Source organism: Euphorbia lathyris, chromosome 7 (genome assembly GCF_963576675.1).
Source record: "Euphorbia lathyris chromosome 7, ddEupLath1.1, whole genome shotgun sequence".
Classification (NCBI taxonomy): Eukaryota; Viridiplantae; Streptophyta; class Magnoliopsida; order Malpighiales; family Euphorbiaceae; genus Euphorbia; species Euphorbia lathyris.
In genome coordinates, this window is record NC_088916.1 from 50,176,484 (window position 1) to 50,320,662 (window position 144,179).

Sequence of the window (144,179 nt, forward strand, 5' to 3'; positions counted from 1 at the left end):
ATACAAAAAATTGTTCTTTTATAACACCTTGTTTTTTTTTCTTGATGTTGATACCCTACTATTAAATCCAGCAGCACATGCATATGATTTGTAGAATTCTTGAGCTTTATTATAATTCTCAAATATCATTCCAAGAGCATGTTTTAACTCATTTGAACAATTAGGCACCCATAATTTTGTTCTGTTAGGACTGAGTCTTGTAGTTACTTCTGGTGTGTAAGGTACAATTGCAGTAGAAGAGTAACTAGGCGAAAGCAAATCTACAAAATAGGTAAGAGAATCGAGATTAGGACAAAGATGTACTTGAAACAAATGGTACATTATTTCGGAACAAACCATACATTTATTTGGAACAATTGGGTCATTCATTTGGAACAAATGATATAGTTACATGTAAACTCCGAAATCAGCTATTATTCAATAAACTTGCATTGTGTCACATTTTTATATGTTTAACCAAATATCCTAAAACTAATCATAGCTATTATTCAATGATATAGTTACATGTAACAAGTGGTACAATTTGTTAGAATTTAGACTACAGTTTTTGTGAATAATTAGTGTAAGAAATCTATTATCAAGACAGTGAATAAATTGTTAATGTAAACAGATGTCAATATTTTGAATATATAGCAGATATAATTCATTCGGAACAAACCATACATATATTTGGAACAAATGGTACATTCATTTGGAACAAATGGTATATTCAGTTTGAAGAAATGATATAGTTACATTGAACAACTGGTACATTCAGTCTACAGTCTTTGTGAATAATTAGTGTAAGAAATCTATTACTAATGTGAACAGGTCTCAATATTTTCAATATATATCAGATAAATTTCGAGTTGCAGATATAAGTAAAATACCAGAAGATGATGTTGTTATGTGTGTCATTTTGGACTGATTATGGTCTTCATATTCCATATTTTGGTGTTCGGATTCCATATTTCAGAGTGAATTATATGAATACAGATGAGAAATCGATCGATAATGTTGAGGATAAGAGAATCGATCAGTAATGTTGAGAGAAGAAAATCGATCGATCGATAACTCAGAGGAGAAGAAAATCGATCAATAATGGTGAGGAGAAGAAAATCAGAGATTAATCTGAATACAGATTACAAATCGATCGACAATGGTGAGTAGAAGAAAATCGATCAAGCATGGTGAAGAATGAACTTTGATTCGCGCATTTTTTGTGTGATGAAGGCAAGAGAACGAAGTTGACGCGTGTTTTTTGAATTGAATTTTGTTGCCAAAACTACGTAGTTTTGTTATGTCACACAATAAGCTTCTTGTCGCACCGTAAGCCCTTGTCACACTGGATCTCACCCCTATATATATATATATATATATATATATAATAAAACAGTAACGATATCCTTCTCTTGATGAGGTTAACTCGGACCTTATTTTCGCTAATATCACCCAAAGATATAAGAAAAGTTATGTTTCATATGGCTCCAAACAAGGCTCTCAGGGTAAATGGATATCCGACGATTTTCTACCAAAAGCATTGATACAAGGTTGGAAACGGGGTGATTAAATTTGTGCTAGAAATATTCTCATGATCTCGGTCTATAACAGAAGTTAATAAAACTCTGGTAGTTCTGATCCCTAAAGTTGCTAACCCGACCTCGTTCTTACACTACAGACCATCAGTTTGTGTACTGTCTTATTCAAAGTGGTAACTAAGATTATTGCAAATAGACTCTGGTTTCTACGTCCAAAAATTATTGCAACTACTCAGTGCAGTTTCATTCGAGGTCGTCAGATCTTTGACAACGTAATCATTGTAGAAGAGGTTATTCACTCGATGCACATTAAAAAGGGTAAAAAGGATCCTAGCCCTCAAAATGGACATGGAAATAGTGTATGACTGTATTGACTGGGACTTCCTTTCCGTTACTCACCTAGAGGCATGTATCTCATCGAATTGGAGCCAGATTATTGATGAGTGTGTCAGACCTACTCGATGCAAGTGATGGTAAATGGGGAAATGTCTGATTCTTTTCTTCTAGCAAGGGGACCTTATATCCCCCTACTTATTTGTCTTATGCATGGCTCAGCTTGATCATATGATTAAAAAGGGTCTAGCAAGTAAGTTGTTTAATCCAATCAAGTTATCTTAGTCAAGCCAAGGTGTCAGTCACCTTTTCTTCGCATATGACATCCTCGTTTTCTTGGAGGCTGACATGTCGCAGTTAGAGAGTTTACGACAGTATTGAATGATGTCTACAAAATTTCAGGGCAAAAGGTAAACCTCAGTCTAGATTGGAGGTCTTGAAAAATGTTTGACATTCGTTAGCCCATAGTCTGACCAGTTACTGTAAGATCCCTCTCACAGACTGCTTGGGGAAATACCTAGGTGTTCCACTTCTGCATAGCAAGGTGTCAAAATCTACATTCGTGGAGGTGATTGACAAAGTTAATTCGAAATTGGTAGTCTAGAATGTGAATTCATTATCTCTTGCAAGGCGAATCACAAATGATGGATTGCAAGTTCACACTTTAATAAATTACCTTTATTTCCAAACTTCCTTTTTTTTTTGCTCCAAAATACCAATTTCACTTCAATGAACCACAATTGATCTACCACATCCTATTTCTCCGATCTGTATAAAAATAAATCAAAATTTCCATTAATATCTATAAGCAGGTCCGTTCCTGAGCATGGGCAGGAGGGGCGCTTACCCAGGGCCCATGGATGAAAGGGGCCTAGTTATAGTAATGTGTGGTACTATTATAGGCTTTAAAACTATACTTGATTAAATACAAAAGGAAAATATAGTTCGATTAAAAACGTTGTTATAAGATTCTTTCCAAATTAAAAATCTTGGCATTAAATTAAATTCAAAAAGAAATTATACTTGATTAAAAACATGAGCGTCAGTTACTAAGTAGTGTTTCCGAATTCTCTAATTTATCTCAAATTCTTTCCAAATTTCTTAATAAAAATGTTGGATATCAATTCCCTAATTTATCTCAGAGTCTTTCCATAATTATCTCGTCCACCCATTATTCCTAACAAAATTTTTAATTTATCTCTCCCGTCTTTGCAAAACTCTGCCAGAATCTGATTTACTTGGTCTTCAGAGACAATTTGGGAGAAACACATCAAAATCTTCCAATTTCAAGAACTTAGCCGCTAAAGCCCGTCAAGTGAGATGATTTTCAGATTTTCAGATTTGATTTTTCATTTTTCTGTTATCATACTTTGTGTCCTGAAGAGCATAAAATCTATTAGAACTATTTCATAATCTATTAAATTTGAAAATTTTGCATTTAGAAATGCTCATAGACATCATTTTGTATAAGAAATTAGGTACTTAAAGGAATATAAAATGTTTTTATTAAGTTGTTTGTTAAATGTAACAAAAAAAATGTCATTTTTAAGTAATATTTTTTTATACAATTGACTTTTCTATTTTATTTCTTACTTTTACTTATTTATTAGAGCCCCAGTTAGTAACTCGCCCATGGGCCTTTAAAACCTCAGGATCGGCCCTGTCTATAAGTGTCCAAACAATTCATGAGAATAAAGGGGTAAAAATAGGTAAAATATGCACATACCAATCCTACCTAAAGTTCTAACTAATAGACTAAAGCTCATCCTTTGCATTCGCTCTTTTTGTAGATGATATTTTTTCTTTTTTTAAAGCTATTGTAGCAACAAGCTTATTCATTAAGTCTATCTTTGGTCATATTAGGAGTTACTTTCTAGATAGTCCGCGAATCTTCATAAATTGGGGATCTCTTTTAACATTAATGTTGTTGTAAATGTGTAGGTGGATATTAAAATGATTCTTGATGTTCATGCTCCTATAAATATTGGTCGATATCTCAGGCTTCCTTCTCTTATTGGAAGACGAAAACACATTATTTTTTATTATCTAAGAGAGAGGCTTTTGAAGTGGCTCTTTAATTACAGTGATAAGTTTTCTTTCTTAGGTTAAAAAGGAAGTTCTCCTTAAATAGTGCCCCAATTGTTTTGTTTTTCTTATCAGCATTTTCGTGCTTTTGACTTCATTTATGATGAGTTTCGGTAGATGATGAACCCTTCCTTCTGAGATTCGAATAAGGATAACAAAGAGGATTCACTAAGCTCGTGATTTGGTTGGGGAGTGGACAACGACGTGGATGTTGAATGTTCCTCCAAAAGTAAAGAATATTATGTGGATATTTTGTTGAAATCTTCTTCCAAACCATGATTTTTTCCTAGAGGGGATAAATGTTTAGAATATGTGTGTTTCTTGTGAGGAGCTTGTCGAACATAATTTTACTTAGTGTTCGTTTGTTTCCATTTTTCAGAACTAATTTTTATCTTTTAATTCTAAATAGGAGATAGAAACTGAAACAACAAACATGAACAAATAAAACAAACAGGCCTTATTTGTTAATTGCAGCGCGTGACAAATGATCGTCATTCACGTGGAGGAGTTTCCTCAATGGGTTTCTAGTGTGTTTCAAGTTACTTGTTCCTTGCATGAAAATGAAGGTGTTTGTATGGTCCTTTGAGGCAGGGTAGGGGAACAATTATTTTGGAATAGGAAGATAATTTGAGTGTCCCGATGTGTTCATCTAGCCTTGGAGTTTCTAAAAGAGTACATCTTTAAGCGGTGTCGTGTCCGGGTCGATTTGGATGTTAAACTTTGTTGTCAGTGTGGACCTTTCCGGCTAATAATTTTTTTTTATGGACCAGATTATTATTATTATTATTATATTGAAAAAAACGTGTAGCATTTATATGCTCCCAGAAAGGGGTATTAATGTAAAAAAGGAACATAAATTGTTGATGGTTGGTTGTGCTTGGGTCATGCATCCGTGATAGAGGTGGCAATTTCTAACACGAAAACACGAAAACAGAGCCAACCCGACTGACACGACACGATTGACACGAAAGTCATTTTTCTAACATTTATAACATATAAAACCATATGAAACATAAATATGAGATAACACGATTTTGATACGAAACACGACAATTACCAGGTTTAATCCGTGATATGGAAAAGAAAGTTGTAACAGCCTTCTACATTTATTTAAAGTTTTTATTAATCCCGTACTATATAGGTAGCTGAGCCAAACTAAATTTTGGTATCTTTTAAATCAATTTAAGAAATCTATATATCAATTTCAACAAACTCATAGTCATAGTAATAACGTTATTAGAAGATTTTAAACAAATTTATCGTGTTTGAACTAATGTTTTTAAAGTATAAAAGATCTCGACTTTTTTAGATACATATGAAAAGTAGCGATGTATTAAATAAATAAATAAAGGTTAAATATATCATTTGATTTCTGAACTTATTTAAAAGATTTGATTGATTCTCTAAATTTTCAAAATATGCTATAACCTTCTCAATTTATATAAAGTATTCATTTAATGTTTTAAATTTATGTAAAATATAATTAATTAATCATTTAGTTACGAAAAAGTAACACGCATTTGGAAAATGTATAGCAAATATCTTAAAATGTTATTATATAATTCTTAGAATATATTAAAAATGAAGTTCTTGCTTGTTCAACTGTAAAATTCGTCTTCTCTAATATTAGAATCGCATATCCTAACCTTACTCGTTTTATTCTTTTTAAAGCGTATACAAGTCATTTTCCACATTTAATTTACTTTTTTTACAACTGACTGATTAAATGATTATATTTTAGGTGTCTTCTATGCTTACTTTATTTTTGACAAATTAAGCTTTACTTTGTTTTTTTTCACCATTCGATAAACTTACTTTGTCAAAGTCCATCACCATCTAATGATGGAAAAAACAAAGTAATGCTTACTTTGTCAAAAACAAAGTAAGAATAATCTAACCCTTTTATTTTATACAAATTTAGATGATTAACTAAATATTTTATATAAATTAAAAGGATTATTGACTAATTAAACTTTTTTTGTACAAGTTTAAGTTTAGACGACAAATACATTATTTGGCCATAAATAAAAAAAAATAAAAGGACTGTACCCACATCGCCATACCTCACCCATCATGAAGGCGGTTCCAATTTTAGAAGTCAATGATGGATGCAAGCAACTGCCATGCAGGTTAATTACATTTATAGCATTTATTATAGTCCTCATAATTTACACTGCTATATTCTATCAAACTTCACTCCAATTCATAATAAAATAAAATAAAATATTTAAACTTCTTAATGAAAAACAATTACAATTTGAACAAAAGAAAAATAACTGATATCACCTAAATATAAGAGTAAATTGTACCATCTGGACTTTATACTAGATTTTATTTTATTCTAAAAATATATCTTAAGTAAAAATGATGAGACAATTTAGTATATTTGACTAGATAATTATCAGTGAATGCAAGTTTAACCATTTTGACTGTGAGACCTGTTTTTAGACACAACTAACATAAAACATATTAATACCCTTTAAATTTTTTTCCTTTTACATATGATTCTAAAAATTTACAATTTACGTTCCTATCTTTCTCTCATTCTCTCTCTCAAACTCCATTATAGATGGTGAATAGACCGGACAATTTCGTGTTCGAGTCATATTTGTATCGTGTCATTTTCGTGTTTGTATTGAAAAAAATAAATCCAAACCCAATATAAAAACTTTCGTGTTATAATCGTATTAACCTGTTCGGATTAATGTCGATTTTGTGTCGTGTTTTCGGGTTACGTACCTATAATTTTGTTATGCATATATATATTAATGATAATTTTTAAGAATATAAGAAGATATAATTTTTTTTTAAATGCTCTATTTCCTTTTTTTATTAGTATATTAACACTAACCATCGAAAAGTGTGCTAATATCATATAAAGGGGTTATGTAATGTGTTTATAATAATTTAGGAGTTTCGAATCATAGTGTAAGTAATACTTATAATTTTATTATCTTTATTAATAAAATGACATATAAAAATACGAGAGAATATAATAATAATTTTAAATATTCGTATCATTTCGTGTCATGACTTGTGGAGAAATTCTGATCAGCTTCCGTCCCTGTGGGGGCGTCGTTGGGTTCGACGGGGGGAAGCTCCGATGCCAAAGTCAGTAAGGAAGAACAAGAGAACGGACTGAATTGACAGAGGGTAAGTGAATGTGTACCTTGATAGCCTGAGACATAGGCTATATATAGTCATGAAGTTGTAACTTCTAGCAACTAGAAAGTCTCCATTAATGTCCCATTAATGGCGGTTACAGGTTACCCTTAAGTTGGCGGTTAGCTAATTGATAGCTCATTAATGGTCTTTATTGCCGGATCGGCCCAGCCGTTCTAATAGCGGATTGAGCGTTTATAGAGATTCGCCTCATAGGTTCGCCCGCGAGTCTCTCGTGGTGAGTCCTTGGAGATCCGCCTGCCGGATCTCTTTATTTCAATACGCCGTGGTATTCCCGTATTAGGTGACCAACACGTGGCGTCCTTTAGGCGAATATCCTTTTTGATCCTTGGGATAATATCACAATGTTATCAGAAGCCCCCCCAAAGTTCCCTTAAAGTCCTTCAGGGCTTTTGAGCTTCTTTGCGCGCCGTCATGATTACATGCATTAATGAGCACTCTGTTCGATGCCAATCGTGGAGTGACACGTGTAGCAGGCGCACCACCCGAGGAGAGAGAAGACGCCTTCTTCATTTTTCCTTTTCTCTTTCTTCCTCATTCGTTCTTCCTCTCCATTTTCCTTTGCGATTTCTTTGCAGAGCTTCTTCGGAGTTTCAGAATCCTTTAAGCTTTAATTTTTCATGTAAGTTCACCTTTTTATTCTATATATTGTGTTTTTTGAATGTTTAGAAGCTCTTCTTCATCCTCCGGGTCAACCTCTGAACTTTTTAATTTGACCTCTCCCTCTGAAATTGTAATTAGTTGGACCTCTTCTTCGTCGGAAAATTCTCTTTCCTCCGAGGGTACGGTTAACTCCGATTTAGCTGAGTTGCTAGGCTCGGCGTGTAATCGCGGTCGAACTCGTTTAGGTAGTTGTAGTCAAAACCTTTCTGATCCTATCACCGGTATTGCTCCGGCCATAGATTCTAGGGGATTTTCCGGGATGGTGGCCTCTTCTTCCGCTCCGCCCAGGAAAAAGGCACCTCGTGCGGAGTCTACCTCCTCTCGCATGAGTGCCACGGATCTAGCAGACCTGGCGAGTAGATTTCTATGGATAAATAACTATGAGACCCAACTGGCGGAGGCTCATCAACGACCCGCCTGTCCGCCAAGCGGATTCTTGTCTGTGTACAGTAGTCACGTTGAAAGAGGATTCCGACTGCCTCTTCCCAAGATGATGGCGGACATCCTTGCTTACTTTTACATTACCGTTAGCCAATTACATCCAAATGGCTGGTTAGATATTGCTTTAGATTGTTACCTTGCCTCGAACTTAGGGGTAATCTACACTCCTCGCATCTTTCGAGCTTTTCATAAACCGTCGAAGCGAAAGTCTGAGTCTTTCCTCACCTTTGCAAAGTTTGGAGTGTATTCGCCATTTAGTGGAAAAATGTCCAACGTCCATTGTTGGGACGAAAAATTCTTCTACGTAAAGATAAACGAGGGCGAATCTCTAGGCTTCCCTACATACTGGAATCCCAAACCTTTGGATGTGGCGGGAGATATGCGTATACTGACGAATAGTGATGAGGTAGTGGCAGAGCTCATGAAGAGTGTCAAGGTGGTGACCTGGACATACGCTGACGCTTTAGACTTTATGATGAATGATATTCCTCTGATTTTCCGAGAAGGGGACAAGTTTATTTACTCGAAGATTGCCCAATTTGATCAAGGTAACTTTGTGTTTTCTTTCTTTGAACCTTGATCGCTTTATTGTTCTCTTTGGCAGGGGTTTATCTAAGGCCAATCATGCTCTTGCAGAGAAGCGTAGGAAGTTGCAGGAAGATGAGGCTCGCAAGAAAGATCAGGCGGCGGATCCCCAAAAGGGTGCAGGGAAACGTCTGGCTGATACAGCGGCCGATCCGCCTCTGAAAAGAAGGAAGCCTGCAGCTTCTGGCGGTCAAAAGTTTATGGCGGATGCCATGAAATCCGCCGCGTCTTCGGTGGAAGGAGAACAGGCAAGTTGTTTTTACCTTAATCTTTTTGCCATACCTTGGATCTAAGTTTTGATCCTCTCATTTTCATGCAGACGGCGAAGCCTGACCTAGGCAGTTATTGGTCCGCCAAGTATAGTACCAGGGGATCTTTGAGAAATGGATCTATTATCAATGACCTGGACGAGGCCCTAGGTCAGTTGGGCGAGGTACAGAAGAACCAAAATCAGATCCCTGGATCAGCCCATGTTCAAATGGGAAAGATTGAGCTTCTAACGGTTAGTTCTTTCTATCCTTTGGCTACAAGTGATCCTTTTTTATAGCTATTGAATGAACCGTTTCGTCTTTAACATATGTATACTCGCTTACACGCCATGGAAGCGGAGCTCCTTCAAGGTGTAGCGGACAAGGCTACTATAGAAAAGTTGGAGAAAGAAGTCGTTGATGCCAACGCGAAAGCTGCGTCCGCTATTGCCCTCAAGGATGCCGAGATCCAAAAGCTAAAGGAGAAGATTGAAGCAGATGCTAAGGAGCATGAGGATGCGTTGGGAGATGCGGAGTACATGGATGGGGAGCAAGCTTTCTATTACGGTGAACTGATCATGGCGTATTTCCAGTTGGCGTATCCCGAAATCGATTTTACCGATCCGCAGTTCGCCATTCCGGAACCAGATGATGTTTTCAAATACAACAAAATCCCGGAGATCAAGGACTACCTTCATGATTATGTTCGAAAATGGATGAAGGGACCTGTCGAAGAAAGCAAGCCTTCCGCCAATGTCAAACTAGTGGATCTCGAGGAAGTATCTCCAAAGGTGGGTGAGGAGCTGATAACCGATGGCACCCTTCTTTCTGCAGAAAAGGAAGTCTCCTTGGTGTGCGTATCTGGAGCTGTTGAGAAGGAAGCTTCTCAAGCAGGTGCCTCAAGCGAGGAGAATGTTAAGGAGAATGCTCCTGTTAATGTTTAGTTTTGTTGTTTGTAAAACTTAAGTACAATTGTTTAATCCTTACGGTTGCTTTTTACCTTTACGTTTGCGTAAGTAAATATATATAAGCTTTTAGGATTTATTTTGGAGTAGGTGGCCAGCCATACTCCATTGTGCGAACCTTTGTGAAGGTTTGAAGCTGTTTTATTCCTTTAGAGGAAGTAAAGCTGCCTTTAGGGATCAACTTGCTACCTATCTTTGAGGTGAAGCGATCCGCCTTTAGGACTTGTGAACCCGTCTTTGGGAAGGGTGCAAGAGAGTGTAAAGATCTTACATCCAAGGAATGTTTTAACTCTATCTCGAATGGTGATCATCTACAGATGGATCCACCCATGAGATTGTTCTCCTATCTTTCAGGAGAAAAAGTAGCTACGAGATAGCAGTACTTTTTAATGTGGGAAGCGTTGATGCCCCCCTTCTTTTTGAGACTGGAATATTTATATTGCTACAAGAAAATACTTAAAAAGAATATGTACAACAGAACAATTGCTTTTTATTGATAGAAGATACGTTTTATTACAGCAAGCGGGTCTCATATGTGAGCCTCATTAAAACCTTTAATAAGAAAAACCTCATGGGAAAAAAGCTTATTAGGAAAAAGAGTACTCAAGACCTTGTTTACATTCTATTTTCTGGCGAAGTATTTGCGGAGATTTTGGAGATTCCAAGTGCGCGGCAATGTATTTCCTTCCATGTCTTGAATCTTAAATGTGGCGAACCCAATCTTGTCCACTATTCGATATGGACCTATCCAGGTGAGCCCTAGCTTGCCCTTCCCTTCTCTAGATTGGATTTTGTCGGCCTTACGGAGCACGAGATCTCCTACATTCAGGTCTACAAGTTTGGCGTTCTTGTCATGATAAGCCGCGATCCGCTGCTTGTATGCCGCCATACGTACATATGCCTTGTCTCTCCTATCCTCCACTTGATCAAGACTTTCTTTCAATCTCTGACTGTTTTCATCCTCGCAATAGAATGCAATTCTGTCACTTGGAATCAATATCTCGACTGGGATTATAGCTTCCACACCATGAGAGAGGGCGAATGGGGTTTCGCCCGTGGCCGTTCGAGGAGTAGTACGATACGCCCATAAGACGCTTGTTAACTGATCCGCCCATTTCTTATCATGCTCACCCAGTCTTTTCTTTATTCCTTTTACGATTGTCCGATTCGTGACTTCGGTCATACCGTTGGATTGTGGGTAATATACGGAGGCGAACCTGTTTAGAATGCCCAATTTTTCACAGAAAGCTTTGAACTCACCACAGTTGAATTGCGTTCCATTGTCAGTGATGATCGTGTGTGGAACTCCGTATCTTCCCACAATATTATCTCTGACGAACTCAACCATTCGTTCAGCATTGATGGAGGAGACAGCTTCAGCCTCTACCCATTTAGTGAAATGATCTACTACCACTACCACGTACTTCTTCTGTCTGCGAGTTGGGGGAAATGGTCCAACAATGTCAATTCCCCAGACAGCAAAGGGTCTACCTTCGATGATGGGCCTCTGGAGATGTTTGACAGTATGAGAGTCATTCGCATGAATCTGACAACTATGGCAAGATTCCACCAGTTTCTGTGCATCAAGTTCAGCTGTGGGCCAATAAAATCCTACTAGCCTAGACTTCTTCAAGATGGAAGCGGATGTCTCATGGGCTCCACATGTTCCCTCGTGCAGCTCTTTGAGAACCTGTTGTCCCTCTTCTGGCAAAATGCATTTTAACCAAGGGTGGCTAAAAGATTTTATGTAGAGGCAATCATTTATCATGGAGAAATAGGCCGCTTTCCTGACTATCCGCCGAGCTTCCTCCTTGTCCATAGGTAGTGCTCCGTCTAACAGATACTGGCGGATGACCGACCTCCAATCACCTTCTACCATCGTGAGTAGGGATACTTCCTTTGAGGCGAAGGCTAGAGTTGCTTTAACTTCGAAGGGACATTGTGGATCCGCCCAGTTCTCTTTGCTGGAAGCCATTTTAGCTAGATGATCCGCTTCAGTGTTTGATCCGCGAGGTACATAGATCAACTCCCATTTAGTTTCTTTGGCTTCAAAGTGATCCAACAATTTTTTAACTTTGGCAACGTATTTGGCCAAAACGTCATCCTTTACCTCGTAATTTTTGATCACTTGGTTGACCATCAACTTGTAGTCACTATAGATCACGATCCGCTCGGGAGTGATTTCTTTCAGCAGACGCAGTCCCAATATTAAGGCCTCGTACTCCCCTGCATTGTTGGTTGCAATAAAATCCAATTTTGCTGCGTATCATAGTTTTATATATTGGGGACCTGTGATTACGATGCCTATACCAGCTCCATCTGCCGAGGAGGCTCCATCTGTATACATCGTCCATTCTTCGACTAGAGATTTAGGGAGATTCATCCCTTCTTCAGTGAATTCATTCACAAAGTCTGCCAAGACTTGACTCTTTAAGGCTGACCTACTCTCATATCGTACATCAAATTCTCCAAGGCGGATTGCCCACTCCATCAATCTCCCTGAAGTTTCTGACTTTTGCAATACCTTCCTCATTGGTATATTCGTTCAAACTATAACAGTATGAGCCTGGAAGTAAGGCCTAAGGCGGATTGCTGTGGTGACAACAGCCAACGCCATTTTATCAAGCTTGGAATATCTGGTTTCAGCATCCTTTAATACTTTGCTCACGTAATAGATTGGATACTGCTGGCCATCCTCTTCCTTTATCATGACCGTGCAAACAGCTTTATCTGTAACCGAGACATACATGTAAAGATTCTCACCTTTCAGGGGTCGGCTCATCAAGGGCGATTTTGTGAGAAACTGTTTGATTCCCTCGAAAGCTTTTTCACAATCCTCAGTCCATTCGAACGCCTTTTGCTTCTTGATCACCTCATAAAAGGGCTGACATCTACGGGTTGAACATGAGATAAACCTGCCTAAGGCTACGATCCGCCCGTTAAGGCATTGCACTTCCCTGATATTCCGCGGCGCTTGCATCTCCAGAACGGCCTTAACCTTGTCGGGATTTGGGCTCACTCCTTTCTAGCTAATCATGAATCCCAAGAACTTTCCATACGTTGCACCAAAGGTACATTTTTCTGGATTCAGTTTAATATTGTGACGTCGGAGTACGCCCAGTACCTCCCTTACATCATCTGCATGTTTTTCTACAGTGGTACTCTTGATGATCATGTCATCTACATAGACGGAGTAATTATCACCTTTGCTTTCCGCGAATATTTTGTTCATCATCCGTTGATAGGTTGCACCTGCGTTCTTAAGCCCAAAGGGCATGACTTTGAAGCAATAAGTGGCCTGGTGAGTCACGAACGAGGTCTTGATTCTATCTGAAGGATCCATTGGGATTTGGTGATAACTCGACTTTACGTCTGTGAAGGAGTACATAGTGTGTCCTGCGGTTCCATCTACGAGGATATCAATACACGGCAAAGGGTAGTTGTCTTTGGGACAAGCTTTGTTGAGATCTATAAAATCAATACATATGTGGTATGACCCGCCCGCTTTCTTGACTAGAACTACATTCGCCAGCCATTGTGTATAAAGTACCTCTTCAATGGCATCCGCCCGCTGGAGCTTGGTGATTTCTTCCTCTATCACCTTCTGCCTTTCAAGGCCATGGTTTCTCCGTTTTTGGGCAACCGGTACCGCATCTTTATCGATGTTGAGTTTGTGAGTGATCACATCTGGACTAATCCCGGGAAGGATCTCATCTTTCCATGCAAAGACGTCTTCTGCCTCATGGAGAACCTTGGTGATTGCTTCTTTAATTTCTCCCTTGAGCCCTTTAGCCATTCGTACCTGTTTTTCATCCGCCATGAGGTACATCTCCGTTTCGCCCAAAGCCATTGTGACCAGTTCTTCCCCGTCCTCTTCCTTAGACTGTGGGCGAATCATTAGTGATGCTGAATACGTCTCCTGAGCCACTTTTTGACTTCCTCTGATCATTACACCTCCCTTGGCCGTGGGGATGTAAAGAGTTAGGTGGCGTATAGAGATAAGAGATGCCGCCTCAGAAATAAAGGGCCGCCCAAGGATGATATTGTAGGCTAACTGGCCATCCAGGATGGAGAATTTCAGATCGCCCTTCCAAACTTGATCTTCGTCAGCTAATTCACAGTCTAATGTTACCTGGCCCTTTGTTTGAATGGTGTGTCCTGTGACTCCTGGGATATCCACTATGGTGGTTTCCACTTGGATTGGGTCGACCATAATCTTAGCAAATGCTCCTCTTGTGATGACATTGCACGAACTCCCGGTATCGATCATCACTCTTTTCATCTCCCAGCCTTCCACCATCATAGTAATGACCAAGGCATCTGCATGAGGAGAGATCTCTGGGCCAACATCTGCAAAAGGGCGATTAAGTGATGCCCTATCAAGAGCAGTGGTCTTTGCCTTTTTCAGTATAGGTTGGTACCCAGGTCCGCCTGCTATGACATTGATGGTCCCTTTTCCTTTCTTCTTCGGATCATCCCTGGATCTATCACCATCTCCCTTCTTAGCATCATTTTGGACGAACCGATCCAATTTGCCTCTCTCAATGAGACGTTCTATTTCTCTGGCCAACTCCCAACATGCGTCTGTGTCATGGCCATTTTTCCTGTGGTATTTGCAATAATTTTTGGGATTTTTACCAGTGTTGGTGTACTCCCCCCCTTTTGGTTCGGGGTATGAAATGCTCCGTTTATGCTGACTGTTCTCGATCCACATGAGCACTTCACTTTTAGAGGCATTGAGTGGCGTAAATGATGAAACAAATGTCGATTTGTTCTTAAAGCCTCTTCGCCGACCCCTAGAGGATGAATCTTGGTACTTATCTTTCTCCTTTTCCTGACGGCGAGATTCGCCTTTATCCTTTTTCAGCGGAGAAACTGATTCTCGGCGGATATCATCCACCTCCATGAAGTCTTTGCAGCGTTCCATCAATTCTGCCATGCTGCTGGGCTTCTTTCGAATTAGATCCTCCTGCAAACTCTTACATGTTGTGTTCTTTACCAGAGATTCCACTGCCATGGAGATATCCACATCAACAATTTGTATACACAATTTGTTAAAAAAATTTACATACTCTCGAAGGGATTCGTTCACCTTCTGCTTTAATTCAAAAAGCTTCCGTGACTTGACCACTGGAGGGATACATCCGGCGAATTTAGCACAAAACTCTCTGCTTAGTTGATCCCAACTGTCTATCGAGCCAGGAGGTAAAGATTGGAACCAGTCATAAGCGGGACCTCCTAACGTGGTGATAAACATCTTGCATAGCACCGGTTTCGTTGCACGGTTAAGGCGAAGCAGTATTCGATATTTTCTGGCATGGGCCTCTGGGTTGTCAGCACCCGTGTATATTGGGAGATTAGGTATTTTAAAATGCCTATCTGTTTCCTCCGCTTCGATCCAAGCCGTAAAGGGCGAATCACGATTGGTGAATGGATTATGTTGAGCATCCTCCTCATTCATGCGGAGCACCACAGCTCGAACTCTATCATCAAAATTCTCCGGACCCGCCCTTGGACGTCCTCTCCATGGAGATCTACTTGGAGAAGATGAAGAGCTGGATCCAGAAGACGGATCCGATGGTGAACGTCCGCCTCCGCTTCCACGTCTGCCCCCACCTCCACCTCCACCTCCTCCTCCCTGTCCGCCCGGAGGAGCTTGACCGTTACCCCCTCAATGGCCTCCTGAAGGAAGGTGCCGATCATCCCCTTGGTGTGGCGGTGGTGGTGGGCTATCTGAACGTGGTATCTCTACTGGCCTTTTGCTCTGTCTACGTCCAGTAGATGGGGGTGATCTACCCTTGCGGGAGGATCTCGGTCTCGGAGACGAAGGTGATTCGGACCGCCTACTTTTCTCTTTTCTACGCTTTTTGTGCCTTCGCCCTTCTGATCCACCCAAGGAGAGATTCGACCGTGGTCGCCTTGGGACACTTGATCCGCCTAGGTTTATCCCCTGGCTTACAGACCCGCCAGGAAGAGTTTGATCGTTCCTTTGACTTCCTCCTGCGCCAGTAGGGAATAATTCCCGATTGAGCGGTCGATCCCCAAGCGCTGCCGTGGAAGTTACCATGGATTCTGTATTATGAGCTTGGAGAAATGAAGAATTGAGGGCGTTTGATCCTATAGTCGCCTAGGGCCATGAAGATACCGTAGACGTGGGCGTCATGCTCTAAAACGGAGGAATGATCATGAATGACCGTAGGCGATTATGTTGATCCCTTATAACGTTACAAGTATAGTTCCAAGGGGGGGGTTAGGAACTATTTAAACTTTTTGAAACTTAGGGCAGACTTCTTTTCTTAAGAGAAAAGGTTTTAACAGCGGCGCTGAGTAAACAGCAAGATACTGGCTTAGTCAACTGGTGACTATGTCAGTTTCTTGACTTGAGTCAGGAGATAGCACTTAGAGTCTATTCTTGAGCTCAGATGTTTGATGCGCACAACTCAGCTTGACCTCTTTACTTGGTCAGTTTTTGGTTATTTAAGCAAGCAATATATATAAGGAGTTTAAGGTAAGAAATACGTTACTCAGCAGATTTATCCAGGTTCGGCTTCTTAGCCTACGTCCTGTCCCCGGAACACGTTCCGAGTTTTCGAATCCTCTACTGAGCTCTTTAAAGGTAGAGCCTCAAACCTTTTACAATCTTAGCAACTGAGTATAACAAGAGTACCTTCCTCTATACCTCTACTCAATCCTAATCTCTCGCTGAGTACTATAACCGAGTACTCAGCCTCTCCTTTCTAATCTCTAGAAATGATAAGTGTTTATCCTAAACAATGATTGCTAAGACACCTTAGATGATTGAATAATCACTCTAGACTTTTACACAAAAGATATGAAATATAGTGTAAGATTGCTTTGCTTTTTGCTTGCAGAACTTGCGTAGAAATTTGGTCAGCGTAATGGCTTGATCAAGTTCTGTTTTGAATGAAGCTTCTGATGGCACTATTTATAGAGACGTCTTGAGGCATCGGTCATTTCGAATTTCGAAATAACCGTTGGAGGGAAACGACTTCCTGTCGTTGTCATCCTGACTTGCTCAGAGCTCTCGGCCAATCAGATTTGAGTATCTTCTGTCCTCGGTCAGCTTTTGGTCAGCTCGGCAGAGTGTCTCTCCATTTATGGTAATGTCAACTAGACAGCATACTGTGTCGTCTGAACTTTACCCAAAGTGGAAACACTTTGTCTGGAAGTTTTCCTTAGCCAGCTGATGTCTTGTACGCTTTGTCGAACCAACTCAGCAGCTTCGTTCCGAAGTTGTTCCCTGAAGGTCTTCTAGATCCTTCTTCCGCTGAGTTGCGTTTTGTCCACAACGACAACGTTTTGACATTCACGGGCCGAGTTGCCTTGAACAGTTTGACTTGGGCTTTGACTCTTGTATTGAGCTTGGGCCTTTTAATCCTTATATCTTATAAGCAATTTTTAACTCAACATTTGGACAAACACATTAGTAGAATTAAATCAAAGCATTTAAACTTAGTGTGTTTAGAATATGTTTTTAATTATAGTTAAACAATTTTGTCAAATCAAAATTATGTGGAAAGGTGTTTCAACAAACTCCCCCATTTTGATGTTGGCAAAACTATTCAGCGAAGAAATCAGTATTGAGCTCCCCCATGATAGTTGACCTAATATAACTTAGCAAACTCCCCCGTAAGGGTTGAGCTACTGACTTAGTTTTACTCTAAACAATTGAAGGTTTAATTGAGTAAGTCTAAGGTCAGTTTTCAGATAAAGGTCAGCCCATGGAACATATTCTATTTTACTCAGTGTTAAGCGGAAGGTTTTAACATTCAGAGAGCGCTGAGTAATTTGTTGTTCAATGAGTTTTATAAGACAATGTTTTATAATCATATAGGTCAATGTCAAACATGTTATCAGCATTTGGTTCAATCAATAAATTTTATAAGCATTAAACATAGCTGATTTCAATTGAAGATACATAATGACATAATACACAGCATCTCATAAAGAGCAATTCATAACTCAGAATTTGAACAGAAGATGCAAGTATTGATATTTCATATAGGTAGTCAGCGTTTACAAACAAAAGTTCAAGACAGGCATAGAGACTACATACTTAGCCTATACTGAGCTAGCCTATATCTATTTCTTTCTCTTCTGTTTGGACTGACTAGACTACATACTTAGCCTATACTGAGCTAGCCTATATCTATTTCTTTCTCTTCTGTTTGGACTGACTAGACTACATACTTAGCCTATACTGAGCTAGCCTATATCTATTTCTTTCTCTTCTGTTTGGACTGACTAGACTCATGCTGTGTTCTCGCTTATTCTTTCTCCCCCGTTTTGGCAGCATCGGGAGGAAGAATCCTAAAGGCGTCGGTTAAGACGGCTCTGGTCAGTTCTGTGGACAGCGCTTTAAGTCTATCGGCGCTTTCATTGACACCATCAAAAATAGCCACTCCATTATCTGAGACCTCGGTAGGTATTTTAAGCTCAGCAGCGCTGATCATGCTGACTGTGAAGGCTGAAGATTTGCCTATCCATGTAAGTGCATCGGTCAGACCAACAATGACTTGATGGAATGTTTTGAGTAAGTAGGTGTCATAGTATTGACGCTGAACATTGCTGTGACGTATGTGGTTGAAGGTTTGTCTGGTGATAGACAGTATTTCATTTTGCTTCATAGCGTCAGTATCCATCTCTTGCTTATTCAGATTCAGTAGTCGAACGGCCTCACCAATTTGCTCCACTGAGCACTGAGAATAGGAGACCATTTGCTCGTTGGTTTTGATTTGCTCGATGTGAAGCTGAGCAAAGAGCATTTTAACTTCATCAGAAGTAGCATAGTGTGTGTTCGCAGCTGACAAAGTCTGAACTTGTTCGTGAAGAGCATTGAGATGTTGAACTGTTGTCAGCTGGATCTCAGCCAGCTTTGCAATGGAATCCTGCTTAGCTTGCTGTGCTTGAAAGGTAATGATGACATTCAGCAAATCCTTGAATCCCTTAACTTCGTTGAGAAGCTGAGTGACTTGGGAAAGCTGAGTTGTCTCAATAGTGGAAGACCCAGCAGCAGGAGGAGTAGTTTGTTGAAGGTCGTTGATCAATGCTTGCACTGAGTCGATTATTCTTTTGCCAGACTCAGTGACATTTAAGTAGGTTCGAGAGCCTTCATTAAGTTGTCCAGTGATATCAGTATGACCTGTTGGAAGAGGAGTCAAGGGAATGACGTGGTCAGTGACTGGAAGTGTGGTTTCAATCTGCACTTGAGGTTCTGGTAGAACTGATTGATCGGCAGATATGTTGAGTGGAGAAGAGGTAATTCTTATGCTGTCAGTGCTGACTTGAGCAGGAATGTCCTGGGTCAGTGGAATGCTTGTGGTAACAGCATTGACAGGAATCGGCTCAACTTGACTTGTTGAGTTTGCGGAAGCATTCAATTCGACGTGTTCCTTTGGTGAAAAAACAGAGGCTTGCTTTTCAATGGAAGCCGATGTAGTAGAAGTTGGTTGTCTTTTGAAAAATTTCAGCTTGAGTTTAGAAGGGTCTTGGGTTGGCTTCTGAATAACAAAGTCAGGAAGGGTTGGTGGTTGAACAGGAATGTCACTGACTGTCTTCTGACTTGCCTTAACCAATCTTCTTCTGTGAGGAGGAGGAGGGTCAGCTTGAATAGACTCTCCTGAGTGAGATGGAGAAGTTTCTTCTTGATCAGCTTCTTGATCAGCATTAAGCTGGTCAGCTTGTTCTTGTACCTGATCAACATTGTGTTGGTCATGTTCTTGTTCTTCTCCAGCAGCCAACTCAGTATTGGCTTGTTCAGCTTCAACCTCACTGGTTGTTTCCTCATTGTCCTCAGCGTCATCTTGACCGCTGGCCTCTTCTTCTTCTTCGTCATCTTCTGAACTGTCACCATCTAGCTCTTCCTTAACTTGTGCAATGAACTGATCATCCAGATGCACCTCATCTTCTTGATGCTCAGCTACAGTTCCTAGACACTGTGTGTAGTGAGAGTCACCAGGACCAATGACGTCAGTAGGGATAGCATCAATTGGAGTCAGTGAAGAAGACTTCTGCTTCTTTTGAGGCTGCACATCAGCATCTTGTCTTTCCTCGATTTCAGGCTCATCTTGCCTTCTCCTTTTCTCAGCTGACTTAGGTCTCTCCTGACCTGATTCAGCAACTGACTTAGGCTTCTTTGCCTTAGGCTCTGCTTTCTTTGAAGTGGTCTCAACAGCTTTCCTCTTGCGGGCAGCTGGAGCCTTAGTTTTTCTCCCTTTCTTCGGGACAGCTGTTTCCTCAGCTTGTTGTTCACCAGCAGCAGCAGTTTTTCCTTTCTTCAGAGGCTGATTGAACTTCAAAGCCCTCAGCGAAGCTGCTGTGATTTCAGATCCTCTAGCTTTAACTTCATCAGTTAGGTCTATTTGATGATCAATGAGGATCCTGGTGATGAGCGAGCCCAGCCTTAGAGTTCCAGTGCTTCGTAGGAACCCAGCAATCAGGAATACTGGCATGTTGATCGGTTTGTATGTCAGCATATGCCATATGAAGCATTGCTCAAAGTTCGTTGCTGAGGTGGTGCAGTTGATCTTAGGATAAATGAAGTAGGAAAGCAAATAGTGAGCCATCTTTTGATGATGACCCATAGAGGAACTGGAGACTTCTCCTGAGTGACCTTCAGGTTTACAGAAGGTGACTTCGTACCCATTACCTTCATGATCTCCAGATCTTCTCAGCTTTGCTCCTTCATTTTTCAACTTCAGCAAATTCGCCAAATAGGCGGGATTGATGAAAATCGTTTTGCCCCTTACTATTTTTGCCAGACAGTCCTGGTTATCATCAGCGACTTGGAGGTTCTTGTAGAATTCCCTTACTAGGTCAGGATAGGTGTGATCCCTAATAGAGAACAGCTCGGTCCATCCATTTTGCGATATCCATTCGCAGAAGGGTTGCTCGGAAGTTACGAAGGACTCAGAGACCCATCGAGAGAAGTCCACTTTCCATTCACTAATATTACCGAAAACCTTGGTATAGGTTCTGGTTTTGGTCGGTTTTCCTTTGGAGGAGGTAGCTTGCCCAGTTTTTCCTTTACTCGGCGTAGTGACCTTGGCAGTTTCAGGCACAGAAGTTTGCCTGGAGGGTTCATCGGAGATGGTCTTAGGGTGACCGGCACCGGAGATGTTGATGGAAACTTTAGTCATAGTTTCAGAACAAGTTTGGGAAGCTTTGAGAGTTTTTAGAGAGAAAGCTTTGCTTTAGAATTCGATAGGTGTAAAGAAAATAAAGAATGGGGATTTACCCATTATTTATAGCGGTGAAGAGTGGATCTTATCGAATCCATATGTCAGTTTTGCCTTGGGATTGTCAATCGACAAAGATCCTGGCTTTTATGACACATTCGGCGCATACGTCATCCTAGGTGGCTATACGCGTGCTTTTGCATTTAATGCAACGGATCTAACACTCAGCGTTTAGAATACTAAGCGTTTTGGATTCTGAGTGGTCAGTAGTATATGAAAGGATGATTTCTCAGTTTAAGATTATTACTCGGTGTGCATATAGACTCAGTATTGATGTGTATTTTGTGTTAAGTACTCAGCATAACAATCACTCAGCATGCATTTGCGTAAATCATTCAGCATAATAATTCACTCAGCATAAATTTACATTTTAGAACAGGAATTTACTGAAGAGGATTAAACATACCAATGGCTTCTCTCAGTATACTGAACTGTTCACGAGCCAGTGGCTTTGTGAAGATATCCGCAAGCTGCTCATCCGTTGGGACGTAGGTCAGCTTTATCTCACCCTTGAGTACATGGTCTCTAATGAAGTGATGCCTTATGTTGACATGCTTCATTCTGCTGTGTTGGATTGGGTTCTTTGATAGATCGATTGCACTTTTGTTGTCGCATTTGACCTCAATTGTCTTTGTTTGAACACCATAGTCTTCAAGTTGTTGCTTAATCCATAGGACTTGAGCAACACAGTGACCAACAGCAATGTACTCAGCTTCAATGGTAGACAAGGCTACTGACGCCTGCTTCTTGCTGAACAAAGATACAAGACAGCTTCCTAAGAAATGACATCCTCCAGAGGTGCTTTTTCGTTCTAGCTTGTCTCGACCATAGTCAGCGTCAGTGTATCCAACGAGTGTAAAGCCATGTGTGTTGGGATACCATAAACATGCGTTCACTGAGCTTTGCAAGTATCTAAGGATTCTTTTTACAGCTATGTAATGAGATTCCTTAGGGTTAGATTGATATCTAGCACAGTAGCATACTGAGAACTGAATGTCCGGTCTACTGACTGTTAAGTAAAGTAGAGAGCCTATCATACCTCGATACAATTTGCTGTCTACTGACTTACCATTTTCGTCAGCGCAGAGGACAGTGTCAGTGCCCATAGGAGTGGATATTGGCTTGCAATTTTCCAAGTCATATTTCTTTAATATCTCCTTGGCATATTTAGCTTGACTGATGAAGATGCCATTCTTTTCTTGTTTTATTTGAAGTCCGAGGAAGAAGTTGAGTTCTCCCATCATCGACATTTCAAACTCAGTCTGCATTTGTTTGCTAAATTCCTTGCACATTGATTCGTTAGTTGCACCAAATATTATATCATCAACATAAATTTGAGCCAGCAGGGTATCTTTACCCTTTCTCTTAATGAATAAGGTTGTATCAGCTTTGCCCCTGACATAATTTCTAGTCAGCAGGAAACTGGTCAGCCTCTCATACCAAGCACGTGGTGCTTGCTTGAAGTCGTACAGAGCCTTTTTGAGCTTATAAACGTGGTTTGGGAATTTAGGATCCTCAAACCCTGGAGGTTGATTAACATAAACTTCCTCATTTATAACTCCATTAAGAAATGCACTCTTAACATCCATTTGGAATAATTTAAAGTTCATGTAAGATGCATATGCACATAAGATCCTAATAGCTTCTAGCCTTGCCACTAGGGCAAAGATCTCACTGTAGTCAATACCTTCTTGCTGACTGTAGCCCTGAGCTACAAGTCTTGCTTTGTTCCTGACTACATTTCCTTGCTCATCTAGTTTGTTGCGGAGGACCCATCTTGTTCCAATGGTCTTCTGACTCCTTGGATGTGGCACTAGCTCCCATACATCGTTTCTTCTGAATTGGTCAAGTTCCTCTTGCATTGCGCTCATCCAGAATTCATCTTCTTCATCATCAGCGAAGTTCTTAGGTTCCTAAACTGAGACGAAGGCTATATTGCTGAGGTACCTCCTGAGTTGATTCCTCGTCATCAGGGTATTCCCAGCAGAATCAAGGATTGCACTTTCTGAGTGCCCTCTTGGAATCCTTATCTCTTTAGGTAGATTGATGTCTTGTGCTATCTGTGTTTCAACAATCTCTGCAAAAGTAGACTAGTCAGTGAAAGTAATCTTAGGTTCACTCTTACTCTTGGTCAGCCTTTTAGTGAATGACTCAGCAGCTGGTTCTTGGTCAGCAGTTACTGGATCATCCTCGGTCAGTGGCTGGTATCTACCTGCAGGGTTAGTCTCGTCGAACTCAACATGTACTGACTCTTCTAAAACTTGAGTTCGTTTATTGAAAACTCTGTATGCTTTGCTGTTTGTTGAGTAGCCTAAAAAGATAGCCTCATCAGCTTTTGAGTCAAACTTTGCTAAGCTATCTTTGGTATTCAAAATAAAACATTTACAGCCAAAGGCACGAAAGTATCCAATGTTGGGCTTTCGTCCTTTCCAAAGTTCATAGGGGGTTTTCTTTAATATAGGTCTAACTAGAGCCCTATTAAGAATATAGCACGCTGTGTTAACAGCCTCTCCCCAAAAATACTTTGGAAGCCTATGCTCATCCAACATTGTCCTGGCTATTTCAACCAGAGTTCTGTTCTTCCTTTCAACAACCCCATTTTGTTGAGGTGTTCTAGGAGCAGAAAAATTGTGGTCAATGTCGCTGGCTTCACAGAATTCAACAAACTTTTGGTTTTTTAATTCTCCACCATTATCACTTCGGATGTGAGCCAATTTTAGGTCTTTATCATTTTCAATTTTTCTAACCAAATTTGAAAATGTCTCAAAGGTCTCATCCTTGCTACTCAGCAAGATGACCCAAGTGTACCGAGAGAAGTCATCTACAATGACTAAGGAAAATCTTCTTCCACCCAGACTCAGCGGCTGGACTGGACCGAAGAGATCCAAGTGTAGTAATTCTAACGGACGCTTAGTTGAGACAATATTTTTGCTATGAAAAGATTGTTTGGTTTGTTTTCCAGCTTGGCAAGCGTGGCATAATTGATCTTTTTCAAATTTAAGTTCAGGCAGTCCCTCAACCAATTGCTTTCTTGCTAATTTGGCCAGGAGGTCCATGCTTACATGACCAAGTCTCTTGTGCCATAGCCAGGAATTTTCTTCCTTTGATACTAAGCATACAGTTTTTGAAAACTTTTTCTCTAAGTCTAGCATAAAGACATTATCTATGCGAGGGGCAGTTAAAATTAACTCATTTGATTTACCCTCATATATTTTACATCCAGTAGCATCAAATATAACTTTTCTCCCATTGTCACATAGCTGAGCTACGCTGAGTAAGTTATATTTGAGTCCGCTGACTAGGGAGACGGACTTAATAGTAGGATTACCTCCGATGGTTCCTGACCCTACTATCTTACCCTTTTTGTTGTCTCCAAAACTTACACTTCCTCCTCGTTTACGCTCAAACGTGATGAACTGAGTTTCATCACCAGTCATATGCCTCGAGCATGCGCTGTCAATATACCACATCTTTGACTTCTCAGCACATCTCAGGCTTACCTGCATTGTAACTAGTTACTTTTAGGTACCCAATTCTTTTTGGGTCCTTGCTTGTTAGGTGCGACAGGTAAAGCATCATATTTTATTTTATGGCGACATACATGGACAGTATGACCATTCTTTCCACAGAAGTCACAGCTGACCTTCTGTTTAGGTTGTCTCACTGACTGGTCAGCACCCCATTGCTGAGCATGCCAGCACACCTTTGTGGTGTGACCTCTTTTCCCACAGAAGTCACACTGGACATTCCGCGGGGGATTCCATCTCTGCTGAGTACCTTGGTACTGAGTTCTCAGAGGAATGTTTCTTTTATTTGGAACCTTTAATTGGTTCTGGATAGTTATGACGTCCTTTCTCAGTTTCTTCGAAACTGATTGGACTTCAGAGACAGACTCATGCATGATCTTCATGTTATCATGCAAAGTTGAGTTGTCCTGAAGAAGGTATCTGAGGTCACTCAGCTTGACCTCTTCAACCTCATCACAGCGCCTCATGAGTGCTCTAATTTTCTTATTACACTTTTTGACAAGTGTATAGAGATCACTCAGGGCATTACCCATTTCGTTTCTGAGCTGGGAAAGTGGTATTACCTCATTTGATTGCTCCTCATCGTCAGATGCAACGGAGGGGTCAGTGTGCTCAGAGACGCACGGATCAGCAAGTTCGTCAGCCATGAAGCATATCTTCGCTGACTCGGTGGCCTCAGCTTCTGTTGATGAAGACTCATCACTGTCGCTCCATGTAGCCACCATTGCCTTTTTGCTGTTCTTCTTATCTTTCCTCAGCGTGGGGCAGCTTGACTTTATGTGGCCAGTTTGATGACATTCAAAGCATGTAATAGGCTTTGAGTTGTCTTTCTTGTATTTGCTGTCGCTGGACTCAGCTTTATACTTATCAAACTTTCTGTAGGGCTTCTTAGAATATTTGTCATTTTTCCTGAACAACCTTTTCATCTTCCTTGTGAACATAGCCATCTCTTCATCATATGTTGAGCTCCCATCAGTGGAGTCAGCTTTCATGACAAGAGATTTCTGCTTCTTGTCTTCAGACTTTTCCTTCACCTCGAAGTTTTTCATTGATATCTCATGGGTCAGCAACGAGCCGATGAGTTCGTCATATTTGTAGGTGGTTAAGTCCTGAGCTTCCTCAACAACGGTCTTCTTTGCTTGCCAGTCTTTAGGAAGACTCCTGAGTATCTTTTTGACTTGTTCTTCCTCAGTGAAGATCTTCCCAAGTCTCTTGAGCTCATTTATGATGTTGGTAAATCTTGCATTCATGTCAGATATGCCCTCATCATTGTTCATCTCGAACAGCTCGTACAATCTCATCTGCTGGTTCACCTTGGACTCCTTTACTTTGTTGGTTCCTTCGTAGGTGACCTCCAGCTTCTTCCAGATCTCTTGCGCCGACTCACAACCTGAAATTTTATTATATTCTGCAACATCGAGCGCACAGTGAAGCATATTAATAGCCGAAGCGTGATTTTGAAGCTTCTTGAGATCATCCTCTGTCCATTTGGCCTCAGCTTTTACAACTGTTTGGCCAGCCACAACTTCGACAGGTACAAATGGGCCTTGCACTATAGATAGCCAGGCACTCATATTTGTAGCCTGAATGAAATTTTTCATCCTATTCTTCCAGAAGGTATAGTTAGACCCGAAGAATAGGGGAGGCCGAGTGATGGACAACCCCTCAGGCAATATCTGAGTTGTTTGGTTTCCTGGGAGAAACCGAGTACTGTTTTCGCCCATAGTGGGGATCAGCTCAAGGTTGTTAAACCTTTTACAGTGACCTTTTAGGCTCTGATACCACTTGTTGGTCCCTTATAACGTTACAAGTATAGTTCCAAGGGGGGGTTAGGAACTATTTAAACTTTTTGAAACTTAGGGCAGACTTCTTTTCTTAAGAGAAAAGGTTTTAACAGTGGCACTGAGTAAACAGCAAGATATTGGCTTAGTCAACTGGTGACTAGGTCAGTTTCTTGACTTGAGTCGGGAGATAGCACTTAGAGTCTATTCCTGAGCTCAGATGTTTGATGCGCACAACTCAGCTTGACCTCTTTACTTGGTCAGTTTTTGGTTATTTAAGCAAGAAATATATATAAGGAGTTTAAGGTAAGAAATACGTTACTCAGCAGATTTATCCAAGTTCGGCTTCTTAGCCTACGTCCTGTCCCCGGAACACGTTCCGAGTTTTCGAATCCTCTACTGAGCTCTTTAAAGGTAGAGCCTCAAACCTTTTACAATCTTAGCAACTGAGTATAACAAGAGTACCTTCCTCTATACCTCTACTCAATCCTAATCTCTCGCTGAGTACTATAACCGAGTACTCAACCTCTCCTTTCTAATCTCTAGAAATGATAAGTGTTTGTCCTAAACAATGATTGCTAAGACACGGGTAAACTACATCAATGGTACCTGAACTTTACATAGTTTACACTTTGGTACCTAGATTATATTTTGTCCCAAAAATATACCTGAAGTAATGATGACCGGACAATTTAGTATATTTTTACCGGTTATGACCGGTCAACGCGAGTTTCATGAGTTAATTACATTAATGGTACCCGAACTTTACCATAATTCACACTTCGGTACCTAAATTTTATTTTATCCTAAAAACATAACACAAGTAAAGGTGACTGAAAGGTTTAGTTCATTTGATCGGTTAGTGACCGGGTAACATGAACTAAACATTGGGACTCACCATACACTCAATTAACATAAAATTATAATATTCTCATTTATGAGCTGAATGACAGTATTATAATTTTATGTTAATTGAGTGTATGATTGGTCTCAATTTTTAATTTATAATGGTCAAACTCGGATTGATCAATCACTGATCAGTCAAATATACTAAAATATTGAATCATCTTTACTTGAAGTGTATTTTTTGGACAAAATGAAATCTAGGTACCAAAATGTGAATTCGGGTAAAGTTCGGGTACCATCAGTGTAATTTACTCGTCAAAATCGCATTGACCGGCCATTAACCGGTAAAATATACTTAATTGTCCGGTCATTGTTACTTCGGGTATATTTTTGAGACAAAATGTAATCTAGGTACCAAAGTGTGAATTAGGGTAAAGTTCAGGTACCATTGGTGTAATTTACTCGCTAAGACACCTTAGATGATTGGATAATCACTCTAGACTTTTACACAAAAGATATGAAATATAGTGTAAGATTGCTTTGCTTTTTGCTTGCAGAACTTGTGTAGAAATTTGGTCAGCGTAATGGCTTGATCAAGTTCTGTTTTGAATGAAGCTTCTGATGACACTATTTATAGAGACGTCTTGAGGCATCGGTCATTTCGAATTTCGAAATAACCGTTGGAGGGAAATGGCTTCCTGTCGTTGTCATCCTGACTTGCTTAGAGCTCTCGGCCAATCAGATTTGAGTATCTTCTGTCCTCGGTCAGCTTTTGGTCAGCTCGGCAGAGTGTCTCTCCATTTATGGTAATGTCAACTAGACAGCATACTGTGTCGTCTGAACTTTACCCAAAGTGGAAACACTTTGTCTGGAAGTTTTCCTTAGCCAGCTGCTGTCTTGTACGCTTTGTCGAATCAACTCAGCAGCTTCGTTCCGAAGTTGTTCCCTGAAGGTCTTCTAGATCCTTCTTCCGCTGAGTTGCATTTTGTCCACAACGACAACGTTTTGACATTCACGGGCCGAGTTGCCTTGAACAGTTTGACTTGGGCTTTGACTCTTGTATTGAGCTTGGGCCTTTTAATCCTTATGTCTTATAAGCAATTTTTAACTCAACATTTGAACAAACACATTAGTAGAATTAAATCAAAGCATTTAAACTTAGTGTGTTTAGAATATGTTTTTAATTATAGTTAAACAATTTTGTCAAATCAAAATTATGTGGAAAGGTGTTTCAACAGATTACCCATATCAGGGCCAAACTCCCTTCCTATTGCTTCTGCACACATGTTGATGAATGCGTCTGGTAGCACACTACTTTCAGCTTATTTTGTGGGAGCATTTGAATCAGCGCGACCAGCACTAGTCACAGGTTGGCTTGATGGTGTTACTAATGGTGTTTCTTCCTCCGATGTGGGGTTCGGTTCCCCATTTGCCATGTCCTTTTAAAGTGAACGAAAAACCCTTTATTTGATTAAGGATTCCACATTCACCGCACCAATTGATGACTTGTGGAGAAATTCTGATCAGCTTCCGTCCCTGTGGAGGCGTCGTTGGGTTCGACGGGGGGAAGCTCCGATGCCAAAGTCAGTAAGGAAGAACAAGAGAACAGACTGAATTGACAGAGGGTAAGTGAATGTGTACCTTGATAGCCTGAGACATAGGCTATATATAGTCATGAAGTTGTAACTTCTAGCAACTAGAAAGTCTCCATTAATGTCCCATTAATGGCGGTTACAGGTTACCCTTAAGTTGGCGGTTAGCTAATTGATAGCTCATTAATGGTCTTTATTGCCGGATCGGCCCAGCCGTTCTAATGGCGGATTGAGCGTTTATGGAGATTCGCCTCATAGGTTCGCCCGCGAGTCTCTCGTGGTGAGTCCTTGGAGATCCGCCCGCCGGATCTCTTTGTTTCAATACGCCGTGGTATTCCCGTATTAGGTGACCAACACGTGGCGTCCTTTAGGCGAATATCCTTTTTGATCCTTGGGATAATATCACAATGTTATCACGTGTCAATTTCATGTCAACCCAAAAATAGCACATTAAATACTAAGCTAAATCCAAACACTAAAATTGCATGTCGACTTCGTGTCGTGTAGTATTCTAACCACATTATATTTACATAATTAAATAGGAAATATAATTACTAATTCCATTATATATATATATATATATATATATATATATATTGTCAAACCACGAGATAATCCTGGAGGGTTTGCACCACCACGACATCATTTTTAAGCCATGTCCACATCCAGACTAATCGTCGTTCGCTAGTTGATAAGCACGCGCGCACGTACACATCCATATATATATATATATATATATATATATATATATATATATATATATATATATAATTCTAATTCTAATCAAACTAGAATTCACATTTTAGTTATATTATAAATCAATTACACAATTTATCCCATACTATATAATATTTCGACCCCGTTATAACTTTCCTCTTTAATTACCACTTACTCATTCGATCTTAATTCTCAGTGTGTCATGTATTAGGTTCTTACCGCAACTAGCCGTATATGTTTATTGCAATTAACTTAAACAAATCAATTCAATCATAATGTATAACAAAATGAGTGCACAAGCTGTTTTTATCAGAATCATCACATTCTCCTAAAGCCATAAGAAGTCAGGTTGATCCTGACATTTCACCTTTCCGTATTAGATGTAGTACAGTACGATCATTCATCAACTATATCCTTAAACGAATCGCAACTATGGAAAATGTCAAGTCATATATACAAAAACGTTTGTTTTACTTGTCCATGTAGAATTAACTCTGAATATATAAGTTAATTGAAATCTCCATTTCATCTCTTAACCTTATCACCTTGCAAATATTTGAAGTAACTTCTCCACGAGAGGCCATGGATATATCTCCCATATATCAAGAGTGATGAATGCTCAACCTATCATTAACTATTCTGTAATTACTTTATGTGATATCCAATCTCTGCTCGAGGCATATGCCACGTGTTTGACGTGTTGGATCATGCTAGATAATAGAGTCAAAGCATCACACTACATAATACAGAATCACTATTAATGATTGCTTGAGTCTGACGATTAGTTATACCTACTAATACAATTGACATAAGGCATGTGCCATTAGATAGATCAATCCATCTTATTATCTCAAGTCGGATCCCAATCCAAATGAACTCATTCATTGGATCCACGTAACTATCTAGATATCCTCATATCTAAAGCTTGTGAAAGCAGCTTTCTGTTCAGGAACAAAAGACATTGTTGCATGCAAATTTCTATCGTATTATGTTAATCCCAGAACATGATACTTACTTTGGTTTATTTAAGTTTATTAATTAATTAGAATCATAAAGTATGATTTGTTGGTCCCTTAGTTATGTGAGAATTAGTTCTAGAGGGGGTTAATGTAACTATTAAGGATTTAAAAGTTTTTGTACGTTCTTAAACATTTCTCACAGCACACATCACATATCAGAGTGCAGATGTTAGGATCCAGAGACAGTCCTAGTTAACTTGTAACTAAGATTGCTTCTATCCTTGATTCGGAGAGCAACACTTAGAGGGCTTCCGAATCTTGCACGTTAGAGATAACACTCCGGTTGGATTAGTAGTTTCAAAATAATGAGCAAGAAAATATATGGAGTAAGAGTTAGAAAATGATACTCAACAGATTTATTCTTGTTCGGCCTCTTGCCCACATCCAGTCCCCGAAATTCGTCTTCCGAGCTTTAATCCACTACTGAGCTCTTTCTGGTAGAGCACAAACCCTTACAATAGTTGTTGAGCCAATTACAAAGTACCTTCCTCTATAATTCTACACTCCGATTAACTATCTACCTCTGTTTGCTAAATACCAAACAAACAGAGCTTCCGAACTATTCTAGAGAATTGATGATTTTTGTTCTAATCTAAGAACACATTGAATGATCTGAAAGAAAAGATTACACAAGAAATATGGAAGTGTTTGTGTAAAGCAGTTCTTGCTTTGCTCTTTGAAACTTCAAGAGATAGTCACTTAGAGCTTTTTGCTTGAAGATCGTTCTTTCTCTCGTATGTCTGTGTATCTTCAAGGTTGCATGTGAGAGGCTATTTATAGTTGACACTTGAGGAAGAGATTATTTCGAATTTCAAAATAACCGTTGAGAGAGAAAGTGTTTAGGTGTCGTTTTCACTTTCCAGAGGTCAGAGCCTACAACCAATCATCTTGTTTCTTGTGTCCATTGGTTTGTCTGTTGCGCTATCGATCAGAGTTGGTCGGATTCTGTCTTCCTTGTCTAACCAAATCAGGTAAAGTTTTCACGTTGACCAGGGGACAGATCGTATGTGGTTCTGAAGCTTTCCTTATCAGGTATGGATAATTGGTAGATGTGTGTAGGTCAACTCTGTCTCTGTTGATCGTCTGTTGATCTTGTCAAGCGTGGCTTAATTTTTATCTTCCGGAACACTTTGGATTTTAGAGTTGGTCAATAGAACTTCTGGATCCTTCTATGATTGGGGCTTAAGCTTTTCGATTAGCAAGCCTTTCTCGGTGATAGGCTTCGTTTAAGCCTTAAGGCCCAAATCAACATCTTTGAACTTTTGCTTAAAATTAACCAACCACTTCAACAAACACATTAGTATAAATAAATCTTTTCTATGTGTTATTTTTTTTTGGTAAGAATGGAAGAAAAAAAACAAACAAACAAAAACCTAACCCGGGATCAGTCTAGGAAGACTGACCCCAATCCTATCCTCAAGAAGAGAAGGTAACAGAAAAGAAGGAGGAACGGAAAGGGTAGAAACACCTAACATCCCCCCATGCCTAGCAGCTGCCAAGCGATCCGCCACGCGGTTTTGCTCCCTATAAATATGGGAGAAGGTAAGAGAATCGAAGGCAGGACGAAGCCTCAAGATGGCTTTAATGAGATTCTGACTCTTAAGACAAACAGCCTGTCTATCCGAAATCCTGTTGATAGCCTCCAAATTATCAGACTCCACCGAAAGTCTTTTAACACCCATGCGAATGACGAGTTTAATGCCAGACAAGATCCCCCAGAGCTGCGCAGTAAAGGAGGAGCCCGTACCTAAGTTATGGGTAAACCCAGCCAGCCAGGCGCCACCAGCATCCCGAAGAACTCCACCAGCAGCAATTCTGCCATTACTAAGGCAGGAGCCATCCGTATTCAACTTGACAACCCCTTCCCTGGGCTTCCTCCAACCAACTAACTGGACCTCTTTAACCGGGGAGGGGTGGACTAGGGGCTCTCCTTCAAAACTCTTTGTAATAACAGAGAGTTTTTTCGAGAAGTAAAACCGGAGGTCAGGAATAAAGACAGTCTTCTCAGCAAATAACTCCTCATTCCTCCATTTCCACATTTGGTGACAAATAATAGCGAAGAGAATAGCCCCGTGCTCCATACTGGCCAACAAATTCCCATTAACGCCTTTAGAGAACCAGTCAATATCAGAGAACCCCATAAAGGAAGGAAGGATGTGGTGAGGAAGGACCCCTTCCCAAACCTTTCTACTATTCGGGCAATCCCTCAAAGCATGGCACAAGGTTTCCACATGGCCGCTGATTTCTATGTGTTATTAATTATGGAGATTTAATATTTTTGTCATAATCAAAATCTATGTGAAAATTGTGTTTGAACATGGTCTGACTTCATTTTTGTATGAACACTTTATAATTACTGTTATAAACTATGTATTATTTTATTTTTTTGAAAAAAACTAGGTATTACTTATATCTAACTGTTTAGTTATGATTCAAATCCTCTTTGCAGAAACCAAAAAAAAAAAAAAACTTGTGATCCTTTTCTTCTTCCTTCTCTTCCCTTGTTCTATCAATCTTTGTACTTTGTTGATCTATTTTGAGGAGGACGAATGATCTTCCTTCTTCCTCCTCACACCGGGTTAGATTTCTGTATTTTTTTATTGCTTTTTTAGTTTGTATTCATATATTTCATCGGAACTCTTTATCCGTCTAATTGTATTTGCTTTCTATTATTCTATCGTTTATGCTTTTTTCGGATTTAGCAAGAGCGAAAATAGTTTATCTTGTTCGTAGATCAATAAATCTACGTGGTTGCAACAAAAAAAGGACTCAGATCCGATTGTTCGGAATGGTCTAAAGGATGAAGTTTGGATTGCAGATGTTTTTCTACAGATTTGGATTGACGAGAAATATATTGTTATTTTGTGTTTTTTATGCCTTTTATGGGCTATTTTGCTCTTTGTAGTCATTTCCATCCCTTCGTGGATATTGTATTTGTTTTAGTCTGTAATCATGTGAGATTTTATTCTTTACATTTTGCTTGTTGTACTTCTTCATATTTTATTTAATGAAATTACAAGCATTTCTTAAAAAAAAAACTGTTTAGTTATGATAAAAAGATATCCTGTCTTTGTACGGTTAAATTTACTATATCAAATAAATCAAATAACTTAATAATGAACGATTTATGTATTAGTAAATTATATGCTAAAACAATTCTCTATAGGACACTAAACTAATATATATATATTAAAAATAAAAGTATATAATACAACTAATTATATATCAGGATTTCCGAGGAGATTTTTTAGAGATCTCCATGAGAATTAGTTCGGGAACGGGGCGGAGATAATATTCCCCACCCACCCGCGGTTCAGAGGAAAAATGTCCCGCATCCCAATCTCATTCCTGAATATTTTGGGAATTCTCCGTTCCTGCCAACTCGAAATCTTGCATGTTTCATGGAAACCCCACCTATTGGTACCTTAGTTTTTCTCCTTAATCGCTTTCAAATACGAAAACTAAGTATACCACATATAAAGTTAATTATAAAAAAGTTGTATAAAATATTTACTATGTTATTAATGCAGTTACAAACAATTTATCAAAATATATAAAAATGTTTCAGTTTATAAATAAATTTGTTTAAATGTCTGATGTGACAGTCAAATGACGCTCGATTCGTTTAAAATTTCTGTTAAATTTAGGTAAAACTTATTATTTTTGAAAATACTAGGAGTGAATTTGTACAATTTCTTACGTTTAGAGTATGTTTACACTTCTTAAAAAACGATAATGATATATTTGAACCTTATTCTTAATTTAAAGGGATAAGGTTTTTGGAGAAGTATCAATTAGCCTCCATATACAAAATAACATCAGACTACCAATTTAGATCTCGAAAACGAGATGTGACACATCATTCATATTATTTCGTTGTATAATTGACAAAACTTAATGAAATAATATAAATAATATCTCATATTCCATTATTAAAATCTAAATTAATACTCTTTTTAAAACATTATCTTAAATTGGTGCTATTTTATACGTGAATACTATTTCTCAAAACTTTAGACTTCGAGGCAGCTTATCCTATTTAGACGTGTAAAAATAGTAAGGGCACAAATGTAATTGAACGAAACGAACTTAGGCAAGACACGTAAATAGAAAATAAAGACCCGTCATCAAGAGTGCTTAGCATAGGGGTGCGTGTCAGTACTTTCACCTAAATCCTAATCTTTCCCCGGTTGAAATTAATTTCCTCAGCTCAACCTCCCAACTCCTCCTTTTAAATACGCCTTGTCTTTCTATATCTTCCCCAATATCTCCTCATTTTCATTTCCATTCTTCTTTCTCATCTTACAATTCCAATTCCAATTCCGCAATGGCCACTGAGCTCAAGTCCCAAAACATTTTGGATCTCTTAGCCCGATTCCTCGAGACCGAAGAAGGTGCTAAAGTTCAAAAGAAGATCAATCTCGTCTATCAGTTCAATCTCGCCCCCAAGGTATGACTAGTATTTTCTTTTTTCGTCTCAATTTATGATTTCCGTATATTTTCCTGATTTTGTCTTTCGATTAACTGCAGAAAATTGGGTTGAATGAGGTGGCCGTTACTGTTGATCTCAAAAATGGAAAAGTTACTAAAGGTTTGGGGTTTTATGCTTTTTTGTTCTTATTATTAAATTAGAAAATAGTTTAACATTTTCTTCGTGAGTTGTGCTTCCGTTTTGGATACGATTTCCATTAGGATATTTGTAGGCAAAATCCGGTATGAACTGCTCCGAGTGCAGAAAAACGTGGATAGTAGATCTATTGTTTCGATCAGTACTGATAGAGTTCTTAATTTGCATGCTATTTCTGTTCCTAGTTTGGGGTAGTAAAAATTGTACAGTACATAGGCATTGGCCTATGCATCCTCTAGCCATATTGATTCTCTGATCTCAAATGTTTGGGGGAAAAACAAATTGGCCAATTTCACTTTGTAATTAATTGGAAGCGTACAAGTTAAAGCCACTCCAACTAGATCTTAATTGCTAATAGTAATTGATGTCAGAGGTCCCAACTACTTTGAAAATTAAGGCAAAAGAAACACTCATTTCCTTCTGAAATTAGGGGGTGGAGTTAGATTCCGAGTTGTCTTTGTGGTTCATCCAACATACTGCGTTTCTACGGAATTGCACTGGTTCAATGTTATGCTATATTGGTGGTTTTATGCGAGTGATAAAAGTTGAAGTAGTCTATTTTAATCATAGGCCTTTCTTTCTTACAAGCAACTTATTCCTAAATCCCTGAAATTAGGCGCATATGAAGAAGGCAAGCCTGATGCCACATTTTCCCTGAAGGATGAAGACTTTGTGAAGCTTGCTGAGGGGAAATTGAATCCGCAAATTGCTTTCATGAGGTGAAGTCATTGGCTATGATCTAACAACTCATTTTCCTTTTACTGTCTATTACAATTCTAATGCTTCTGTTGATTCTAATTGTTTGATGAATGCAGGGGCGCTTTGAAGATCAAGGGCAGTCTGAGTGCAGCCCAAAAGTTTACTCCTGAAATCTTCCCTAAGCCCTCGAAGCTGTGAGCAATGCTGGTTAGCTCCATTTTATTGGCAGTGCAGTTTGGATTTGAATCGAATTTGTCTTAGGATAGGATAAACCACTCGCTGCATTTATTAATCAACAAATGTAACTCTTTTATTAGTGCACAAACACTTCCATTTGTGCTACATGGAACTAAAATTAAATCCTTTCATTATAATTCAATCTTAAATTAAAGCTTTAGCTTCTGAACTGTACTTTTTAATGGCAATGCTTGCATTTAAGTCTTTTGGAAGGTAGCGTATGATATTTGGATTGCTACTATCATCTGATACTGCAGGCTGGTGACCAGTAAGAACATCATTAGCTGAACCGAACATAAATAGTTATTCAGGAGGTGTTTGGAATCGTCTTGCTTTACGGTTTATTATATGGGCTAATTACAAATCTAGCCCAATTAAAAGGGTCCATTTACATATCTAACCCACTTTGCTTCAATATCACCAAATTAGACACTTTCATCCACTTTGGATAAGAATACCCATATTTCTATTCGATCCATTCTTCTTCTTCGATCGATTCTTCTTCTTTTTTCTTCTTCAATCGAATCTTCTTCTTCGTTCGATTCTTCTTCTTTCTTCTTCGATTGGTTCTTCTTCTTCTTTCTTCTTCGATTGGTTCTTCTTCTTCATGTTCTTCAATTTCTGATACCAATCGTTAGTGATTATTAAAGTATTATGTTCAATTTTCCGTAGAAATGGTATGTTTTTAGCTTATATACATGTTTTTCTTGCTAGTCTTGCCTCTTTCTTCATCTGTAATCATATGGTTTCAATTTCCTCTATTTTCCATCAATTTCCTCCATTGTTGTCACATTTATGACAAATTTGTCGCATTTCGTCGCAAATGCGACAATTTGCTGTCGCATTTCGTCGTAAATGCGGCAACCGTTGTCGCAGATGCGACAAATCTTGTCACATTTGCGACGAATTCGTCACAAATGCAACATCACAGTAGTTCAATTGTTAGATTTTTTTCCTTTCGTATTTTTTAAGATTTCCTTCCTAATCCTCTTCCGCAGACACTAGTTCTTCAAATGTTGAACGAAAAAAAATCTCTTCTCTCTATAAACCACCGTCTTTTCGCCCGTTTGGGATGACGAGAAAGACGTTCAGAATCTGAAAAATAAGATGAATTGAAATAAGGGTATTCTTGTCCAAAGTGGATGAAAGTGTCTAATTTGGTGATATTGAAACAAAGTGGGTTAGATATGTAAATGGACCCTTTTAGTTGGACTAGATTTGTAATTAGCCCTTATTATATTTCATTAACATAAGCATAGATTCAGAATAATAAATACAATACGGACTTACAGAGTATATAATATGGGCTTACAGTATGGTTCGTGTTTGCTGATTAAGGGGTTGTTTGGTTGGGTCGGTTGATGGAAGATAAGGATGGATATAAATGGGCAAGGATAAATTAATAATTCTGTTGAACTGTTTCATTAAATAATAATAAAATGAATAAAACAAGAATAAATGACATTTATCTATTTGGTAAGATCGTTCGAAACGTCTAATGATATTTTATATTAATTTTGTCAATATAGTATAAGGGTTAGCTATGATTGTTGAAGTAAGTTGAGTTGACAATAAGGTTGTTTTAAGCAATTTGATGTGATGGAAATGCCATCTTAAAAGTTTGAGCTGTCTCTAGGTGTTTGGCTGCAAGTTCAGACGTGTTCTTATAATACATTTAAAATCTCTAATCATTTTAAATTCAGAGATATTGGTAGTAAATTTATTGAATTTATATTTTTAATATTAGTATAGGAAAAATTTATAAAATTGTACTTATTAGTATTAATTTTTTTCCTCCTTGCCTGTACTTCAACGGGCGTAACATCCAATTGGATTAGTAAAATTGTACTTATTAGTTAGGAAAAATTTATAAAATTGTGCTTATTAGTATTAATTTTTTTCCTCCTTGCCTGTACTTTAACGGATAAATCAATTAAAACCTCATACTACCAAAGGCTAAATAAAAATCACCAATTCAACCCGAATTAGGGAAAATTATAAAACTGAGTCAAATGGGAGGTCCATTTACATATTTAACCCATTTACTCATCCTTCTACATATTTAGACTGATTTTGTGTGACTTTCCCATAATACCCTCAATATTTACGCGCGTCTGTCTCCATCCCGTCTGACTTCGCATATTCGACCATATGCGAAGCCTGCGAAGCTAATGTTTGGATTTACTTAATGAATTTAGTTCGCATATGCGAAGCTTGCGAAGTTGAAGTTTGTTTTGCTTGATGAATTTTGTTCGCATATGCGAATGCTGTAAATGTTTTGAAGCTAATTTGCGAAGTGGTATATAACAAAAAATGGGAAACAACAACGGATTCTAACATTAAAATCATAACATTATCAAAATTTACAACAAGATTGCCACAATAACAACATTCAAATCATAACATTATCAAAATTTACAACAAGATTGCCACAATGAACTCTACTAACTAATCATTTCAAAGTGAACCTAACTAACCCGGTACCAATCTTGAAACGGATGTGTAATCTTGGTGTGCACCATGTGACATATCAATCCCAAAAGGTCTGGACTTCCATTTCTCATCCTAGAAGGTCTGGACTTCCAGACCTTTTGGGATGGACGTGTCTTATGGTGCACACCAAGATTACTCATCCGATTTAAAATTGGTACCGGATTAGTTAGGTTCATTTTGAAGATTGGCACCATGGGATGGACGTGTCCCATGGTGCACCCCAAGTTTGACACAACTTCTCCTAACCAACCACTTTAGGAGTGAATGTGTCAATCTTGGGGAAGTTCATCCCTATACAGGAAGGAAAATCATCTCCCCTGCAGCCCATTACGCCGCCTTCCAGAAAGGGATGTTACGTATTCAACTATCTACAGAAAAAATTAATCGTGTTAGACAGGGAAAGAGGTGATTTTATTTCGCATATCGATGCTTTCGCGAAGTCTGTGAGGTCTGAAACGTGATTATCTACGTCGCATATCGATGCTTTCGCGAAGTCTGCGAGGTCTGAAACGCGAGGATCTATTCACAGACTTCGCGAACTAATTGATACCTATATTTCATCTCATTGCTAAAGAACAAATTCAAATCCTTACTTTATTAATCAGATTTTTAAATAAAATATTGGAGAAAGTGTTATAAGAATTGGAAAACTTGAAGAATGGTCATTTGTTGCTTTGTAGTTTTGATTGAATGATAAAAATGGCGGATAACTGAAAATTGCAGAAAGCCAAAAAATTTTTTTTATGGAAATTGTGGGTTAAAATAACAATCAGATCAAAATATACACAAGAAGAAGTTATTCTATACCTGAAAAAAGAGCCTCTGGTGAAACATAACCAATAGAACCAAATAATCTAGCAACAAGTCCTTTTGCAATCTACTGCCCAACTCCAGCTGCAACTTTGTATTCCAAGTAGCTTCTATCTCGACCCACAATCCAATCAAAAAGCTCGCCACTGCAACAGTGCTCTAGCAATGGGATCAATGAAATTCGTCCTTTTAGTTACCGTTAGATTAGGTTAGATGCAATAGTTTGGATTGGATTGCTGATTTTGGATGTTTTAGTTTAGGGGCCAAAATGGATGTTATGTCTACTTAATAATACTTTTTTTTTCTTTGTATGTACTTGACAATTTAATTTTATTAGCTTTAGGTTGCTATACAAATTTTTAAAAAAAAATCATTTAAGCCAAAATCCAAAATTAAGAGAAAGAGTAAGATATATATTTCAATGGAAACATAACATTTTGAACCTTTTTTTTTTTTTAAATAAAGGCGGGAAGCTGGCAAAGCAAACGAAGCTCGGACATCTCAACTAGGTTGGAACCCCGAAACTAAACCGTAAAGCCAAACTCAATTTATTAAGAGAAAAATTCATTACAAATGAAGTTATTGTAAAAATCCGGAGCAGAATTCCACCAATTGATTCCTTCGACGGTTAGATCAAACCGAGCAAGAGTATCAACGACTTTATTACTCTCCCGATAGATATGAGAAACTATAAAATTCATACTGGAAATCTGTACCTAACATTTTGAACTTATTTATCCCAACTTCAATAACATTTGAAATAGTTAATCTAACAGTATCTGTTAAAATATTTGATATCTTTTTATTCAAAAATTACGTCAATTTTATTCCAACCTATTTTACAATTCCTGAAAATAAAAATCAAATCAAAACTTATTCCTATCTATTTTATAATGAGCAAATTACAAATCTAACTCAATTAAAGGGTCCATTTACATATCTAACCCACTTTGCTTCCATCTCACCAAATTAGTTACTTTTATCCATTTTGGACAAAATTATCCTTAGTTATATTCGATCTATTCATCTGCCTCTGCTCCCGCTTCTTCTTCCTTCTTCGGTTCATCTTTTTCAATTTCTGATAACAATCGTTAGTGATTTTTGAGATTATTGAAGTATTATGTTCAATTTCTCATAGAAATGGTATGTTTTTAGCTTATACACATGCTTTTCTGGCTAGTCTTGCCTCTTTCTTCATTTGTAACGATATCGTTTCGATTTCCTCTGTTTTCATCCATTTTCCTCCATTGTTGTCGTATTTGTGACGAATTTGTCACAAATGCGACATTACAGCAGTTCAATTGTTAGAATTTTTTTCTTTCTTATTATTTTTGTTAATGACCACTTTAAATAGGTTTGATTAGTAATTAGCCCTTTTATAATTCCTAAAAATAAAAATCAAATCAAAACTTAAAAATCTTAATCTTTATCACCTTCCTATATCGCATTTTTTTATTATTATTATTATTAGGATTGGCTCTTCGTCCATTTTGGTGCACTGGCAAATCAAATCCAGAAACATAGAGAATGCCATGTTTTTTTAACATGACAAGTTCTTTTTTTCATCTTTTGTGTTTTGGTCAAGCTACATTTTAATTGAGATAACAATATCAAAGGAGGGAAAATGAAGTGTTAGATAAAAGATGAGAAATTTAGAATTGGCTTTGTTGAAGCCATTTATCTATATGTCATTGGCTTTGTTAACAACTCTGCTAGCTGGTGTTGCGATGACAAAAATTCAGAAAACCAGAATCAAGGTTCTCCTTCACATAATGACAATCTAGGTCAAGATGTTTAGTTCTTTCACCATAAACTGGATTTTTAACTTCCTCAAACATCTTTTGATTTGGTATTAGTCTCCGTGTTCCCGACTTCCTTGATTTCTCTCTCATCTTCAGCTTCACCAAACCAGAACAAAACAGTATATATATATATATATATATATATATATATATATATATATATATATATATATATATATATATATATATATATATATATATAGTTGTTTGATTGTCATTTTTATAAACACTAAAATACTTTCTGTTTTTGAAAATCAAAACTAAGCAATTACTTGAGTGTAGTCTGACCGAGTTCGTATAGTGTAAGATAAAATATTTTTCATTGTGTGGGCTATTTCATTTTGGAGGCGACCGGAATTCACACTGTTTGCACTTACCGATGACAATTCCATGAATGTCCGCGACTTATCCCATTATTGTGTTCGATAAAATTGTAATTTTCTTGTTCCCGCTTTAACATTTTCATATTGAGAAAAAGAGTTTAAACACTTAAAAAGAGGTGAGCATTCAAAAGAGTAATGCAGCCACCAGTAGTGATGAATTTGTGGTTGTTGCAAATAATAGATCGGTCATTCCGATTCATCGGTTCCATACTATATTATGAAACCAACTAAACTAAACGCTAAGCTGCTCAAGCCAAACATGGGGCAATTGGCGTCTGAAGGAGGTGGTCCACTAATTGGGACAGCATGTGTGAGCCTAAAAGAGGTGAATCCGTATTTGCGTTTTGCACCACAGTCCAGAACTCAGTAATATAGGACACATGACTGCTCACTCTAACCAACCTATTAAATGATGAACAGAAAAATCAATTATTATGACACACAAAAATCAGAGTATGGAAATTAAATTAGTGATTTTGTGACTAGAAGGAATGATGAGCACATGCCATTGTATTTCTCCGGCAGAAGGCAGGCAGTGTCTGTGTCAAGCAGCCACATTCACATACATGTGCTCTTGTCACTTTCTGGTTGCTGTAAATGTGGAATTAAAATGTCAAGCATTGTGGTTGTATGCATTTAATTTAACATCAAAGAACCCATACTTACTTTAATTCACCATATTTCACCTAATTACACTTTTCTCTATTTTCAGTTTCCTTTCAGCAAAAACATATGTTTGTACTTTGTGTTTAATTTCTTATCAAACATCCGACGGTAAAAATACATAGAGTAATAATTACTCTTTAAAAAACAAAGTAAATCTATCAAAATTCTTTCATTATGTCTGAAGATTTCATATTATTATTATTATTTGGGAAAAAAATCATGTGTTTTTTTAATATTTAGAGATGTATTTTTCATTGTAAAGTAATTAATACATCGCTAAATAATTTACTAATTCTTTAATTTAATTTCTCTTCTCTCCTCTCTCTTTGTACAGTTTTCATTTTTTTTCAATAAATCTCGGGTTGGTGGTTTGTGCTGGGCTGCCAACCTAGGTGGAATGTCCAGCCTGTCATCGCGTTTCAATCTTTGATTAAAAAAATTTACTAATTCTTTATTTTTTTTATTTATTTAATACATGGCTTATTTGATTTAATATAGGGCTTATTTGATTAGGTTATTAGTTGATAAATATTACTGTTTATTTTTTGTTACTACTCATAGTTGTTTGTTGATTGATTATTAATATTTTTTTGAGTGAAAGCGGTTTGCCAAGTCAAGGAGTACCTAAACTAATCCTAACTAGAACGAAGTGACCCCAAAATAAGGAATAAAATATTAGGCAAATAATTAGAAGGTTCCTGTATTTTTACTTAACACACTAGTAAGCCCATCATATCATTATAAGGTCCTTAGGTTTTACCTTAACCAACTCTTTAGTCCCTTTATTTATTTTTATATATGAAAGTACAAAATTATCCCTAATTATACAAATAAAATAACTTATCTTCTAGTTTTCATATTTAATCAAAAGAGTTTTAATAAAATTTGGGTAGTATATATATATATATATATTGAGAGTAAATTATACCAATAGTACCTGAATTTTATCCTAATTCACACTTTGGTACCTAGATTACATTTTGTCCCGAAAATATACCTGAACTAACGACGACCGGACAATTTAGTACATTTTACCGGTCAATAACCGGTCAATGCGAGTTTGATGAGTAAATTACACTGATGGTACCTAAACTTTACCTTAATTCACATTTTGGTACCTAAATTTCATTTTGTCCAAAAAATACAGTTCAAGTAAAGATGAATCGATAATTTAGTATATTTGACCAGTCAATGTGAGTTTGACCATTTTAAATTAGAAATTTAGACCCATCATATACTCAATTAACATATACAATATTACCTTTTAGCTCTACATATATATTAAAGGGTAGTATTATAATTTAATGTTAATTGGATCTATTGTCCGGTCATTGTTACTTCGGGTATATTTTTGGGACAAAATGTAATCTAGGTATCAAAGTGTGAAATAGGTAAAGTTCAGGTACTATTGGTGTAATTTACCCTATATATTGATATTCTTGTACTTGTGTATATTAATTATAAAAAGAAAATTATATTTCTTATTCTCTTAAAAAAATCACTTTTATAATTTTATATTGTTCTACTCCAATTTTAATAATATCTATCATTCATCTTTTTTAATGAATAAGTTTTAAACTACTAAATTAAAATTTATAACTGTACAAAAATTAATAAAACAATTAACTAATATTGGAGAGTTATTAAAAAAAATATATAAAGTAGGAAAAATGGATATTTTATTAAAAAATACAGTAAATGGTAATTTTGGTATTTTAAATTTTATTTAGTTTATTTTGATCATTCACTCAAATATAAGGACTAAAGAATTGATGAAAATAAAAACTGAATGACTATATAATCATTTCTAAAAATAGAGGGACTAACTAGTGTATTAGATAAAAATACATGGACCTTATAATTATTTACCCTAAAATATTATTTAAAGAATTGATGAAAATAAAAACTGAAGGACTATATAATCATTTCTAAAAATAAAGAGACTAATTAGTGTATTAGATAAAAATACATGAACCTTATAATTATTAAACAAAAGGAGAGTAACATATCTTCAAAAAAAAAAAAAAAAAGTAACAAAATAAGGCGCATTCGCAAAACTAAGAAACATGAAAACACTTCATTCAAATCTCTAAAATTAAAGAGAGAGGCTCTCACTTTCTCTACTTTTTCTTCTCATTTGTTCTTTCATCTTTTCAGATCTCCGTCATTGTCGCCATTGTCATTGTCACTTTTTCCATTCTAACTTTATAAACATGTATACTTAGAGGAGGAACCTCTCGTTTATCTTTTAGTCTTCGTTTTTAGCTTCAGATTTACTTTTTCTTGTTAGTTTGGAGTTTATATATATTCTTGAGTTTCTTTTTCCGTCAAATCTGCACATGTTAGCTATACTTCTTTTTTTTATTATTTTTTCGGTCTTAGCAAGAGCGGAAAATGTTCATCTTGTCCGTAGATCTATAGATCTGCGTGGTTGCAAAAACAGAAAGGACTCAGATCCGAATGTCCGGAACAGTCTAAATGATGAAACATAGATTACACAGGTTTTTCAACGGGATTCGACTTTCGAGAAGAATATATTTCTATGTTAGTTTGATTTATACATTTTATGGTTTTTATTGTTTATTATTAATTGTAGTCTATTTTCTTACCTTTGTGGATCTTGTACTGATCGTAGACCGTATGTGTGCGGTTTTATTCCTCTTTATTTTCGTGGTGTATTTGTACTTTTAAGTTAATGGAATTATATATGGTATTTTTATAAAACAAATCTCTAACAATGAAAAAGGAGAAAGAGAGAGAGAGAGAGAGAGAGAGGAGAAATAGTGAGATGAGATGCTTGAAAAAAAAAATTAAGGAGAGAAAATAATGATAAAGATATATAAGGTTGAAGAAAAGATAGGCCGTTCTCAGTAAATGATGAGTTAAAATTTAGTGATGAATGAGATTGATTTGCATTGACCTGACATAATTCGTGGTCCTACATTTTAGTAGGAGGTCACCCATGGAGTAGTTATCAAAATATAAAACAATGTAACAATAATACATCACATGTATAATTTACTCGTAGAATACTAAACCGAGGAAAAAAGGCCGTTGAGCTTAGGAACATGGCTTGTAGTAAGAAACTGATGATGCAAGAGACTAAGAAGCAAAGCTTAGTCTCAAACTCAGATAATTTTCCAACTCCGGTTGTGGAGTATAACATTATTAACATTGGCTAAATCTCGAATTGCTAGATCCCTTTACTTTTACAAGAGAACAAACCTTCCAAAAAGTAGAGACCAACCTTTTAGAATCCACATTATCCAACCAGAGAAAGTTACACATTATATTATATGAGAGGGAGACTATCAACCAACATGACCATTTATAATAAATGGTGAAAGAATGACTCCCAATCACCGAATTGATAAAGAACTAGTTGGTCTTCGGTTCCACCTTTGAGTAAAAATTTGCACAGTACTTAATAGCTTCTTAGTTTGTAATGTTATTTCAATAATTTTAAGATGGTTGGATTGGTTAAGAGGCGTGTTTCATTTGCTGATGTCTGTGTTTTGGCTACTGCAGATTTTCTGTCAAAAAAAAAAAAAAAAAAAATCAGAATCAGTTCTTGATATGCAGAATCGTCTTCCTTGATGTAGGTTTATTTGGCAAAAATTTGTTTCGATAATAATAATAAAAAAAGTATTGATTTCCTCCATTGCTGTGTGAAAGGACAATGAATATTTGACATATTTCTGAAGCTAAGTGTACCATCTTAACTGTACAAGGAAAGGAAGAGGTTGATTCGGCAGCAAGTGTAACGACCTGGTCTTCAAATGGAGAGAATGTTATTAGACTTCATTACGTTAATGAAATGTGACACATATTTTAAAACCTTGATTAGACAGCTACTGCTGCTTCAATTGGGATAGGGATTCAATTGAATTAAATTGTTTGTGTGTTGTGATAGGGATTCAATTGGGAATCGGCTAAAAAAGGAGGAGGAGGATGGTATAATTCACTCAAAGATTCAGTCCCTGATCTTGCAACCGTAGGAATCACTCATGTCTGGCTTCCTCCGCCATCTCACTCTCTTGAACCTGAACTGAAGGTATCTACTTAATTTCCACCCAATTCCTCATTCTCTGTCTTTCTCATGCTTTGTCTATTTAGGTCCAATTCTTTATTATTTAATTTTATCATCAATCAGTTCCGTTCAATAGCATTCAGTTCAGTAACTTATTTTAAGAAATTATATTATTATTTCAGTTTTAGTATAATTCAGTTCACTTCAATAGCGTTCGGTTCAGTTCGATTCACTTCAGTTTTTTTTAAGTAAAAAAGAACAGAGCCTTACTATGTTCTAGATTTTTGTTGGACAATGAATGAGATGATTTGATAACAACTCAATTTGATGTGGAAAGTATGTTAATTATTGATCTGATACTCAGTTTAAATACAGCAGAAATACAGTTATAACTGTTCATTCACTACTTCCTACAAATCAATGGTTTAATAACCACTTCAGCAACTGACTAAATCATACTTATAAAAAAATACAGGATAAGATATTCTAAACATAATATAATAATAATGTAGCAGTTACTAAAGCATAAATTTAACACTCCTCCTTGCTTTGGTTACTATAAACTTCAAGCTTTTCTCTAAGGAACTCTAAAGAAACATTTGTATCATGTTTTTTTTTTTTCAATAATGAGGTCTGCAAGTGTGCACTGTGGACATGCATCTTTGGACAAAAATGACTCAAGTAATTTCTCCTCATGTTCATCAATCTCATCATAATCACCAAACCGAGTTTGAGTTTCAGAGAAACCATTAAAATCGTTAAGGTCCCCTTCTTCATCTTCTTTTCGATCGTTGACATTTTCTTCTTCAGCTAAAGCAAAGGCAGTTGTACTAGTAGGATTTGTCTCCTCAGCCTCCTCTTGAATTTCCTTCTGCTGAATCAACGCCTCTTTCAAAACTTTTGAACTCAAACCTGATGAGATCATCTTTTCACAGACTTCTGAATTAATTTGTGTTTCAGTAAACACTTTTTGCTCCTCCTTCAATGGATTCAATGCAAAGATCTTGCCTTTCATCTTCACTTTGAAGACATCTTTGTCTGCTGAATCCTTTATGATGTAGTGATTTGTTTCAAATAAAACTTTGAAACCCTTCTCAAGAAGTTGGCCAACACTTAACAAATTCAGACTTATGTTAGACACAAATAATACATCTTTGATTATGTTTGTACCTGAAGTGCTCTTAATAGCCACTGCACCTTTTCCCTTCACTGAAATGTATTCTCCATTTCCAATTTTGACTTTGGAAACTGCTGATGTATCTAGCTCTTTGAACAAAGCATGATCATAAGTCATATGGTTCGTACATCTGCTATCTACAAGCCAATTATCACTTGAATTTCCAGGAGCAAAACATGAAGCCACAAAAAGATACTCATCTTCTTCTTGATCAGCAACTTGAGCAACATTTTTCTCATGGGTTTCTGAATTTTGTTGACTGTTGCTCTTGCAAATCTTTTGATGATGTTCCATCTTTTGGCACTTCTCACATTGTTGATCTGGTCTTCTCCAACATTTAAAAGGTGGATGACCTTTCTTCCCACAATGATGACAAGGAGGAAAGTCAGATTTATTCTTCTCGTACTTCATCCCTTTTCTCCCTGACTGGATTGACCCTTTGCAAATAATGCACCTTCAACAAAATTCTCAGACCTCAAAAGTCTCATATGCTCTTGTGCCTGCAAAGCGTTCAACAACTCTGCCAAACTAATTTTTGACAGATCCTTAGTGTTTTCCAGAGAAGAATTGGTTGCTTCAAACCTTTCAGGAACAGTCACAAGAAGATTTTGAAGTAATCTAGAATCAGGAAATTCAGTACCGAGTAATCTTACTTTCTTAGCAATGCTAAGCAATTTGTCTGAATACTCTTTGACAGTTTCTGAATCCTTCATCTTTTGAAATTCAAATTCTCTGATCAAGTTAAGGGCCTTCATTCCATTGATCTTCTCATCTCCTTCAAATTCCTTCTTCAAGAAATTCCAGACTTCAAAAGCTGATTTCTTTATCATGATTCTGATAAAGATACCAGATGAGACTGCAGCAAATAACGTAGCTCTGGCCTTCGACTTTCTTGATTTCTTCTCCTTGTGATTTTTTTTATCTGCGCCATAGTTGGATTCTCGGACAATGGAGGAACTTCGTAGTCCTCTTCAATAGCTTCCCAGAGATCATTAGCCTCTAGATGTGCTTCCATCCTTGCTTCCCAAATATGATAGCCTTCACCATTAAAAACAGGTGGTGCTAATGCAGTAAATGGAGTTTCTGACAAATCCATAAAAGAAGAAGAGAAAAAGAAATAATAACAAATTCACAAGTCCCTCAAGAAGAGTGCTCTGATACCATTTGTTGGAAAATAAATGAGATGATTTGATAACAACTCAATTTGCTGTGGAAATATGTTAATTATTGATCTGATACTCAGTTTAAATACAGCAGAAACACAGTTACAGAATAACTATTCAATAACTATTTCCTACAAATCAGTGGTTTAATAACCACTTCAGCAACCGACTAAATCATACTTATCAAAAAATACAGGATAAGATATTCTAAACATAATACAATAATAATGTAGCAGTTACTAAAGCATAAATTTAACAATTTTTGTTGGGTAAAAAAAGTTTACATGATTACTAAAAGCCAAAAAACATAACTAGTCATTTGAACTTTATCTATTTTAAAAATCAAACCCCTATTCAATTATTTTTTCATGTTGAGTTTTTTTTTATTATTGATTCTGTTATGGATCGGTTCTTATTTAACTTTCCAGTAGGTTCTTCTAAGCGCAATCTTCTCTTCTCTCATTTTGCGATTTGCAACATTAGAAACGTCAAATCGATTTTTTTTTCTTTCCCAAACTCAGTATAAAAGTTATATAAAGACCAGATCCATAACAAAATCAGTGATCAAGAGCTCAATATAGAAAAATAATTGATCAAACTTGATCATTAAAACAGACAAAGTTGAATACTTAACTATACTTAATTATACTTTTCACCTTACTAAAAAGTATGAGATCTATTAGGGGTGATCATTAAAGTACTTTTTTTCTTTTGGAAGTGATGACTAAAGTATTTTTTATTCAATAAAATACTCCCTCCTCCATTCCATTATATAGGTCATTCTAGCAAATTAGTTTTTTCCCTAAATATAAGTCATTCTAGGATTCCAATGCTTATTGCCCAATAGTGACATGAGAGAGAATTATTTTTTGTATTGGTACATGTGTTTTTTAATATTCCAATGCTTATTGCCCAATAGTGACATGAGATATTTCTTAATTTGTGTGAAATACCCTAGAATGACTTATATAATGGAATGGAGGGAGTACCTAATATAATATTTTAATAGTCTTGTATTAATAAAGATACTATAATTAGATATGATAGAGACCATTTTCCGTAAAGTCCAACCTTATCGATCTTCAAAGAGAGTGTGCTGGAAACCTATAGAAGCCTGAAAATGTGTTTCAAATTAGAAAGAAAATCACTTAAGCTTTGTTCCTGGAAGTAGTATTTTTCCTTTTAAAACATTGGATGCAGACGTTTGGGACCTTACCCTATTTAATCTCATTATGGCCATCGTTAATTTCTAGTATTTATTAATGAATTTACTCGTTATTGTTGGGTTTACTAGTCAAAACAGAAAAATGGTTTACAACATCATCATTGATTTTTATGTCATGATCACGCACGCTTATATCCGACAAAAGTTCAATATTTTCAATCTGATTTTGGTGGCGAGTTTCAAAAAGGCAAAAAGCATCTGACGTCTCTGATCTTTTATTGTTTGGTGCATTAAGTCATCGATTTTTCATTTAGACACATTGAACTCTTGATTTTTCATATATGAGTTTATTAGACCCTTCCATAAATTAATTCATATATAGATATATTAAGGGTCTGTTTGATTCAACTGTTAGCTAATAAATGTTGTTATTCATGTTAGTTGTTTTGCGGTTGTAGTAAGCTATTTGTTATTGTTGTTGGTTGTTTCTTATTAACTGTTTAATTATTAGTGGTTGGTAAAATTATACTGAACTGTTGCTGTTAGTATTTAAAATGTCTAATATGGACATATTTTAAATTAATCAACAAATAAATTATAAATTATAAAATGTATTATACAAATTAATAAAAATAATTTAAATAAAAAATAAAAGAAATTACTAAACGCAAAAAAACCTTGTTTTTCAATAATTATGTTCTAAAAATAAAAATAATGTTAAAAAGGAAACATATTTTGTGGAAATAAGAAAGATAATTTTGTCAATAACAAGTAAATACAAATAGTTGTTCATAAAAAGCTCTAAAAAGAGCTTTTCGTGAAAAGCTAAAAAATACTGCAGTGTCCAGAGAAAATGCTAAACGGTGCGGTTATATCTAACCAAACGGACCCTTAATACACCTATATATGAATTGATTTATGGAAGGGCCTAATAAACTCATATATGAAAGATCAAAGGCTCAATGTGTCTAAATGAAAGATCGAGAGCTTAATGCACCAAACAATGAAAGATCAGGGGCTCAATGTGTCTAAATGAAAGATCGAGAGAATGCACTAAACAACGAAAGATCAGGGGCCTCAGGATGCTTTTTGCCTTTCAAAAATTATAATCCTTCTTCAAACAACATGACATTATCCATAAAAATAACATGTCCTCACACACATGAACTATTATAGATTATATTTATGTTTATCATATCTGTATTCAGTTCTTTATTTGTAGCCTAAGTTATAGGATATAGTCTTTGACTGTAGTGTAAATTGTACTCTGTATATATTGGTATTCCACATCAATAAGAATCACTCAGCTACACAAACTGTTACATGGTATCAGAGACCAAACCAAACCTTAATCTCCTCTCTCTCTCTTCGCCGAACTCCTCCATTTTCCAAACACCGATTTTGCACCGCCGGTACACTCCTCCTCCAATCGTCGCCGCAATGAAAAATTCCGCAACCTCTAACACCAGTCCAACCAACACTAGACTAACCAACACCGATCCTACTGCCTCCGCAACAACAAACACCGAATCACCTCCCACCACCCATCTTTCCCTCAATGTATCCAACATCTCCACCTTCATCAAAATAACCCTTGACATGGAAAAAGGTCATTACCCAACATGGGCTGCCCTCTTCAAACTCCATGCCAAAGCTTTTCAAGTTCTTGATCACATCCTACCTAATCTCATCACTGTCAATTCTGCCAATTCCATGCAACAGACCAACCCTGATCTCTGGTCTCGCATTGATGCTGTTGTCCTTCAATGGATATATAACACAATTTCCCTTGATTTTCTTCACACTGAGCTGTCTACAGGACATCTTCTCAGACAATAAGCACTCTCGTGCCCTATTTCTCCAACAAGAATTCTCCAAAATTAAGCTAAATGACTTCTCCGATGTCTCATCCTACTGTCAGCATCTCAAATCCCTATCTGACCAACTATCCAATGTCGACTGCATAGTTACTAATGACCAAATGGTCCTTCAACTTATCTCTGGCCTCTCTGATGCTTATGACACCGTTGGCACTCAGATTCGCCATGAGGACCCTCTCCCTCCCTTTCAGAAAGCTCGGTCCATGCTCATTCTTGAAGAAACAACCTGTGCCCGCAAGCATCGACACTCTCTCGATTCCATCTCCCTCACTGTCGCGTCAACAAAATCAGCACGTCGTCTTACTCGACGGCGCGCCCCACTGCCCCCTCATATCGACATCCCTCCTCTCATCGCGGCGGGCGTCCCGGTGGTAGGCATCAGCCCGGGAGAGGCGGCCGCTACAACCCGTGGTCCAAACGGCAGTTGTTAGACGAGGTGCCGCGGCCTAATCTCCCGGGCGGACCGGGGGGTGGACACCTCATGGCGACGTAAACGGTGATTGGCGCCGAAAACAACCAATCGTGGAATCAAGCTGCTCGGCAAGACCGGAGCTCGGAGTGTGGAAGAGTCGCCACCCACGAATGGGAAAATGAACACCGATCCCTTGCGGGAGACCGATGAGGGTTCGGGAAACTTAGGTAAGAGCCGAGAAGGCTAGCTCCTTTCCGGAGAAAGGCTACTAGGCACCCCGACATCGCCCGGTTATGAACCACCGGCCTCCTACTCAGCGTGTTAGGCGATAACGGACTAATCGCATATTTCTTTAAGTTTAAAATTCATTTGAAACCTTTTCTTTCTCATTTTGAAAACCGTTTTGAGCATATATTATCGAAAGCCATTTTGGTAAAGAATCACCCATTTACATCAGTTCAAAATACATAGGAGAGAGAGGGGGGAGAAGAAAGAATTGATTTATTTACAATGTGATTTATGCTTCGTATTACACACTAACTCTAAACTAAACTCACTTCCCAAAAATGAGTTTATTTACATGGTTCGTACCTTAATCGCCGTTGGAACGATTTAGGTACGTTTCAAAACCCCGTTAATGACGTTCACTCGAATCGCCGTTGGAACGACTCGAGCGTTTGAAAATGTTGAGATAAAAGCTTTAACTAGAAAACATGATTAAACATACAAGTCAATTTATTTTGTACAAAAACCATTTAATTAGGAAAACAATTCAAAACTCCATTACGTACAATTTAAGAAACGGTTTTAATTACAAGGTTCGCTTAATCCGTCGTTGGAACGAATTAAGGTTTTAAAACGTGATGTTTTAGAAACGGTTTAAAGTGATAAGAAAACCTTTTATTTACACCTTAAGAACATCTAAAAAGCTTTAATTTAAACCCACCAATTAAACTCTCTTTTTTGTGATTTATTTTCCCTTTTTTCACTCAATTACCTTACTAGAATATAATAACAACAAATGATAAATTGAATCTCAAATCCAACCCATCAAAACATTTTCCCAAATAATATATATATAAGAAATTTGAAAGGAAAAGAAGAAAAGTATATGTATACATATTTTGATAGAAATGATACTATACATATATATTTAAAAGATAAACAATAAAGACTTTGATTAATAGATAAAAATGATAATAATGTCCCCAAATAATGAGAAATTAGCTTTTGACCCCAAAATGCCCAAATATGTCCAGTTTAAATGAATAAAAAGGAAAATCTATATATACATATACTTTTATTAAATCAAATTAATAATATATAAACACATTAAATAACTATATGTACAAAGTATTTAAAAATAGCTTGAAAGTATGTGTTACATAAATATACATATATATACAAAGGACCAAAGGTCTAAAAGTTGAGAAAGAGGGACCAAAACAACATTTTTTTACATTTCAGCAGCTTTACCGACGGAAAATCCGTCGGTAAACAGCCTTTAGTGACAGAAAACGAAAAATTACAGAACTGCTCCAACTATTTCCAGATTTATTCAAACACCTTAAATTAGATCTATTCTATCGTTTTGGAACTCCGAACTACCAAAAATGGATCATAGTCTATAACAGAGGTTCTTAAACGATGTTTTTCATTTAAAACGTTATTTAGAAAAATTTTCTAAAACTTATAATTACAACGTTTTTAATACCCGAACTACCTTTGAATCGGATCACGGTTCGTATTGGGATATTAAAACGAGGTTTTTATTTTAAAAACAAAACCGAACGTTTATCTAATACGAGACGAAAATTAAATAAATACGAAAAATTAAATAAAACGTGATAAATAAATAAATAACTAAATAAATAAAATTATAACAGAAAAATAAATAAATAAAAGAAATAAATAAAATAAAATAAAACGAGTCTAGTCCTCGGATAATACCTCAAGTTCGGTATCTGACAGTCGAAGTCGGTCGATTCCACGAGTCGTGATTTTCCGGTGTTTTTTTATGTTTTTGATAAAATATTTAACTTTTTGGAGATTTTCAATTTTTAGGAAAAAAAATGTTTTCTCCCAAAAAAATCAACTTTCTCTCTCTAGAAAATGTTCTAGTGTGAGAAGCTCTCCAAAATCCCCCTTTTCAAATGCATGGGGATCCGTGCCTTATATAGGCAACGGATCCCCGGAAACTTTGGGCGATGCCCGAAGAAAATTGGGCGTCGCCCAAAGCCGGTTGGGCGAACGCCCAACTATCGTTGGGCGCGCGCCCAACCAGCGTTGGGCGTTCGCCCAACGGTCGTTGGGCGTCCGCCCAACGTCGCTGGGCGCTCGCCCAACGGCTGCCGGGCGCGTTCGCCCAGCGGCCATTGGGCGTGCGCCACGCGCTGTCGGGCGCACGCGCCCCACGTTCGTCGAGCGCGCGCTCCGCGCTGCCGGACGTGCGCACCCAACGGACATCGAGCGTGCGGCCCGCACTGCCGGGCGTGCGTCCAACTGTCGTCGGACACGCGTCGGCTGCCGCTAGGCGCTAGCACCACGTCGCTGAGCACTCGCGAGCCGTCCACTTGACGACCGCGACTCACATTAACTTTTCTTTTCTTATTATATATTTTTGTTTTAAAACTTCCCGAATCAACCGCTTCAACCGTCTGGTTTACAGGTTTTCATCACAGGTCCTCCGACTCGGTGTCTACAGTTGCCCCTACTTTCCTATTTTGACAGTGATGTGTGTGTTTTGAAAACGTTTTTTTGCTAACGCAACACATGCAATGTAAAACATATAAAAGTAAGAGACACGTAAAGAGTAGGAGGAAGAATACCTGACCTTTGCGCTGCGCGTTTCGGCGTCGTTCTCGATTCTTTCCGTCTTTGCCTTTGAATCGGCTGCCGGCGGATGTTCTTCTTACGGACCCTAGCCTAAGTTGACTGCGGGTAAAAATGGCTCAAAAGTAACCTTGGTGCACGACCGCGAGTAAAATGGCTCAAAAGCGACCCCAGCCTACGACCGGGGGGGAAATGGCTCAAAAGCAACCCTGGTCTACGACCGTGGGTAAAATGGCTCAAAAGCGACCCCAGTTCACGATCGGGGTAAAATGGCTCAAAAGCAACCCTGGTCCACGACCGCGGGTAAAAATGGCTCAAAAGCAACCCTGGTCCACGACCGCGGGTAAAATGGCTCAAAAGCGACCCCGGTTCACGACCGGGGTAAAATGGCTCAAAAGCGACCATAGTCTACGACTGTGGGTAAAATGGCTCAAAAGCAACCCTGGTCCACGACCGTGGGCAAAATGGCTCAAAAGCGACCTTGGTCCACGACCGCGGGCAAAACGGCTCAAAAGCAAAGGTTCTTTCTAACAATTCTGAATTCTTTTAAAACACCGTTGTCTGTATTTTCTCACTGGAGCTAGTGTCTTGGAGGTTTGAATGGTTCGATAGGAACGTCTTTTTAGTCCGGAATGATTCAAGCTAACAATTATTTTTCTGTTGACTGTCGTCTGTATTTTGACTGGTGCCGCTGTTCTGTAAAAATTGGCTGTCGTCTGGAGTTCTATCTCGACATTATTAGTCACTGTCTGGCAGAAGCGCAGGCTGAAACGGACTGCAAATCGGAGGTCTGTGCACCTGGTAAATAATTATTTACTTTTTAGCTTTATGTCACATCGTACCTTCTTCACTATTTACGGGAATGCCATTCCCTTTCCTTATATAAGGTGGTGGGGTTTCATTCCAACCCCACACCTTCTCTCTCTTCTCTCTTTCTCTAACTTCTGATTTGGATTATTCTCGGGATGGATTTGGATCAACATGATGGCACGAAGGGCATGGAGGAGGGTTTCGTGAACCTTACTACAGTGGACCCTTTTCAGGACCCCACATCTCATCTGAGCCGGACCCGCTGTAACCAGGTAAGTACTTTCTTACTTCCTCGTCTTTTGACTAAATTTCTAGGCTTTAGTATCCCTACTTTGAACATGATTTGCATGCAAACCCCAAGGTTGCCTTAGAAGACATTAGTTAGAAAACATGAATTTCTTTGCTTGCAAGTAACACTTTATTTGTCTTTTTAGAAGAATGCGAATTATATGCATGTGAATAGTAAAACTACGAACAATGCCTGGCAATAGTAAACAAAAAACGTGAATAGTGCACGTGAATAGTGAAAACGTGAATAGTACACGTGAATAGTAAAAACGTGAATAATGCACGTGAATAGTAAAAACTTGACTAATGCACGTGAATAATGCATGTGAATAGTATACGTGAATAGTGCACGTGAATAGTAAAAATATGAATAATGCGCGTGAATAGTAAAAACTTGACTAATGCACGTGAATAGTAAAACTCGAATAATGCACATGAATAGTAAAAACTTGACTAATGCACGTGAATAGTAAAAACTTGAATAATTCTCTTTGCCAATGCGGACGAGAGTAGATCAAAGAATAATGAATTAATCAAATCCTATGCAAACAACCCTAAGGGAGAGATTCAACAAAATGACGGTCCAAATTGACAAGATGTCTCTAGGTTAGATTTGACCGAAAGAATAGCTAGATTAACGTGCTTTCATCAGATGCAAGCCTAGGAACAACATTTAAACTTACTTGTTCCGTTCTTTCCAGTTCATCGACATTTCCGGGACTACGGCAGATATTCATGTGTGGTATTCCATGCTAGACGCCGCGACGAGAGCCCGTGTGCGAGAGTTGGGCTTTGAGCCCTTTATTTTAGCGCTGCCCCATGCCAACGGGGTGTGCGACCGTTTCGGCCTACGGGCCTTATGCGAGAGATGGGTTGACTCGACCCACACCTTCCACCTCTCGTTCGGGGAGATGACGATCTCGCCCCGCGACTTCTCTTTACTGACCGGGCTGCGGGGGAGTGGTACTCCGGTTCCCTTCTCCTTTGATACGATGCGTCCACGGGTTGACCGTGGTAGGTTGGATGCTTTGATCGAGCCGGGAGTTTACACGGGTGTCAAATCCACCCCGGCGAAGTTCATCACTACCTCGAGGCTTTTGAGTCGTAGGGACTTTTGTGGGACCGACGACACTGATCTGGCTGTTCGCAGCTTCCTGGTGTATGCTTTAGCCGAGACGATCTTCCACACCAAGAGCGGGACGATACATGCGGGTCTCATTCAGGCCTTCAGTGATTTGGACGCGGAAGCGCAAGGACTTCGGCGGTTACACTTTTGCTCTTCTGGTACGTGGTTCATCCTTAACTTGCCCCTTTTATCTTCTTCACGCCTTCTGTTCATAACCTTTGTTTTTACAAGCAGGTTTGGGCCTACGAGAGGCGGATTCTTCCCAGCGAGCGTCGACGCAGGCCACGGGTAGTGAAGCCCCCACTTATGGCTCGGTGGAGTGAGTTCGGTCTAGGTACCGGGGAGAGGCAGACGGTGGCGCAGCTCCTAGATTGGATTGATTCACGGACCTTGGGGCAGGTAAATATCTTCTAATCGCGCTAGATTTTTGTTTGATCAGTCCTGACTTTTTCTTTGTGCTTTCAGATTAGATTCAGGTGGGACGACCTTGACTTCAGTCCCGATTACACGTACGTCACCCTGATCCAGGAGCAGCAGAGCGTGCTTACCGGCCCTTGCGTGCGGGCATGGTACTTGGGCGACCGGGGCATCACCGGGGTTAGTGCCTCGCATTGGACACCAGGCGAGATCCCCGTCTCCATGTTTGCGGTGCGGACTATGCCCTTATCGGTCATTCGTCGGGATTTGACTCGCCGCTTTGCTGGTAGAGATGTATGGGTTCATGCCGGGGGCCGTGTTCCCTATTTATCGACATTATTGAGCGCGAGGGATGCCCCAGCGGTGGCGATGGAGGTGGACCACATGGCGGACGTGTTTTCGGGGGAGGCTGTCGCTGCGGTCTTTGGTCAGGAGGCGGTTCCGGTGAGTGGTTCGGCCTATTTATTTTTATTTACGAGATGGTCAGGGGTGTTTATTGTATCTCTACTTGCAGGAGGGTTCCTGGAGGAGTGCCCACACGTCAGACTTCTTCGATAGTGCCCAAGCTCAGACGTCTGCGAGCGAGCCGCCCTATTATGTCGGCGAGTCCTCCGGCGCCGCCCGACCGGAGAGGTCCCCTTTGGGCATACCCATCCCTGACTTTGGGAGGGATTTCGCGACAGTTTGCTATGACCAGTCTGGAATGGCTTATGCCGGTGTCGAGATGGCCCCTCCTGCCTTTACGTCGAGGATACCGTTTGATCCCTCAGACGCTCTCCAGACTTCGAGGGAGACGTGCACCGACTATGTGGAGCTATCTGGTTTCTTTAGAGATCGACTCAGCTTGCGTTGCGCCAGCCACCTGGTATGTATCTTTATTTTATTTTAGTGCAGTGGAATGTATGCACATGTGTATGTATGACTTCTATTCTAGTCTGTATTTCTTTTTTATATCTGTTTTTTTCTTCTTTTTTTTTTTACAGAGCGATCTCCGTGCACATGAGCTGAGACAAAGCGAAGCGTTGCGGGAGGCCGATGCCAGGGTTGGCCAGGTGTATCGGGAGAGGAACGACCACTGGTCCGGGGTGATGCGGGCGGAGACCGTGGGAAGCCTTGCTGTTGAGGAGAGGGTGCGAGAGGAGACCGCGGGTCGCCTTGCTGCCGAGGAGAGACTTCGAGTCGCCGAGGAGACCCTATCTGCGGAGCGGGCGTCACATCTGAGGGACTTTGAGTTCCACTGGGATTTCCCTCCTTATTAGGCTTATCATGTATAGCTTCGTAGCTTTTATTAGAATTACCCCGAGGTATAGCTTGTGTATAGGGAGTGGGGTAGATAGTACGTAGGCTTTTTATTGTGAAAAGAAAGGTAAGAAATGTATAACTCATGATTCATATTATCTTGCATTCAGTAAATTATAACGATCCCAATCATTCTCTTCAAATATACTCATGCCTTTATTTATTTACAAACAACAGAAATACTTAGCCTCTTATACATTATTTTTATAATTGCTCAAGATATAACTACCGTTACCAGGACCTGCCTTTTTTCGGTTTTCAGATCCCAGCGATTTTTCATCTCTCCTTTTTCTATCCCGAAATTTTTCAAATGAGTGCCCTTTCGGGTTTTCACCCATTGGGATGTCCCTGATTGTTGCATAGGTCGCCCTTTGCGGGTTTTCAACCTATCGGGAATTTTTTCTTTCTTTTTTTTTTATTTACGAAAAGTATTTCTTAAGCCTATCCAGATTGGTAGGTTCGGAGAACTCCATGCCGTCCATAGTAGTTAACTTCACCGCTCCTTTGCTTAGTATCTTCTTCACGAAGAACGGCCCTTCCCAGTTTGGCCTAAACTTGCCCCTCGGGTCGGTGTGTGTCACACGGATCTGTTTTAGCACCATATCCCCTTCTTTGATAGGGCTGGCCTTGACCTTTTTGTTGAAGGCTCGGGCCATCCTTCGCTGATATAACTGCACATGGTAAAGGGCCTCCATCCTTTTCTCGTCCACCAATGCTAACTGTTCATACCGCTTCTTCACCCATTCCATCTCGGGAATCTCTGCTTCTACTGCGATCCTCAACGATCGCCTTTCAACCTCAATCGGGAGAACAGCTTCTGCGCCGTATACCAAGGAGAACGGCGTTGCCCCAGTTGACATTCTAACTGTAGTGCGATAAGCCCATAAAGCGAGCGGAAGCTGTTCGTGCCAGTTCCGATGCGATTCTACTGTCTTTACGAGTATCCTTTTAAGGTCCTTATTAGCTACCTCTACTGCGCCATTAGCTTGCGGACGATACGGAGAAGACCTATGATGTTCAATACCATACTCTTGGAATAGACTTTTCACTTCTCCTTGAAACTGGACCCCATTATCCGTGATCATATGATGAGGCACTCCGAACCTGGTGATCAAGTGCTTTTCAATGAACTTCCTCATCTGTTTAGACCCCAACTTGCTAAATGATTCTCCCTCCACCCACTTGGTGAAATAATCAATAGCGACTGCAATGAATTTGTGCACGTTTGAAGCATTAGGCCTCACCTCTCCGATAATATCAATGCCCCAAGCCGCAAACGGCCAAATGGGTGCTAACACGTGCAGTTCCATAGCTGGTAAATGATTATAATCTCCGTGGATTTGACAATCATGGCATTTCTTCGCATATTCGTTACAATCTCTTTCCATGGTGAGCCAATAGAAGCCTTGCCTTATGATTTTCTTTGCCAATACCGCCCCTCCCATATGGGCTCCACAAATTCCTGAGTGTACTGACTCCATTGCCTCACGGGCTTCTCCCGCATCCAAGCACCTCAGTTGTAAACCATCGGTGTGCCTTTTGTAAAGCAAGTCGTTGTGGATGACGAACTGCTGTGCTAACCTTCTAATCACCGCCTGATCCCTAAGTTCTGATTCTGCCGGGTATGTTCCACTCTTCATGAAGTTTACGATATCGAAATACCAAGGTTTTTCATCTGCCCCCAACAGCATTACATCTTCGTAGCATGGTTTGTGAGACCTCTTCAATACCAAAGGCTTCGAGGCAAGGTTCCGATGGTTATCCCATACTGATACCAAAGTGGCCAAAGCATCCGCTGCCTGGTTCTGTGCTCGAGGAATGTGATAAAAACGACATTCATTGAATCTTTGTGCCAACCCTTCCAGCTGGTCTAGGTATGGACGCAACCTTTCCTCCCTTACTTCCCAGTTTCCTTGCGCTTGTTCGATAATCAGTTTTGAGTCGCCCCAGATTTCAACATATGATGCTCCCAGTGCTGCTAACGACTCTAACCCGTAGATGCACGCTTCATATTCGGCCATATTATTGGTGAGAGGGAAGGATAGCTTCTTCGCCATTGGGATCCTTTCCCTTTCTGGTGAGATAAGTAGCACCCCTACTCCGGCTCCATTCGAATTAACTGCTCCATCGAAGAACATTTTCCACGGTATAACCTCTATTGCGTTCAAGTGCTCATCGGGGAAATCATAGTTTATCTCATCCTCTTCTGCGTTCAGAGGCTGATTGGCCAGAAATTCTGCTATGGCTCTCCCCTTGATAACCTTCTTTGTTACATATTCAATAACAAATTCAGACAAGAGCAACAACCATCGGGCTAGCTTCCCTGTTAAAGACGGAGTTCGGTACAGATACTTTACGGGATCCATCCGGGAAATAATGATCACTTTGTAAGATTGAAAATAGTGTCGTAGTTTCTTTGTTAGCCACACTACTGCCACACACGTCTTTTCGATCATGTTATACTTAAGCTCGTATTCCAGGAACTTCTTACTCAGATAATACACCGCGTGCTCCACCCCGGTGTCCCCTTCTTGGGCCAGCATTGCCCCAATAGATCGCTCTTCGATTGCTACATAGAGGAGAAGCGGTTTTCCAAGTTTAGGCGGTCTCAGAACTGGTGGATTAGACAAGTAGTTCCGGACGTTCTCTAAGGCTTGTTGACACTTATCATTCCAAATCGTGGGTTGATCCTTCCGTAGCAACTTAAAGATCGGCTCGCAGATTGCAGTGAGTCTTGCTATGAACCGACTGATATACTGGACCTGCCCCAGAAACCCTCTCACTTCTTTCTCATTCTTTGGCACTGGCATTTCTCGTATGGCCTTTACTTTGTCGGGATCTACCTCAATTCCCTTGTTTCCGATTATATAGCCTAAGATTTTCCCCGATGAAACGCCGAAGAAGCACTTCTTCGGGTTTAACCTTTAGTTTGAATTCTGCAATTCGGGCCAAAAACTTCTCGAGTGCAGCGAAATGCCCCTCTCTTGTCTCCGACGAGGTGCCGCGGCCTAATCTCCCGAGCGGACCGGGGGGTGGACACCTCATGGCGACGTAAGCGGTGATTGGCACCGAAGGCAACCAATCGTGGAATCAAGCTGCTCGGCAGGACCGGAGCTCGGAGTATGGAAGAGTCGCCACCCACGAATGCGAAAATGAACACCGATCCCTTGCGGGAGACCGGTGAGGGTTCGGGAAACTTAGGTACGAGCCGAGAAGGCTAGCTCCTTTCCGGAGAAAGGCTACTAGGCACCCCGACATCGCCCGGTTATGAACCACCGGCCTCCTACTCAGCGTGTTAGGCGATACCGGACTAATCGCATATTTCTTTAAGTTTAAAATTCATTTGAAACCTTTTCTTTCTCATTTTGAAAACCGTTTTGAGCATATAAAGCCATTTTGGTAAAGAATCACCCATTTACATCAGTTCAAAATACATAGGAGAGAGAGGGGGGAGAAGAAAGAATTGATTTATTTACAATGTGATTTATGCTTCGTATTACACACTAACTCTAAACTAAACTCACTTCCCAAAAATGAGTTTATTTACATGGTTCGTACCTTAATCGCCGTTGGAACGATTTAGGTACGTTTCAAAACCCCGTTAATGACGTTCACTCGAATCGCCGTTGGAACGACTCGAGCGTTTCAAAATGTTGAGATAAAAGCTTTAACTAGAAAACATGATTAAACATACAAGTCAATTTATTTTGTACAAAAACCATTTAATTAGGAAAACAATTCAAAACTCCATTACGTACAATTTAAGAAACGGTTTTAATTACAAGGTTCGCTTAATCCGTCGTTGGAACGAATTAAGGTTTTAAAACGTGATGTTTTAGAAACGGTTTAAAGTGATAAGAAAACCTTTTATTTACACCTTAAGAACATCTAAAAAGCTTTAATTTAAACCCACCAATTAAACTCTCTTTTTTTGTGATTTATTTTCCAATTTTTCACTCAATTACCTTACTAGAATATAATAACAATAAATGATAAATTGAATCTCAAATCCAACCCATCAAAACATTTTCCCAAATAATATATATATAAGAAATTTGAAAGGAAAAGAAGAAAAGTATATGTATACATATTTTGATAGAAATGATACTATACATATATATTTAAAAGATAAACAATAAAGACTTTGATTAATAGATAAAAATGATAATAATGTCCCCAAATAATGAGAAATTAGCTTTTGACCCCAAAATGCCCAAATATGTCCAGTTTAAATGAATAAAAAGGAAAATCTATATATACATATACTTTTATTAAATCAAATTAATAATATATAAACACATTAAATAACTATATGTACAAAGTATTTAAAAATAGCTTGAAAGTATGTGTTACATAAATATACATATATATACAAAGGACCAAAGGTCTAAAAGTTGAGAAAGAGGGACCAAAACAGCATTTTTTTACATTTCAGCAGCTTTACCGACGGAAAATCCGTCGGTAAACAGCCTTTAGTGACAGAAAACGGAAAATTACAGAACTGTTCCAACTCTTTCCAGATTTATTCAAACACCTTAAATTAGATCTATTCTATCGTTTTGGAACTCCGAACTACCAAAAATGGATCATAGTCTATAACGGAGGTTCTTAAACGATGTTTTTCATTTAAAACGTTATTTAGAAAAATTTTCTAAAACTTATAATTACAACGTTTTTAATACCCGAACTACCTTTGAATCGGATCACGGTTCGTATTGGGATATTAAAACGAGGTTTTTATTTTAAAAACAAAACCGAACGTTTATCTAATACGAGACGAAAATTAAATAAATACGAAAAATTAAATAAAACGTGATAAATAAATAAATAAATAAAATTATAAAATAAAAATAAATAAATAAAAGAAATAAATAAAATAAAATAAAACGAGTCTAGTCCTCGGATAATACCTCAAGTTCGGTATCTGACAGTCGAAGTCGGTCGATTCCACGAGTCGTGATTTTCCGGTGTTTTTTTATGTTTTTGATAAAATATTTAACTTTTTGGAGATTTTCAATTTATAGGAAAAAAAATGTTTTCTCCCAAAAAAAATCAACTTTCTCTCTCTAGAAAATGTTCTAGTGTGAGAAGCTCTCCAAAATCCCCCTTTTCAAATGCATGGGGATCCGTGCCTTATATAGGCAACGGATCCCTAGAAACTTTGGGCGACGCCCGAAGAAAATTGGGCGTCGCCCAAAGCCGGTTGGGCGAACGCCCAACTATCGTTGGGAGTACGCCCAACTTCAGTTGGGCGCGCACCCAACGTCGCTGGGCGCTCGCCCAGCGGCTGCCGGGCGCCTTCGCCCAACGGCCATCGGGCGTGCGCCACTCGCTGTTGGGCGCGCACGCCCCACGGTCGTCGAGCGCGCGCTCCGCGCTGCCGGGCGTGCGTGCCCAACGGACATCGAGCGTGCGCCCGCGCTGCCGGGCGTGCGTCCAACTGTCGTCGGACACGCGTCGGCTGCCGCTAGGCGCTCGCACCACGTCGTTGAGCACTCGCGAGCCGTCCACGTGACGACCGCGACTCACATTAACTTTTCTTTTCTTATTATATATTTTTGTTTTAAAACTTCCGGAATCAACCGCTTCGACCGTCTGGTTTACAGGTTTTCATCATAGGTCCTCCGACTCGGTGTCTACAGCAGTCATAGTGTTGGTCCCTGGTAATTAGTTCCAAAAGGGGGGTTAGGAACTATTTTAACTTTTTCACGTTTTAATTAAGCTGGCTGGAAGTTATTTTGAGAGTTTATTAACTCAGCTTATGGTCAGCTTGGTGAGATATGTTTGAAGACAGCTTTAGTCAGATGTTGACTAAAGTTGTTTTCTTGTGAGTTGAGAATTGACACTCTTAGAGGTCAGCTTCTAACTCAGCACCACTTACTTACTCAAGATCAGCATAGACAATTTATATGTTGAGTAAATAAAGTAAACAACACATGCAATTATAAGAGAGAGTTTAGAGATTACTCAGTATCACTTATCCTGGTTCGGCCTCTCTGCCTACGTCTAGTCCCTAGAGTCCTCCGGGATTTTTGAATCCAATACTGAGCTCTTTGAAGGTAGAGCACAAACCGATTACAAGGCAGTTGAATATGCAAGAGTACCTTCCTCTATTCGTCTACTCAACTCCTACTAAGTGCTACAACCCAGCACCTAGATTTCTCTACCACTGAAATGCTTACAGCCAAGCACTCAGCTTTACACTCTCAATATTCCTATTGATCACAGACTTGTTCCTTTTGAACTAAAGAACACTTTAGATGATTACAAATCAATCTAGCATTTACACATAGAATAGAAAAGTTGGTGTAAGATCCTTTTTGTATTTGAGTGCTTTTGAAACTTTCTCTCTTGTATTTTTCTTTCGATGCTTTTGTGTATATCCAAGTTTTTCGATTGTCCTTTTATATAAGGAAATCTGTAAATTTGATCGTTTTGAAATGTCCTAACCGTTAACATCAAAACGGCTCTTTTGGGGAACAATTTCTGGAAAGCTTCAGACTGCACCTCCATTCCCTTTCTCTGTTTTCTTCAGGCGTCAGGTTTGTCTTCTAGCGTCTGGTTTGTCTGTTTGTGCCAGTTGTCTGTTTCCAATAATCCAACGTCCCATGACTCTTGGAATTAGTCTTTTAGGTGTCTTCGAGGTTCCAATTATTGGTGCAGAAGATTGGCAGACTTTGTCTTTTAGTGAACGGATCCTTCATGCTGTCCTCACTGTTACTCAGCTTCGTTTGTTCTTTTCGAATGTTCAACGTTCATGCTGAGTTCCTTCAAGGTCAGCTCCATTCTGTTTAACCGCTCCTGAAGAAGTCTTCAACTTTAGTCAGCTTCGTTTTGCTTCTGAATTTTAACTCCACTCAGCTTCTATTCTGTCATGTTGAGTTCCGTTCTACTCAGCTTCGTTTATGCTGACTTTTGTCCTGTCTTAACTTTATATATTTTTGCACTCAATATTTAACAAACATATTAGTACAATTAAATCAAAGCATCTAAATTTAATTGCCTCTTAATCATGGATGATTTTGTCAAATCAAAATCTTGTGGAAATGTGTTTTAACAAACTCCCCCATTTTGATGTTGGCAAAATACATAATTACGGAACTCAGTTATAAGTTGCCCCATGATTGATATTCTTGATATAACTCCCCCGTAAGGGTTGCATACATTTTGTCTTAATTTTATTCTAAACCTTCCAGGATCTAATTTAATTAGACTTGATACATTCGTGTGTACTGACTCAGTTTTGGAAGGATGTTGTCTCTCAGTTTAGTTTTATTGTTAATGTGTTTAACCTTTTTGATTCGTTTGTTCAAACTTGATTAGTCAGATCAGGAAGAAAACTGATACTTGTGATATTAGATTAAACAACAACAACAAAAAACATATTAACCTAAACAGTAGACAACCAAGTATTCAAAGACAGGAAACGGGATATGATGCTAAGTCTCTAGACACAGGCTAGTTTTACTTCTTCTTTCTTTGAGCTGAGGGATCAACATGAGCAATGCCTTTTCCTTTACTTCCAAACGCAGTACCTGTAGGCTGAGGCTGAGTTCCTCCTTTACTTGTCTCCCCCGTTTTGCCATCATCGGGTTTGTAGAGGAAAGTTTCATTCCGTGCTGCGAAGGAGAGATACTGAGAGTAGCGCTGGAGCCTTTTGGTGCTTTCACCCAAGCCATCAATGACTGGCACACTGTCGTCCTGGATATGCCGAGGAACCCTGAGAGAGCTGCTGATCATACTGAGGAGGCATTCATGAGATTTGCTCAGGCAGGTGAGGGAGCTTGTGATCTGACCAAAAGCTTGATGGAATAGTTTGAGCAGAGCAGAATCATAAAACATGCGCTGGCCATTGTTGATACGCATTGCCTTCATGATAGCTTGTGAAAAGCTCATGAGTTCAATGTTGGAAATGGGATCAACATCCATTTGGGCTCGGTCAATGTTGAGTAGTCTGACAGCCTCACTCAATTGGTCAATAGTACACTGAGAAGAGGAGGATACTAAATCACGTGTACTGGTCAGCTCAGTATGAAGTTGGGTGAAACATTTTTGAAGTTCGGCAGAGGTAGCAAACTCAGCATTGCCGGGAGGACTTAATTTGGTCAGCTCAGCATTCAACTTTGTAAAACAGTCTTGCAATTCAGCAGATGTAACAGACTCAGGATTGGCAGGTGCTCTAGAGGTGGTCAGTTCCGCTGCTAGCTTAACAAAGTAGCTTTGAAGCTCAGTGGAAGTGACATACCCTGGATTGACTTCTGAGAGTTGGTGAATTTTGCCTTCAAGCGAATTCATATGAGTGGCCATTGTAAGCACCAGTTCAGTCAGTTTTGCGATTTGCTCTTGATAAGGTTGCTGAGTTTGAACCGTAGTGATAACACTAACCAGATCCTTAAGCCCTCGAAGTTCATTTAGAAGCTGAGTAATACCAGACAGGTGAGAGGACTCAGCTTGAGTGGATTGGTGACCATCAGCTTGAGTAGTATTGAAGTCTTGAAGCAAGGACTGAGCAGAAGCAATGACACGTCGGCCAGACTCAGTAGCATTCAAGTATGCAAACTTAGCAGTATTGGACTCAGAGGCTGGTACAGAGTTTGATGGTGGTGGAGGAGTTGGTTCTCTGCCAGATTGAGTACCTTGATTGGTACCTGGACTTTGATGGGTTTCTTGAACTGAATCATCAACATGTTATGTTGGGGGTGGAACTTGATTAGATAAGTCAATATGCTCAGCTTGAAGTGGGGAAGTGGAGACAGGAAGTATGCTACCTTGAGCATCTTGGATTGGATCTGCAGGGTTTTTGGCTTGTTCCTCATCCTGAGTAACAGAGGCTTGTTTTTCCACTGGATCTTCTGGTGGTGACTCAGTTTCATTTGAGAAGTACTGGAACTGGATTGTAGAGAGGTCAGTTTCAGGCTCATCAATGGGAAAGTCGTCCGTGAGATCAATTTGCTTTTGTGCTTTCTTTTTTAGTCTTCGCCGTGTCTCAGCTCTTGGCGGTGAATGGTCAGTTCGAATACCTTCAATGGACTCAGTAGCAACTGTCTCCTCTTCTACAGGTTACTCAAAAGGACCCTCAATGGCATTACTTTCTTTCTTTCTCTGCTCAGTATCATCCTGAGATTCTTCAACATTGGGGCATTCTTCCTGCTCAGTATTAACTTCTTGGTGTTCAACATGTTGCTCAGTCTCTTCCACAACTTCCTTTTCTTGGTCAGTTCCATGACCTTCAGGTTGAGTAGAGGCTAGTGGGACAACTTCTACTATCTTTAAGGAGTTACCCTTTTTCTTTTTCTTTAAAGGGGTTTCTGGAGTTTCTTCGTTCTCATCCTCAGGCTCTTCTTGCCTCTTTCTTTTCTCAGCTTGCTCCTTAGCCTTGTCGGCTTTAGCTTTTTCTCTTGATGAAAGCCTTACTTTCTTTGGGACAGCATGAATGTCTTTGGAGCAGGTTTCTACAGCCTTCCTCTTCTTCCTTTTCTCAGGCTGAGCTGTCTCAGGTGACTCAACATGAGCCTCAACATCTTTTGCAGGCTCAGCTTCAGGCTCAATTTCTTGTTGCTCATCTTCTTCCTCTTCCTCAGCATCTCCAGCTCCTTCATATCCCTTCAAGGGTTGATTATACAATAGTCCATCCAGTAGGACTGCAGTAATTTCACTTCCCAATGTACTTATTTCATTCACCGTCTCTATTTGCTTGTCCTGTATAATTTTTGTAATGAGAGAGCCCAAGCGGAGTTTCTTACCACTTCGTTGAAACGCTCCAACTAGAAAGATGGGAAGATTGAATGGAGTGCAGGTCAACATGTGCCAGATGAAGCACTGTTCGAAGTTTGATGCGGATGAAGCTGAGCTGAGGTTGGGGAAGATAAAGTTGGTCAGCATGAAGTGGACCATCTTTTGTTCTTTACCCATACAGGTGCTGGGAATTTCACCCTTATGATCTTTGGGTTTACAGAACCCCTTTAGCTTCTCAGATGTGGCTTTTGGTATTTTCTCCTTTGTCGTTCTAAATTGAATTCCTTCTTCTGGTAAGTCTAGCAATGTTGCTAGATAGGCAGGGGTTACAACGATTTTCTGACCTTTAACAGTGGTTTCCAAATAGTCAGAGTCATCTGCATCAACACGTAGATTTGAGTAGAATTCCCGTACTAACCTGGGATAGGTTGTTCCTGAAAGAGAGAAGAGACCTTTCCACTTGTTCTTCTCGATCCATTCACAGAAAGGTTTCTCAGATGAGACAAAACTTGGAGAAAACCATCGGCATTTTAAAACCTCCAGATTTTTGACCTTTGAGTGTACCTTGATCATTGTCCTTTCTATTTCCGTCGAAGGACCAGCGTGGTCTGTGGGTTTGTCTGTGGTTTGAGTTTTAGGAGTTTTATTTTTGCCGGAAGCCATTTTTTGAAGGTTTTGAAGTTTTTAGAGAGAAGGAAGTTCGATTTTAGGAGATTACAGGCATAATGAATGAAGAGTGGGGATTCTTCCACTTTTTATATAAATTTACGACGGCCCTTAATCATTAACTAGCCGTTTTTACCTGGGGACGTTCAACCGACAAAAGTTCTGTCAATTATGACATCTTCGGCGTATGGGATTTTCCATTAATGTGCGTCTTCCCAAGGTGCCAGAGGTTACACGTGTAGGTTCTCTTTACGCGAGTGGGTTTTTACTAGGTTTTGCTAGAATTCAAAGCATCCACGATATTGATTGCCTAAGATAATTTCTCTATCACTAATTTACTCAACATACGTTACTCACTCAGCATGTGTATTTACTCAACATAGAGTGATTACTCAATATGTTTATCTACTCAGCATAGGATGTTTACTCAGCTTTTATGCCTACTCAGTATCATCACTCAATATATATGTCAATTCAGCATAGGGTGGCTTTTTCATTTTCAAGTGTAGTAAGGAGTTGATATTTTACTCAACATGGCATTTGCACAATTATTCAAAGTTCCACTCATATGACAATTATTTAATACAAACTTAGTTAGAGTGGATTTGACATACCAATTGCTTCCCTTAGTGTGTTGAATTGTTCTCGTGCCAAGGGCTTTGTGAAGATATCTGCAAGCTGATCATTTGTTGGCACGTAGGTCAGCTTGATCTCATCTTTTAGTACATGGTATTTGATGAAGTGATGCCTTATGCTAACATGCTTCATCCTGCTGTGTTGGACTGGATTTTTAGATAGATCAATGGCACTTTTGTTGTCGCATTTGATCTCTATTGTCTTTGTTTTGACTCCGTAATCCTCAAGCTGTTGCTTTATCCATAGGACTTGTGCAACACAGCTTCCAGCAGCCACGTACTCAGCTTCAGTTGTAGACAGAGCTACGGATGATTGCTTCTTGCTGAACCAAGATACTAGACAGCTTCCAAGGAAATGAAATCCTCCTGAAGTACTCTTCCATTCTAGCTTATCTCGTCCATAGTCAGCATCAGTATATCCAATGAGTGTGAAGTCATTTGAGGTTGGATACCATAGACCTGCATCAACTGAGCTTTGCAAGTATCTAAAAATTCTTTTTACAGCAGTTAGATGAGATTCCCTGGGGTCAGCTTGATATCTAGCACAATAGCATACTGAGTATTGAATGTCTGGTCTACTGGCAGTGAGATAGAGTAAAGAACCTATCATACCTCGATAGAGTTTACTATCAACTGACTTACTCTTCTCATCTTTGCATAGGACCGTATCAGTGCCCATGGGGGTTGATATTGGTTTGCAATCTACAATGCTGAATTTCTTTAACATTTCCTTGGTGTATTTAGACTGACTTATAAAGATGCCATTCGTTCCTTGCTTGATTTGAAGTCCAAGGAAGAAGTTAAGTTCACCCATCATGGACATTTCGAACTCAGTTTGCATCTGTTGGCTAAATTCTTTGCACAAGGATTCGTCAGTAGCACCAAAAATTATATCATCAACATATATCTGTGCAAGTAGGGTATGTTTACCCTTTTTCTTAATGAACAAGGTTGTGTCAGCTTTTCCCCTGACATAGTTCCTGGTCAATAGGAAGTTGGTCAACCTCTCATACCAAGCTCTTGGAGCTTGCTTTAGGCCGTACATGGACTTTTTGAGTTTATAAACGTGATTTGGAAATTTTGGATCTTCAAATCCAGGAGGTTGATTAACATATACCTCTTCGTTTATAAAGCCATTATGAAACGCACTTTTTACATCCATTTGGTATAGTTTAAAATTCATGTAACTAGCATAGGCACACAATATACATATAGCTTCTAATCTAGCAACAGGAGAAAATGTTTCTCCATAGTCTATACCCTCTTGCTGACTATAGCCTTGGGCTACAAGTCGAGCTTTGTTTCTAATCATATTTCCATGCTCATCTAGCTTATTTCTAAAGACCCACTTAGTTCCTATGGGCTTTTGATCCCTAGGTTTAGGTACTAAATCCCATACCTCATTTCTGGTAAATTGGTCAAGCTCTTCTTGCATAGCATTGATCCAATATTCATCTTGCTCAGCATCAGCAAAGTTCTTTGGCTCATGTATTGAGACGAATGCAACATTGCTGAGGTATTTTCTAAGCTGATCTCTGGTCATTAATTTGTTGTTGGCGGCATCAAGAATGGCTTGTTCTGTATGTCCTCTTGGGATCTTTATTTCCTTGGGCAATGTTGAGTTGTTTGGAAGAGGTGTTTCTACAATCTCTACAGGAATAGATTGGTCAGCAAATGATATTTCAATTTCTTGCTTACCTTGGGTTAGCTCCTGTATAGTTGACACAGAGGCTTCTGGTTGATCAGCGGAAGCTGAGCCTGGTTCATCTTCTTCAGGCTGAGCTGACTTACCTGTAGGGTCAGTTTCATCGAACTCAACATGTACAGACTCTTCTACAACCTGAGTTCTTTTGTTAAATACTCTATATGCTTTACTGTTTGTTGAGTACCCTAAAAAGATCGCCTCGTCAGCTTTAGCATCAAATTTAGCAAGGTTGTCTTTTGTATTGAGTATAAAGCATTTACACCCAAAGGCACGAAACTATCTAATGTTGGGCTTTCGACCTTTCCAAAGTTCATATGGGGTTTTCTTAAGTATAGGTCTAACTAGAGCCCTGTTCAGTATGTAACATGTCGTGTGAACAGCTTCACCCCAGAAGTACTTTGGAAGCCTATTTTCACTCAGCATTGTCCTAGCTATTTCGATAATGGTTCTATTTTTCCTTTCAACGACCCCATTTTGTTGAGGTGTTCTAGGAGCAGAGAAGTTGTGGTCAATACCACTGGTTTCACAGAATTCATCAAACTGTTGATTTTTGAATTCTCCACCATTGTCGCTTCTAATGTGAGCTACTCTTAGGTCTTTGTCATTTTCAAGCTTTTTGATCAATGTGGTAAACATCTCAAAGGTTTCATCCTTGCTACTCAGCAAGATGATCCAAGTGTACCGAGAGAAATCATCTACAATAACCAAGGAAAATTTCTTCTCCCAAGCTAAGTGGCTGGATAGGTCCGAAAAGATCCAAGTGTAGTAATTCCAATGGTCTTTTGGTTGAGACAATATTTTTGCTATGAAATGACTTTTTAGTTTGTTTGCCTTGCTGGCACGCTTTACACAGTTGATCTTTTTCAAACTTTAATTTGGGTAATCCCTCAACTAATTGCTTTCTAGCTAATTTGGAAAGAAGGTCCATGCTGACATGCCCAAGTCTTCTATGCCATAGCCAGGAGTTGTCCTCTTTAGTCACTAAGCATATGTTTTTAGAAAACAGTTTTTCTAAGTTTAACATGTATACATTTTCTACACGAGGGGCAGTTAAAATTAACTCATTTGTATTTTCCTCGAGTATTTGACACTTAGTATCATCAAATACAACCTTTCTGCCGCTCTTGCAAAGCTGAGCTACACTCAACAGATTGTATTTGAGACCTTTAACTAAGGAGACAGACTCAATAGTTGGGTTACCTCCGATAGTACCTGAGCCGACTATCTTACCCTTCTTGTTGTCTCCAAAGCTTACACTTCCACCTCGTTTAAGCTCTAGTGTGATGAACTGAGTTTCATCACCTGTCGTATGCCTTGAGCATGCGCTGTCTATATACCATAGTTTTGACTTCTCCACGCATGTCAAGCTGACCTGCAGTTCAAACTATTCATTTTTAGGTACCCAATTTCTTTTGGGTCCTTTCTTGTTAGTATAAACAGGTGCAAAATCATATTTTAGCTTGTGACGACATACTTTTATGGTGTGGCCTGGCTTACCACAGAAATCACAAAAAGGTACCCTTTGTGGGTTGAACTGAGTATAGTCAGCATTATTGTGTTGGGCATGCCAACATGCTTTTGTGGTATGTCCTTTTCTTCCGCAGAAGTCACATTGGACAGTCCGCTTGTTATGCCAAAATACATCCTTTGTGTGTCCCCTTTTTCCACAACACTCACATTGAGTAACTTGTTTATGCTGACTAGTATTTGCGTACTCAGCATGGGCTTTATTTCTTTTTGAGCCCTTCTCTTGACTCTGTAATGTTGTGATATCCTTTCTAAGTTTCTTTGACTCAGATTGAACCTCCGTGACAAACTTATGTAAGATTTGCATGTTGGTATGCAAGTCAGAGTTGTCCTGGAGAATATATCGGAGGTCACTCAGCTTGACCTCTTCAATCTCATCACAGCGCCTGCTGAGTGCCTTAATCTTTTTGTTCCACTTCTTAGTTAGTGTATATAAGTCACTCAGGGCATTTACCATTTCGTTTCTAAGCAAAAGTAAGGATGTTACCTCATTGTTGTGATTCTCCTGGTCAGTTTCATCAGAGAGGTCAGCATGCTCAGATTGGGATTGGTCAGCTCCATCGTCTGCCATAAAACATATGTTGGCTGTTTCATTTTGCTCAGCTTCAGATGATGTTGACTCATCACTGTCACTCCACGTGGCTACCATAGCCTTTTTGCTTCCCTTCTTCTCTTTCTTGAGGTTGGGACAGCTTGACTTGATGTGCCCGGTTTGATGACACTCAAAACATGTGACAGATTTCGAGCTGTCCTTCTTGTACTTGTCACTTGACTCAGCTTTGTAGTTATCATTTCTTCTAAATGATCTTTTGCCATTTCTATCATTTCTCCTGAACAGCTTTTTCATCTTTCTGGTGAACATGGCCAGTTCCTCATCATCAGTTGACTCCGCTTCAGTTGAATCAGCTTTCATGACAAGGGATTTTTGTTTCTTATCTTCTGATTTTTCTTTCTCTTTGGCTTCAAAGTTTTTCATAGAGATTTCATGGGTCAGCAGGGAATCGATCAGCTCATCATATTTGTAGGTAGTCAAGTCTTGGGCTTGTTCTACGGCTGTTTTCTTTGCTTGCTAGCTCTTGGGCAGACTTCTCAGAATTTTCTTCACCTGTTCTTCTTCAGTGAAGTTCTTTCCAAGCCTTTTTAGCTCATTTATAATGTTTGTGAACCTTGCGTTCATCTCTGAGATGTCTTCATTCTCCTTCATCTCAAACAGCTCGTAGAGTCTCATATGTTGATTGACTTTAGACTCCTTAACTTTGCTTGTGCCTTCATAGGTTACTTCAAGCTTCTTCCAAATCTCATGTGCTGACTCGCAACCTGAAATCTTATTGTATTCTGCAGCATCTAACGCACAGTGAAGCATATTTATAGCCGAAGCATTATTTTGTAATTTTCTGAGGTCATCCTCTGTCCACTCAGCCTCACTTTTAACAATTTTCTCATCGTTAACAGTTTTGTATGGCACATGTGGACCTTGAACAATTGCAAGCCATGCACTCATGTTTGTGGCTTGTATAAAGTTCTTCATCCTATTCTTCCAGAAAGTATAGCTTGATCCAAAGAATAGGGGAGGTCTAGTGATCGATAACCCCTCAGGGAGTATCTGCGTTGTTTGGTTTCCAGGTAGGAAACGAGTGCTATTCTCACCCATTTTTAGGGATCAGCTCAAGATTGTTAAATCTTTGAGTAGTGAGCTTAGGCTCTGATACCACTTGTTGGTCCCTGGTAATTAGTTCCAAGGGGGGGGGGGGGGGGTTAGGAACTATTTTAACTTTTTCACGTTTTAATTAAGCTGACTGGAAGTTATTTTGAGAGTTTATTAACTCAGCTTATGGTCAGCTTGGTGAGATATGTTTGAAGACAGCTTTAGTCAGATGTTGATTAAAGTTGTTTTCTTGTGAGTTGATAATTGACACTCTTAGAGGTCAGCTTCTAACTCAGCACCACTTACTTACTCAAGATCAGCATAGACAATTTATATGTTGAGTAAATAAAGTAAACAACACATGCAATTATAAGAGAGAGTTTAGAGATTACTCAGTATCACTTATCCTGGTTCGGCCTCTCTGCCTACGTCTAGTCCCTAGAGTCCTCCGGGATTTTTGAATCCAATACTGAGCTCTTTAAAGGTAGAGCACAAACCGATTACAAGGCAGTTGAATATGCAAGAGTACCTTCCTCTATTCGTCTACTCAACTCCTACTAAGTGCTACAACCCAGCACCTAGATTTCTCTACCACTGAAATGCTTACAGCCAAACACTCAGCTTTACACTCTCAATATTCCTATTGATCACAGACTTGTTCCTTTTGAACTAAAGAACACTTTAGATGATTACAAATCAATCTAGCATTTACACATAGAATAGAAAAGTTGGTGTAAGATCCTTTTTGTATTTGAGTGCTTTTGAAACTTTCTCTCTTGTATTTTTCTTTCGATGCTTTTGTGTATATCCAAGTTTTTCGATTGTCCTTTTATAGAAGGAAATCTGTAGATTTGATCGTTTTGAAATGTCCTAACCGTTAACATCAAAACGGCTCTTTTGGGGAACAATTTCTGGAAAGCTTCAGACTGCACCTCCATTCCCTTTCTCTGTTTTCTTCAGGCGTCAGGTTTGTCTTCTAGCGTCTGGTTTGTCTGTTTGTGCCAGTTGTCTGTTTCTAATAATCCAACATCTCATGACTCTTGGAATTAGTCTTTTAGGTGTCTTCGAGGTTCCAATTATTGGTGCAGAAGATTGGCAGACTTTGTCTTTTAGTGAACGGATCCTTCATGCTGTCCTGACTGTTACTCAGCTTCGTTTGTTCTTTTCGAATGTTCAACGTTCATGCTGAGTTCCTTCAAGGTCAGCTCCGTTCTGTTTAACCGCTCCTGAAGAAGTCTTCAACTTTAGTCAGCTTCGTTTTGCTTCTGAATTTTAACTCCACTCAGCTTCTATTCTGTCATGCTGAGTTCCGTTCTACTCAGCTTCATTTATGCTGACTTTTGTCCTGTCTTAACTTTATATATTTTTGCACTCAATATTTAACAAACATATTAGTACAATTAAATCAAAGCATCTAAATTTAATTGCCTCTTAATCATGGATGATTTTGTCAAATCAAAATCTTGTGGAAAGGTGTTTCAACACATAGTACAGACAGCCCGCCTACTCACCTTGGATCTTTCTATATCCGTGGGCAACACAACAGCCATGGGCCACCCCGTCGTGCCCCTTTCCAACAAATCAATGGCCAAACCAGGGACATTCAGGCCGCCAGCAGCCACATTCCGGGATCCTTGGCCCCCGCCCTTCGGCACATCAAGCCAATCTAACTCTAGAAAATCATTCCTATGCTCCCACTAACATCGCTGAAGCTATGCATACCATGGCAATTACACCACCTCCTGAACAATGGCACTGACACGGCTTATCTCCTTCTGTATGTCGACGGCATAGTTCTTGTTACTTCTTCTGACACCCTTCAGGCATCTATCATTTCAAAATTGAGCTCAGAATTTGCAATGAAAGATCTGGTGTCATTACACTATTTCTTGGGGATATCAGTAACTCGATCACCGGGTTCTCTTTTCTTGTCTCAACGCAAATATGCATAAGAAATTATAGAAAAGGCTGGTCTCAGTTCTGGTAATGCTGCAGCAATGTCTGTTGATACAAAACAAAAACTCAGCATATCTTCCGGTTATACTTATCATGATCCGACGGAATACAGAAGGCTGGCTGGTGCCCTGCAATACTTAACTCTTACTAAGCCTGATATTTCCTATGCAGTTCAGCAGGTATGTCTGTTTATGCACGATCCCAAGACCGCCCATATGGCTGCCCTGAAACGTGTTCTCTGTTACATCCACGATACACTCGATCTCGGCCTTCGTATCAGCTCATCCTCTCTCGGTCAATTGATATCTTACACAGATGCTGACTGGGCAGGCTGTCTAGACACACGTCGTTCGACGTCAGGCTACTGCGTGTTTCTTGGGGATAATCTCCTTTCATGGTCGGCTAAACGGCAACCTACCCTCTCACGCTCCAGCGCTGAAGCAGAATACCGCGGAGTTACGAATGTTGTGTCAGAAACTTGTTGGATCCGCAACCTGTTACTTGAGCTTCGATGTCCAATTGAAAAATCGACTGTCGTCTATTGTGACAACATTAGTGCTGTCTATCTTGCCGAAAATCCAGTTTAGCATCACCGTACGAAACACATTGAAATGGATATCCATTTTGTTCGGGAATGAGTGGCCAAAGGTGAAGTACGGGTTTTGCACGTCCCATCTAGGTACCAGATGGCTAACATCTTCACAAAAGGCCTTTCATCGCCTCTCTTTGATGATTTCAGAAATAGTCTCAATGTCCGTCCTCCGAACGTTTCGACTACAAGGGTGTATTAGAGATTATATTTATGTTTATCATATTTGTATTCAGTTCCCTATTTGTAGCCTAAGTTATAGGATATAGTCTTTGACTATAGTATAAACTGTACTCTGTATATATTGGTATTCCACATCAATAAGAATCACTCAATTACACAAACTGTTACATGAACATAATGGTATTTCTAAACGAAAAATTAGATACATTTTAAATATAAGCCTTACCCTTCTTGCTCATACCTCACTAGCTCTCAGATATTGGAATTTTATTGTTCAGCATAGGGCCAAACTTATAAATATGTTACCCATTCTTATCCTAAATAAAACATCACCTCACTTCAAACTGTTTCGTAGAAATCCTGATTACACACGAAAATGTGAGTCTTAGTTGTGGGATCTTTCCTCTCTTACGACCATCTAATAAACAAAAGTTTGACTTAAGATCTAAACTATGTCTTTATCTCAAACCCTCACCTAATAACTTAGGAGATATATATATATTGATATGGGTACATACTAAGTTTACATTTGAAAACATTTTGTCTTTTGAGAACATGACTCTCCCACCCGCAACATATTATTTCTAACTCCCACCACTGAGCAAGCTTCCATCTCTTTAACATTCCTTCAGACATCATAATATCCCTCTCTTCTCAGACCTCCACTATGTATTTTTTTGCCCTCTCATTCTTCATATATTTCAAGACCCTCACTCTCTCAATTTATAAGCCATGTCATCTCAGATACCTCCTCTCCCTCACCTACACCACTTCAACATCCTCCACTTTCATCCCTGACTATTCACTGCTATTTGATAGTGATTGGGATGGATGCCAAATAACAGCAAATCCACTATAGCTTATTGTGTTTTTCTTAGAAAACACGTAACCTACCTACTATCGCTCGCTCCTCCATAAAAACCGAGTATAAGGCAGTGTCCAATGCCACTGTTGAGCTCTTATGTGTCTCTTCTCTTCTTCCTGAAATAGGTATCATGTATAACTGCTTGTTCAGCTTTAGTTTGACAATATGGGTGCAACTTATCTCATGGCTAACCTCATTTTTCATGCACCTACTAAGCACATCAAACTGCATTATCATTTTGTTCGTGAACAGATTATTTGCTGCTTAATCGATGCTCGATTCATTTCTATAGATGGTAAGTTTGATGACATTCTTACCAACCCTCGGTCAAGTATACACAATTCTCGTTGCTTCGCAATCGCCTTACTTTTTGTCCTCAGCATCGCTTGCAGGGATATGTTGACTCACGGTGGTTTTCACTTGATCAGTGAGTGACCAAGTGAATTTGGCCGGTCATTGTTAAATTTGCAATGTGTTACAATGCTTTTAATTTCCACCATAAGATTTTAATAAGAATAAATCTAACGTCGATTGACCAAATTCATTTGGGTAGGGTAGAATACCATTAACTTCCTTTGACTCACCAACTTTCCCATTTATATTGTTTTATACTATTTATGTTGGGTATACATCCCAAGTCCCACATCGGAAAGATACAAGGAAGATGCATAGTTTATAAAGAAGTTCATCAACTACATTAGTATGAGGCCTTTTGGGAAGGAGCCCAAAAACAAATTCGTGCGGGCTTAACCCAAAGCGGACAATATCAACAGTGAACTCGTGGGCCCTACAATTTAATGTATATACCTTTTTTTACTCTCCTACTATGCCTATAAATTGAGAATGATAATTGTATGTATTCAATAAGCAAGAAACATATGTACAATAGCTTTATCTTCTTCGATCTGTTCTCTATCTTATTGGTTCCCCTTTAATTTCCAATGTAAGATTCAGTTTTTTTTTTTTGCCTCTATGGTCGTCATTTAGAGTTACTCCTCACTCAAACCTTAAATCACGACACCACCTCTAAAGATTGAGTAGTGAAATTTTAGGTCCAATTAGTCCAACACTAAAAGTTTATATCAATTTGACCCTTTATCCTTTACAAGGCAATCATGTTATACAATATCTAGAAATTTAAAATCACTCATTTGGATCCTGACAAATTCAAACTAAGATCGGAAAAACATCTCATTAATAGTATAAATTTGTTTAGTTGATACAGAATCTTAAACTTTGTGCAGGTTACATGCCTGGTCGACTTTATGATCTGAATGCATCGAAATATGGAACTGAGCAAGAACTAAAATCATTAATACAAGCATTACATGAAAAGGGGATCAAGTGCTTGGCAGACATAGTGATAAATCACAGAACAGCAGAGAAGCAAGATGAAAGAGGCATATGGTGCATCTTTGAAGGTGGAACTTCCGATAATCGCCTTGATTGGGGACCATCCTTCATCTGTAGAGATGATACTACTTATTGTAATGGCCAAGGAAATCTTGACTCAGGAGAGGGCTTTGAACGTGCCCCTGACATTGACCATCTCAATCCCCGAGTTCAAAACGAGCTTTCAGATTGGATGAATTGGTTGAAATCTTCTGAAATCGGATTCGACGGATGGCGTTTCGATTTTGTAAAAGGTTATGCTCCAAGTATAACAAAACTTTACAGTACCGGATTTTACAGTTGGTGAAAAATGGGATGATATTCCTTGTGGACAAGGTAGAAAACCTGCATATAATCAGGATGAACATAGGAATGGTCTAAAAAATTGGATTGAAGCTGCTGGTGGTGTGATTAAAGCATTTGATTTCACAACAAAAGGGATACTTCAAGTTGCTGTACAAGGAGAGCTATGGAGGTTGAAAGATGCCAACGGAAAACCAGCCGGATTGATTGGGTTAATGCCGGAGAATGCAGTCACTTTTATTGATAATCATGACACTGGTTCTACTCAAAATATTTGTCCATTTCCTCCTGATAAAGTTATGCAAGGATATGCTTATATTCTTACTCACCCTGGGACTCCATCCATTGTAATAACTTCTCATCTATCTATCTTTTACAGTTCTATTAATTATGACTGTGTTTTTGCTGAATCCTTTCTTTATTTTTGCAGTTTTATGATCATTTCATTTATTGGGGGCTGAAGGATCAGATTAGTAAATTGGCCTCAATTAGGAGGAGCAGTGGGATTGATTCTAAAAGTAGAGTGCAAATTATGGCTGCAGAATCAGATCTGTATATGGCTGCAATTAATGGTAATGTAATAATGAAGATTGGGGCAAAGATGGATCTTGGAAACCTTCTTCCCTCCAAGGAATTTCAGGTTGCTACATCTGGAGAAAGCTACGCTGTATGGGTCAAAAATGGAAAATGAGCCATGTTTAGGGTTCAATTGTACACCACTGAAGTTTGGATCAATTTAAAAAAGGTAACTAAACTTTACTTTGTTTCAAAAAAAATTCATTGGACTTTGCTTTTTATTTCTATAAAGCCATCTCATCTAATTGAGACAAAAAAAAAAAAACTCACTGAAATAGCGACGTGATAACCAAAATAGAAAAAACTCCGTTGTGTATGTCACGTGATAATCATGTGTATGCCACATAACAGTTTCAATCAAGTAATAACAAACGTATGTATTGTTGCCATTTGATTGTCATGTCATATGTAAAAATCAAACATTTTTACTGTGGCTATCATGTTGCTATTTATATGATTTTTTATGTCTGAAATGATCAGAACGATTTTAATGAAATATAAATAAAAATTTAGTGAGTTTATTGAAACAAAATGAAATATTGTGACTTTTTTAAAACTAATTTCAAACTTCAATAACGATCGATGTAATTAAACTCTTGTTTAAAAATCTTAAAATAGGTTTATGGGATCATAAATGGGTTGTGTTGACACTACTACAACCCATTTAATAAATAGGTTATGAATATGTTGGCATTTCTTACCATTACTACTAGTATTCGACATGTGCAATGCATATAATATTTATTATTATTATGAAATGTTCTATAATAAAATAACAATAATGATATTTAATTTCACCAAAAACAAATAATATTATTGATTACAATAACATATAAGCGACTTTAATTGTTCATTTACAAAGTTCAAGTTTATAAGCACCTAATTTTTCTATTGGAATACCTGTTCTATGAAAATTGTATTTTATAGTTGATGAAATATGGATTCCTAAATTAAACCTGGAAAGAAGAAACATAATGCTTGAGAATCAAATAATCCATATATATATAAAAGTTAAGTTCAAAAGAAAAGTATGATTGAGTCTTGTCCTCTGTTAAGTTTTGTTTGTCTTGTTCGTTGACAAGTTTATTTTGTTGTGTTAGTTTTCTTATTCCATACTGGGGGTGGAATGGTTTTCTTAGTCCAGGGATGCTAGCGCAGACTTGTCTGAAGCTTCATAATAGAGGAGTGGGTGTGGGATGGTTGCTGATTGAAGCAGATATCCATAGTGGTGGTGGTAGTTGTCTGATGTTAGTTAAGTCACCGGGAGAACATAGTAATGCAAATACGGAGGGTGGTGAAAATTTAGGTATTATAGTGACGAGAGAGGTCGAAACCAGGTATCCCAAGTTGGAGAAATTGGCGTATATTGTAGTCATAACCGCGCAAAAGCTTCGGCATTACTTTTAGAGCCACCCTATTGTGGTTCGGGCTAACATGCTCCTTAAGGAAGATCCTCCAGTGACTAAAGTCATCAGATAGATTGGCCGAATGGCTATTAAAACTCAAAGTTAGGAGAATTTTAAACACCACAAGTTCCTGAATTGGGTTCCTTGGAGATCAAAATGGATTCACAAAGAGTTGGGAAATTCGCACTAGGTTCATCCAAATGACTTGAAGCCATGAAGGCTCAAATATAATCAATGGAGGATAATCAAATTTGGTTTATTGATCCATCAGAAGGCTATAAGATCATTAATTACTAATGGTGTTTTAAAAGCATATAATACCTTCAAGTGGCGAGTCGTTGTGAAGGTTTCAGACAAGCTCATAACAATGACTATGATGAAACGTTTCTCACATGTTGCTATGCTCAAATCCATTAGGATACTGTCTTCCATACATGCATATTTTGACGATAAGATATGGCAAATGGATTATTAGACTATGTATTTAGTTATCATTTATCTGTATCATTCTGTTATTTATCTCTAGCCTAAAATATAGGTTCAGTTGTTGGCTATAGTCGTTCACTACAGAGTGAACTGTATTCTGTATAAATACTAAACTTCATATCATAACAATCACTAAGAATCATATTGTTACATGGTATCAGAGACCTAACCCTAACCCTAATCTTTCCTCTTTCTTTCCCACCTTCACCGAGACACCACCTTCCTCCTCCCATATACGGCCGCCGCCGCCGTTACTGATTCCGGCCACCTTCCTTTACCATCCAGCAAAACCGAAACACCACCTCCCCCTTCCCATCGCAAATAATGAGCACCAACACGGAAAATTCCACAACCGGTACCCCTCCCAACACAAACTCGAACATGAATCACACAGACACAAACTCTAATCACCATCCTTCCCTCACCGTCTCCAACATATCTACCTTCATCAAAATAACCCTCGACATAGAAAAAGGGCATTATCCTACTTGGGCTGCTCTATTCAAGCTCCATGCCAAGGCATTCCAGGTCCTGGACCATATATTTCCTCCATCACCCACAAACCCTTCCGCCAATACTCTCCAACAATCCAACCCCGATCTCTGGTCTCGTATTGATGCCGTTGTTCTTCAATGGATCTATAGCACCATCTCACTTGACCTTCTACATACTATTATTGAAGCCGACTCCACAACCGCCAAGCCTAGAGTCGTCTACATGAGATTTTCTCATACAACAAAAATTCTCGAGCTCTCTTTCTCCAGCAAGAGTTCTCCAAAACCAAACTTAGTGACTATTCTGACATCTCCACCTACTGTCAGCACCTCAAATCCCTGTCCGATCAATTATCAAATGTGGATTGTCCGGTTACCAATGATCAGATGCTGTTACAGCTTATATCCAGTCTAACTGAGGCATATGATACCATTGGTAGTCAAATTAGACATGGGGATCCTCTCCCCTCTTTTCAGAAAGCTCGATCCATGCTGATTCTGGAGGAAACAACTCGTGCCCGCAAGAATCCTCCTACATCTAAACCCATTGCATTGACTGTATCGTCTGTTGACGCTGCTGTTGCACCGTCGCACCACTCCTCATGCCGACCCGCGCAATATCGCGGCTCCTCCTCTTACCGCGACGGCAGACACGGTGGCCGTTCCTATCACAGTAGAGGCGGTCGACACCACTACCGGATGCTCAGCCACCACATTATCGCCCTGCTGCCCTTCCTCCTTAGGGATATACCTACCCTTGGGTACCACCACAACAATGGGCAACTCCTCCATGCCCTTATCCTACATCAGACCGACATCCATCACAATCTTGTATTTTAGGACCTCGTCCTCACATGCAGCAAACACACCTTCATATGGAATCACCATCGTATGTGCCTACCGATATTGCAGAGGCTATGCACACCATGACACTTGCTCCACCTTCTGATCAATGGCACATGGACACAGGAGCTACTTCACACATGACAGCCGATAAAGGTACACTTACCTCTTATTTTAATTCGAGCCTCAATGAAAATATAATTGTTGGTAATGCTCATTGTATGCCTGTTTATGGATCTGGTAATGCATATTTAGCTTCTAATCATCACCTTTTAAAGTTAACCAATGTTTTGCATGCACCTCACCTTATCAAAAATCTTATTTCCGTCCGTCAATTTACTAAAGATAACCAAGTTTCTGTGGAATTTGATCCTTTGGGTTTTTCTGTGAAGGATTTACAGACGGGAACTATTATCATGAGATGTAAAAGTTCCGGCGCCCTATATCCTGTAACCCCCTCACTAGGATCACATGATATCTCACACAATATCAGGTATAGACATGCTTTCAGTTCTCAATCATATAAACTTCAATCTCATATAAACTTTACATATTATACATAAGAGAAAGCATTTACAATTTACAATACACGTTTAAGTCATTATCATACATAGAGGATTTACAAAACAAAAGTAGATCACAAGACTCCAAAATGCCTAGATGAGAATGGACTGACACTACCGGTGCAACCTTAAGCAAGAAGAACTCCACCTAACCTGTAAAATCTATTGGCAAGGGGTGAGCTGCCTACTTAATAACCATATTACGCATATATGTATATACAAAAGTAATGTAAATAGCACAAATCAAATTATATCATCAGTACCAAGTTAGAATTTTCAATAGAAAGATATTCACTTGTTTCACTTAGTATAGTAATACTTATTTTAGAAAGGCCTTGCTATACTTAGACAATATATATAAAATGGTCTTTGGGCCCAATCTGTATCACGGCTCACTAAATTCGGAATACAATCATATGTGCTACGGAGGAGTTAAACTCAAGTTACGTACTCATATATCTCAACACATGTGCTTCCGGCTCACAATATTCGGATAGCACTCTCAACTTGGACCATTTCACATATCCATCTAAGCAAGCTCATATTCATTTATAATCCAACCATTATCCAGTTCCAGTATGTGCACAAGGCTCAACATGCCGTATTTACTCATAACACTGCAACATACTCAATCATATCACTTTCTTATCAATCATAACGTATTAGAAACACTCAAACATTATTCACATCATTCACATCAGATTCAACCACATCTCACACTCAACAAGTTACAAGGCACAATACATTCATACACATATATAAGCAATATGCTTACCGTCGCACTCAGTTTGATCTATTCTACACGATCGGGTGTGCGTTCAATTGCACCTTGTCCTCCTAATGTCACATAACATTTATACAATTAGCCATAACATAAACTTAATGAAAATATAAACTAATGAATGCTATATGATTTACAAGACAGTAAATTCAAAAAGTTCATGCAATCTAATCCTTTTGTCTTAGATCATTATATGACCTACTTGAACACATTCTGCCATAACTTTCTCGATATGAATCCAAATGCCCTGTTTCTTGAACCTACTGAAACTAGACATATATGGGTATAACATATCCAAAATTCACATTAATATCACTTCTACACAATATATGGCATACAAAATGATTCTATCCTGTTTCCAGCTAAGAAACAGACTACCTAGATTTTCATCTATCATAATTCACTCATCGTAGCTCACACTAAACACAATGGATTGCCAAATCCTTTTACAGACATATATTTCAAGTAGTTAGGAACACTTTTGTATAAATAAAATTTCTCAAATTCGGACTCTAAGGTCCTCAAAATGCTACATCAACATGGCTGCCTCACATGACATTCAATTTCGAGGCAGTCATGATCCATCTAGGTTTTCTTCCTCTATATATGGAATTAAAATCCCATATTTTACAGAGGATTTCATAACATATTTTATTCTTTATGTATCTCCAAATTCGAACAATATCAAGATGAAATACATGCTCCAATATGACTGAAAGCAGTACCCTTTATTTCTGTTTAGGGCACTTGATACATATCTTTCATGAAGGATAGCCTATAACCACTTTAAACAACACCAAAACTCAACAAACTCAATATAACTCATCCACAACAAATCCTATGATTATACCTAGGTATTTAAGAATCTCAAACTCATAGAAAACAAGCTAAAACAACATACTAACCTTCAAGTTGTGTCTATCTCCTAGTATGCTTCCTAACTTAACTTGTTTGGCTTGAAAATGGAAGAAATTGGAAGATTTTTCTTTGGAGAGGTTTAGGGTATGAACAAGGAAGGTTTTGCTGAAGCTTTGGTCGAAATTTGGGAACCAAAAGATAAGAATTGAGACATATACATCTTTTTAAATCAAAGAGGTGTATTTTGTCTTAATATGGGGGTGACACCTCGTGCTTGCTCACAAACCTTAAATTCAGCCCTCCTAAAGGGTAAGTTAATCAATTTAGGACATATGAATTCATTTATTCATTCATTCATTTAAGTCCTAACTCAATTAACCAATCGTTACATCTTAACGACACATTAATCGCCTACTAATCGCACGGTAATCGCATTATGCATACGAAACTTCTATTGACAATGAGATGAATCTAAAATGTATGTATTCAATTATGAAAACATATATGAATGTGGGAAGACTCATATGTTAGGGTTTTAGGGATGTTACAGTTCTTCCCCCTTAAAGAATTTCGTCCCCGAAATTCACTTACCAGAAGCTTCAAATAGGTAAGGATTTTGTGTCCTCATATTTTCTTCTACCTCCCAAGTTGCCTCATCAAGTGTTTGATTATGACTCCATCTCACCTTAACCATTGGAATTTCACGGTTTCTGAGTCGTTTTATTTCTCGTCCCAAAATCTCTAAAGGTTGCTCACGAATAGTCAAGTATGTGTTCACTATTGCAATCTCAGGTTTAGGAATCATATGACTTAGGTATGATCTATATCTTCTTAATACTGACACGTGAAATACATCATGTATTAAAGACAATTCTGGTGGTAAAGCTAACCTATAAGCCAATGGTCCAACTCTCTCAATGATCTTATAAGGCCCGATGTATCTTGGATTCAACTTCCCTCTACTGCCAAAACGAACTATTCCTTTCCATGGGGATATTTTTAAAAACACTTTATCTCCAACTTTATATTCCATCTCCCTTCGGTGCTGATCCACATAGGCTTTCTGACGTTCCTGTGCAGCTTTTAAATACTTCTTTATGACATTGATCTTCTCAACAGTTTCCTAGACTAACTCAGGTCCTTCTAATTGCCTCATTCCTTCAACATCCCAACATATAGGGCTTCTACATGGTCTTCCATATAATGCCTCATAAAGTGCCATGATTATACTCGAATGATAACCATTATTATAAGCAAACTCCATAAGAGGTAAATGTATATCCCACTCACCTTGGAAATTAAGAACACAAGCTCTCATCATATCCTTTAAGGTCTGAATAGTTCTTTCTGATTGTCCATCTATCTGTGGATGAAAAGCTGTACTGAAATGCAATTTTGTTCCCAGGGAGTGCTGTAAACTGCCCCAAAATCTAGATGTAAATCTAGGATCACGATCTGAAACAATAGATATAGGCACTCCATGCAACCTCACAATTTGTTCCACATAAAGTCTAGCCAATTTATCCATCGAGTCTGTCTGTTGAACCGGTAGAAAGTGAGCAGATTTTGTAAGTCTATCCACTATCACCCATATACTATCGTGTCTACGCCTTGTTCTTGGTAATCCCATCACAAAATCCATAGTGATCCTCTCCCATTTCCACTCTGGTATGGTTAAAGGTTTTAGTTTTCCCACGGGAGCTTGATGTTCAGCTTTAACCTGTTGACATGTCAAACATTTGGAAACAAAATCAGATACATCTTTCTTCATTGTAGGCCACCAGTAAAAAGGTCTCAAATTTATGTACATCTTTGTCATTCCTGGGTGCATAGCATAAGGAGAATTATGTGCTTCCTATAGAATTTCTGATCTTAAATCTGCTACATCTGGAACACATAATCGACTACCTATCATCATAGTCCCATCATCGTCCACGGAAATATTAGGTCTTTTACCTTGTTGTACATGATCTCTCATTTTCTGTAAATAAGGATCATGCCATTGTGCTTCTTGGATCCTTTCTTTCAAATCTGGTTTTACCCGTAGTGTAGCCATCAAACCTGTTACTTCATTTACTTCTAACTGCACATCCATGGCTCGCATCTCCACTAGTGAATTCAAACTATAACTCCTCATACTAGCCACAATATCAACACTCTTTCTACTCAAAGCATCTGTAACCACATTAGCCTTTCATGGATGGTAATCTATTGTACAATCATAATCTTTTAATAGCTCAATCCATCTCCTTTGTCTTAGGTTCAGATCTTTTTATGTAAAGATGTACTTCAAACTCTTGTGATCAGTGAGAATCTAAAATGTCTCCCCATATAGATATGTCTCCATACCTTCAATGCATGGATGACTGCTGCCAACTCTAAGTCGTGTGTGGGGTAATTCATCTCATGAGGTCTCAGTTGCCTAGAAGCATATGCAATGACTTTCCCATTTTGCATTAGAACACATCCCAAACCTTGTTTCGAGGCATCTGTATAAACAACAAAGCCACCACCTTCAGAAGGTAACACTAACACTGGTGCAGAAGTCCATCTCTTCTTTAGTTCCTCAAAGCTTTGGTGACATTTATCATTCCATTGGAATAAAACTCCTTTTCTTAGCAATTTAGTTAATGGACCTGCAATCAGAGAAAACCCCTCTACAAATCTCATGTAATAACCAGCTAACCCAAGAAAACTCCTAAGCTCTGTAACGTTCTTTGTCAGTTCCCACTCATCAATAGCTTTAATTTTGGAAGGGTCGGGTTGAACCCCTTCATCTGACACCACATGACTAAGGAATACAACTTCATCCATCCAAAATTCACATTTGCTCAGCTTTGCATACATCTGATTATCTCTTAAAATTTTCAAAACAATTCTCAAATGTTGTTCATGCTCACCCGCAGTCCTTGAGTACACTAGGATATCATCAATGAACACCATAACAAACTTATCTAGATATGGCTGAAAAGTCTTGTTCATTAATGCCATGAAAGCTGCAGGAGCATTAGTCAAGCCAAAAGGCATCACAAGAAACTCAAAATGACCATACCTTGTGCGAAAAGCAGTTTTAGGAATGTCAGCTTCTGCAACTCTTAACTGCCAATAGCCCGATCTTAGGTCAATCTTTGAAAAATGATGAGCTCCTCTAAGTTGATCTAGCAAATCATCAATCCGTGGCAATGGATACTTGTTTTTCACTGTCATCCTGTTTAATTGTCTGTAATCGATACACAGTCGCATACTACCATCTTTCTTCTTCACAAATAATACAGGTGCTCCCCACGGTGAAGTACTGGGTCGTATAAACCCCTTCTCAAGTAGTTCTTCTATTTGTTTCTTCAATTCTTGTAATTCCATTGGAGCCATTCTATATGGAGCAATTGATATAGGAGATACTCCTAGCATGGTCTCAATAGGAAAATCAATCTCCCTATGAGGTGGTAATCCTGATAGTTCATCTACGAATACATCTGCAAAATCTCTCACCACTGGAATATTCTCCAATTTGCCTCCATCTTCCATAGTGTCCACAACATGAGCTAAATATGCCTCACACCCATTTCTAATCCATCTGATTGCTTGAATTGCAAATATTAAACAAGACGGCACAACCTTTCTCTCCCCAACAAATAACACAGTTGATTCTGAATTAAAATGTAACACAACTTCCTTTGAACAACAATCAACTTTAGCTTCATATTTACATAGCCAATCCATCCCCAAAATAATATCAAATTCTCTAAACCCCATAACTACAAAATCTATAGGGAACTCACTTCCTCTCACTTTTATAGGACAATCTCTCAGAACTTGATTTACAATAACATTATTCCCAACTGGTAGGATAACTCCCACATCATATCCTAATGGTTCTACCTTCCCATTTATTTTCAATATAAACTCAGGTTTTATATATGAATGAGTGGATCCAGGGTCAATCAAAACAAAAGCTAAGGTATCAAGGATAGAAATTGTACCGGATATAACCTCTGGTGCTATTTGAGCATCACCCCTCGTCGTATTGAAGGCTCTATTTCTCGATAAATTTTGTGTCTGTCCACCGATATGAGCATCATGTCTACCCCCTCTACCTCCTCCTCCACCTCTGCCTCTGCCTCTATCCACCCCAGCTACACCACCTTCTATATTAGACTGAGGTTGAACTCTCTCTCCGGTATAAACTAATAAGGGACAATCATTACGATAATGGCATGTTTCTCCACACTCAAAACATGTACCCTTCTTAAATGAACCATAACACTCTCCTGTGTGAGATCGGCCACATCTCCTACAAACCAGGGAAGGTCCCCAACACTCACCTCTGTGTACCCGTCCACATGTCTGACAAGCTGGAAAAGATGTTGTTCTCGCTCCTCCTCTATACCCACCATTAAACCGACCACCTGAAAATCTGTTACTACCAACAGATGGAGCACTACTCAAAACATCTCCAAATCCGCCCCGTGATCTAGTCCCACCATGATGGATACTACTACTATCTCTAAATTGTTGAGAATAGCCTCTAGAAGAAACTGAGAATCCACCTCTCTTTGATGGCCTGCTAGACTGACCCTCTGTATCAAATCTAGCCCTTTTGGTTACAAAAAGTTGTTTTCTATCTTTCACAATTTCCTCAGCTCTGAGTGCAGATTCTACTAACAATCTAAAGCTCGTTTTATGTGCATGAATCCCCATTCTAACATCTGGGTGTAAACCATGTTCAAACCTACGACATTTTGCTTCTTCTGTAGCCACATTTGCAGGTGCATATTTGGCTAAAGTGTTAAACCTAAGCTCGTATTTAGCCATAGACATATCCTCCTGCATAAGGGTTAAAAACTCTGTTTGTTTCCTATCTTTATATATCATTGGCATGTATTTATTAGTGAACAACTTCTTGAAAATATCCCATGTCATTTCAGTTCTAATTCTTGTCCTTTTAATAGATCTCCACCATTCTAAAGCTTCTCCAGTGAAAAGATTAGAAACATATTTGACCATTGAGTCTAGTCGACATTCTGTGTTCTCAAGTACATCTTCAATCTTGGCCCACCATTTATCAGCTATATCAGGATCTGTACTACCCTCAAACTCTGTTGCACCCATCTTTTTAAGTCTTTCAAATTTTTTATCAAAGACTGGCGCATCTCGACGAGCTTGAACACATGGCTGAGGCTGACCTTGAGCTAAATAGATTCCCATCATCTGTTCAAACTGGTTGTAACCCTGAGGATAACCTGCATGTCCTGAAGCTCCTATATGTTCTGCTCTCCCAGACACATAAACATGACCAACTGAACCATGACTAGACACATTACTGGATTTTCCATTCTCACCATCAGACTCCATAACCCTACATGAAACATGACCATGTCAACATGCTTTAGAATAAGAAAATATGATAATGTGGTCTTAACCTAGGAATCCAAAACAAGTCATACACAACCTAATCCCTAGGAAAGTAGACCCGCTCTGATACCACTAAATGTAACCCCCTCACTAGGATCACATGATATCTCACACAATATCAGTTATAGACATGCTTTCAATTCTCAATCAATTTCATATAAAATTTACATATTATACATAAGAGAAAGCATTTACAATTTACAATACACGTTTAAGTCATTATCCTACATAGAGGCTTTACAAAATAAAAGTAGATCACAAGACTCCAAAATGCCTAGATGAGAATGGACTAACACTGCCGGTGCAACCTTAAGCAAGAAGAACTCCACCTAACCTGTAAAATCTGTTGGCAAGGGGTGAGTTGCCTACTCAATAACCATATTACGCATATATGTATATACAAAAGTAATGTAAATAGCACAAATCAAATTATATCATCAGTACCAAGTTAGAATTTTCAATAGAAAGATATTCACTTGTTTCACTTAGTATAGTAATACTTATTTTAGAAAGGCCTTGCTATACTTAGACAATTTATATAAAATGGTCCTTAGGCCCAATCTGTATCTCGGCTCACTAAATTCGGAATACAATCATCTGTGCTACGGAGGAGTTAAACTCAACTCACGTACTCATATATCTCAACACATGTGCTTCCGGCTCACAATATTCGGATAGCACTCTCAACTTGGACCATTTCACATATCCATCTAAGCAAGCTCATATTCATTTATAATCTAACCATTATCCAGTTCCAGTATGTGCACAAGGCTCAACATGCCGTATTTACTCATAACACTGCAACATGTACGATAATGGCCTGTTTCTCCACACTCAAAACATGTACCCTTCTTAAATGAACCATAACACTCTCCTGTGTGAGATCGGCCACATCTGCTACAAACCAGGGAAGGTCCCCAACACTCACCTCTGTGTACCCGTCCACATGTCTGACAAGCTTGAAAAGATGTTGTTCTCGCTCCTCCTTTATACCCACTATTAAACAGACCACCTGAAAATCTGTTACTACCAACAGATGGAGCACTACTCAAAACATCTCCAAATCCGCCCCGTGATCTAGTCCCACCATGATGGATACTACTACTACCTCTAAATTGTTGAGAATAGCCTCTAGAAGAAACTAAGAATCCACCTCTCTTTGATGGCCTGCCAGACTGACCCTCTGTATCAAATCTAGCCCTTTTGGTTACAAAAAGTTGTTTTCTATCTTTCACAATTTCCTCAGCTATGAGTGCAGATTCTACTAACAATCTAAAGCTCGTTTCATGTGCATGAATCCCCATTCTAACATCTGGGTAGACCATGTTCAAACCTACGACATTTTGCTTCTTCTGTAGCCACATTTGCAGGTGTATATTTGGCTAAAGTGTTAAACCTAAGCTCGTATTCAGCCATAGACATATCCTCCTGTATAAGGGTTAAAAACTCTGTTTGTTTCATATCTTTATATATCATTGGCATGTATTTATTAGTGAACAACTTCTTGAAAATATCCCATGTCATTTCAGTTCTAATTCTTGTCCTTTTAATAGATCTACACCATTCTAAAGCTTCTCCAGTGAAAAGATTAGAAACATATTTGACCATTGAGTCTAGTCGACATTCTGTGTTCTCAAGTACATCTTCAATCTTGGCCCACCATTTATCAGTTATATCAGGATCTGTACTACCCTCAAACTCTGTTGCACCCATCTTTTTAAGTCTTTTAAAATTTTTATCAAAGACTGGCGCATCTCGACGAGCTTGAACACGTGGCTGAGGCTGACCTTGAGCTAAATAGATTCCCATCATCTGTTCAAACTAGTTGTAACCCTGAGGATAACTTGCATGTCCTAAAGCTCCTATATGTTTTGAGCTCCCAGACACATGAACATGACCAACTGAACCATGACTAGACACATTACCGGATTGTCCATTGTCACCATCAGACTCCATAACCCTACATGAAACATGACCATGTCAACATGCTTTAGAATAAGAAAATATGATTATGTGGTCTTAACCTAGGAATCCAAAACAAGTCATACACAACCTAATCCCTAGGAAAGTAGACCCGCTCTGATACCACTAAATGTAACCCCCTCACTAGGATCACATGATATCTCACACAATATCAGTTATAGACATGCTTTCAATTCTCAATCAATTTCATATAAAATTTACATATTATACATAAGAGAAAGCATTTACAATTTACAATACACGTTTAAGTCATTATCCTACATAGAGGCTTTACAAAATAAAAGTAGATCACAAGACTCCAAAATGCCTAGATGAGAATGGACTAACACTGCCGGTGCAACCTTAAGCAAGAAGAACTCCACCTAACCTGTAAAATCTGTTGGCAAGGGGTGAGTTGCCTACTCAATAACCATATTACGCATATATGTATATACAAAAGTAATGTAAATAGCACAAATCAAATTATATCATCAGTACCAAGTTAGAATTTTCAATAGAAAGATATTCACTTGTTTCACTTAGTATAGTAATACTTATTTTAGAAAGGCCTTGCTATACTTAGACAATTTATATAAAATGGTCCTTAGGCCCAATCTGTATCTCGGCTCACTAAATTCGGAATACAATCATCTGTGCTACGGAGGAGTTAAACTCAACTCACGTACTCATATATCTCAACACATGTGCTTCCGGCTCACAATATTCGGATAGCACTCTCAACTTGGACCATTTCACATATCCATCTAAGCAAGCTCATATTCATTTATAATCTAACCATTATCCAGTTCCAGTATGTGCACAAGGCTCAACATGCCGTATTTACTCATAACACTGCAACATGTACGATAATGGCCTGTTTCTCCACACTCAAAACATGTACCCTTCTTAAATGAACCATAACACTCTCCTGTGTGAGATCGGCCACATCTGCTACAAACCAGGGAAGGTCCCCAACACTCACCTCTGTGTACCCGTCCACATGTCTGACAAGCTTGAAAAGATGTTGTTCTCGCTCCTCCTTTATACCCACTATTAAACAGACCACCTGAAAATCTGTTACTACCAACAGATGGAGCACTACTCAAAACATCTCCAAATCCGCCCCGTGATCTAGTCCCACCATGATGGATACTACTACTACCTCTAAATTGTTGAGAATAGCCTCTAGAAGAAACTAAGAATCCACCTCTCTTTGATGGCCTGCCAGACTGACCCTCTGTATCAAATCTAGCCCTTTTGGTTACAAAAAGTTGTTTTCTATCTTTCACAATTTCCTCAGCTATGAGTGCAGATTCTACTAACAATCTAAAGCTCGTTTCATGTGCATGAATCCCCATTCTAACATCTGGGTAGACCATGTTCAAACCTACGACATTTTGCTTCTTCTGTAGCCACATTTGCAGGTGTATATTTGGCTAAAGTGTTAAACCTAAGCTCGTATTCAGCCATAGACATATCCTCCTGTATAAGGGTTAAAAACTCTGTTTGTTTCATATCTTTATATATCATTGGCATGTATTTATTAGTGAACAACTTCTTGAAAATATCCCATGTCATTTCAGTTCTAATTCTTGTCCTTTTAATAGATCTACACCATTCTAAAGCTTCTCCAGTGAAAAGATTAGAAACATATTTGACCATTGAGTCTAGTCGACATTCTGTGTTCTCAAGTACATCTTCAATCTTGGCCCACCATTTATCAGTTATATCAGGATCTGTACTACCCTCAAACTCTGTTGCACCCATCTTTTTAAGTCTTTTAAAATTTTTATCAAAGACTGGCGCATCTCGACGAGCTTGAACACGTGGCTGAGGCTGACCTTGAGCTAAATAGATTCCCATCATCTGTTCAAACTAGTTGTAACCCTGAGGATAACTTGCATGTCCTAAAGCTCCTATATGTTTTGAGCTCCCAGACACATGAACATGACCAACTGAACCATGACTAGACACATTACCGGATTGTCCATTGTCACCATCAGACTCCATAACCCTACATGAAACATGACCATGTCAACATGCTTTAGAATAAGAAAATATGATTATGTGGTCTTAACCTAGGAATACAAAACAAGTCATACACAACCTAATCCCTAGGAAAGTAGACCCGCTCTGATACCACTAAATGTAACCCCCTCACTAGGATCACATGATATCTCACACAATATCAGTTATAGACATGCTTTAAATTCTCAATCATATAAACTTCAATCTCATATAAACTTTACATATTATACATAAGAGAAAGCATTTACAATTTACAATACACGTTTAAGTCATTATCCTACATAGAGGATTTACAAAACAAAAGTAGATCACAAGACTCCAAAACGTCTAGATGAGAATGGACTGACACTGCCGGTGCAACCTTAAGCAAGAAGAACTCCACCTAACCTGTAAAATCTGTTGGCAAGGGGTGAGCTGCCTACTCAATAGCCATATTACGCATATATGTATATACAAAAGTAATGTAAATAGCACAAATCAAATTATATCATCAGTACCAAGTAAGAATTTTCAATAGAAAGATATTCACTTGTTTCACTTAGTATAGTAATACTTATTTTAGAAAGTCCTTGCTATACTTAGACAATATATATAAAATGGTCTTTGGGCCCAATCTGTATCACGGCTCACTAAATTCGGAATACAATCATATGTGCTACGGAGGAGTTAAACTCAAGTTACGTACTCATATATCTCAACACATGTGCTTCCGGCTCACAATATTCGGATAGCACTCTCAACTTGGACCATTTCACATATCCATCTAAGCAAGCTCATATTCATTTATAATCCAACCATTATCCAGTTCCAGTATGTGCACAAGGCTCAACATGCCGTATTTACTCATAACACTGCAACATACTCAATCATATCACTTTCTTATCAATCATAACGTATTACAAACACTCAAACATTATTCACATCATTCACATTAGATTCAACCACATCTCACACTCAACAAGTTACAAGGCACAATACATTCATACACATATATAAGCAATATGCTTACCGTCGCACTCAGTTTGATCTATTCTACACGATCGGGTGTGCGTTCAATTGCACCTTGTCCTCCTAATGTCACATAACATTTATACAATTAGCCATAACATAAACTTAATGAAAATATAAACTAATGAATGCTATATGATTTACAAGACAGTAAATTCAAAAAGTTCATGCAATCTAATTCTTTTGTCTTAGATCATCACATGACCTACTTGAACACATTCTGCCATAACTTTCTCTATATGAATCCAAATGCCATGTTTCTTGAACCTGCTGAAACTAGACATATATGGGTATAACATATCCAAAATTCACATTAATATCACTTCTACACAATATATGGCATATAAAATGATTCTGTCCTGTTTCCAGCCAAGAAACAGACTACCCAAATTTTCATCTATCATAATTCACTCATCGTAGCTCACACTAAACACAATGGATTGCCAAATCCTTTTATAGAAATATACTTCAAGTAGTTAGGAACACGTTTGTAGAAATAAACGTTCTCAAATTCGGAATCTAAGGTCCTCAAAATGCTATATCAACATGGCTGCCTCACATGACATTCAATTTCGAGGCAGTCATGATCCATCTAGGTTTTCTTCCTCTATATATGGAATTAAAGTCCCATATTTTACAGAGGGTTTCATAACATATATAGGAACATAGTTTATTCTTTATGTATCTCCAAATTCGAACAATATCAAGATGAAAAACATGCTCCAAAATGACTGAAAGCAGTACCCTTTATTTCTGTTTAGGGCACTTGATACATATCTTTCATTTGGACAGCCTATAACCACTTTAAACAACACCAAAACTCAACAACATCTAACTCATCCACAACAAATCCTATGATTATACTTAGGTATTTCAGAATCTCAAACTCATAGAAAACAAGCTAAAACAACGTACTAACCTTCAAGTTGTGTCTATCACCTAGTATGCTTCCTAACTTAACTTGTTTGGCTTGAAATTGGAAGATTTTTCTTTGGAGAGGTTTAAGGTATGAACAAGGAAGGTTTTGGTGAAGCTTTGGTCGAAATTTGGGAAGCAAAAGATAAGAATTGAGACATATACATCTTTTTAAATCAAAGAGGTGTATTTTGTCTTAATATGGGGGTGACACCTCGTGCTTGCTCACAAACCTCAAATTCAACCCTCCTAAAGTGTAAGTTAATCAATTTAGGAAATTTGAATTCATTCATTCATTCATTTAAGTCCTAAATCAATTAACCAATCATTACATCTTAACGACACATTAATCGTCTACTAATCGCACGGTAATCGCATTATGCATACGAAACTTCTACTGACAATGAGATGAATCTAAAATGTATGTATTCAATTATGAAAACATATATGAATATGGGAAGACTCATATGTTAGGGTTTTAGGGATGTTACATATCCAGTCACCTCTAGCTCCCAGAATTCACCGTCGTCTCATTCTGTTTTTACTACTTTGTCTTCCGCCGTTTGGCATAATAGATTAGGATATCCCAGGCTTCCTGTTTTGAACGCCCTGCTCAATAAAAATTTTATTTCTTGTAATAAAGTTAAGGATGTTTCTGTTTGTTCTTCATGTATTAATGGAAAACAAGTAAAATTACCTTTTCAGTCCTCCAACAATTTTGCTTGTATGCCATTTGATTTAATTCATAGTGATATCTGGACATCACCCATTCTTAGCTCGGGTGGTCATCGTTTTTATGTATTATTTCTGGATTCTTACACAAATTTTCTATGGACCTTTCCGTTAGCCCACAAATCACAAGTCTATTCATCTTTTCTTATTTTTCGGTCATATGTTCGAACTCAATTTAAAATCGAAATTAAGGTTTTTCAGTGTGACAATGGGGGTAAATTCAATAATAATTCCTTTAAATAATTTTATCAAACTAATGGAATGCAATTTCGTTTCTCATGTCCATACACCTCACGTCAAAATGGCAAATCAGAACGCACCATTCGCACCATTAATAATCTCATTCGAACAATAATGCATCATGCCTCCATTCCTCTTAAATTCTGGCAACATGGTCTCGAATTAGCGACTTATCTTCTAAATATATATCCTCACAAAGTTCTAGGATATCAATCACCTACCAAAATTCTGTATAAACAGGAACCTACCTATTCTCACTTGCGCGTCTTCGGATGCCTTTGCTTCCCTCTAATTCCATCCCAAACACGAAATAAGCTCGAGTCTCGCTCTTCTCCATGTGTATTCTTAGGCTATCCATCTAATCATAGAGGATATAAGTGTCTGGACATGTCTAGGAATAAGATAATCATCTCTCGCCATGTCATTTTTGACGAATCGACACTTCCGTTTTCCAGCGCGCCTCTCAATTGCGCTTCTCCCCCACAAATTCCTGTCGAGTCGGACAGTGATTTACTACCTGCTATCCACTTTCGAACTCCTACTCTTCGTCACACTTCCGTCAGCCCCGAGTCTGTCGCATCTCCCATATCTATCGTGTCTTTATCCCCTGTCGCGTCGAACTCAGTAGCATCGTCCATGTTACCTGTCGCTCCATCCAGTCCAAACCCTTCATTCGCGTCGTCTACCCCTAAGTCGAGTTGAGTCAGTCAGTCCGTGTTGTCTGCTGTCCCATCGAGTCTAAACAACCCGTCCGCATCGTCTCCCGTCTCGTCGCATAATCTTAGTCCATCCGTATCATCGTCTGCGTGCACACTGCAAACGCAATCCTCCGAGTCAGTATCGTCTTCCATATCCTCCTCTAATGCATCACAAACACCTTCTGATACTTCTGCCCCTTCTCCTCAATTACAAGTTCCTAATACTCACAAAATGACCACAAGGGCCCAACATGGAATACACAAACCCCGTCGAATGCTAAATCTCTCCACTTTAACACAACCTATCATATCTCCGATTCCAAAAATACCTTTGCTTGTATTAAGTGATCCAAACTGGATACAAGCCATGACTGATGAATTTGAGGCTCTTATTGAAAATAAGACGTGGGTACTTATACCCCGTCCAAAATGTGCTAATATTATTCGTAGTTGGTGGATTTTCAGGCACAAAATGAAGTCAGATGGCTCCTTTGAGCGATATAAAGAAAGATTGGTTGGAAATGGGTCCGGACAGTTGGCATGAGTTGATTATGGTGAAACATTTAGCCCTGTGGTTAAACCAGCTACTATTCGTGCTGTCCTCAGCATAGCTTTGTCTAAAAATTGGAAAATTCGACAATTAGACAACAAAAATGCCTTCTTGCATGGGGATCTTAATGAAACAGTTTACATGCATCAGCCATTGGGGTTCCAGGATTCCAGGTATCCGGATCATGTCTGTCTGCTACAAAAATCATTGTACGGCCTCAAGCAGGCACCTCGGGCCTAGTATCAGCGGTTTGCTAATTTTATCATCAAAATCGGTTTCTCAAATAGCATCTCTGACAGCTCATTATTTATCTACAGACAAGGCTCTGACACGGCATACATCCTTCTGTATGTCGATGATATAGTTCTAATAACCTCTTCTGACACACTTCAGGCTTCCGTAATTTCCCAATTGAGCTCCAAATTTGCAATGAAAGACTTGGGCCCTCTACAATATTTTTTGGGCATATCAGTCACTCACTCTCCTGGCTCTCTATTCATATCTCAGCGGAAGTATGCTTCTGAAATAATTGAAAAAGGCGGACTCAGCTCGTGCAATTCGGCTACCACTCCGGTTGACACCAAGCAAAAGCTCAGTATCTCTTCTGGTTCTGCTTACCATGACCCCACCGAATACAGACGATTGGCTGGTGCACTTCAATATCTCACCCTTACCCGACCCGATATTTCATACGCGGTTCAACAGATATTCATGTTCATGCACAACCCCAAAACTACACACATGGCTGCCCTTAAACGCATCCTCATGTATGTTCAGGGCACTCTTCATTTTGGCCTCACACTCCTAGCATCTTCTCCCAGTTAATTAATTTCATACACGGATGCCGATTGGGCAGGCTGTCCCGATACTCGCCGATCAACATCAGGCTACTGTGTATTCCGAAGGGACAATCTAATCTCTTGGTCAGCAAAAAGACAGCCAACACTGTCCCGATCCAGCGTAGAGGCCGAGTATCGCGGCATTGCCAACGTCGTATCTGAGACATGCTGGATACGCAATCTACTTTTAGAACTTGGCTGTCCGATTCAGAAATCTTCAATAGTGTACTGTGACAATGTCAGCGCAGTGTATCTAACAGGCAACTCGGTTCGGCACCACCGCACTAAGCATGTGGAAATGGATATTCACTTTGTCCGAGAACGAGTTTCCAAAGGAGAAGTCTGTGTTCTTCATGTGTCATCTCGTTATCAAATCGCTGACATCTTTACCAAAGGTCTACCGTCAACACTGTTTGAAAATTTTCGAAATAGTCTCAACGTGGCCCTCCGAACCTTTCGACTACGGGGGTGTATTAGACTATGTATTTAGTTATCATTTATCTGTATCACTCTGTTATTTATCTCTAGCCTAAAATATAGGTTCAGTTGTTGACTATAGTCGTTCACTATAGAGTGAACTGTATTCTGTATAAATACTAAACTTCATATCAATAACAATCATTGAGAATCATATTGTTACATGGATGTCAAAAGAGTTTTGTCGATCTTAAGTATTCTAATCGGGTATGAAAACTCTAAAGGTTCATTTATCGATACGAGTATTCCGGAATTGGAATATTCATTTTAATAAAGCAGTTAAAGGGTTTGGCTCCATCAAGAATGAAGATGAGCCTTACATTTTGCAAGAAGGTTAGTGGGAGCAATGTTGCAATTCTAGTCCTACAAGTAGTTGGAATTCTACCCAATTTTGAAACAATGTACCAACACTGTTAAAAGGTAAGCAGTGATTACAAAGTGTTTCAAAGTAAAAGATCTAGGTGAAGCCGAAATTATACGGGGTATAATATATCACACTCATTGTAGAAGACTCAAAGTTAGAAGGGAGTTCCTAATGTGTCAAATGAGTCCATCGGACTCAATTAAAAGGCAGATCCAGGCCAACCTATGAGTACAACCCACCAGGCCACATGGGTAACCTGTATCCGCTCGCACCCAATCGAGTCAGATTATAGGGAATTAAGGATATATCACCCTCCTCCAAAGTCTATAAATACCACCACTTGGCATCCATATAGAGGATTCAAGAATTCCCTCTTTTTCTCTCTCGTTACTTCTCTATATCCATATTAACTTGACCGTCAGAGTGTATTTAGAAGACCTCCCAACACATGTTAAAATATTTTATAATGGGAATTCATGTCAATTATATAAATTTGAAAAGAAAAATCGAGTTATGTATCTATGATTCAATTATAACAAAAAAAAACAATACAAATAATCAAACATGGTAATAAACCTCAATTGCAATAGACATTCTATTACATTGCTCACTACATCGTATCAAACGGAGCCTTAATATTGATGTGCCAATTTTTTATTAATCGGTTCTGGGTATAACTCTCTATTTTACAATTGGCAAAAAAAATATTTTCCACCCACAATTGATTTGTTTATATCCATTGAAATCTTATTTATAGTTGTCTAACTTTAATGATGATAGTGAACTTAAAATAATTTTCTCTATAATAGTAATACAGTGAGCATTTGTTTGTATAACAACCTGTTGGAAATGTGCCTTAGTTAATTTATTAGCAGATAATGTTTTATTTAATTATTTGAATTCAGGAGAAGTTATTCAGTTATTGCTTATGTTTAGGAGAAGTTATGGAAGTCAGTTGTAACTGATGTCTGTATTGCTGTATAAATTTCCTGAAGTTCAATAGAAGTTTATGTTAGTTCCAAACTCTTAAAAGTTAATTACTACAAATTGGTATCAGAGCAAATTATCTTGAGGGATCTGTGAGAATGGAAGCAGATGCAGTATCTTTTAATCAGGTTGTTGCACCAGTTTTTGATGGCCAGAATTATCAAGCTTGGGCTATTAAAATGAAGGTTTATCTTGATGCATTAGATCTTTGGGAGGCTGTAGAAGAAGATTATGAAGTTGCTCCGCTTCCACTAAATCCAACAATGGCACGGATAAAGAATCATAAGGAGAGAAAGACAAGGAAGTCAAAAGCTAAAGCCTGTCTTTTTTCTTCTGTTTCCAACACCATATTTACTAGAATTATGAGTCTGGAATCAGCAAAAGAAATATGGGACTACATCAAGAAGGAGTACCAGGGAAATGAAAGAACCAAGAACATGCAGGTGCTCAATTTGATTAGAGAATTTGAGATGCTGAAGATGAGGGAGTCAGAAACAATTAAAGACTATTCTGACAAGTTGCTGGGCATTGTTAACAAAGTCAGGCTACTTGGTAAGGAGTTCTCTGATGAGAGAATTGTCCAAAAAATCCTTGTTACTTTTGCCTGAAAAATATGAGTCTAAGATTTCTTCTTTGGAGGAGTCTAAAGATCTGTCAAACATATCTTTGGCAGAATTAGTGAATGCTTTATAGGCTCAAGAGCAAAGGAGAATGGTGAGAAAAGAAGAAATGGTAGAAGGTGCTTTCAAGGCCAAAACTGAAAGTTCAGGAGGCAGCAAAGACAAAAATTACAAGGAGAAGAAGAAAAACAAGTTCAGCAGTGATAACAAAAATGATGTGAGCACACCTTGCCCGCATTGCAAGAAGATGAATCATATGGCAAAAAGATGCTGGTGGCGGCCTGACATCAAGTGCAGGAAATGTGGTAATATGGGCCACATGGAAAAGGTTTGCAGATCACAACAAACTGAAGCCGCAAAAGTCACAGAAGAACAAGATGAAGAGCAACTCTTTGTGGCAACGTGTTTTGCAATTAACAACAGCTCCAGTGATGCGTGGTTGATAGATAGTGGTTGCACAAATCACATGACCAACGATCAAACTATTTTCATAGAAATAGATAAAACTCTCATTTCTAAAGTCAAAATTGGAAATGGTGAGTTTATCTCAGTGAAAGGAAAAGGAACAGTGGCCATTGAAAGCTTAGCAGGTGTAAAATATATTACTGATGTTTTATACGTGCCTGACATTGATCAAAACTTGCTTAGTGTTGGACAACTTGTTGAAAAGGGCTTCAAAGTTACTTTTGAAGACAAGTGGTGCTTCATCAAGGATACAAGGGGCAAAGATGTGTTTAAAGTGAAGATGAAAGCCAAAAGTTTTGCCTTAAATTTGATGGAGGATGAGCAAGCAACACCAGCAAGTCATGTTAGCAATCAACTTACAACACCTTACACACCACAACAGAACGGTGTAAGTGAGAGAAAGAATCGGAGTGTCATGGAGATGGCTAGATGCATGCTTCATGAAAAGGAATTGCCAAAAAGTCTTTGGGCGGAAGCAGCGAGTACTGCAGTTTTTCTACTAAACAGGCTGCCCACTAGAGCTGTGCAAGGAAAAACACCATTTGAGGCATGGTTCAGCACTTCAAAAGCTTACAGAATTTTCCAACCACAAAATGGGAAAATTATTGTGAGCCGAGATGTCAAGTTCATGGAAGATAAACAATGGAGTTGGGAGGAGTCACTTGAAAGGCAATCACCAACAAATTTGCAGATTCTTGATGAAAAGATCGATGATGTTAGTGTTCGTGGCACAAGATCTCTATCTAATATCTATGAAAGAAGTAATGTTGCTGTTTTTGAGTCTTCGGAATTTAAAGAAGCCAAGAAGGATGACAAATGGATAGAAGCCATGAAAGAGGAGCTTCGTATGATTGAGAAGAATGACACTTGGGAGCTAGTTGACATGCCTCAAAATAGAAAGAAAATTGGAGTTAAATGGGGTTTTAGAACCAAACTCAATGCTGATAGTTCTGTCAACAAACACAAAGCGAGGCTAGTTGTTAAAGGGTACAGTCAAGTTTTTGGTGTGGATTTTTCAGAAACTTTTGCTCTTGTTGCACGCTTGGACACCATCAGAATGTTATTGGCATTGGCTACACAAAATGAGTGGAAGCTTTACCAATTGGATGTTAAATGAGCCTTTCTAAATGGCTATCTTGGTGAAGAAATTTTTGTTGAGCAGCCAGAAGGTTTTGTAAATACTAAGGCAATGAGGAGTTTGTTGGAAATGTGCCTTATTAGCAGATAATGTTTTATTTAATTATTTGAATTCAGGAGAAGTTATTCAGTTATTGCTTATGTTTATGAGAAGTTATGGAAGTCGGTTGTAACTGATGTCTATATTGCTGTATAAATTTTTTGAAATTCAATAGAAGTTTATGTTGGTTCCAAACTCTTAAAATTAATTACTACGCAACCAAATATTGATTTGGCTTAACATTTGATGAGGTGTGAAAGGAAATTGAATTGGCAAACATGAATACATGTGAATGTTTGACATCTTTTTTCAGCAACATCTACCATCTTAGTCCTGGCTTTAATAATTTGTAGATGTAACAGTAGAAGCAAGAGGTATGTCAATAATTTGTGAAGATGAGACAGCAATTATCCTTAAAAGATGTGTGTAAGAAAGAAAATATAGATTGATCCAAAATAAGAAAAAATAAGAAAAACAAAAAACTTAGCTGTTATTCCAATCCAATCCATATTGGTGTTTGACATAATCTGAATTAATAATGAGATTGACGCGTACGCATAAATTCAACTAAAAGCAAAGATGCCTTTAAAATAGTGTAACCGAGCAGACAGATATTCTCCTAAAACAAAACGAATGAGGATTGTGAAATGGGTTTCCTTCATCTCAATCTTCCCTTTATTCACATCTGCAACATTATTGTTTCAGGTATGAATTCATACTTTTTGATTTGTACTTACAGAAGCCATCAATTTAAATTGTTTGTGTTTTGTGTGTTGTGAAAGGGGTTCAATTGGGAATCAGCTAACAAAGGAGGAGGAGGAGGATGGTATAATTCTCTTAAAAACTCAATCCCTGACCTGGCTAACGCAGGAATCACTCATGTCTGGCTTCCTCCGCCCTCCCAATCTGTTTCACCACAAGGTGCCAATTCCTCTTTCTCTGTCTTTCATTTCTCATGCTTTGCCTGCCTAATTACTAACACAAACTAGAGTTCATTCGTTCTTTTTTTTTTCATATATCCAATTACTTGAATTCAATAACTTTAGTTTTAGTTTAAGCAATTTGAGAACTTCAATCACTTTTAGTGTTTTTTTAAGCCCTTGTTTGGGGGAGGTTAAATTGAGGAAAATATCCCAGTGGATAGGACGGAGTGGAAGGAGAGAATTTATGTCGCTGACATGACTTGATTTCACGGTTTCGTATGATGGTTCATATTAGCTGACCCCGAATCATTTCGGAACCAATACTTTGTTGTTGTTGTTGTCGTCGTCTTTTTTAAATTGGATCCTAATCACTGAAATTTTACTATAGTCTCGATTTATTGTACCTCATCAATGAAAATATAGTAATAGTACACTTTTCTTTTTTTCTTCGGACCAATCTCCAATTTCTTTTTTTTCCATTTATCGGGTACATTGCATTCGGTCCACTGTATAACTTCTCGCCCCACATTCGGATACTCGAACTTGTAGTGTCAAAATTACATAAATTTTCTATTATAGTATCAGCAAAGTCATGAGCTCCACCATTCAGCAAATTAAGGGAATCACTAAAATTAAACATCTTTTATAAGCTAGATAGCAGATCTATTTTGCCCTTCTTGGTTTGCTTGCTCACTTTGTTCCAAACTGAACTTTAATATTAATTTGATGTCTTAACTTGTCATTTTGAATTGAATTAGTCCAGAATGACAAGTCTATGTCAATTTGACCCTTTTATCCTTTGCATAAAGCAATATTATGTTATGCTATATCAACTGATTGAATATCACTTATTTGGATCTAGAAAAATTCAAATTAAGATCAGCAAAACATCTCATTAGCTTCACAGTCTAAACATTCAATATCACTTATGCAGGTTACATGCCTGGTCGACTTTATGATCTGAATGCATCAAAATATGGAACTGAGCAAGAACTAAAATCATTAATACAAGCATTACATGAAAAGGGGATCAAGTGCTTGGCAGACATAGTGATAAATCACAGAACAGCAGAGAAGCAAGATGAAAGAGGCATATGGTGCATCTTTGAAGGCGGAACTGCCGATGATCGCCTCGATTGGGGGCCATCCTTAATCTGCAGAGATGATACTACTTATTCAAATGGCCAAGGAAATCTTGACTCAGGAGAACACTTTGAACCTGCCCCTGACATTGACCATCTCAATCCCCGAGTTCAAAACGAGCTTTCAGATTGGATGAACTGGTTGAAATCTTCTGAAATCGGATTCGATGGATGGCGATTCGATTTTGTAAAAGGCTATGCTCCAAGTATAACAAAACTTTACATGGAAAGAACAAAACCAGATTTTGCAGTTGGTGAGAAATGGGATTCTCTTGCTTATGGACAAGATGGAAAACCTGAATATAATCAGGATGGACATAGGAATGGTCTAAAAGATTGGATTGAAGCTGCTGGAGGAGTTGTTACAGCATTTGATTTCACAACAAAAGGGATACTTCAAGCTTCTGTACAAGGAGAGCTATGGAGGTTGAAAGATGCTAATGGAAAACCAGCCGGATTGATTGGGGTAATGCCGGAGAATGCAGTCACTTTTATTGATAATCATGACACTGGTTCTACTCAAAAGCTTTGGCCTTTTCCTTCTGATAAAGTTATGCAAGGATATGCTTATATTCTTACTCACCCTGGGACTCCATCCATTGTAATAACTTCTCATCTATCTATCTTTTATAGCTCTATTAATTTTGACTGTATTTTTGCTGAATCCTTTCTTTGTTTTTTCGCAGTTTTATGATCATTTCATTGATTGGAGGCTGAAGGATCAGATTAGTAAATTAGCCTCAATTAGGAGGAGCAATGGGATTGATTCTAAAAGTAGAGTGCAAATTATGGCAGCAGAATCAGACCTGTATATGGCTGCAGTAAATGATAATGTAATAGTGAAGATTGGGGCAAGGATGGATCTTGGATATCTTCTTCCTTCAAATGAATTTAAGGTTGCTACATCTGGAGAAAGCTATGCTGTATGGGTCAAAAATGGAAAATGAGTCTTGTATTAGAAACAAATGCCAATATGTATGTATGGTTACATGTATACATTTGTGTGATTTCTTACATGAATGATAACATATGTTGAAATTGTTCCAACTTAATAACCTTAAAAAGTAAAATTGCATCCTTTATGTTTTTACATGTAAAATTATCCCTTTAATCACAAATAAAATTAAAATTTGTGAATGGAGCTTTTGGTGCGGGAGCAATTATACGCGACTGTCATGGTAATTTTATTCAAGGTTTCAGTATACACGCAAAAGGAATTGTGTCGGTTAAAATGGCCAAGGCCCTCGCCTTAAAGGAATCTATGGAATGGGCATGTTCTCTAGCCTACAATTCCATTGAGTTTGAGTCGGATGCTAAGGTTGTTATTGATTCTCTAACGACACGGAAAAAAGATCTTACTGAGTTTGGTCAAGTTATCAGAGATATGTCATCGATTCTTTATAATCACCCTAGGTTTTCGGTAAGATTTGTTTCAAGATTAGTGAACGGTGCAACCCATACTTTGGCACGAAATGTACGGTCCTATGCTAATTCTTTTATTTATTTGTTTAGTCTGTATTCAGACGCTTCTCCTGTTAGCTAATAAAGTTGTCGTTTTTTGTCAAAAAAAAAAAAATAAAAATTGAGAATTAATATTTGTAATTATGTATTGAATGTCTGCCGGATCCAGAAGGAGGGCAGGGCCAAATTTCGCGCCAAACAGTCCAGAGCATGAACTTAGCCTCCTCTGTAGCTGTGTCTTCCAAATCCACTCTCTCTTTCTTTCACTCTCTACTCAGATCTTACATTGAGGCCAGAAACCCCAAATCATCACTTATTCTTTTTCGCCAATTATTGCAATTGGACATCAAACCAAATGACTTCACTTTCTCTTTACTTCTTAAATCCTCTACTTCATCTTCATCAGTTGCAAACGCACTGAATGCTAAAATTGAAGCCAGTCAGATCCACACCCCCTTAATTAAATGTGCTATTGACCAGTTTGTCTATGTGAGCACAGCTCTCCTTGATTTGTACATGAAATTGGGCTGTGTAAGGTATGCACACCAAGTTTTTGATTTTATGCCTGATAGAGATGTCGTTTCTTGGAATGCCTTGATTTGTGGATATTCACGGAATGGGTACGATTTTAGCGCATTAGAGCTTTTTATTCAGATGCTTCAATTGGGTTTCTTCCCTAGTCCAACTACATTAGTTGGTTTGCTTCCATCTTGTGGGCAGAGTGAATTTGTGTTTCAAGGGAAATCTATTCATGGATTTGGGATTAAGTCTGGCCTTGATTTAGATTCTCAGGTGAAAAATGTATTGACATCAATGTATGCTAAATTTGGGGATTTGAGAGCTTCAGAATATCTGTTTGAAGAAATAGTAGATAAGAGTGTGGTCTCTTGGAACACGATGATCAATGCATATGGTCAGAACGGTTTTTTCAATGAGGCTATGATTGTGTTCAAGAAGATGGTTGAGGCAGAAGTTGAAGTTAACTTTGTTACCATTATGAGTCTTCTATCAGCAAATTCTGATCCAGAATCTACACATTGTTATACCATCAAAACAGGTCTTGTCAATGATGAATCTGTAATTACTTCATTAGTTTGTCTATACGCAAGATGTGGGAGTGTAGAATCAGCAGAATTGCTCAGCTTGTCCTTGCCGCAGAAAAACTTGGTTTCCTTGACTGCTATTATTTCAGGCCATGCCGAGAAAGGGCATATGGGATTGGTGGTGGAATGTTTTTCTCTAATGCAGCACCTAAACATGAAACTAGATTCAGTTGCTATGGTTAGCATCCTTCACAGGATTATCGACCATGATTACGCGAGCGTTGGGCTTGCTTTTCATGGTTATGCATTAAAGAGTGGCTTGGACATCCACAATTTGGTCGCAAATGGGCTAATTAGCATGTATTCGAAATTGAATGACATGGAAGCTGTATTCGTTTTGTTCTCTGAAGTTCATGAGAAACCACTGATCACTTGGAACTCAGTGATATCTGGCTGTGTACAATCCGGAAGAGCGAGAGATGCCATGCTGCTCTTTTGCCAAATGAAGGTGTCCGGACATAATCCAGATGCCATTACGGTTGCTAGTTTACTTTCGGGTTGTTCCCAACTCGGATACTTGCAATTGGGGCAGAGACTTCACAGTTACATTCTTAGAAACAAACTAGAAGTGGAAGATTTTGTTGGAACTGCTCTTATAGACATGTATACCAAATGTGGAAGCATAGTGCAAGCAGAAAGGGTATTCAAGAGCATTGGTCAACCTTGTTTAGCTACATGGAACACAATCATCTCAGGATACAGTTGGTACGGATTTGAGCAAAAGGCTCTAATTTGTTACTCCGAAATGCAAGAGCGAGGAATAGAACCTGATGACATAACTTTTCTAGGAGTTTTAGCTGCCTGCACACATGGGGGTCTTGTTTCTGAAGGGAGAAGGTACTTCAAGACCATGACAGAAGAGTTCGGTATGGTTCCAACTCTGCAACATTATGCATGTGTGGTTGGTCTCGTTGCTCGCGCGGGTTTGTTTGAGGAAGCATTGTCATATGTCAAGAATATGGAGACTGAGCCTGACTCTGCTGTGTGGGGTGCTTTGCTGAGTGCTTGTTGCATACAGGGAGAGGTCAAGCTTGGTGAATGTTTGGCTAAGAAATTGTATTTATTGGATTACAGAAATGGCGGGCTTTACGTTTCGATGTCAAATCTGTATGCAATAACAGGTAGATGGGATGATGTTGCAAGGGTGAGGAAGATGATGAGAGATTCTGGAGGGGATGGTAACTCAGGAGTTAGCCAAATTGAGCTGACTTTATGAATAAAAACTTGTAGAGTTGAGCATTATTCCGGGAGTGCTATAAAATTTCTCTAACAACAACTGTACTAGGAATTAGGAATCAGGATAGACAGTGTAATCAAATTACTTTCGAGTGCACCATGTCATTCGGCCGCGATATACTAAAATTTCTCCATTTCCAGACTATAGATGTTGCCTAAATAAAGTTAAAAAAGTTCCTCCTCCTGCCTTTCCAACTGCTTTAAGAGGCATTTAAGTTGTAAAAATACCTTTAATATTGACCATCATGTTCTAACGTTTAAAATGGTACAATTTTACCGTAATGTTGACAAGTTGGATCAATTTCAGTATCATTATAAAAGATAAATATTTTGTTCATTATTCTGTACCGGTTGTCTATCAATTGGATGTAAAAAAGATTTCACATTTTTTTATGATTAAATTCGACGAACTATTTAGATTTTGATTGAGAAAACAGCTGGATGAATTATTTCTCAAATTGATCCAACTTGTCACCGGTAAAGATAAAATTGCTCCTGACCGATAATGTTGAGGTTATTTTTGCACCGTATCTCCTAAATATTATGGCTAAAGTTGTTTTATACATATTTGAATTGAATCTCCAATTATTTATTAAAAGATGCGAGTTCAGATTTCATGTTGTTTTTTAACCCAAAAAAAAAGACAATTTTATAGATTTAAAATATATATTACGTGGTCTTTCAAAAAAAAAAATATATATATATATTACATGGATAAAATATATTTATGTTCTCTCAACTACATGGAACTGAACTTGATTTCATGATATAAAACTTTATAACATGATAACATTAAATTTTAAATTAAAACAAATTATTTGACGTATAAAAAATTTATGAAAATTAACGAAATAATGATTGGATAAGTTTTTTTTTTATGAGAATTGGGACTTTTCATTAATCAGTGCCTTGCAGCATCATTACATACCGATTCCCAAATACAAGGTGGACAATCCTCCATGAGGTAGATAGGAGAGTTGAGGTCCCTAGCCCATTTTGCCATTTGATGGGCTGGGTTGTTCCCCTCTCTCGCAATAAAACTAAAGCTGCATAAATCAAAATCTGAGCTAATGTGTAAAATGTCATCATATATCAAGGTTAGGAGAGCAGGGGCTGTTCATTTATTCAGAATTGTATCGATGACCAGCTGGGCATCCGATTCAATGCAGATACGGCGAAACGAACAATCCTGCGCTAACAGACGTCCCTCTTTGATAGCAAGTAGCTCGGCTGCTTCCGACGACACGAGGGTAATGGGATGCCAGCGGATGCGAGCATCAGACCCTCCTCGTCCCGAGCAATCAGACCGGCCCTTGTGACAAGGCCATTCTCCCCTAATGAGGCATCACAGTTAATTTTGGTGACGCCTCGCGGGGGTGGACGCCAAGTCTTGTAAGGGTCAAGGTCTGGAGCAGTAGGAGTTTGGATCAAGTTACCGTTTTCAGCAGTCCCCGACGACCAGTCCTTGGCGAAATCTTCTGCCTTTCGCAGCAGCAAATCATCTTCAGTCCATTCCTCACCATGTGCGAATCGATTCCTTCGGTTCCATATCCACCACATGATGCACATTGCTCTCGTACATTCACTCCCATTGAGTTTTTCCATCAACACTTGAAACCATTCAATCGGGTCCATTGCGGTAAGCTTATCAATCCGAATTGGAAAACCTGCATTTTTCCATACCTTTTTATTTGCTCTGCACGATTTGAGGGTGTGGAGGCCGTCTTCCAAAGGGTGCGAGCACTTCCTACAGGCTATCGACATCATCACTCCTCGTCTAGCAATCGCCTCATTCGTTGGCAGAATAGTTTTTTAGGCTTCCAAATAAAATGGCGAACCTTCAGAGGGAGTTTTAGGTTCCAAAGTTTTTTCCAGAATAGCTTGCAGACCACATTTGACGATGATGCACGACTCGTTTCCCCACCTCTCCTCTGTTCCTCGAGATAATACACCGATTTGACGGAGAAACAGCCAGTGCGTGTATATCCCCAGTAACAGACATCCTCAGGTCGACGAAAACTCAACGGGATTTTCTTTATTTCCTCTTGCTCATCCACGGTAAAATGTGCTACTATTATTTCATGGTTCCACATATTGTTGTCACTGCGGATGAGCTCACTTACTAAGCTTGGCCTGTTCGTCTGCATTTTTACCAACGGTCGTTTGGCATTTAGCCCCAGGACCCAACTTTCCTCCCATATTTTAATCTGCTCCCCGTTCCCCACTCTCCACATCAGACCTTGGCGTAGCAGATCCTGGGCTACCTGAAGGCCCCGCCAGAAGTAGCTTGGCTTCTTAACAATCGGTGCTTCCATGAACAGGGAGTGAGGATAGTACTTTGCCTGCAGAATTTTAGCACAGAGGGAATCGGGATGTGTCAGAAGACGCCAGCACTGTTTTGCAATGAGAGCCATATTGAACGACTGTAACCACCTAAAGCCCATTCCTCCCACTTCCTTTGACTGGCACATCTTGTCCCAGGAGAGCCATGTTGGTCCCTTATAACGTGACAAGTTTAGTTCCAAGGGGGGGGGGGGATAGGAACTATTTAAAATTTTGTCCGTTTAGGCTGACTTCTTTTCTTAAGAAAAGGTTTACACAGCGGCACTAAGTAGTTTTAAGACACAAGCTTAGTCAACTTGTGACTAAGTCTGTTTCTTTCCTTGAGCCAGGAGATAGCACTTAGAGTATATTCCTGAACTCAGCTTCTTAGTACACTCAACTCAGCGTGAGTTCGTTACTTAGTCAGTTTTATAGCAAGCAATATATAAAGGAGTTTACGGGTTAGAAATATGTTACTCAGCAGACATATCCTGGTTCAGCCTCTCCGCCTACGTCCAGTCCCCGGAACTCGTCCGACCTTTTTGAATTCTCTACTGAGCTCTTTAAAGGTAGAGCACGAAACCTTTTACAATAGAAGCTGAGTATACAAGAGTACCTTCCTCTATACCTCTACTCACTCCTATATCTACCGCTGAGTACTATAACCGAGTACTCAGCCTCTCCTTTCTATTCTTCTAGAAATGATAAACTGTTTGTCCTAAACAACAATTGCTAAGACACTTTACATGATTGAAATCACTCTAGACTTTTACACAATGATTGGAAATTGGTGTAAGATTTTGCTTTGCTTTTCTCACAGAACTTCGAGTATGAATTTGGTCAGCGTTTCGACTAATTAAAGATCTGCATCGAATGAATCAAATGAGAGGCCTTTATATAGTGACACTTCAAGCACCGGTAATTTCGAATTTCGAAATAACCGTTGGAGGGAAACGGCTTCCTGTCGTTGTCACTCAATAGTGGGCCATCTTCTGATGCTGACCCATGGAGGTACTCAAAATTTCCCCTACATGACCAGGAGGTTTACAAAACTCGACGGAGTAGTTGGTTTTATCTTGGTCACCAGATTTACGAAGTATTGCTCCTTCGTTTTTCAGCTTGAGTAATGAGGCAAGATAAGCGGGGTTGATAAAGATATCCTTCCCTCGAACCTGGGTGACCATGTAGTCCCGATTATCATCCGCGATTTTTAGGTTAGCGTAGAATTCCTTCACTAACTCAGGATAGGTATTTTCGCGAACTGAGAATAGCTCAGTCCAGCCGTTGTTTTTGATCCACTCACAGAAGGGTTGCTCAGCTTCCACAAAACCCTTTGAAAACCATCTAGAGTGGTCAACCTTATACCCGCTCACACTCTCGTAGACCGAAGAGTAGGTGTGTTCCACTGGCTTCTTTGCTTTATCTTGCGTTTGCTTCCCTTTCGAGGAGGTGGCTTGGTCAGCCTTGGTTTGCTTCCTCGGTGTAGTGACCTTTGAGTGGTCACGCTGACTCGTTTCTTGAGACTTGGTGGGAGTCTCACCGTGTTCCTGCTGGGCAGGGGATTGAGGGTTTTTATCGGAGCGATTAACGGTGTAACCGGCACCGGAGACATTCTGAGAATCTTTTGCCATGATTCTTAGAGAAGTTTGAGAAGTTTGGGAGTTTTTAGAGAAGAGTATTTGAATACCAGAGTTTTCTAAGCGTAAAGAGATAAAAGTGGGTAATCATCCACTATTTATAGAAGTGTCGAATTGATCCTAAGCGTTGAGGTGGTCGTTTGACCTCGAGATACTCAATCGACAAATATTCTGGCATTTATGACACATTCGGCGCATGTGTTTTCTGCGCATGTGTTTAGCATAAATCATTCAGCATGGTAATTCACTCAGCATGCATACATACTATACTTGGAATTTATTGAAGAGGATTAAACATACCAATGGCTTCTCTAAGTATGTTGAATTGCTCACGAGCCAGTGGCTTTGTGAAGATATCAGCAAGCTGCTCATCCGTTGGGACATAGGTTAGCTTGATCTCTCCCTTGAGTACATGATCTCTGATGAAGTGATGTCTTATGCTGACGTGCTTCATCCTACTGTGCTGGATTGGGTTCTTTGATAGGTCAATGGCACTCTTGTTGTCACATTTGACTTCAATTGTTTTAGTTTGAACGCCATAATCTTCAAGCTGTTGCTTAATCCATAGGACTTGAGCAACACAGCTTCCAGCAGCAATGTACTCAGCTTCAGTGGTTGACAGGGCTACTGATGCTTGCTTCTTGCTGAACCAGGACACAAGACAGCTTCCAAGGAAGTGGCATCCTCCCGAGGTGCTTTTTCGTTCAAGCTTGTTTCGTCCGTAGTCAGCGTCAGTGTATCCAATGAGTGTGAAATCATGAGTATTGGGATACCACAAACCTGCATTCACTGAGCCTTGCAAATATCTAAGGATTCTTTTCACAGCTATGTAATGAGATTCCTTAGGGTTAGATTGATATCTAGCAGAATAACATACTGAGAACTGAATGTCCGGCCTACTAGCAGTTAAGTAAAGTAGAGAACCAATCATACCTCGGTACAATTTGCTGTCTACTGACTTACCATTTTCGTCAGCAAAGAGGACAGTGTCAGTGCCCATAGGGGTAGATATTGACTTGCAATTCTCAAGTTCATACTTCTTCAATATCTCCTTAGCATACTGATGCGCCTTCAGTTGAAGTCTCACTAAGGGATAAGTGTACCCCGTCGTTATGAAGTAATAAAATTCTGGAAAAGTCCAGGTATCGTCCATAGGATTTATTTCTGCAAGTATCAAGCTACTTGGTCTCAGGTGTTATCTAGGCTTTGGGGGTTTTGAGTTTGGTTTTGCTTAAGTTAATCTACTACTAGGTTGAATTATACTACTCCTAGCTAAGTTATCTAATGCTAAATAAGTTATTCTACGCCTAATTAAGTTACTCTACCCCTAATTAAGTTAAACTACTCCTAGGTGATCTTTTACCAATGTAATTATCCGAAGGAACATGAAGGGATATGATGATAATGAAAATAGATTGTTTAGACAACGGAATTAAAACCTAATCTAAGTCACTTGTGTCCGAGGCGCTTAACCCTACCTATCCTCCTGAGGTCCCTAGTTCGTGATTCCCTTATAAGGCCGAAACTAGCTCTAAGGCTCAGCAATTTGGGCTTAATCTTCTATAGGGTCGTCAATCCTATAGGCACTGACTAGGTCAGATTCAGCTCGCAATATGTGCCAACTTAATTTTGGGATTATCGAATGAGTTAAACGAATCAGACAAAGCGTAAGACAAAGATTAAAGCAATAAAAGAGTTGAATAAACAAAACTATAATATATATCAAAGATGAAAGTATTGTCGCGAAGATACAATGAGCCTAAGATTCATAACATGGATCAGAGGCTAGACAGAATATAAAAGAAGAAAAATCCCTTTCAGGGAACCTGTCTACCAATGCAGGCGTCTTCCTAGGACTTAAGGATGGAGCTTGAGCAATCCTCGGTGAACGGAGCTTCGGAGGTGTCTTCAATGGAGGTTTGAAGGATATGGAGGAGGTGGAGAGGATTTCTCAAGGTGGAAGCTAAGAAAATTACAAAGATAAAAGATGACTAATTTACAATGGAAAAGTTCTATTTATAGTTGTAGCTCGGGCCCTCTTTATGACCTATTTCGTGCCCTTATGCAGGTGGGAAGTCGTAGGACCGGTCGTGGAGTCGTGGGGTCAAAACTGCTAATTTTGACCAATTCCCGCAGGTCAGCTCGCCGAGCAGGGCGCGCTACTCGGCGAGCAGGGCGCGCTACTCGGCGAGCTGGCCCCTAGCTCGCCCGAGCAGGCCCCTGGAGGCCTGCTCGGCGAGCTGACATAGCCAGCTCGGCGAGCTGGCCTAAAAAGGCCAGTCCGACGAGCGGTTTAGCCCTGCGCGCTTTTGCACTGTCACTCGATGTCCCATGATGTAATTTTCGCCCGAACTTATCCCTGCGCATGCACGAAAACTCCAAATAGAATTAGTCCAAAGGCTAAATTGACCTGCCAATCGCTCATTTTGAGCAAACCCTCCGTTTGGTGCGACTTTTGGCGGATCAATTAGCTATAAAGGATAACGAAATTATAACACACATGCCATTTTGGCCTTATTTGCCTAAAATGATCAGAAAATGAGCCTAAACAATGAAAAAATAAAACATTTCCAATTCCTAACTAACTCACACAAAAGCATATAAATGCGAGAATTGCTCGCTTATTCATGAAATAACACTAAAAACCGTCCTAAAACCGTACCCAACGATAGGGGTTTTTGACCCCTATCAAACCTCCTCGCACTTAAAACTTTACTTGTCCCCAAGTAAACTAAAAAACTAAACCCGCAATCACAAGCAAGCTAGAAAACCTCCCGGTTTGACTAGATGCTTGACACAATTTCGAGCATCTGTAATTACATGCATTCGGAAATACAAAGTAGAGACACGATATCCAAAAGCCGCATTTCGATTATCATAGGTCATATGTTTTAAGAAAATGACACATGTTCAATCAAATGAGCTTAAGGGGATAGCTAAGTAAAACACCTCACCATAGGTAGTTCACTCAATTCACACAATTTCGGTGGCTAAAGTGTTTACTGTTGGTCCCTAGTAATTAGTTCCAAGGGGGGGTTAGGAACTAATATAACTTTTTCGCGTTCATTTATGCTGACTAGAAGTTATTTTAGGAGTTTGTAAACTCAGCTTTTGGTCAGCTTGGTGAGAAATGTTTTAAGACAGCTTTAGTCAGATGTTGACTGAAGGTATTTTCTTGTAAGTTAGGAATTGACACTCTTGGAGGTCATCTTCTAACTCAGCACCACTTATTTACTCAAGGTCAGCTTTGGCAATTTATACGCTGAGTAAATAAAGCAAACAACACATGCAATATGAGAGAGAGTTTAGAGATTACTCAGTATCACTTATCCTGGTTCGGCCTCTCTGCCTACGTCCAGTCCCCAGAGTCCTCCGGGCTTTTTGAATCCAATACTGAGCTCTTTAACGGTAGAGCACAAACCAATTACAAGGCAGTTGAATATGCAAGAGTACCTTCCTCTATTCGTCTACTCAACTCCTACTAAGTGCTACAACCCAGCACCTAGATTTCTCTACCACTGAATGCTTACAACCAAGCACTCAGCTTAACACTCTCAATATTCCTATTGATCACAAACTTGTTCTTTTTTTAACTAAAGAACACTTTAGATGATTACAAAACAATCAATCTAGCATTTACAAAGAGAATGGAAAAGTTGGTGTAAGATCTTTTTGTATTTGAGTGCTTTCAAGATTTTCTCTCTTTGTATTTTTCTTTTGATGCTTCAGTGATTATCCAAGGTTCTTCATTGTCCTTTTATAGAAGGAAAACTGCAGATTTGGATCGTTTGAATTGTTGTTACCGTTAACACCAAAACAGCTCTTTTGGGGGACAGATTCTGGTTAGCTTCAGTCTGTACCGCCATTCCCTTCCTCTGTTTTTTCCAGGCGTCAGGTTTTGTCTTCATGCATCAGACTTGTCTTTTTGTGCCAGTTGTCTTTTACCAATAATCCAATGACCCATGTTTCTTGAAATTAGTCTTTTGTGTGTCTTCGAGGTTCCAAATATTGGTGCAGAAGATTGGCAGACTTTGTCCTTTAGTGAACGGATCCTCCATGCTGTCCTAACTGTCACTCAGCTTCATTCGTTATCTCCGAATGTTCTACTTCCAAGCTGAGTTCCTTCTTAGTCAGCTTCGTTCTGGCGACTTTAAAGGAAGCTTCTGATGCTAAGTTATACTCCACTCAGCTTCTCATACTTTCATGCTGAGTTCCGTTTAGCTCAGCTTTGGCTTATGTTGACTTCTGACCTGTCTTACTTTATATATTGTATATTTTTGCACTCAATATTGAACAAACACATTAGTATAATTAAATCAAAGCATTTAATTTAATTTCCTCTTAATCATGGATGATTTTGTCAAATCAAAATCTTGTGGAAAGGTGTTTCAACAAACTCCCCCATTTTGATGTTGGCAAAATACATAATTATGGAACTCAGTTATAAGTTACCCCATGATTGATATTTTTGAAATGACTCCCCCGTAAGGGTTGCACATATTGTCTTAACTTAATTCTAAACCTTCCAAGATTTAATTGAATTATCTTTAAGACATTTGTGTATACTGACTTAGTTTTAATGTTGGATTTTTCAAGATCTGAATTTTTGAGTTTTAAGTCAGCTTTCAAAAATATTAGAAGTATGTTGTTACTCAGTTTATTATCTAAGTGTTTTAGTGTTAATTTATACTGAGTATGTTTTACTTCTTAACTTGTTTGTTCAATTTTATCGACTATATTGAGAAAACAGTACTTGGCATAGATTAAATAAGAAAATAAAGAAAACACATACATGAAGGTTTCTATGCACGTTCTAAACAAACATTTACTAGACTACATCTAGTTCTACTTCTTCTTCTTCTGAGTTTGGTGGTCAGCTTGAGCTATTCCTTTACCTTTGTCTTTACTTCCTGAGACATTGCCTGGAAGCTGAGTTCCACCTTGACTTGTCTCCCCCGTTTTGCCATCATCGGGTTTATAAAGGAAGGTTTCATTTCGTGCGGCATTGGAAAGGTAATGGGAGTAGCGCTGAAGCCACTTAGTGCTTTCACCCAAACCATCAATAACAGGAACACTGTCATCCTGGACATGCCGAGGAACCCGGAGGGAGCTGCTGATCATGCTAAGTAGGCATTCATGGGATTTGCTCAGCCAGGTGAGCGAGCCGGTGATCTGACCAAAAGATTGATGGTACATCTTGAGCAAGGCAGAATCATAGAACATCCGCTGGGCATTGTTGATGCGGATGGCTTTCATAATGGCCTGGGAAAAACTCAGGAGTTCACTGTTGGAAACTGGATCAACATCCATCTGTGCCTTGTTGATGTTGAGTATGCTTACTGCTTCACTCAGCTGGTCAATTGTACACTGAGAAGAGGAGGATACTAGGTCACGCGTACTGGTCAGCTCAGCATGAAGCTTGGTAAAGCATTGTTGAAGTTCGGCAGAGGTGGCAAACTCAGCATTGCCATGGGCGCTTGATTTGGTCAGTTCTTCAGTTAACTTGGTAAAATATCCTTGAAGTTCAGTAGAAGTGGCATACCCTGGATTGACTTCCGTTAGCTGTTGAATTTTGCCTTCAAGCGAATTCATATGGTTCACCATTGTGACACCAATTCGGTCAGTTTTGCTATTTGATCTTGATTGGGTTGCCGAGTCTGAACCGTAGTCATGATGCTGACCAGATCCTTCAGTCCTTTGAGTTCATTTAGGAGCTGAGTGATACCTGACAATTGGGAGGACTCAGCTTGAGTAGATTGATTTGCATCAGCTTGAGGAAGGTTCAAATCTTGAAGCAAGGACTGAGCAAAAGCAATGATACGGCGTCCTGACTCAGTGGCATTCAAGTATGTGAATGTTGCAGCATGAGACTCAGAGGCTGGTATTGAGCTTGATGGTGGTGGAGGAGTTGGTTCTTTGCCAGATTGAGTACCTTGATTGGTACCTGGACTTTGATTGATTTCAGGAGCTGTGTCATCAACATTCTGAGTTGGAGGTGGAGTTTGATTAGGCATGTTGACCTGCGCATCTTGAATGGGTGAAGTGGAAACAGGATTTGATCCATCTTGAGCAGCTTGGATTGGATCTTCAGGGGTTTTGGCTTGTTCCTCATCCTGAGTAACAGAGGCTTGTTTTTGTACGGGATCTGCTGGAGGTGACTCAGTTTCAGCATCATTCGAGAAATACTGGAACTGGATTGTGGAGAGGTCAGTCTCAATATCATCAATAGGAAAGTTGTCCATAAGATCAATTTGCTTTTGTGCCTTCTTTTTGAGTCTCCATCGTGTCGGAGCTTTTGGGGACGAAGGGTCAGCTGGAATACCTTCACTGGACTTAGTAGCAACTGTCTCCTCTTCTACATATGGATTCTCAAGTTGCTCAGCATGATCCTGAACAACAACATTTTCTTCTTCCTCAGCTGTCTCCTCAGCATTATCCTGATGTTGCTCAACATTAGTGGTTTCTTCCTGCTCAACATGAACTTCTTCCTCAGCATGAGTTTCAGCTTCCACTTCTCTCTCAGTTTCTTTTTCTAGGTCAGTTCCATGACCTTCAGAGATAGCCCTATCTAGGGGATCAGTTTCAACTGTTTTTAAGGTGTTAACCTTCTTCCTTTTCATCAAAGGGGATTCAGGTGTTTCTTCTTCAACCTCAGGCTCTTCTGGCCTCTTTCTCTTTTCTGCTGACTCAGCTTTTTCCTTAGCCTTGTCAGCTTTAACCTTTTCTTGAGACGACAGCCTCACCTTCTTTGGGACAGCATGAATGTTTTTGGAGCAAGTTTCAAGAGCCTTCCTCTTCTTCTTCTTCTCAGGCTGAGCTGTCTTAGGGGACTCAGCATGAGCCTCCACTTCCTTTTCAGGCTCATTTTCAAGCTCAACTTCTAGTTGCTCAGCTTCTTCATTTTCCTCAGCATCTCCAACTTCTTCATAGCCTTTCAAGGGTTGATTGTACAACAATCCATCCAGCAGAACTGCAGTGATTTCACTCCCCAAGCTACTTGTTTCATTTATCGTCTCGATCTGCTTGTCCTCGAGAATTTTTGTGATCAGAGAGCCCAAACAGAGTTTCTTACCACCTCGTTGAAGAGCTCCAACTAAGAAGACGGGAAGATTGAGCGGAGTGTAGGTCAGCATGTGCCATATGAAGCACTGCTCATAGTTAGAGGCAGATGAAGCTGAGCTGAGTTTGGGGAAGATAAAGTTGGTCAGCATGTAATGGACCATCTTTTGTTCTTTACCCATACAGGTGCTCGGTATTTCACCTTTATGATCCTTGGGTTTACGAACCCCTTGATCTTCTCAGCCTTGTCTTTTGGCACTTTCTCTTTTATTGTTCTAAACTCAATTCCTTCGTCTGGTAAATCTAGTAAGGTGGCTAGATAGGCAGAGGTTACGGTGATTTTCTGACCTTTAACTGAGGTCTCCAAATAATCAGAATCATCTTCATCAACATGTAGATTCGAATAGAATTCCCGTACTAACCTAGGATAGGTTGTTCCTGAGAGAGAGAAGAGACCAGTCCACTTGTTCTTCTCGATCCAGTCACAAAATGGTTTCTCAAAGGTGACGAACCCTGGAGAGAACCATCTGCATTTCAGAACCTCCAGATTGTTGACCTTTTTGTGTACTTTGATCATCTTTCTTTCTATTTACGTCGAAGGAACCGCGGGGTCAGCCTGAGTGGGTTTGCCAGAGGTTTGGCCAGGTTGAGTAGGAAGGTTAGGGATTTTGTTTTTGCCAGGAGCCATTGTTGCAGATGAAGGTTTTGAGGTTTTATGGAGAGATGGAGGTTCGACTATAGGAGATCGCAAGTGTAAAGAGTGATGAGTGGGGATCCTTCCACTTTTTATATAGATTTCCGCCGGCCCCTATTTATTAACTAGTCGTTTTACCTAGGGACGTTCAACCGACAGAGATTCTGTCATTTATGACATCTTCGGCGCATGGGTTTTGCCATTAATGTGCGTCTTTCCAAGGTGCCAGAAGTTACACGTGTAGGTATTTTACGCGAGTGGGTTACTTTTTGATTTTGCTAGAATTCGAAGCATTCGAGATGTTGAGTGCCTAGTTTTTGTTAACATGATTTTTCTTTCTTTAAATAACTCAACATACGTTGATTACTCAGCATGTACTTCTACTCAGCATAAGGTGATTACTCAATATTTGTATCTACTCAGTATAATCACATAATGTATATGTCAACTTAGCATAGGGTGATCATTTCAAACTTTGGTGAATAGAAGTTTCTTATTTGTTAATTTACTCAGCATGGTATTTGCACAAACATTCAACATTTCACTCATCATGGCAATCACTCAACATTCAATTTTTCATATAGATTTGCTTAGAGTGGATTTGACATACCGATGGCTTCCCTTAGTGTATTGAATTGTTCTCGTGCCAAGGGCTTAGTGAAGATATCTGCAAGCTGTTCATTTGTTGGCACATAGGTCAGCTTGATCTCATCTTTTAGTACGTGATCTCTGATGAAGTGATGTCTTATGCTAACATGCTTCATCCTGCTGTGTTGGACTGGATTCTTAGATAAATCAATGGCACTCTTGTTATCACATTTGATCTCTATCGTCTTTGTTTTGACTCCATAATCTTCAAGCTGTTGCTTTATCCATAGGACTTGTGCAACACAGCTTCCAGCAGCCACGTACTTAGCTTCGGTTGTAGACAGGGCTACGGATGATTGCTTCTTGCTGAACCAAGATACTAGACAGCTTCCGAGGAAATGACATCCTCTTGAAGTACTCTTCCGTTCTAGCTTATCTCATCCATAGTCAGCATCAGTATATCCAGTGAGAGTGAAGTCATTTGAAGTTGGATACCATAGACCTGCATCAACTGAGCTTTGCAAGTATCTAAAAATTCTTTTCACAGCAGTTAGATGAGATTCCCTGGGGTCAGCTTGATATCTAGCACAATAGCATACTGAGTACTGAATATCAGGTCTACTAGCTGTGAGATAGAGTAAAGAACCTATCATACCTCGATAGAGTTTACTATCAACTAACTTACTCTTCTCATCCTTGCATAGGACAGTATCAGTACCCATGGGGGTTGATATTGGTTTGCAATCTACCATGCTGAATTTCTTTAACATTTCCTTGGTGTACTGATGCGCCCTCACCTAACTCGAGATGAGAACTCACTAAGGGATAAGTGTACCCCGTCGTTATCAAGTAATAAATTTCTGGTTTAAGTCCAGGTTATCGTCCACAGGATTTATTTCTGCAAGTACCGAGCTACTCGATCTCGGATGTTATCTAGGTTTAGGGGGTTTTGAGTTTGTTTGTTTTAATTAATCTACTCCTAGGTTGAATTATGCTAATCCTAGCTAAGTTATCTAATTCTAACTAAGTTATCTAATTCTAGCTAAGTTATTCTACGTCTAACTAAGTTACTCTACCCCTAATTGATCTTTCATTAATGAAACTATTCGAAGGAACATGGTATGAACGATAATAATAAAGATAGATTATCAAGTCTATTGAATAAAAACCTAATCTGAGTCACTTGTATTCAAGGCGATTAACCCTACTTACCCTCCTGAGGTTCCTAGCGCGTGATTCCCTAAGGCCGAAACTAGGTCTAAGGCTCAGTAAATTGGCGCTTAATCAACTAAGAGGTCGTCAATCTCCTAGGCTCTGACTAGGTCAGATTCAGCTCGCAATATGTGCCTACTAGATTTTGGGGCTTTTGAATGAGTTAAACCAATTGAATAAAGCGTAAGACAGAGATTAGACAAATAATCATAGAACAAAACAAGAGCTAAATTATTATTAAAGGCGAAGATAATTGTCACAAGATACAATAAGTCAAGTTCGGCAACTGTATCAAAGAGTACAAACATGGAAAGATAAAAGGAGATACAAAAATCCCTTTCAGGGAACCTGTTTACTCTGCAGCCGGCGACTTGATCTTAAGGACGGACCTTGATAATTCCTCGAGAAAAAGCTTTGAAGGAGCTTCAATGGAGGTTGAGGAAGATGGAGAAGATGGAGAGGAATTACAAGGGGAAAGCTAAAATAATTTACAAAAACGAAAGATATCTCATTTACATTGGAAAAACCCTATTTATAGACGCGGCTTGACCCTCTTTTTGACCTATTTTCGTGTCCTTATTGGTGTAGGGAGACGTGGGGTCCATCGTGGCTTCGTGGGGGCGTAATTGGTCTTTTTGACCAATTCCCGTAGGTCTGCTCGTCGAGCAGGGCAAGCTGCTCGGCGAGCAGGCACAGTGCCTGGGCAGTGCCTGGGAGGTGCCTGGGCAGTGCCTGGGCGGTGCCTGGGCCGTGCCTGGGCAGTGCCTGGGCTGCTCGCCGAGCAGCGCCTTTGCTGCACGCCGATGCTCAATACGCCGAGCGACTGCCGGGGGTCCCCGAGACACGATTTTTGCCTGAAATTGATCATGTTTTAACCTGCACACGCACATAAACTCCAAACAACATTAGTCCAAGGGCTAAATTGACCCGCCAATCGCTTATTTGAGCAAACGCTTCGTTTGGTGCGACTTTTAACGGATCAATTAGCTTCAAAAGATAACGGAATTATAATATGCATGCCATTTGGCCGTATTTGCCTAAATTGATCATAAAACGAGCCTAAACAACGAAAAGTAAATAAAACGTTTCCAATTTCTAACTAACTCACACAAAAGCATTTAAATGCGAGAATTGCTCGCTTATTAACAAAATAACGCTAAAACCCGTCCTAAAACCGTACCCAAAGATAGGGGTTTTTGACCCAAAAACTTTGCATACAAAACCATCAAGCGCATGTGCAAAAAGTTAGGGTGGAGAAGACAACTTACTGATTTTATCGCAATCGCCAAAAACTTGATGATTTGCGGTGCCAAATTTTTTTTTTTATTATTTATTTATTTAGCTCCGTTCGGAAAAAAATCCCGAAATGTTGCTTATCTCGGCCGAGCAGGGGTGCCCGGCGAGCTGCGCGGCAGTGCCCGGCGGGCTGGGCGGCAGTGCCTGGCAGGCTGGGCGGCAGTGCCCAACTCGCCCGAGCTGGGCCTCCCGGGGCGAAATTACGATTTTTTTTTTATTTTTTTTTAAAACCCGAGCACTTAAAAACACGTAAAAGAAAACTAAACAAACCTAAAAGTATATCTATAAAATTTATTAAACAGTAAAAACCTGAAAGTTGTATTCAAACTTGGGTTGCCTCCCAAGAAGCGCTACTTTTATAGTCGGTTAGCTCGACGTAGAGTTCCTTCCTAAGTATAAGCTTCTATCTGCGTTAGGAACTCGAATTCCTTAACAAATAATTCGTACCTACAAAACGGATTAGGAGCCTCAAATGAGTTAAATAAAAACAAGAGGCCACATTTAAACAGATTATGAAAACGTTTGGTTTGCTCCCTTTTGGATTCTCTTGGTAGGTCGAAGAGAATGAAATCTTCTGAACAAGGAGTAAATCCAAACTTTTCTAACTTTTGAGGAAAAGGTAGTTCATATACACAAGCTTCGATCTGATCATTTATTTCTATCACCTGATTTAGGATTTTAGGTTTTGAACCGGGGTTGCTTACCGCTTCCGGTTCCTCACTTACCTTGAGTGATGCATGTGACAGTGGGCTTGGTTCTACCTTTTGGTCGTTCCTCAAGGAGATGGCTTGAGCTGATTCCCTTTGTGGGATTTCTATGTTTTCCTTTATGCCTGGGAGAGCATCTCGGGATTGCTCTTGCATCTCATGGTTTATTTGAGCGAATTGGTTGCTCAAGTCCTTGCAAAACTCCTCGTTGATTGTAAGTCGGGCTGATATTCCTTTCAAAAGGGATATCACCTCATCTCGCGAGCTAGAGGGTTGTGGAGGAACTTGGCTTGCTTGTTCGTAAGGGAACATTCCCAATTCGTTTTCCCTGTGCTCATTAACAAACCTATTTGGAGGCCTCAACATGTTAGGGTTCCCATAGGACAGATTTGAGTGTTGAGGTCTCCTCCAATCACTACCATAAAAGCTGTAAGAATTGGGGTTAGAATTATACCTTTGGTGATTACCCACAAAACTTACACTTTCATTGGTGTTGAGGCTCAGTTTCGCCATCAAGATATCCATTTTCTTATTTAAGTCGACCATGGAGGGATTGGGAGCCTCATTCTCCAGGGCATGAATGTATTATCTTGATGGGATAGTAAACTCTTGAGCTTGCCACTCGACTCTTTCTTGCCAATTCATTGATCAGAGAATGCTGAGAAAAAGTGAAGTTCTAGCACAAAAGTTGATAAGTAAAAGTATATAGTTATGAACAAATACAAAAGATATGAACAAGTATAGAAGTTATAAAGAATTATATATAAACAGGTATAAACGATATAAACAAAGGATATTCACAAAAGAATGCCTAAACTAACAAATCAACCTTTGGTTCGATATTGCAGAAGAAATAAATCCCCGGCAACGGCGCCAAAAACTTGATGCGCCTTCAGTTGAAGGCTCACTAAGGGATAAGTGTACCCCGTCGTTATCAAGTAATAAAATTCTGGAAAAGTCCAGGTATCGTCCACAAGATTTATTTCTGCAAGTATCAAGCTACTTGGTCTCAGGTGTTATCTAGGCTTTGGGGGTTTTGAGTTTGGTTTTGCTTAAGTTAATCTACTCCTAGGTTGAATTATACTACTCCTAGCTAAGTTATCTAATGCTAACTAAGTTATTCTACGCCTAATTAAGTTACTCTACCCCTAATTAAGTTAAACTACTCCTAGGTGATCTTTTACCAATGTAATTATCCGAAGGAACATGAAGGGATACGATGATAATGAAAATAGATTGTTTAGACAACGAAATTAAAACCTAATCTAAGTCACTTGTGTCCGAGGCGATTAACCCTACCTATCCTCCTGAGGTCCCTAGTTTGTGATTCCCTTGTAAGGCCGAAACTAGCTCTAAGGCTCAGCAATTTGGGCTTAATCTTCTATAGGGTCGTCAATCCTATAGGCACTGACTAGGTCAGATTCAGCTCGCAATATGTGCCAACTTAATTTTGGGATTATCGAATGAGTTAAACGAATCAGACAAAGCGTAAGACAAAGATTAAAGCAATAAAACAGTTAAATAAACAAAACTATAATATATATCAAAGATGAAAGTATTGTCACGAAGATACAATGAGCCTAGGATTCATAACATGGATCAGAGGCTAAACAGAATATAAAAGAAGAAAAATCCCTTTTAGGGAACCTGTCTACCAATGCAGGCGTCTTCCTAGGACTTAAGGATGGAGCTTGAGCAATCCTCGGTGAACGGAGCTTCGGAGGTGTCTTCAATGGAGGTTTGAAGGATATGGAGGAGGTGGAGAGGATTTCTCAAGGTGGAAGCTAAGAAAATTACAAAGATAAAAGATGACTAATTTACAATGGAAAAGTTCTATTTATAGTTGTAGCTTGGGCCCTCTTTTTGACCTATTTTGTGTCCTTATGCAGGTGGGAAGTCGTGGGACCGGTCATAGAGTCATGGGGTCAAAACTGCTAATTTTGACCAATTCCCGCAGGTCAGCTCGCCGAGCAGGGCGCGCTGCTCGGCGAGCTGGCCCTGCGCGGCCAGCTCGCCCGAGCAGGCCCCTGGAGGCCTGCTCGGTGAGCTGACATAGCCAGCTCGGTGAGCTGGCCTAAAAAGGCCAGTCCGACGAGCGGTTTTGCCCTGCACGCTTCTGCACTGTCGCTCGATGTCCCATGATGTAATTTTCGCCCGAACTTATCCCTGTGCATGCACGAAAACTCCAAATAGCATTAGTCCAAAGGCTAAATTGACCCGCCAATCGCTCATTTTGAGCAAACGCTCCGTTTGGTGCGACTTTTGGCAGATCAATTAGCTATAAAGGATAACGGAATTATAACATACATGCCATTTTGGCCTTATTTGCCTAAAATGATAAGAAAACGAGCCTAAACAACGAAAAGTTAATAAAACATTTCCAATTCCTAACTAACTCACACAAAAGCATATAAATGCGAGAATTGCTCGCTTATTCATGAAATAACACTAAAAATCGTCCTAAAACCGTACCCAAAGATAGGGGTTTTTGACCCCTATCACATACTTAGATTGACTGATGAAGATGCCATTTTTCTCTTGTTTGATTTGAAATCCAAGGAAGAAGGTGAGTTCTCCCATCATTGACATTTCAAACTCAGTCTGCATCTGCTTACTAAATTCCTTGCACATTGACTCGTTAGTGGCACCAAAAATAATGTCATCAACATATATCTGAGCCAATAGGGTATCTTTACCCTTTCTCTTAATGAATAAGGTTGTATCAGATTTACCTCTGACATAATTTCTAGTCAGCAGGAAACTGGTCAGCCTCTCATACCAAGCACGTGGTGCTTGCTTGAGACCATATAGAGCCTTTTTGAGTTTATAAACGTGGTTTGGGAACTTGGTATCCTCAAACCCTGGAGGCCGATTAACATAGACTTCCTCGTTTATAACTCCATTAAGGAATGCACTCTTAACATCCATTTGAAATAATGTAAAGTTCATATAACTTGCATAAGCACATAAAATTCTTATAGCCTCTAGCCTTGCCACTGGGGCAAAGGTCTCACCGTAGTCAATACCTTCTTGCTGACTGTAGCCCTGAGCTACAAGTCTTGCTTTGTTCCTGACCACGTTCCCGTGTTCATCCATCTTGTTGCGAAAGACCCATCTTGTTCCTATGGTCTTCTGGCTTCTTGGTTTTGGCACTAAGTCCCATACTTCATTTCTTCTGAACTGATCAAGTTCTTCTTGCATTGCATTCATCCAGAACTCATCATACTCAGCTTCAGCAAAGTTCTTTGGTTCCTGAATTGAGACGAATGCTACGTTGCTGAGGTATCTCCTGAGTTGATTTCTTGTCATCAGGGTGTTTTCAGCAGCATTAAGAATGGCACTTTCTGAGTGTCCTCTTGGTATTCTGATCTCTTTTAGAAGATTGATGTTTTGAGCTGGTTGTGTTTTAACAATCTCTGCAGGTGTAGATTGGTCAGTGAAAACAATTTGAGTTTCGCTTTTACCTTTGGTCAGCCCTTGAGGTAGTGACTCAGCGGCTGTTTCTTGGCCAGCGGGTGCTGAGTATGGATCATCCTCAGTCAGCTGCTTGTCTTTTCCTGCAGGGTTAGTTTCATCGAACTCAACGTGTACTGACTCTTCTAAGACCTGAGTTCGTTTATTGAAAACTCTGTATGCTTTGCTGTTTGTTGAGTAGCCTAAAAGGATAGCTTCATCAGCTTTTGAGTCAAACTTAGCTAGGCTGTCTTTGGTATTTAGAATAAAACATTTACAACCAAAGGCACGAAAGTATCCAATATTGGGCTTTCATCCTTTCCAAAGTTCGTAGGGAGTCTTCTTTAATATGGGTCTAACTAGAGCCCTATTAAGTATGTAGCACGCTGTGTTGACAGCTTCTCCCCAAAAGTACTTTGGAAGCCTATGCTCACTCAGCATTGTCCTGGCTATTTCAACCAAGGTTCTATTTTTCCTTTCAACAACCCCATTTTGTTGAGGCGTTCTAGGAGCAGAAAAATTATGGTCAATGTCGTTGGCTTCACAGAATTCAACAAACTGTTGGTTCTTGAATTCTCCACCATTATCACTTCGGATGTGAGCTAACTTAAGGTCTTTATCATTTTCAAGTTTTCTTACTAAAGTTGAGAATGTCTCAAAGGTTTCATCCTTGCTACTCAGCAAGATGATCCAAGTGTACCGAGAAAAGTCATCTACAATGACCAAGGAAAATCTTCTACCACCCAAGCTCAGCGGCTGGATTGGACCGAAGAGATCCAAGTGTAGCAACTCTAATGGAAGCTTAGTTGAGACAATGTTTTTACTATGAAAAGATTGTTTGGTTTGTTTTCCAGCTTGACAAGCGTGGCATAATTGATCTTTTTCGAACTTAAGCTCTGGCAGTCCCTCAACTAATTGCTTTCTTGCCAATTTGGTCAGGAGGTCCATGCTACCATGACCAAGTCTCCTGTGCCATAGCCAGGAATTTTCTTCCTTTGACACTAATCATACAGTTTTTGAAAATTTCTTTTCTAAGTTTAGCATAAAGACATTATCAATACGAGGGGCAGTTAAAATCAACTCATTTGTTTTACCCTCGAATATTTTACATCCAGTGTCATCAAATATAACTTTTCTCCCATTGTCACATAGCTGAGCTACGCTGAGTAAGTTATATTTGAGTCCGCTGACTAAGGAGACTGACTCAATAGTAGGATTACCACCAACGGTTCCTGACCCTATTATCTTACCCTTTTTGTTGTCTCCAAAACTTACACTTCCACCTCGTTTACGCACAAATGTGATGAACTGAGTTTCATCACCAGTCATATGCCTCGAGCATGCGCTGTCAATGTACCACATCTTTGACTTCTCAGCACACCTCAGGCTTACCTTAGTTGAGTGTGCCTCATCGTCAGATGCAACGGAGGGGTCAGCATGCTCAGAAACACAAGGCTCAATAAGCTCATCTGCCATGAAGAAGATCTTTGCTGACTCAGTGGCATCATCTCCTGATGATGATGACTCATCACTATCACTCCAGGTTGCCACCATTGCCTTCTTGCCGTTCTTCCTTTCCTTCCTCAAGGTAGGACAGCTTGATTTGATATGGCCAGTTTGATGACATTCAAAGCATGTAATGGGCTTTGAGTTGTCCTTCTTATACTTGTTGTCGCTTGACTCAGCTTTGTACTTATCAAACTTCTTGTAAGGCTTCTTGGAATATTTATCATTCTTTCTGAACAGTCTTTTCATCTTTCTGGTGAACATTGCCATTTCTTCATCGTCTGTTGAGCTCCCATCAGTGGAGTCAGCTTTCATGACAAGAGACTTTTGCTTCTTGTCTTTAGACTTCTCCTTCACCTCGAAGTTCTTCATTGAGATCTCATGGGTCAGCAGCGAGCCAATGAGTTCATCATACTTGTAGGTGGTTAAGTCATTGTCAGGTCCGGGATAAGAATCGAGTTTCTCCTTGTGATTTAATTGAAACCGCTGCTAAGGATGCTTCTGAGTGGACGTTAGCGAAGGAACTGTGTCATTCTTGTGTAACGCCGGTGGCTTTGTGGTCGAACAGATGGACTCGACCTGAGGAAGGTAAATTGGTTTGTAATTGTGATGCTGGTGTTTTTAAAGAGGAGGGATATTGTTCTTATGGTTTTTTGATCCGTGACCATAATGGTATATGTTCTTTTGCAAAACATGGAGGGTTGGATGGTTTTTTTGAGCCTGCTGTAGCTGAGGCGTTGGCGGTGAAGGAGGCATTGTCCTGGTTAAAAGGAAGAAATCTTAATGATATCGAGATTCGAACCGATTGCTTGGTAGTGGTTAATGCTATATATCAGAATACTCAATACTGTTCATACTTTTCAGATATAATAGGTGATTGTTTAGTTTTAATTCACGAGATGGTTAATGTCTCTGTCTCATTTGTAAAACATTCAGCGAATTGTGCGGCTCATAGCTTAGCTAGAGCGGTCAATTCTCCGTCTGTTCATGGTGAGTGGTTGGACGCTCCTCCTTTTTTGTATTCTTTTCTTCTTGCTGATATCAGCCAATAAAGAACCTTTTATTTCAAAAAAAAAAGTCTTGAGCTTCCTCAACAGCAGTTTTCTTGGCTTGCCAGCTTTTAGGAAGACTCCTCAGTATCTTCTTGACTTGCTCTTCCTCAGTAAAGATCTTGCCAAGTCTCCTGAGCTCGTTGATTATGTTTGTGAATCTTGAGTTCATGTCAGAGATTCCTTCATCATCATTCATTTCAAAGAGCTCGTACAACCTCATGTGTTGGTTCACTTTGGACTCCTTAACTTTGTTGGTTCCTTCGTAGGTGACCTCCAACTTCTTCCAGATCTCCTGCGCTGACTCACAACCTGAAATTTTATTGTATTCTGCAGCATCTAACGCACAGTGAAGCATGTTTATAGCCAAAGCATGATTTTGTAGCTTCTTGAGATCATCCTCTGTCCATTTAGTCTCAACTTTAACAACCGTTTGGCCGTCAATAGTTTCAACAGGAACAAATGGGCCTTGGACTATAGAAAGCCATGCACTCATATTTGTTGCCTGAATGAAATTTTTCATTCTGTTCTTCCAAAAGGTATAGTTAGACCCGAAGAACAGAGGAGGCCGAGTAATGGGCAGTCCCTCAGGTAAAATCTGAGTTGTCTAATTTCCTGGGAGGAAACGAGTGCTATTCTCAACCATTGTGGGGATCAGCTCAAGATAGTTATATCTTGCTCAGTGAGCTGTTAAGCTCTGATACCACTTGTTGGTCCCTTATAACGTGACAAATTTAGTTCCAAGGGGGGGATAGGAACTATTTAAAATTTTGTCTGTTTAGGCTGACTTCTTTTCTTAAGAAAAAGGTTTACACATTGGCGCTAAGTAGTTTTAAGACACAAGCTTAGTCAACTTGTGACTAAGTCTGTTTCTTTCCTTGAGTCAGGAGATAGCACTTAGAGTCTATTCCTGAACTCAGCTTCTTAGTGCACTCAACTCAGCGTGAGTTTATTACTTAGTCAGTTTTATAGCAAGCAATATATAAAGGAGTTTAAGGGTTAGAAATATGTTACTCAGCAGACATATCCTGGTTCGGCCTCTCCGCCTACGTCCAGTCCCCGGAACTCGTCCGAGCTTTTTGAATTCTCTACTGAGCTCTTTAAAGGTAGAGCACGAAACCTTTTACAATAGAAGCTGAGTATACAAGAGTACCTTCCTCTATACCTCTACTCACTCCTATATCTACCGCTGAGTACTATAACCGAGTACTCAGCCTCTCATTTCTATTCTTCTAGAAATGATAAAGTGTTTGTCCTAAACAACAATTGCTAAGACACTTTACATGATTGAAATCACTCTAGACTTTTACACAATGATTGGAAATTGGTGTAAGATTTTTCTTTGCTTTTCTCACAGAACTTCGAGTATGAATTTGGTCAACGTTTCGACTAATTGAAGATCTGCATCGAATGAAGCAAATGAGAGGCCTTTATATAGTGACACTTCAAGCACCGGTAATTTCGAATTTCGAAATAACCGTTGGAGGGAAATGGCTTCCTGTCGTTGTCACTCAGTACGTGCTCAGTGTCGTTGGCCAATGAGATACTTGCATCTTCTGTCCATGGCAGTGCTCGGCAGCTTTTCGTCCAGTAAACAGAATGTTTCGACATATTTGGCAAAGTCTTCCAGACAGCTTCCTGCGCCTTCTGAACTTTATCCAAAGTAGAAATACTTTGTCTAGAAGTTGGTTCTTGTCTGCCGCTGTCTTGTACTTCTTGTCGTTCCACTCAGCAGCTTCATCTTGAAGCAATTGAGAGAAGGCTTCTCGATCCTTCTTCAGGCTGAGCTTGTGCTTTGTACAAAACGACCGCGTTTTGAAATCTTGGGCCGTGAGGTCTTAATGTATTGACTTGGGATTGACTTCCACTTATGGGCTTTTAGAATTTATATCTTAATGTCTTATGAATCAATAAACTCAACATTGAACAAACACATTAGTATGAATAAATCAAAGCATTTAAATTTAATGTGTTAGAATATTTTTTATCAATTACATAAATAATTTTGTCAAATCAAAATCATGTGGAAAGGTGTTTCAATAAGCCAGTATAGCGGTCTTTTCTCTTCAGAGCCACCCCACCAGAACCGGCTTATCATTCGTTGAATATCCAAGAAAAATAATTCGGGTAACACGAAACAGTACATAATGTACTGTGGAATTGCCTGGATCACGGTTTTAATCAGTATCTCCTTTCCGCCTATAGAGAGGAGTTTCTCTTTCCACCCGGCGAGCCTCCTAGCAATTCGATCTTTTACCGCAATTAAAACAGCCTTTTTTTTATCTCCCGATTAGCGTGGGTAATCCGAGGTACCTAGGGAGGCCTCTCGTCTCCCTTACTCTAAGTGTACGAAGTATCTGTTCCCTTATTCCACCTGGCACCCCGCTGCTGAAAAACATTTCTGACTTGTCGAAATTAACCATTTGACCTGAGGATCTTTTATAATCATGGAGAATAGTGGCAATGACCTAGGCCTCCTCCCTATTTACTTTGCCAAAAATTAATGAAAGTCAGCAAAAAATAAGTGGGATATACCCGGCCCATTCCGACTGATGTGAAGCCCCTGCAAATTACCATGATTCACTTCCTGTCTGATAGCCGCTGACAGTCCCTCTGCACAAATCAGAGATAAATAGGGGGATATCGGATCCCCCTGCATTAGCCCGTGGGTGGGCTGCACAAAGCCTTACAGGCACCCATTAACTCTAACCGCCATTGTTACAGTTGACACACACATCTGGATGAGTTCAATGAACTTTGCAGGGAAATTCATTTTAGATAGCATCAGTCGTAAAAAAACCCATTCCACACGGTCATAGGCCTTACTCATGTCAAGTTTTAGAGCAAAGCTACATTTCTTGCCCCTTATCCGGCCTTTCATGTTGTGGAAAGCTTCAAAAGCGATTATTGCATTATCTGTGATAAGTCGTCCAGGGACGAAAGCCGATTGAGATTCATTGATAATGCTAGGCAGTACCTTTTTGAGCCTATTTGCCAGAGTCTTTGAGATGGTCTTGTAAAGCACATTACAAAGTGCAATTGGTCGGAGGTCCTTCACTTCCGTAGGGTTTTTGACCTTAGGTACAAGTGCAATCGTAGTGTGGTTAACTGAGTCTGGAATTATACCACTATTGAGGCAGTCTAGAACCGTGTTGGTGATGTCCTTCCCGACAACATCCCAGTGAGCTTGGTAGAAACCCGCTGATATGCCATCCGGGCCTGGTGCCTTCGAGGGGTTAATTTGGAACATTGCAATTCGCACTTCTTCCCTGGTGAATTCTTCTTCCAATAACATGACCTGTTCAGGATTCAGGGTTGACACAACTGCTTGGACGAATTCGGTGCCACCCATCGGGTTTGACGTTGCAAATATTTCCTTGAAATAACTGGTAATTACTGATGCTCGTAAAGTATATAGCAATAAATAGGACAAGTGTATCCTATCGCAACAAGTAATATAGTGCTTAAGCATGAGATCGAACCATAAGGACTACTACCCTAATCAGTCAATTCAAAAGGTAATTTATCTGTTTAGCAGGGTGGATTGTGATTAATGATAGCAGTAAATAGAACTAGCCGCAGGGTGGATTGTGATTAATGATAGTTACAACCTATGAAGGGGAATCCATTGGTTAATTCCTATGAATGGGTTTATAGGGGTTCTGGTTTAAGTTCAACTAGTGATTGAAGGTAATTGCCCTAAGTGAAAGACTAATGTGATCAGTATTGTCCTTCCTATTCATATGCATTCGGATGACGGCTTGATTAGGCATATACCCTAGGTCATACGAAGCATTAGGTTCTTTGGCAACTAAAGCTAAAGCCGTAGCCCAACCACAAAGCCTCATTCCTAGTGGTCTCTAGTGAAGTCAAGTTCATGCAAATTCGGCATAGACGATTCTGTGGTCAAGATTTCATCTATTTATGGTCTATTTAATGTCAGGGTTACAGGTATTAGGCACATTATATACATAAACAGGCTAGTTGATCATTATCAATGATCATTCTAGCATAAATCATGTTCCTAACATTACCTAGGCATAAAGCACGCATAAACTAATCGAATCAAAAGCGAATTCCTTAAACCCTAAACATTCATAACAATTCTACCAATTTCATCCCCATCCGAGTTCATAGACAAACCAATCATAATAAATATGCAATTGAGGATAAACGATGGCATTCTTAAATAAATGTAATAAAGATTAAGGGAAGGAGAAAGAAATTCTAAAACCAGTTTGTCTGATTACAATGTAAACAAGGTAGATCCTCCACCCTTTGAGTTGTTCTTCAAAGAAAAATAAATCTAAAACTACAAAGTGTTTGGAATTAAAGCTGAAAAGAATGTAAAAGTGTCTGCAAAAAAATAGAACTCCGTCTAATCTCTGGAAGAACTGAGTTAAGCTGTCTATTTATAGTCGTAGGCAGCAAACCTAGGTCCTCCGGGGGTACAAACATCTTTTCCCACGTTAAACAGGTGTTAAGAAGACCTAAATTTTGAGTTTCCAGCTGGGGAGAGGCATTTTTGCGCCTCTCCCGCCTCGTTTCGTCGAGACAGCCTAGTGTCTCGGCGAGACAGGCCTGTGTCTCGACGAGACAGGCAACCAAATTGGCAAAAGACCGGGTTTTTCTCTGTTTTGGTCCCTGGGCTTCCGAATTCTGCTCCAATGGTCTCTGATGAATCCCAAAAGTGCTCTGACGGTCCCTGAATTGTCCGAAATTGCTCCAAAAGGCTCGGGTCTGGTTCGGGAATGCTCAAATAGGCCTAAAAACACCTGAAAACACAGAAAACGCCAAAAATACTCGAAGTTACTTATTTTAACTAAAAACTAACAAAATGATAACAAAACTGAAAGGAAATAAAGCAAAAATGAACTAAAAGGGGTATATAAACCCTATACAAATGGGAGCTATCAACCTCCCCACACTTGAATCTTGCTTGTCCTCAAGCAAGAAAGAATCAAAAGCAGTGAAACATTAACAAATAGCTCCCGTACACGGACAAGGATCCATTGCACCTTTATTATCCATACGGTTTCAGACTACTCAAGTTGCAATTAAAAACGAAGTGAACCTCAAAATAATCTCCAAAACTGATCAAGTAATTTTATCAACCGACACTTTGCAAAAACGAAAGGCGAGGTCTAAGATTGCTAGCTCACAGGTGGTCGCTCTTGCACTCAAGTGTTTAGGTAAAATATGCATTTGGTAAACGCTCTACAGTTTATTACGCAAAATGGTCACGTTGGGATTACATCATCCATCCGGTCGAAATTACGCATCATAATTAAACAAGATTATAGGTCTTTACCGGGTTGTAACAAGGCTAAAGGTTCGGGGGTAGGGAAAAAGGGAATTTAGGCTCAAAGTTAATGACTCAACTAGCTAGGATTTATTTGCAAATCGGCACTTTTTCCGCTATGTGCAAGATGATAGCTCAAGGTTGTTTTAAATTTTCAGTTTGGGAAGCAACTAAAGAATCCTCTACAATTATCAGTTCCTTTTTTTTTAGTTTCTTTTTTTTCGTTTGGAACCATATGTAATTTTTTTCTTTTTCTTTCTTTTGAGATAGAGGGGACAAAGGGTCAATTGGGTTACTTCTTCTATATAGAATTACAACCTTTCTATTGTTGCTAACATAAATTTTCTAGGTGTGTGCCCAAGGGTTTATCAAAACTAAATTGAGTCAATTAACTAGGGTGAGAAAAGGGTATTTAAGAAGGCTAAGGGCTTGTAACTAGGTTGATCAAAGAAAATGGGTAAATAAGGCTCAAAGGGGCTTAACTAGTGGAGTTGTTAAGGGATTTTGGCTAATCAAAGAAAAGGCTAAGTTCACAAGGGGCTATACCTAGATTGCCTAATCATTTCAAGTTTAATTATAACGCAACATTCAACCAGTATTGGATGCAATTCCTATGAGCATAATGACAATAAATGTAATCTCACACCTAAGAGATCAATTGTTCCTAAAAATGAATCTAAAATATTGACCTTTAGGCTCTAACTCACAATTTAGGGGTTATTTGTAACAATCCTAGCCTCACCTAACGAATCGTTCCATGTCAATCTTAGTTAAATGACACTCTTTGGAGACTCAAATGTTGTTCACAAGTTTTTGCATGCATCATCAATTTCAACTGAACTTTCAAATATTTAGGGCACAATTTCAACTGTCATGTCAAGATTACTAGATGCATCAAAATCAACTGCCTAGGATTCTTTTTTATTCCTAAAAGCTAATGGCAAAAACAGGAAAGAACGCAAAACTCAGAAATCCTAAAAACCAACAAGCAAAACAAAAACTTAAAAATCCTAAGACATGCAAACGGTCTAAACGCAAACGCACACAAATGGCCAAGTGTTAAGCCCAAAATATACCTAAAATATCATATATAAATACATTAAATTTACATTGAAATCGTGCTAATTATATTCATTTAGAGTACTTTTACGTCTTTATTTACTTCTTTGATGCAAGGTACTTAATTATTTGGTTAAATCCAAATAGGAGCTAAAATGGAGCAAAAACGAGGGAAAAACCTAAGTTACGTGCCGAAAATATGTGTAAATCAGAAGACCGATGCAAGGAGACGAGAAGCAGCCGAAGGACAAGGAGAAATGCCCCTGTCGCGATTGAGATTCTAAAAATCTCAATCGCGACAGACGAACCTCAGTCGGTAAAATTTGACGTTCGTCAGCTCGCCCCTTCACCCCCTGTCGCGATTGAGATTCTCGGAATCTCATATGAGACAGCAAAGAATTCTGCACAGATTTCACATGTTTAAATCCAAAAAAACGCGTCTGTTCGTTTGGATAAAAGCGACCCTTCACCAGCGGATACGACCCTTCAATTACAACCCTTCACCAACTATAAATAAGTGATCCATTTCAGAAATCAATGTTGGTTAAGTTGGAAAAAGTTAGAGAAATTAGAGAGTTGTTATTATGTTGAAGAAACTCTGATTCAGAAAGAGTCAGAAAGTTAGATTTCATTTCTGTACAAACAAACTTGATGTACACAAGTTGTTATTAGATTAGTTATAAACACAGTAGTATTAGTTTAGTTTCAAAGGTTGATCAGAGACAAGTTTTCATTCTGGTAGAGGACCGACCGGTCTCTATTCTGAAGATTCAGCGAGAAGAACTAACGGCTGAAGCGCAAAAGGGTCTGACAAACCTACGGAGTTTGAGGGAAAGATTGACAACCCGGATCTCAAAGATTTCGTCAAAATGCTATCCATGTTTCTTCCTCTCTGTTAACTTGTGAAGATTAACAATTCACTAATAATATATTTATTTTATTCAATACATTCTTCCTGTTGTTATTTTGATATTGTTCTGACAAAATGATTTTCAAAATGATAAATTGGTGTTTTTATTAAAATGTTTTATACAATCATATTTACAAAGAAAATTTTTTGAACACTTGAAAGAATTAGTTTTTACGGATGATATGATCGTAACCGCGGCTTATCGGATATAAAATACTAATTTGATTAAGGTAGGAATCTGCTCCGACCCATAGAGATTTCTACGGTTCAAAGCCATTTAATTGCATAAATTCTTATGTTATTTCATGTTCATAATCTTACCAAAGTTATAGTTGCTTTCTTTGCTTAATCGAAAACACATTTTATACCTTTGATTTATTCCAAATACGAAAGCGTCTGTCTTGTAATCAAAATCTCAAGATAGAATTGTTCTCTAAGTTCAATATAATATTCTCATCTAATCCTAATTAATCCAAACCAATACAATTAATTAAACGATTTTCTTAAGTTAAACCTAAAGACGTGAATAAAACTGGATTAAAACAAGTTTTAGTTAAAAAGCGTTCCTTGTGGGTTCGATATCTTTTATTAATACAAGCGTATACCGTGCACTTGCGGAAATCGCTCAACACAAAGCAAAATACATTAAAAGTAAAAACGTGCATAATTAATGGAAGAACTCCGAAGTTTTCTATCCTATTACATCCTCCCCACACTTACGATACGCATTTATTCCAGAAATGCAAACACAAAGCATAAAGTAAAGTGCTAAAAAGGAAAATAGGATAGAAATACTCCCTAGGGGTGGCGATCTATCCAACCCCAAATATCACTCGCCAAGCTGTTGAAATCGAGGCGAAAATCCTAGAATTCGTAATTAAGTGCCCGGATACTCTCCCTATTTTATTCACCCACAGCAATGGCTAGCTCCAACCGTTCCTCGAGTGCACCAGTGTGACCCGGTTGGTAATCCTCATCTTCATCCTCCTCCTCTTCAGAACTTGTTGCCATCATATCTGCTGCACCTGCTCCAGATGAACTGGCTCCAGCTGTACCTGCCTTATAATCTCTGGTCCACACACCAGATTTGTGAATAATGCCTGCTCTATCCAGGTAATTTTTATCAAGCAATAAGAATGGAGTGGAGGGTCTGGCGTTTAATTCCGTTTGGAGCTCCTCTAAAAAGGCCATTCATCTTATAGCCCCAAATGGGAAGGCAGTGCGCTTAGTGAAGCAAAAATTAGCCATTTGGGACATCAGGACATGGGCCATCTGAGCTGGACGGCCCTTTTTCATACACCACAACAACAGAAGGTCCGTTTCGGTGACCTTATCAGCCTCCCTCTAACCATTAAGGTTAAATGAAATCCACTTGTGCATTAGACGATCCATTGGGTCCGTCAAACTTGCATTAGTGGCTGTTTTCTTGCTATAACAAGGCTCTCTCGATACTTCAGTGAAGTATTGGTTGTGGAATAAGTCCCGTGCCCACTCAGTGACATCGGCCTCCTTGAATTCAAAGGCCTGATTCATATCCTCCTCAGTCCAAATGCGCGCAATGTTGTTATGGCGAAAATGTAAAGTTTTAACTCCGTCGTCGTCTGTCTCCAATTTCAGAGTCGTGTAGAACTCTAAAATAAAAGAGGGAGATAGAGGGCGATGGCGCCTTTCAATTATTAACCAACCCATATCAGATAGAAAAGTTTGAACACGCTCATGGAAACCACACTGTTTCAACCAATCCCAATCAAATAATCGAGGGATTGCACAATCATATTTCTTGATTTTTTGAAAAAGTTTTCCCTCATCCACAGACCCTAAAAGGAAAGGACATTTATACCTCTGTGACAGTGGGCTTTGGTGGTAACGGTCTGCGGTTGGTGCGGGGGCAGGAGGATCGACAATTCATGCACGAACGGTGCCAGGGATAGGCACCAACTCTTCAGGGAGTTTGTCGGTCCGGCGACGGAGATGACGGCATGGTGGTTGATCTTCCATTGAATCTACAAAACAAAGAACACGAACACAAAAGAAATACAATAACAACTAAAGTTAACAAAAGTTCCTAAAAGAAAAAAAAAAGGTAGGCAAGATTGTTCAATAGAAAGTGGAACAATTAAGCAACCCAAAACAAACTAACTCCTAAATAAGAAAAATTAACAAACAAATCTAAAAGGAAAATCATGGAAAAGGAATTCGTAAAATTAACCTAAAACATGCAAATCCCTAATTTCTACAAAAACCATGAAAACAAATCCTAAATCTAAGAAATGCGAAGAAAGAAACCATCCCCAAACATGATAATCTAAAACCAACATAACCCTCAAAACAACCAATCTCTAATTTAATCAAAATTAAGTTTTTAAGCAATCCCTAATAAGCTCTATCTCAGTCAAAATCCCTAAGTTAACCTAAAATAAAGCAATAAGCAAGGTAAACCCTAAAACATGCATATCCCCAATTCTTCCAATCTCAAATCCAGGACTTGAAAAACAAGCTAATGATCTTGAAAAACAAATGAAAGGAAGGAAAGTGTGGAGTTGAGGAGAGGTGGAAGAAGGTAAAAGAGAGTTTGGGTTTATGGAGATAGAGAGAGAGAGAGAGCAAAGGAATTTGAAGAGAGAGAAAGGGAATGAGAGTTATGATGGTGATAGGAGGTGAAGGGGTAGGTTAAAAAGGGGTTAGGTGAGGGTTAGATTAGGGAATTTGGGAGGGTTTTGGGGATTGGTTCGGCCAATCCCCTAAATGAGCCGCCCAAGATAAGCCTTGGGCGGCTCGTCTCGTCGAGACACTGTGTGTCTCGACGAGACAACGCGGCTGGCAGAAATGCCGCCGCGGTCCCCCAAACACGTCTCGTCTAGACGTGTTTTGTTTGGATGAGACGTGCCTTTATCTCGACGAGACACTAGTTGTCTCGCCGAGACAAGGCCGAATTCATTTTTTTGTTTTTTTTTTACTTCATTTCATTTCATTTTTTTATTAAAATGAGTACTTATTCACTAACTCATTTAATCCATTATATTCTAGTTCTATCTAATCTATTCTATTCTAATTCACCTAAACAACTAATATAAACAAAATTTCAATTAAAACTTAAAGAAAAACAAATCCTAATGAAATCCTAATAAAAATAAGAAAAGGATAAGAAGTTAATAAATCAGATAGTTTGATAGAAATTAACATAAAAGAGAAAGAATTATTCAAAAATTGTACTCATCTTTGGGGTGCCTCCCAACAGCGCTCAGTTTTAAAGTCTATAGAGCTTTAGACTGTCCTTCCCTCTTAGGGTGCTGGTGGTTGTCTGTCCCTTGGATTTGGTTCATTATTAGGCGGTAGCTGTCCGGTAGCTCGCTCAGAATTAATTTTAGCCAGTTGGCTTATCTGAGTTTCCAGGCCTTTGTAGAAGGCCTCATTGTTGGCTAGCCTACCTTCCATTGTTCCAAGGATCTTCACCATAGCATAAATCTTCTCCTCCATCCCACTTTTGGTCCTTTGCCCCTGGTTCTGGTTCTGGTTTTGGTTCTGCTGAGGTGGAGGAGCTGTAAATCCTGGTGGTCCTAGAGCTGCTTAATTGTTGGACCAACTGAACCCTAGATGGTTTTGCCTCCAAGGTGTGCTGTACGGCCCGAAGTGTTTGATGTAGTTCACAAACTCAATGACCATCGGGCACTCTGCGTTCTTGTGCCCACCGCTACAAAGCTCACACTTTGCCACTACTTCAGGTTTCTGAAACTGAGCCACCAAGAGGTCCATCTTCTCAGTCAGTGCTGTAATTTGTTAATCAGGTTCTGCAGATGTACTTGGGGAAGCGACTGTAAACACTCCCCTCCTCTGACTTGGCTTCTCTATCTGCCAATATGCACTCCTTTTGGCCAGCTCCTTTACCAAACTGTAAGCTTGAGCTACCATCTTATTGAACAGATTACCTCCCGCTGCGGCATCCAGTGATGCTCTGCTAGCAGAAGTGATACCTGAATAGAACAGGTCAACAAGATGGTGCACCTCGAAACCGTGGTGGGGGCACTTCCTCAACAACTTTTGAAATCTCTCCCATGCCAGATGCAGGTTCTCACTCTCAAACTGCCGGAACGAAGTGATGTCGCTCTTGAACTGTGCAGTCTTTGATGGCGGGAAGAACTTGGCCAAGAATGTGGCCATTGTGATGTTCCAATCCATCAGAGAACCCGGTGCTAGTGAGCTCAGCCAGTCTGTAGCATCATCCTTCAGAGAAAATCTGAACAGCTTCATGAAGACTTGTTCAGGTGTAACATTTTTGTACTTGAAGGTGCCACAATACTCCATAAATTTGTTGAGGTGTGCGTTGGGATCTTCATGGTAATCCCGACCAAACTGACCCGAGTTCTGGATCATCTGTATCATCACCGGTTTGATCTCAAAGGAAGCTGCCGTAATCTCGAGATCAATGATGCTTGAGGTTGCAGCCGGCCTCTGCGTCTTAAGCAGCTCCATAATAGACCTATCTGCCATTGGTTCCTCTTCACAAACTTCCTCGGGGATTGTTGTGTTTAAGTTCTCATCGGCTCTTTGTCTAAGCAAGGCTACCTGGCGTTCTTTCCTTAACCTGCGAGAAAGACGGTCTATATCAGGATCACACTGTAATGGAGAATGACTCCGAGAACATCCGTTCATGGTAAGCTAAACAAACGAATATACCAATCAAAATAAAACTAATCAAAATTACAATAGTCCCCGGCAACAGCGCCAAAAACTTGATGCTCGTAAAGTATATAGCAATAAATAG

At 39.1% G+C, this 144,179-nt stretch overlaps 2 protein-coding genes and 1 pseudogene across 2 annotated transcripts; all 3 read left to right on the top strand.

Annotated features, from left to right (window-relative positions):
• The first annotated feature begins 34,911 nt into the window (after positions 1–34,911).
• On the top strand, positions 34,912–36,488 carry LOC136201326 (sterol carrier protein 2). Its single transcript, XM_065991977.1, has 4 exons — positions 34,912–35,210; positions 35,291–35,351; positions 36,004–36,106; positions 36,203–36,488. The coding sequence occupies exons 1-4, from the start codon at positions 35,088–35,090 to the stop codon at positions 36,282–36,284; spliced, it is 369 nt and encodes a 122-aa protein (XP_065848049.1). The 5' UTR covers positions 34,912–35,087; the 3' UTR covers positions 36,285–36,488.
• Positions 36,489–42,070: 5,582 nt separating this feature from the next.
• On the top strand, positions 42,071–80,968 carry LOC136236102 (alpha-amylase-like; annotated as a pseudogene).
• Positions 80,969–105,204: 24,236 nt separating this feature from the next.
• LOC136235585 (pentatricopeptide repeat-containing protein At2g04860) lies at positions 105,205–110,734 on the top strand. Its single transcript, XM_066025374.1, is given in 7 exon segments — positions 105,205–105,463; positions 105,541–105,679; positions 106,616–107,424; positions 107,510–107,762; positions 108,151–108,195; positions 108,465–108,485; positions 108,691–110,734. Coding segments are annotated over 7 exon segments (3,252 nt in total). The 5' UTR covers positions 105,205–105,391; the 3' UTR covers positions 110,604–110,734.
• The last annotated feature ends 33,445 nt before the right edge of the window (positions 110,735–144,179 follow it).

Excerpts from the sequence above, each read along its gene's own strand:
- LOC136201326 (XM_065991977.1), top strand. The coding sequence starts at position 35,088 with ATGGCCACTGAGCTCAAGTCCCAAAACATTTTGGATCTCTTAGCCCGA. Across the intron at positions 35,211-35,290 it reads AGTTCAATCTCGCCCCCAAG|AAAATTGGGTTGAATGAGGT; the intron begins GTATGACTAGTA and ends GATTAACTGCAG. Across the intron at positions 35,352-36,003 it reads AAATGGAAAAGTTACTAAAG|GCGCATATGAAGAAGGCAAG; the intron begins GTTTGGGGTTTT and ends CCCTGAAATTAG.